This window comes from Molothrus aeneus, chromosome 13 (genome assembly GCF_037042795.1).
Source record: "Molothrus aeneus isolate 106 chromosome 13, BPBGC_Maene_1.0, whole genome shotgun sequence".
Taxonomy (NCBI): domain Eukaryota; kingdom Metazoa; phylum Chordata; class Aves; order Passeriformes; family Icteridae; genus Molothrus; species Molothrus aeneus.
The window spans coordinates 12,193,115-12,336,175 of record NC_089658.1 but is presented as its reverse complement, the minus strand read 5'-3'; the positions used below and the strand labels follow the sequence as shown (position 1 = coordinate 12,336,175).

The window sequence follows — 143,061 nt, the reverse complement described above, 5'->3', positions numbered from 1 at the left end:
TTCTCCAAATGCTGTGATTCCACAACTAAAATCGACCAGATTTTACCACATTCTCAGTAGCATAACTTGGCATTTTCTAGGGACTTTTGCTACATACCACTAGCAAAGGTTTGGCATTTGGCTTGCAAAATTCCAAGAATGGTGTGTGCTAGCAAAGGTTTGGCATTTGGCTTGAAAAAACATGCCCAGAAGTGCATGCTGCTGGAGATGCAGACACTCAGCACCCCCAGTCCAACCTCCTCCTTAACTGCCAGGGTTAAGGCTGCAATCTGTATTGCAGATTTATGGGTTCTTTCTGGTCACAATATTGTGAAGAAACTAGTAGGCATTCCCAACTGGATGGAAGAATGGATAAACTTTCTTCAGCACTCAGGGAGTTTTACAGAAGTGCAAAAAGTGGGAGCACAACAGTGGTACAATTATGGTGTGGTACAAGGGGAAAATGGTACAAGGGGAAAGTCAGCTTTATAACATTATCCCTGTTCTGGACTTTCCCACACTCTCTCTGAGTGCTCTTCAAGATCCTTCTTTGAAGATTTGAATGGGAAGCTTCAAAGATTTCTTTCCCCCATGGGGAGCTCTGCTGTATTAGATGTTATAAGTATGAGAGACAATGCTAATGCAGGCAGCATGTCAGAACATGGGATGGAGAATACGGGGCCAGTGATGTGTGACACCACCTGAATCTTTCAGGACAGGTAAAAAAGAAGTATCATGATACCTACAACTGCTCTTAGATTCAAATTTTCTGTCAAGCTGTTATTTTTGGGAGAAGAGGCAGGGGTATCTAGCCAGCTTTTTCCTTACAAACATCTTGTCCTGAGGTAATCTGATCTTGCTAAAGGGCCAGGATGTGTCCATGGGGAATTTCACCCCATTGCAAAGGCTTCAAAGAGCAGCAAGCAGTTTGATGTCTGGAGACCCCTCTCTTTCTCTATCTTTCTTTATCCCTCTACTTCTTACCCACCTTTCTTTCACTGCTCTTCTTCCTCTGAAAGCAAAAGGCACTGCCAGCACCCCACACCAACAGCTTTCCTTTGTCCCAGGCGTGGCTGTGAGTCTGTTTCCAGTCCTGGGCACTCCCTGATGCTCAGACTTATGGAAGAGGAGCAGAGCTGCAGTCTCAGATGTCAGGATAGCACTGGCACCTAACTGCACTGGGGAAAGCCTGTCTGGACTGTGAAACAATTCTGGTGTCACACACTGCTAGCCAGCCCCCCAAAATGCATGTGCTGCTGCTCTGACATCACACTTTTCGCAGAAACCCATTGACTAGACCAGGGTAGTTTCCACTTCCTGCTGAGGTTATTTCTGTATGTGGTGTGTCTGGCCAAGAGTGACACAGTCATCTTCCATCATAGCAGGGCTTGAAATTTTGAGCCAGCACAGCACAGCATCCAGCACTTCAGGATTATTTCCCTCACTTTCTCTTGGAAGCAAAGAGAGAGGGGGCTTGGTGTTATGTTCACTTTTGGGAGAGAATGTGTTTCAGAGGGCAGTGCAAGCTGGAAAACTCCAGTGTTAGATGTTACCCCCAGGGAAGGATGTGATGCCAGGACTGGGAATGAGCTGGGTGTGGGAAGCTGGATCTCCCCTCTTTCATACACTCATGTTCTTACCTAAGCTCATTTTGAAAGTTCAGAGGTGTTTCCTATCCAGTACCTGCAGCTGTTGCTTTGGCAGAGCTGTCAGGCTGACTTTGCCTTTGTTATGTTCAGTGATTTCAGCATAGTGCTATCATTTTATGAGGAATGCAAATGGGAAAAAAAAAAAAAAAGGATGTAACAGTCTCTAACTCTTTCCAACTGGACAGGAATTTCTGGTGCAGAGGGAAGTCATTGCTCACCCAGCCAGCTCCCCTCCTGTCAGATGCTTGCTGTAAACAGGGCTGAGAGAGGTGCTAGAGCAGACATCACAAGAATCCTCTGCCTATATGGCACAGTCTGTGAAATTATAGATCACTCCTGAATTTCTTAGTAATTGATTACTGAAAAGTTTTTGGTATTCTCTGAGAATATAATAGTTGAATATGAGGACAGTGAACAATACCTAAGGAGACCAGTTTTGTTTTCTTCGTCACTGACAGTGGCAGAGCACAAGCAGATGCAGCTGTTTCTTCATTAGTGGAGCATTTAGGATTCTGAGGAGGGTGATGAAATAAGACAATGAATGTCACCATTATTGAAAGAAATCAATGTAACACCTTGGCAATTTCAGTGCAAATGCTGCTACTTACAGTCTCTTGATTTCTTAAAGGGCTCTGAGGCAAAGCTCAGCTCCAAGAATAGGGTGGCAGCTCTGAGCAGAGATCTCTAACAGCCAGCTATGACACTGGTGACCAGAGCTCAGGATGGAGCTGTTGAAAATGCCCCAGGTCACCCTCCTTCAAAGTTTTCAATAGCGTGCAGTGCAGGGTGCAGTTCCAAGTGTTGGATGTTCAGTAGCAGTGACAGTTTGTGGATTTATACACACAAGTTGATAGTGGTCAACTCTGAACACTCTAAGAAATCAGCTTTGGGATCTCTTGCATCATGCCACTTTTATGCTTTCATTCTCATTTTCTACATCAGGCAATGTCTTGCTTGCTTCTAGCGGACTTTATTTTCATTTTGTAGCTGTAAGTGAATACCTGTGAATTAATGAAACTCTACTTTTCTACCTGCTCTGTCTCCCCAGTGCTGCATAGACTGCATTCTCATACACCACAGTGCTTTTTCCTTGTTTTCCTCTTTGCTGGATATACTTTAAGTGTTAATTGTCAATAAAAGGCTTGAAACATAAACCAGCTTGACAGGGAAGTTCAAATGCAAACCCTTCCCTCACTACTTGGCAGCTGGAAGGGGCTTCAGATACTTTGATTTAAATCTGTGCCCTGTGGATTTGAATCCACATCCTACTCTAACCTGAAAAGTCTTATTTTTCCAGAACAGATGGGGACTGAGCTGACAGATCCTCATAAAACTGACTTGTGAGAGATGATGTTATCTCATCACATTCGAGACAAAACCAAGCCAAATAACAAAAGCTTTGCTGAGCTATCCGTGCTGCATCTGCCTTGCCAGAGTTCCAGGTCATTGTGGGAACTGTGATTTTTTTTTTTTTTTTTGGCTGGAAGAACAGTCCAAAGCCTTAACAAAACAATTGAAGATTTTTTTTCCCCCCCTCCTTTTCGTCTCTTTTTGAGGTCCACACTGGGGTGGGGTTTTTTGGTTTTTTTTTTTGTTTGTTTGCTTTTTCTTGTTTGTTTGTTTGGTTGGTTGGTTGGTTTGGGTTTTTGTTTTGTTTTGGGGTTCTTTTAAGTTTTTTTGTTTCTTTTTTTTTTTGTTTGGTTTGGGTTGGGTTTTGGGTTTTTTGGGGGATTTTTTTGTTTTTTTTTTCTTGTTTTGGGGGTTTTTTGTTTGTTTTCTTGGGTTTTTTTTTGTTTTGTTTAGGTTTGGTTTGGGGTTTTTTTTGTTTATTTTGGAGGGGTTTTTTCGGTTTTTTTTGGTTTGGCTTGGGTTTTTTTGTTTGCTTATTTTGGGGGTTTTTTTGGGTTTTTTTGGTTTGGTTTGGTTGGGGTTTTGGTGGTTTTTTTGTTTTGGGGTTTTTTTTGTTTTGGTTTGGTTGTTTTTTTTTTTTTTTGTTGATTTTTTGGGGGATTTTGGTTTTTTGGGTTTTTTGTTTTTTTTTTTTTTGTTTTGGGTTTTTTTGGCGTGGTTTTTTTTGGGGGGGGTGGGGCTTTTTTTTGTTTTTTTTTTTGGTTTTTTTTTGGTTTTTTGGTTTGTTTTTTTTTTCTGGGCGTGGTATTGCATTTTATTGCGAAGGAACATCTCGGTTGCCTTGTATCTTTGCAGCTGTCCTGCAGGGGTAGAGCCCCGGGCAGGTTGGCTGCAGCTCGCCCAGTGCAGTGCTGCCATCTAGCCGCAGCCGGCCGCGCTGCAGCGCCGGGGGAGCGCTCCGCGCATCCCGGCTTTGGCTTCTCCCTGCAGCCAACACCCGAGCCCCGCGGGACTGGGATGCAGCCGGCTCGTGAGCCATGTTAATGAGTGATGTTGTGCTTCCCGAAGCCCTGGGCTGCAGCCAAAGAAGCAGTGATGGAAGGATTCTCCCTCTCGGGACCCCGCTGCAGTGCTGTGTCCATCTCTGGGGTCCCCAGCCCAGGGAGGACATGGACGTGTTGGATCAGGTCCAGAGTAGGCCACTAAGTTGATTAAATGGATGCATAGTTTTTCCTGTGGGGAAAGGCTGGGATAATCGGGATTGCTCAGCCTGGAAAAGGGAAGGTTTCAGGCTGACCTAATTCCAGCCTTGCAGAGCCTGAGGGGTGCCTGCAGGAAAAGTGGAGGGACACCATTTACAGGGCATGACAGGACAAGGGGAATGGCTTTGAATGGAAAGAGGGTAGGTGTAGATTAGATAGAAAAAATCTTAGGAAAAAATCTTTACTGTGAGGATGGTGAGGTGCTGGACTGAGTTGTCCAGGCTGCTCCATCTTTGGAAGTGTTCAAGGCCAGGTTGGATGGGGCTCTGAGCAGCCTGGTCTAGTAGAATGTGCTCTTGCCAACATCAGGGAGGTTGGGACTTAGTGATCTTTAAGGCTCTTTCCAACCCAGACCATTCAGATTCTCTGATTCCATGAATTATGCCAGCCAAGAAGCAACAAAGCCTCCTGTCCAAAGCATGGAAAGGTCATCTCCATTAATTTTGGGAGCAGTTAACTTTAAAACATTTAAGACCATCTCCTAACGTTTCTAGGATGAAGACAAAATATCAGGATCCTGGATCTCAAATTCTGTGGCAACTGAGAGACTTTGACCCAGCTTGCATTCTGTGTGTCAGACATGCTCTTGAAGGCAAGCTCCAGCAAGGATGGGAGGATGCAGCTGGTTTTGCATCCTCCAGGCCAACTGAGGCATTCTGGGCTAGTTGGAAAGCTAAAGTGGTCTCCAGTATAAACTTAAGCAAGTAAATTCTCTAGCTCACTGCTGAGCTGTGGTGCCATCTAGAATGACTGAGGGCTGCACAATTTGGCACAAGCTCTCTCCTGCTCCCAAAATACCACAAAGGAAAGGCTGAGGGGATGGGTAAAATGGAGGTGCACCATGGTTCTCCATTGCTCAAACATGAGAAGGTGGTCATTCTACTCCCCTTATGACTCCTCTGCAGCATTCCAGAAATCCAAGGGGCCTGTAGGAATGGCCAGTTTGCCTATGTTACTCAGGATTCAGCTGCTGCCTCGTCACTTCCCCTGGTAACTCATCCCAAGTCAGAGGCTGTTTTCTTCTGAATCCCTGGTTCTGTCATCACCATAAGTCAAGGAGCAGCCAAACATACTTCTTCACTGTGCATGTGTCATGTGTCATCATGTGCATGTGTGCAAACACATGCTCTACATTCTCCTAAGCCCTTCCAAATGTTTATCTCGGATTAGGAGAATTTGAACACATAGTCATCCTTGTCAGCAGTGAGCCACAGAAATGTAAAGGTCCCTAAGCTTCCCAGACAATGGAGCATGAACAAGTCTTGGTAGAAGCTTAGCAAGTTCCTGCAGATGCCAGCAGAAACACTGGAGTCAGCTTCATGGCTGAAAACACTTGCTCCCAGAGGGGAAAAAATTATAAATCTGCTTTTGAGTATTCATGAAATAAGAAGCCAAGAACTCATGCCTCAAAATGATAACAAAAACTTTGCATGTCCCTGGCACCACGAGTCAAGAGTGTCACAAGTCAAGGGTGGTCTTGAGTGTTGGTTCATTCTCCTGGGGCAGATGAACATGTGTGCAGTCATTTGTGATTGATCTGCAGCTTTAGTTCAGATCTGTGTTTTTCAGCAACATAATGCTGCCAGGAGAGACAGGCATTCAACACCCAAACCTATTATGGACACTGGTGATACTCAAAATGCGGTGAGACAGCATTTCAGTGACATACCTGAGCCTTGCTTAGCATCCAGAGAGTCCCACTTGATGACAACTCCAAAATATGAGCAAGATTTAGGTAAAGAGTTTCCATTGAGCATGGATAAGATATATGTGCCCAGTTTCTTCAGGTGTCTTTGGAAAAAAAAAAAGAAAAAGCAACTATTCATTAAAGCTGTTAATAGTTTAAAGATAGGCATGCTTTTAAATTCTTTGCTGTTTGATTTTCCAAGAGAAGCTTATGTATCTCGTGTTTTTAAAATAAATCACTTTAAAATTCAAGCTCACTTTACCAATTACAAGCTACCTGGGTGCCTTGGAGCTTTGCAGTCCTCTACATCAGCCCTCCCAGGAGCGTGCTTGCCTCTGTGCTTCTCCATCTTTTAAATCAGCCCTGCATCTGCTCCTGCACTTCCCCATTATTTAAATCAAGGCTGCATCTTCTTATGGTACTGCTGGTAACCTTTGCCCTGGGTCAAGTGTTTGTGATCCACAGATTAAATATCTTTCCTTTAGAAGAGAGTGTATTCTCTTACTAAATCATTTTACCCCCCCTTTTTCCATATCCCCTCTTTTGATGATCCTATAAAAGAAGGCTGCAGCAACACTGGTATTTCTACTATAAATTCCTCTTCATGGAGGTTCATAACTCATCTTTAGTTTGTTTTACATGCAGGGTTCTGGTCTGGGGGCACATTTGGTTTTATTCCCCTTTCAAATTGTTTTGAAATATTTAAAGTTATAAAATAGACAAAAATACAAATGTAGAGTGTATAGATATTTTCCTCATGTATAATCAATCCAGATCTTTGGATGGAAATTATGATTAGGAAATGAAAGTGTAATGGGATTTCAGTAATTTTCATGTGTTCACAATAAATATTGATATTAAAACACATTTCTGAACCCTAATTCAGTAATTTTACTACAGTTTTATTACCTTTTCAAATGTGTGTTTGCGTGAAAATGTTGTGGTGCTGGTGCCTACTGCTTGCAGCCTCCTTTTTTAATAAAAATTTAAAAAAACCCTTCATGTACAAGAAAAAGACACAGACTACATTGCTGTTTGGCAGGACGTTTCTGAAGTCTCAAATCCATTGTTATGAAGGTCATTCCATCCACCTACAGCCTAAGAACCTGGGCTCCATGTGGTAGAATAAAATCTCCTTCATTACTCAGCTGCAAGGAAGAGCTTGAGAACTGAATATCCCCAATGACCCTTCTGGAGGGTTCTTCAGCCCTAACTGCATTTCTCATTTTTCTGATTTGCACCATTGCAGCAGACACTTGGCTGCTGGCACTCTGCAGTATTTTCAAATGATTATGTGTAAATTGCTGCAAATTAGAGCAAGAAATTAGCTGTAACTCCCATGGCATATTTTTATCCTTGTGTTTATTACGTTTTCTAATCCTCCAAAAAGCATGCTGAGATGGCATTTCTGTGCTCCTAGGAGAAGGCTGTGAGCAGAAATAGCAAACTAATCTGTCTCCCCAGGTATTTATACCACATTCATCGCTGTGCTGTCTGAGCATGTAACACTGTCCCCTCGATCTAAGTGAAATGATGTCCTGTTAAGTGAGTGTGAAGGAAGCTGACACCGTGACTAGTTATCCAAACCTGCTGCCATTCTTTAACCAAAGCAGAATAAAAAGAGATTTGCTTTTGAGCTCATTTTTTATTTATTGATGGATCTTTACAGTGCTCTGTGCTTTGAATTACATTTGTCCATCTCCATTGCCATGGCTGTGTACAGAGCCTGGGGTCATCGAGGGAATTAAGCCTGTAGGCATCTGAGCAGTGATACTGATCCCAGGGCCTGCTCAGGCCCTAAAATGCTCTGTCTTTAGGAAAGCTGAAGTCTTTTAGACCCTTCCAAATAACTTTTTGCCAGCTGTTATGGGCAATAAAGCAACACCAAAACACCCCAGCTGGGAGTGGGGGTTGTTCTGTGGTGGGAATTCACCAGTCCAAGCCTGGAGGAGTGTCCTGCCCCAGCTCACTGAGCGTGGGGAGCAGCACTGAGCCAACACAAACCCCACTGGCCTCACATAACAGCAGGAGTGAGGCTGTGATAGTCTTTCATTAGGGAATGGTGAGGGTGATTGCATTTAATCTGCAAGGCATTTTAATGGCTATCGGTAGCAAGGGCAAGCAAACTCCATACCAGCAGTTCAGTGCATGTAACCCTGAGTTTTCACAATAAAACCCCAGAATACCCACTCATCCTCAGCAGACTTGTCTTTGTATCAATTTGGGACTAGATTCTTGGCATGCCAGGGAATTATGCATCATAATGGCATAATCAAGGGCTTTCACAGTGTATTCTGGAGCTGAGAAACCTTTTTAAACCCCAATGCAGATGGAAGCTTGGACCCAGCAGTGAGTGCTTTGCTCATGAAGTCAGAGGAGCTCTGCACAGACTGACCCCCTGTGCCCCTGCAAAGCTGTATTGATTTTGGTAACTTCATCTGTGCAGGGATGTGAATCTGTCCACAGGGAGCTAAATGAAACCTAAAGTTATCGATTTTCAAGAGCAAAGAACTTTAGTTAAAAATCTCTTATGTTTTCTTAATTATTCTTGATTTTGAAACATGGCATCACAGCAGAGTAATGATACTAAGAAGCAACAGTAAATAAATCAGCCAGTTGCACGTGATTTAATGCAGTAAGAGCAGAGAGAATGGGACCGAATTAGACGAGGTTTTTATTTGCTCTTTGTGCTGGATAACTGTTAATCACTCAATGAGAAACGCGTTTCCAATGGCCAGTGCTCAAGCAACGTAAATAACAGCAACATCCTTGTTTCTCCTTTGCCCTCAATCTCGTTTTGGAGGCTTGACAATAAACAGCCATTCCCAATCTATTTCGTAACTCAGAACCCAGATCCAAAAAGCCCCCATGAAACCTAATTAGTTTACTTTACTTGTCTCTCCTTTATATTCCTGAGCTAATAAATGGCCACTGCAGTTCCAGAGGGAGTTAATTTTTCTGGCTGCCTACAGGGGATTGAGAGCTGTTGTCTCACTTGAGCACAGCTCACTTGTTTGCTGGGTCTCTCAGCAGGGGCCTGTATTAGCTACAAAAGGTGGCAAGCCACAAAATCATTATATCCAGTGTAAAACTTGGTGTTCCTGTGGCGTGGCAGACCCCTTCAGACTGCTGAGTTTTGGTTTCCCTATCTATTGGATGGGCTTCTTCAAAAGATTTGCTGACTCTGCCAATAGGATGGAACTTTCTAGTTATGCCTACATGTCCTCGAGAAAACCATGGGTGTCTCTGTGAACCGGCTCCCTACTTCTAAAACAGAGGAAATTTGAGACTTGCATTCAGGTCTGTGCCTGTTGCCTGTATTTACAGCCTTCTCAGGGAGGTGTGTGGGGGCAAGGGGGTTCTGTATGTGGTGCCTCAGCTGGGCTGGACCATGCTCAGGCTATTGGTGATGATAATTCTGCAGCCACGAGCTCAGTGGAGCTGAAGCAGGTAAGAGCTGACTCAAACGTGCATCACTCCAGTCATTTGCCATCTGTGTGTGAGTCAGAGCCCTAATATTTGTTTTCCATCCTTTGTTGGAAGTCAGTGGAGCTGTTTATTTATGCAGCAGTTGACACACTGGGGCCTTAATCTCAGCCAGGCCTAGGTGCTGTTTTAGTTCCCAGCCTAATGTAGCATGTTATGAGTGAGAGGCTGGCTTTAGCTTTTATATGTATGTGTGTATATGTGTTGAGTTCCATTTTTCTCCCACATGACATTGTAGATAGCAGCTAGATCTGCCTTAGAGATGCCAAAGATGGAGAGCTTGTAATTCTTTGGACATGTGATTTGGTTCAGTCACCTAAGATTGAGTGCCAGTGAGGCAACCTGAAAGGCAGTTTTATCAAGTTCATCTTTTCAAATCACATTTCTTTCACAATATGGCTTGCTAGCTGTAAAATTATTCCATTAAACAATGTTACCACACTCTGAGGCAATTTGTTTTCTTGTGCATTGATCTTTGATCCAACGTACTTGCTCCTGAAAACATTCTTCCTTTTTAACCACTTAGATAGAAGTTAATTTCGCAGAAATTGGAAATTGTTATAGAACAGAATTTCTTTTGTATTCTGTCCTTTGTTGTTTGCTAATCACTTTTTCTGGATAGTCACTTTGTGAGTGGATTTCTATTCAGTCATGGTCAGATTCTTTAGTGTTTAGTGTACTAAATTAATTTGTTGTGTAGCTCTCCAAAATAGTTTAGAATTATAGATTTCATAAAAGGGTAAAAATCTCATTTTAAAATAAAGAAATGGTTTTGCTAGTATGTAATGTTTGGCAAATTGGAAACAACTGCAATAACAATAAACTACATTTATTGTTAATTAACTTGTAATCGAATGGAAACTAATCTCCCCTGGAAGGTAAAAACACAACACACTTGCATGATGTAGTCAGGTTTTCTGTTCATGATGTCCAGCTGGATACCAACAAAGAAAATATCTGGGGGTTTATTGCAGCAATTCCTTGCCAAACAATGCTGTCTCCATTAGCCATGGCCTCGTGTGAAACCAGGAGGGGTTTTAGGTTCATTGGGGATCTCCAGCTATTGTTTCTCTTTGAGACATTGTTTTCATCCTCAAACATCCACTCTATCCGGTCCCCTCTCTTCTTTTCTGTGGTTTTGCAGCCCTGTCCTGCAGCCTCCCATGCCCCTGTGCCAGGTGCTGATGGGGCATCCTCCTGCAGGGAGGGGGGCAGAATGCAGCTGCAGGATCCAGCCTGAACAGCTCCTGTCTCGGTTCTAAAGGGTTCTGAACACTTCTGAGCAGGGCTGGGAAACAAAGTCTGGCCTGAAAGCTCACGCTCCTGAACAGGGATCAGCTTTAGCAAACGTGCTGCCTAAGTCCTGGTGATATTAGCAAGATAAGAATGCTGAGATAAACATTTACAACCCAATAACACAATGAAAATTGTGTTCTGATGTGAAAAGTGACTCGGTAAAAATGTTACTTCCAAGCTGCTGGAAGCTGCAATCACTGAGTCCAGACCAAATGTAAGCAGTTTACAAGCAAATGTACAATATTTATTTCTTAGCTGCCAACCATATAGAGGGCCTAAGCTCTAGGTTGCCCCACAGCCCTCGTTGTTGTTTCCCCAGGTAGGTGTTGTAGTCATGAATCGGTGATGCTTTGCCTCTGTTTTCCATTTGCAACAGGGAGGTTGCAGCTGGATGTGAAAAAGGTCAGAATAGGTTCTTTCCTTCTGATAAATGTACACCTGCTGGAACTGGAGCATCCAGCCTGCCTCTTTGATAACACAAAACAGAGAATTTCAGTTATTCCTTTCTGTGTGTAGCTCATAAATGAGCTAAGGCAGACTCTGCTAGCTAGATGAACCCTCACAGTTTTATAATTTTATTCCTTTTAATGGTTTTGCAGAAATGTAACACTCCAGAATGCTCTGATTTGTGCATGCCTCACAACAACTGCTGTGGCTCTTCCCCCAGATCATTCCCCCTTGGCTCCTGCACTGGCTCTGGAGCTACCTGAGTGTTGGTGTTGTAAACCTTCTTTCTGCCCTCAGGTACCTGTTTGATATTCAGCCAAGGTTTGTTCTGTACCACTTATAAGTTTTACAAGGGGTTCAATGGTTAAACAACAAAAAATGATAGATAAGAATTTCACCATTAAAGCTGACTACCCTCACTGGTGGTGCCTTTATGACTGTGTTTCTATACATCCCTGTACTTATTTGAGTTAGGGTATGGTGACAAAACATTCTGTCATCATTAACACTAAAATGCTGAAGTCTCTAGTCTTCATCTCCCCCTTTATTAAAGTTTGGTATTTTGATACCTTCTGACATAACTAGATGAAGAAGAATACTGAGTCAGCACAGTCTTTTTACTATGAATAAGTGATTGCATCAGTGTTGACTCGTAAGGAATTTGTAGAAATTTATTTCTGGAGAGCAGTTGAGCTATCAGCCTCCAGACAACTAAATGATAGAAATTGATTTCAATAATTATAGTGCTTTTAATTTGACACATTGTCCTTTTGTCATCACAGGTTTTCTTCTTGCTTGAGGAGTCTGAAGAAAGAGAATATTGACATTTGAGTGATTAAAATCTGGGAAAGTTTACTTTCAGTTTGTCTGTAGCATCTCTGCATAGACCGAACAATCTGTTGAAATTAAAAAGATTATTAAGGCAATACGGTGCAGGGAAATTTTAGTGCCAAGAATTTAGCCATGTATGTCTGACCATATTCATGAGAATCCTACTGCTAAATCCCTGTGCACCCTGGTACATAATTTACCTAATGATTTCAGTTAAGCACAAAAAACAAGCACCATCTGAAACTGTTTGACTTACAGTGCTTGATGCTTGGGAGCCAGAGAGAAAACAGCACTGCAGGGTATCAGTTCCCAGTACCGGCAGTGAGGGGTGAAGATGGGCTTTAGGATAAACATATACAGTGCACACTGTAAGGGATTCATGGCATGGGCTGTGGATTCAGCTTTTATCCCACTGTGAGGGATGGGCCTTTCCTACCCTCAGTCTCAAGAGTCCTGTTGAGCAATACTTGTCTGATTTAGGCTCCTGGCTTCAAAAATGGCACTCAACTGTAAGCTCCAGGAAACCTTTAATTTGCAAAGAATTTGGCATTATATCCAGTTTGGATATAAACCACTACTTTTACAGTAAATTTTCCCTTTATCTTCCCTGTACCTAAGATTGCATCTTTGGTGTATGCTGGTTTGGTATTTCCCATCTGCCTTTGGCAATAATTTTTCAAGGGAAGGTCTGATCAGTTGTCTTCCCTTGTGGTACAGTTCCATTCATATCACAATAGGTTATACAGGCAGCCTGATATGGACAGTCTGTTAGGAACACTCTGCTATTTCAGGTAATAATTAAGTCCTCTCATAACTCCATATAGCAACACAGTGAATTTTTCAAAGTGACGTAATAGAAGAATTTCTCAGCTTCCCTACTTTCAGCTCTATTTTATCCTTCACGTATAGGTGGCAGAGCCAGCCCTGAAGCAGAAATTAGAGCAGACTGTGGGAGCACACTGAGGATGGCTCATCTCTCAAAGTCCAGTAGAATGCTACATATCCTCCTACTACACTTAGGAAAGATTTGCTGTCTGCTAAATAAAGTGCTATTATCTGCATTACAAGTCAGACATCAGCAAAGCACCTACACATCCCTGGCTGAAGGCTGCCTGTCATCCCCCTTCCCACACATATCACATGTTTGGGCTGGAGTGAGTAGAGCTCTGTGTGTCTAGGTCCTGAGCCAAAGAGAGCTGGGCTTCACAAGTCACTGGACTGCTTAGGAAATATTTTAGAGGAACTCATGCACTGCTAGAAATCAACCTTCCAAGTCCCAGCCTTGTCCCTGAGCTCAGTTGGAAATACTGTGCTGAGCATGGTCACAGGGAACCTAATGCTTGTGGAAATGCCATCATCACTCACAAGTGATGAAACGACCACAAAATACTTTGGAGCATATTTTTACAAGCAGCAGCATATCAGCTCTTATGTCCTCATCAAATTCCAAATCAAGCAATTACCTTGCAATTCCAAATAGCAATATTATTGTTTGCTTCATTACCTGCTGTGCTTGCTAATGCTGTTTGTGCAGGATGGTCACTATTTCTCTAGCTTAGCAGCAGTCACGTTCTAGCAATGAGCAAAAAGACCCATTATCAGCCTTCCACAGCACCTTGGATCTCTTCAGGATGAATAGTGCAATATAAACGTAGAGGATTATTTAAAAACCCATTGCAAACACTTCTAGTGTATTAGCCATAATAATAGTCTGGCTGTTTTATTTGGCAATAATCCAATTCCTTCATCAAGATACAGTACCTGGTGCATGTACTTGCAGACCAACTGACTGGCCCATAAAATAGCAGGGTGGCAAAATTATCAGGAAAAACAATGATGTGCTTTTATATTGCTGTAAGTTATGGGTGTGTAATAAAAGGGGAACATGAAGTTCTTGAGCCAGTAAGCATAAAGGTGAGGGGTTTACAGAGGCTGTAAGTCCTGAAGTGTGCATTTAATACTGCACAATTTTTAGCTGTTCAGTCTGACTTTTGTGTACCTGACTAATAACAATAAAGGTGAAGCAGATAATGTAAGAGTTGGGAACTGTAGCAAGACAATGTTTTCTATGAGAAAAGAGCAAAGGGAGATGTGAAACACTTCATATCAAAAGTAAAAATGTATAGGCCTCCATAAGAGCACAAATGAGGCATTGACCTAAATTCACAACACACATGGTTTATTTGAAATCTGAGGAGCAATCCACAGAAAACTTCACTTTGATATTTAAGCAACATAGCCATAATAATACAACTAAAACCAATGTAGTTTCTATGAGATCTAGTTTCTAATCTAGTGCTTATTAACAAATCTGCAGCCACTCTACCAAGGGGGAATGAGGCATGGCAGGGTGCCAGCACTGACAGAAGCAGATATATCATATTCATTGGCACCTCTGAATTATGTGTGTATATATAAATGTTGATAATACTCATCACTATTAACCAAATAATTCCTGAATAAATGATGCCTGGGGATCCATACAACTGGCTGCTTGTTAAAACTTTATTTTTCAACCAAGCATTTGTTTGACTTGAAGAAAACCTCCCTGGAAGGGTTTCCTGAGTTGTGCCCTTGTGCTGTCAGTGGTTGGCATCAAGTTTGGGTGTTGGTATGCTGTGTGCACTCAAGGCTGGCAGAAATTCTACAAAGGAGACTTGTACTGGGCTCCAAACTCAGCTCAGTCCTGCAGCAGAGCATCTTAGGCTTAAGTACCATGATCTTTAGAAGCATCTCCATGAATATATTGTGATCTTCAGCCTTTCTGTGGCTGATTCAGGTGAGGATGGAAGAGGGACAAGGTGATCCTTCACCACCTTGCCAGCTGCTTGGCTGAGTGGGTGGCCTTGCCAACTGAGCAAACCTCAGCTCGTAGATCTTCCTTAGCTCCTCGTTGTTCCTGAAGAAAAGCCTGGAGAGGAGCAGATCCTGGTATCTACATATGGCTCAACTAATTAAGAGATGCTTTAGGCATGGAGCTAATCAAGCCCTAGAGCCCTCTGTGCTGCAGATGCTTCTTTTCTGTAACTACAACGGGGCTCTGTCACTCACCTCCTGTGAACTGTGGAGTTCTCCCACCACAGCAATTGTCACCAGGGAAGAAAGTGTTACTCAACACAAGTAAATGAGACAGCAGCTGGGTCGATGGTTAAGTCTAATCTGCTCTGAAGTGAGAACTGACACAGGCCTAACCCTGCTGGATGAGTCAGTGGCAGAACCAGGGTGAGAAGAGGAATTCCTCATTACCAGCTCTGAGATATAAACACATGCCTTCCCTCTCTGCCTTCCCAACCCTTCATTAAAACAGCGGTAGCAGTTAGATTTAGTTTATTTATTTTTCCCAAGATGAACTTTCACCTATTTTTTGAGTTAGGCAGGAATCCTTCTTCTCCTTGCCTTGCTCTTCCTCAGCTTTCTCTCTTCCCGTAAAGCAACAGAGTGTCAGGCTCCTCCTGTCTGCCAACATGAAACAAAAATTGCTAAGAAATACAAATGTTACATGTTTGCTTGGTTGCCCCATACCTGTCACCTGGGTACAGCTCTTGGAGCTGCATTTCATTCTTTGTGGGGCACTGCAGCCCCACATGAACATTTAAAAGCTGTGAGTCAGGCCTCCAAGAAAAGCCATGCATGACTTAAAATCACAAGGTTGATCAAAAACAATAAAATGCATATATTCAATTTGCCTTTGGGTTTTCTAAGGTCATGAGGCACACCCATTTCAAGTCTTCAAGCCCTGATTTGCAACCATTAAGGCTAGAAATTCAGGGTATTCATTTATCATGAGCTACACATAATTCTTGTTTTCAGAAAACCAGGAAATATTATAAGACCTAATGGCCAGAATTGGCAGCACTGGTGCTGACACTGAATGTACTCACTGAAACTAAATGTGTGATTTTTTCCTTTCCATCTAGAATGAGGGTTTTGCTTTTCATTTCAGCACAATGTCTCAGTGTTCAGATATGTCAAACTACTTGAGAAAGTGTAGATTGCTTTTGCTGAGGCTTTTTAAAAACTGTATCAATGAGTTGGCCTTGGATGAAAGTCACAGTGAGGTGAACTGTCCTCACACTCTGCACTTTCAGCGTATGTGCCACTGACTTGGTTTGGGTCAGGCATATTCATTTCACCTCTTCACCTTCACACAGCTCCATTCACTTGGACTGAATGCCATTCTGAATTTACAACGAGAAAAATAAGATAAAGAAAAAAAAGGAGAGAAGACTAATTTTGTTTTTCTCATTGTAAATTTTGGACATTGCAGCAAGGTGGTCAAATGGCTGGACTTGGCACACCCCATCCTCCAGACCTTCAGACTAAACACCTCGCTGGCAGCTTCATCCCTCAGGTAAACAGGACTCTGCAAAATGACAATGCAGCTTGTCTGGGCAGGGGACAGGCCACATCCCAAGGTAAATAATGAGCTCCCTCAGGGGCTCATGGCCATCACAAACATCACCACCTTCTGCTTCCTGTGTGAGATGCAATTCCTAGAGCTCATGTTCTTGGATGCAAAGACAGCACTAATAGTACCTGCCAAAACATGTGGTCTTCCCTTGTAAAAAAAGGGTGAGAAAACAAAACACATATGATAGATGTTAGTCATGTTGCTTACTGCACTGTTGGCACACTCTCCACCTGGGGCTCCTATACTCACATCCAGGATCTGGGGATGAGTCACACGTACAGCATATGCATTTATGGGCCATCTGAGCATACACAGAACATAATGGGACTTTCATGATGTCCTAACTTGCTTTTGCTTCCCTTTGTGCAACAAGATGTCTGCAAATCCTAGACAGAGCTCTTTTTCTCTGAGATGAGGTTGCTGAATGGAAAAACATAGCATGCCCACAGGGAGCTGCATGTGTGGAACATGAGGTTTTTTGCTAAAAAAACAGACTAGAGTTGCACATTACTGCTGGCCATGTGTCCTTGGTGATGATTTTCTGAAATCTCTGGATTCTGAAGTCATGGTTGCACTCAAGAATCTTTATTAAGCAAAAAGTTTTAGTCTCCACATTTGTAAAGTAAAGCTGGTTCCTTGTGATTCCCTGGCATATCAAAAAGTGAAGACAAATACGAGCACACTGAACCTGTATTTTGAGGACTGAAATTATGCAAGCCAATCACATGGTTTTGGGGGACCTGAAATTATTTTTGAACAGCTTGTGTTGACAACTTTCTAATTTTCCTTTAATAGCTGTGTCTGTGCTTGTGTGGTTTGGCTTCCTACACCTTCTCTAATAAAGCTATCAATGTTATTTTGTATATGTTAAACTTTATCTTTTCTTCTAGTTCCTCAGTCACTAACAGGAGATAGTGTTATATGCAGGGCAATTATTCAGACATTACAGGATGAGAATGTGGACTATATTTCCCTGGGAAATAAAGTTTTCAGACAGTCTTTTCCACATATGGAAAAAGAATGAAAGCTTCAACACTACTTGTTCTGGTTCCCTGCTTGCAGCAATAGAGATGTTGGTTTGTTGGGTTATTTCCTTGCTTGAAAACAGAAAGATTGTTAAAAACAAGAATTGAAAATGGAAGGACAAAAAAGGCATGGTGCTAACATAAGATGTTGCAGGGAAACGTTTGTTAGCCTTGAGTGGTAATGTCTCACTTCCACGAGGTTGTTTTACTGCAGGCAAAACACAACAACACAGCAATTAAATATTAAAATATTAAACATTGTGGAGATTTTTAGAAGGACATTTTTATAGTTCTACCAGGTGCAGTGGCATTCTTTTAATTACCTGGGCATGACAAAGAATGCTTCAAAGCTGAAGTGTTAATTCTTTGCTATGCATAAGGCAATAAAGGTAAAATGGAACTGAGCTGCAAGTAGAAGATTCTGATCTGTGCACAGAAATGGTCAATGATGTTTGTTCTCATCTCCATTGTTATTACACTGATAACAGGTGGAAATCATTTTGAAGGGTATAAAACCCAGTCATAAAAAAATCACTTGATTTATCTGTCAGATAAATTCCAAGTACTGATGTCTTCCCAAATGCTGGCACTCTGCAGTGTTTCCTATTGTCTCTTACTCAATTTAATATATGCAACACTGTGAGGGGTAACATGCCCAGTCACCTGCTAACACCCACCATTGCCTTCCTCCAGACATTTACTCAGACATTTCTCAAGACTTTACCAAAAGCTCATTCTTCAGGGAAGAATCAGTCCTGGCTCCACTGAAATATTTTCTACAAGTGGTGCCAATGAGAAATCACACCACATTTTTTGGCAGTTAATCAAGTTGTCCCCTGGGTATTTTGAGTGTAAATATTTGCCCCTATGCTAGATTTGCTCCCTGGATGCTGGTTAGAGAAATGCTTCCTTAGCAAGAGACTGAGCCAGAGAACAGCTGAGCATCTGCCATGCCCTCAGCTCCTGATGACTTCAAGGACAACTAAACTCATCCCATCTTCATCTGCCTTCTGCAGGTCCTCTCCCTTCTTCAGGACCTGATATAATCCCACATTATGAGCACTCTTTGACACCCAGCAACTCACAACACGAGGGAGTATAAGGTAGGGAAGTATTACCTAATATCATGGCAGAGAGAAATTATGCATTTTGCCTGAGATCATACAGAGGATGTGTTGTAGCACTCAGAAAAACATCCCAGAGAAGCAACTTTTTGTTAGGTATGGACTAATACATACATCTTTAATGTTTATTATTTCCCCTGTTTAACTTATGGCTCTGCTTTCTCTGATTCACTCAAGACTTAATATTGATCTTGAACTGGGATGTTTTGTTAGTAGAAAGCTTTCTTGTTTACGGTTTGTGTTTCTCCCAGTTCCTCTCTTCTGGCAGTATGGGCTCTGGCAGCCCAGCTCCAGCACAGCCAGCAGTAGTTTTGTGTATGATCAGTGCTTCTCATGGTATTTTCTGCATACACTACTGTAGCATAAAATAGCACAAAAGGTTGTGTGTCTGTACCACAGTTCATAATCCAGTGTTTTAGCACCAATGCACCTCCATCACTGCTTTAAGCTGTGGGCTGTGCCAGCTGAACTATAAACTAGGTCAGCAGCCCCTTCTCCAGTTCCTACCAGACAGGTGGAAACATCTCAGGGAGAGGAAGATGCAGACAGAGGAGGGGGGGGATGAACCATATCCTTCAGTGGCCAGGCCCACCAGGGCTCATCTGAGAGTTGTGACAGGACTGTGATCACTGCTGTGTGGGTACACACTGCACAAGGTCTTCACAAGCTGCCTTGATTACCAATTACTCAAGTTGTTAAATCCTGAGTTTGGCACGGGCTAGTGACTCAATGCATATTATTCTGATTGGTTTTACAGCGCATGTGGCTCAGTGATGGCTGCTGGTAGCACATCCTGAGCTTCAGCTGAAGGAGGGTTGAGCACACCTGTGTTATATAACAGCCACATCAATGCAGACATAACTTAATGTTGACATTTTCAACTGTATAATTAGTTATGCCAGCAAATGAACAGCAGCAGTACTAAGCACTGTTCTTTGTGAGCTTGGTGTGGGGTGTGTAAATATTTTGCCTCAGTTAAGGATAAGAAATTAGGGAAAATAAATATTCCCAAGCACATTCTAGAGAATGCTAGATAAAAGAACAAAGCAGAGTATAAAGCAGATTTTATGAGGCAGTATTTACAAAGAGCTTACATTACTTACACACCCCAACATTTTAATGGCTGAACTCCATAGAAACCCACTCTATCTTCACATGCAATACACTATATTCTAGGAGGTGTAACTTTCAGAAATAGCAGAGTTTTTTTTTTAAGTAAAGAGGAAAAACCCAAAAAACTGCAGTGCTTTACTGTGGTATTCTCCACTGTTTCTGCAGAACTTTATTGTGGCAACTCTGATAATTACCAATTTCCCACAGGAGGGAAGATTTTGCAAGCCTGTAAGATGTCTGCTTTCATTTAGAAGAGAAGTAGAAAAGTAAGGAGGAAGCAGAGAGAAGCAAGCTGGGAGAGAGGTGTGATTTATTGCTCTTCAACTGTAGACCTGTCAGTGATCCAAATCCTTAATCTTGTTCTGTGTGTACTTTTTCTCAGGCAGTCCACTGGGCATTTCCCGTGTGTAACTCAGGTAAGCTGCTAGTATGGCTTTTTAATATCTCCTGGGCAGTGCACAAGACATGAAAAGACAGTACAGGGAATCAGGCATCAGAGTTTCTTCATATTAAATTAAATTAAATAGTATATCAGCTGGACCAGAACAGCTTTTATAAAATGCATCAGGGACAGGGTAGGAACGAGGATGGACAGGCCCCTGCTTTGATTCTGTCACTGTGGTCCTCACATAGGCTACAGCTGTGCAGGAGCTGCTCAAATGTGATACTACCCAAGGGATTTCCATCTGTTCCAGGAGAACAGGAACACGACACCTCTCCCTCTCTGCACCTTCCTTCTCCCTGTGTAGAGTGCAAGGAGCATGGTCTGTAATCTGTGCTCACCAGCAATTCCCTGGGAAACTGCCAGCTCGGAGTGAGATGGATAGACTCTGTCCCTCCTGATGTGATACAATGAGCAAAGTACTCTGCAGAAAAGCAGGAAGGCTGGGCCCAATTTCTGGCTAGGAAGACTTGGGAATTTCTGTGATTGTTTTAGAGCCCTTGAATGAAAGGTACTAGCCAAAGGCAGCCCCCACTATCAATCTTCCAAAAGGCTTCTTTTCTAAGGAAGAATACCAGGACAGCAGTAATCTCATCTCAGCTTGATGTCCTCTGCCAAAGTTAATGAGAGAGATCAAAGCTGATTATGACACAATACAAGGATATTGTGGAACAAAAATATGTGCTGTAGGTATATTAAAAGCCTCAGCTTCAAATTTCCTAAAGAAATCCTACAAAATCTCGTATGCATTTTGAGGATTTGAAGCTGTAGAAATGTCCTGCTTTATAACTTTGTCCAGTAGAACATTTTATTTTTAAATCTATCAAAATCTAATGACATTTTGATGGAGAAGAATACTTGTCTAATTTAAGGAAACACTGATCAGATCTGCTTTGCTGTAAAACTCTTTATTACCTGCAAATTTCCAGCCATTCAAGTATCCAAGACTGCCTTAGAAAAAGACTTCAGGCATTGTAATTTTACAAGAAGTGAGTAACTGCTTGGAGAGTTTTGGAGAACAAATGGTTTGCTTCTAAGCAATCAAAGTGATGTTTTAGCTTCCCTAATGAGGTAGTTCCCTCAAGGAGCTGGAGAATACTGACACCAGATACTCCCTCTGTTGTTGCAGCAGATTCCTCTGGCATTGACAAATAGCCTATCTGAGCTAGCAAGGTCAGATGGACAGGAACAGAACAAACAAGAGTGCCAAAGCCAGAGCAGTCTGGTGCTCTTGGCATTCCTAAGCAGGTGGGAAGACGGCTGAACAGACATTTTTGTTATTTGGGACATTTGTACCTAGATCCTTGACAGGTGCTTCAGGCGTACTGTTTACTTTCTAGACACCAGGATGTGTCCAGGCACTGAGTTTATTCATGCAGAACAACCCTCTAAATCCAAGAATCCAGTGACACAGTATGAGCTAAGAGCTCTCCTACGTGCAGTGGAGACAACAAAAAGTTGCAAAAGCAAAAATTGGCTCAGAGTACCTTCAGGGAAGCATTAAATTCTGCTGGATTTAAAGGTCTCTGAAAGAGTGCTGCTATTAAAGGATCACCAAGCAGTGCTGCCCTGACAATGGGATCTTTGCTCCCCTTAAATTTCAAAGGTTAGAGCAGAAACAGGTAGGGCCAGCTTTCCTGAGTACATGGAGAATTTTCAGTGGCCAAAGCCATCCTGTTGGAGCATCTCTGGTCCCTGTGTCCTCACAATTTATCAGCTGGTCACCAGAGCAGTTGAGAGACACCAGGCTTTCTGTGCAGTGACCCATTTGTGGAAGGGTTTATGAATATGGTAAATGGCTACTTTAATATTACATAATTTAGGAGTCCAGGTTTTAAATAGTAATTAATAGTAATTAATGCTCAAACCCTGTAGCATATACAAAGCACAGACAGACGTTCAGAGGGTTGTGTTATGGGCAGGACTGGGGAGCACAGAGAATTTCCCAGTGAGACTCGAGTTGCTGTGTTAATGACTAGACCTGCACAGTGTGAGCCACTCCTGCCCTGAAAGACTTTACTATCCACACAGACAAAGAAGATGCAGGAGAAGAAAAAGCACAGAGAACTTTGCCTAAAGTTACTCATCAGCCCACAATGGCATACTGTTCTCCTGAATGCTCAATGAACTATTTAACATGGATATTAAAAGCTTAAGTGGGGAGTCATGAGGGCTTTTAACAGGCCCCAGCCCAGATTTCTAAACAAGGCTATCTAGAAGGAAGCTCCCAGATCTGTAACCACGTGGCAACACAATCTGCCTCATTCTGAAAGATGCTGAGCTGGCCGGTGGCTCCAGAGCATCCTGCCCTGGGGAACCCCTCCTCCCTGCCCAGGAAAGTCACGGAGCAGCCGCTTTGCTCTCAGCTTCAGCGGCTCCAAGGGCACCCAGGAGCTGCTGGCCCTGCAGTGGTGCCAGCCCTGTGGGCAGGGCAGCACTGACCTGGCTCCACTGGCTGCGGTGGGCATCGTCTGATGCCTGGCATCTCATAGGTTTCATCCATTAATTCTCATTCAGCCTCTACCTGTGTTTTTACCTATAGTCCCTGATGATCACTCAGTTTTCACCAGATGATTTTTTTTTCTCCCATCCTCTGAGAGGCAGAAAAACGTTTCGTTATTTTTAGGGATGGGCTGATGTCTCTGATTGGGAAACCAGTATACAGAAAACAAAAGCAGAGTATTAAAGTTTTGAACAATATGAGGCTTTTTTATTCCAACCATTTTCACAACAGGCTTGATGAGTAAGGCTCCAGAATGCCATACTTAAATGCCAAGAAATTGGATTTTCATTTCTGCTCTTTTTTTTTTTTTTTGATGAGAAATAGTCCCTGGGTTGTTTTGGAAAATGAATGCTGAAAGCTGGAAATCCTGATGGTAATTGATGTTTTTTCATTTCCACATGTGCATCTTTCTTGCAAACTATGTAGCATCAGCACAGTAAATATCCTTTATGTAATTTAAAAGTAAAATGCATCATGGAGCATGCTAATAGAGCTTGATGGTAATATCATATAAACAGAAGCATGAGGGAGTCTGAAAAAATCCTGGGCCAATTTCTGCTCTTGGCTAAAATCCTACAACCCCCTTGAAGTCAGTGACATTCTGGGCTTGCAAAGCAAAATTTGGACTCTAATTCTGCAAATCTCTGAATGTGGGAATTGCAATGGAAAGCTGGCATTGCTGCTCATGAAAGCCACTGCCAAATAACTGCTGGGCCCAATTTCCAGTAGGCCTGGGTAGCTGAAACTCTAGTTCATCTTCTTAGGATAAGGCTTAGAACAGGGGTCAAAGTACCTGTGGATAAAAAAAAAATCCAATGAGACTCAGAATCAAATAAAATAAAATTTAAGATTCACTTGTTCAAGAGAACCATGTGCTTATTTCTTTCTTATTTTTATACTCTGTCTCTCAGGAAGCAGGAGCTGATTCTGCTCTCAATAAACCTATGGTGAAAATCTCAGCAGAGTCAGGAGCTGCACATTGGGCCCGAGAAAAGAAGATTAGAACTGAAATGATGTTAGCACTTAACACCAGATCCAAAGCCCACTGAGGTGAAGAAGAGACTTCCCATTTTCCAGCTCTGAAGATAAATCTACCTCAAAATGAATACATTACTAAGATTCCTCTAGTGATAGCTAAAGCTTTAGCAAAAGAAATAACAAACCTCCATAGCAGAAGCAAACATAAAAGGAGGCAAAGGAAAAGGTCCTCTGTGTTAGCAGATAGATTAAATGGATTTGGGAGAAGTGAGTAAAAATCAGAAGAAGCCTCTTTCAGAAAAATTGTGCCCATATTTTCTAAAGAGGTATATGAATAGATAGTCCTTAAAACCATGAAAATAAGTTGTGCTGGGGAATGAAGGTGATGGGAGCATTAATATATAAAAGCAGAGCTGAGTAATGTAGGTCAAGGAGAATAAACACCGTTCCAGTTGTGACGTTACAGAAGAGGAAGTAACGTTCGCCGGTTACCACTCACCATTTTGCCACACATCATCAAATCGCTGGCACAGCTGGGAAAAACCTTTCACCTGGCTGTTTCAGCTTGGACTAGGATCTCCTGCCTAATTGCCTGGAGTTCTTTTGGACTTCTCTGTCAAAGCAAAATCATGCCTGGTACAATGAAGTTGTTCCATGAGGAACATCCCACTGAATATCAGGCTACCCATGCTTCAGGCGGTCCTGCATCCTTCATTTTATAAAAATATTTTAATATATTTTTTAATATTCCTATATATTTAATATTTTTATATTCCTAATTTATATTATATTTTATATTTATATATTTGTATTCCTATGTTTTATTTAAAAATAAAAACTATTCTGATCAACTTAAGGTGGACCAATAGCCTCCAACTCCTTCTCTGCAGTGGTCCACAGAAAACAGGCTTCTGTTTTCAGCTGCTGGCTCAGAATCACTTTTGACTTCTTCAGCTGATTTCAAAGCCAAGGATGCCCTTCTCTGGGTGGTTAACACCTTAGCCATTCCTCTGATTATACACTTCCCTTTTAATCCTTATCCTACTTGACTTCAGCAAGGTTTTTTAGCCTATCAGTACCTGGATGCTCAAATCAGAAAACTGAACACTATTCAATATTATGCTTTTCATTCACAGTGGAACAACATGTACGTGTAATTTTTAAATGCATCCTTTATTCTACCCCAAGAATAAACCTGGCCATCTCGTTTGGGAATTTTCTTCCTCAGAGACAGCTTGACTACTAGCTTTTTTTAACGCAAATGGCATAAAACTTTGTGTTCCCTATTTTCCTAGAGTTTGTTTGCCTCTTCTGAGCTGTGGCAGCTTTTGACTGTACCAAACATAGTGATTCTGAATGCTCCAAAAGCCCCATTTACTCCAGCATTGTTGTTAATGAGTTTTCTCTTTTCAGCACATGAGAACTGACGAGTGTCACCCGCAACTTGAGTAAGATCACATTTGAACATTCTGCTGCTCCCCCTTGACATCTGATGCCACAATTTCACATTTGTTGCACCATGTGTTGCTGGTCAGTAACTGCTGGCAGGAGGTGTCTGTCTTGTTCACTGTTTGTATTTCCCTTGCACTGGCACTGCTGTTCTGCCAGCTGCTGTGCTGGTCACTCCCAGCTGCAGAACAATCGGCTGGCCTTTTCCTGAACACTGAGGATGTTGTGCCCTACTATTCTGCATTTATATTTCCAATGATGAGATGAAATTTGACACAAAGAAAGCAGTCCAAGAACAACCAGAGGGAATTAATTCAAGGTTTAAAAAAAAAAATCATATTAAAAAGAGATGATCATGGAGAGGCTGGGAGGAATGCAATCATCACTCCCTGCAGCTCCTTATGATTACTGCCAAGACCATGAAAGTGCTCCAAATAATGTTGTGGTGAATGCTGTGATACCCACATGCAATGCAGGTCATCTTCTGCTCATGCAACCTGGCATTTGGAAAACCTATTGCATCAGCAAAGACAGCCAAGACTGAATAATCTCGACCAAAATAGCTGTAAAGCTATGCTAGCACTTCCATGCTGGCTGCCCCAGCATTTTCTAGTGTTGATCCAAGCTCTGATATTCAAAACAAACAAACAAACAAACAAGGTGTTTTCTTCTCTTTTATTGCTTTTTCCAGGTTTATGGATCTACCTACTCAGCTCTCAACGTGGGTGATGGCAAGCTCCTAGCAATGAGAAGCCTCTGCTTGGATTTTATCTTTGCTGAAATCTTTATGTGTCCCCTTGAAATGCTTTCCTCTGCTCAAAAGAAGACCCCAAATTTTAACTCTCTTCAGAGTACCCCTAGGAAATCAATGATCCTGATGGGCCCATTCCAGCTCAGTATATTCTGTGATTTTGTGAAATGGAAGTGTGTTTTACCCAGCCTCAGCTTATCTGGCTGCATGACTGCACACTTGTCCTTCCCTCCTCCAAAACTCTCTGCAAGCTCCACTCACCTCCTGGCAGCTACTCCAGCCCTGGTCTGCTCCTCTCCCCTATCCACAGATAAAATTCTCCTTTTTTTTGGCTTGTTTCGTGTCCCTGGAATCCTGTACTCCCCATCTGCTCCCATCAAGTCATTCATCATCCTTACATCTCACCTTTAAAACCTCCCTGCATGGTATGGGCTGGGACAAGCAGGGAAAATGTATTAAAAAAAAAAAAAAAAAAAAGTAGCTATATCTATATATATCGGGTGTGAAGTGGAAATGGTGTCCATGTAAAGAAGCAGCAGCGGATTGTCTGAGAGCCCTACAACAACACAAGAAAACACAAACAACCAGGTGACATTATAGGTAAGAAGAGACTCCAAGGGCACCGCAGGGCACAGAAGGCGATCGGCCTGTGAGGGACTGTCCCCACACACCGCCCTGAGCGCCCCGCCAGGAGAGACCTTCCCCTTCACGACCTCGAAGGGCAGAGGGCGCATCCACGGATATTTTACAGAAAATGAATTTATTTGTAGGGCAGGAATGCGGCCGCCGCCACCTCAGCAGCCGCTGCCCGCTCGCCCTCCCGCCGCCGCGTTCGCCTCAGGTCACCCCTGCGGGCGGGGGAGCCGCGGGGCGGGCGCTGTCCCTTTAAATAGCATTCCGTGGTTCACGTCGCCGCCGTCGCCGTGTAATAATTACTCGCGGGCCGTGGCGCCGCCCCCCGCTCCCCGCGGCCTCCCTGCTTGGGCTCCGCCAATCAGCGCCCGCCCGCGTCACTCTGAGGGCAACGAAACACGGAGAAAGGGGAAAAAAAAGTTTGGTGAGGAGCGAGCGGGGCCGGCGGGCGCGGCGGGCCCGGCGCAGGTGAGGGAGCGTGGCGGGGCCGGGGCGGCCGGGCCGGGGCTGCGGTGGCGGCTCCGCACCGCGACGGGGCGGGGGGACTGCGGCCGCCCGCCCACCGGCCCCGGCGAGCGGCGGAGGGGCTGTGGGGAGGGTTCCATCTTCGTGCCCCCTACCCCCGCACGCAGCGGGCGAGGGGCTGCGGGGCGGCGGCGGGCGCGGGGCCCGCGGCTCTTTCTCTGCCTTTTTTGGTGGTTCCGTCCTGCTCTCCCCACCCCCGTTGGGCGGCTGCGTGCGCAGGAGCCATCCCGGGGCAGAGGTGTTTGTACTCGTGTCCTTGGGTGGAAGGGAGAGGCAGAGCCGGCCCTCCGCCAGCGCTGCGCCCGCCGGGCCCGGCCCCGCGCCCTCCGCACGGACCGCGGGGTTCCGGCTGCCCTGGCCGCCCCAGCGCTCCCCCGGCCCGGAGCGGGCCCCGCTGCCCCTCGGGTGAGCCCAGTGCGGCGGGTTTGGCTGCTGTGGGGACGGGGGTGCTTGGGAATCAACGTGCGCTTTGTGTTGTACCGCTCTTCTAGTTAAACTAAGGGTTAATTGTTAGCAAAGTCTGTCGTACTTTGGTGTTTTGCTTTATGAAAAGTTATTGTTGTTGTTTTGGTGTTCGCCCAGGGAGCCTGTGAGATTTAACCCAACTTGCCTCCTAGGCTTTGCCAAAAGCCTGGAGTGATAGATAAAGGGTGTGAACATCCACTCGTGTTTCCACAGGATGTTAGGATTGGGTAACCTTAGAAAAGAAAAAGGGCAGTCACCTTACTGCTAATAGCAGCAGCAACAGCGAAGTACACAAGCTTCCACCGTATGTGCTGGTGTAATGTGGAGGCATTCGGCAAAACCGTGGTGGTTACTTCACCCCCTGCATGGATTGACTTCCAGAGCACCGTTGTGTTCTGCAGTCCATTCCCGGGTGTTTGTCCAGGCTTGTCCTATAATAGGTGTCATTGCATAAGAGTTACAAAGAGCGTGCCGAGCTTCTTTCACTCTTCTAAGGTTCTGTGCTCACATCTTAACTGTGCCAAACTCTACACTGAAAAGAGAAGGGCACAGCTTGGTAAGCTGCCCTGTGAACTTCAGCGAAAGGAAAAAAAAAAAGAAATTATTCTCTTCTTCCTCCTACTTACAAGAAAATGGTTTTGTTTGTCTTATGTAGTCTTAAATAATTTTTTGCACAGAGTGCTAATCCTCTTCTGAGCTGTGGATGATGGTAGGTCAACAATTGAGGAAGTAAATATGTCAGTTCATTCCTTTCTCTCTTTCCGGTCTCTCCTGTAACTTTTGCAGCTTTACTCTTTGAATTTTATCTGATTTGTTTTTGTAGTGCTGAGGTACCTATTCTTTATATCAACAAACTTTTAGAACAAGGGAACTGGCTTTTTTTCTGATCTGTCTTGTATTTTTCAGGCCAAAATAAATGTATAATGGGAGGATTTTTGTTCCTTATGGTACTGAATGACAAAGTCTGACATGTTAGTGGCATAATTCCTTGAGTTTATTTGCAGATAGAGAAGCAGATATTCTTCACTAGTGAGAGAACTGTCTCCTGTATATATTCATAGAATACCTCTTAAAATGTTTGTCTTAAAAATCTGTGAATCATGTTAAATTTATTTTAATCTGTTACTATTTAACTTCTTGACTAATCATGAATTTATGGTAAAAATTAACAGAATTGTATATGACATAGCATACTTACAGGAGTGTGATTGAAGAATGTAAGTTTACATTTCAACTTCTTCTTACTTCGTGGTCTCAGATGGCACATTCAAAACCTTAGACAAATAGCTTGAAAGAGATAGTGGCAAGTTATCAGAGGGAGAGTAACATTAACACAAACTACTGAAAAGTTGCTATGGTTACAGATAAAGGTAATCCCTTCTTTCTGTGAAAGTGTGTCGTTTTGTAAGAGCTATATTAATCAGTCTGATTTCTGAGAAAATTGGAAGTATACAAACTTCTGGTTCCATTTTCTTGGCAGTTAATTGCTATGCAGCTTTTTTTTTTTTTTAATACTGAATGGGCTGTGACTAGTGCTCAAGGTACATCATTTGACCTACAAAGATTATTATAGATTACATATAAATGCATTTGGACCATGCTGAATTCAATGGAAACTGTAGTATGCTTATTTTTGCTCCACCCAAGAGATACCTGATATCAAGGAAGTATCTTCTAAAATGTCTAGATCCTTTTTCAAAGACTTTGGCTTGAGCAAGTGATGTGGCCCTCTGTCACCAGAGACCTTGGCTGTGCAGCTATACAAGGTACAATTCTGTGTTCTGATTTAAAAAAAAAGAAAGAAAAAGCATGCAACTAAATCACACACCCCCTCAAAAACCCCAACAACCACCCCAAAGCAAACCTGTATGGCAGCTGCTGAGAAATTGGGACCTGTTAGGGGTATCCAGCTTTGTAGGCCAGGAGGCCACAGGGCAGGGACAAATGTTTCTGGTGAGGGCTTTTTGCCTATAAAGAAAGAGCTGGGGTTTAACATGCTGAAACTTTAATAATATCTCAAGTCAGCTAAGCTTTGAGATAGCTGCTAAAACAATCCAGTGGGATGTGTCTGTCTGGTGTGTCTGTGCTGCTGTCCAGACAGCTCAGCAGAGCTCTCTGTATTTATCACATGCACCTCTTTGTTGTTTCCAGATCTGATTATTGCACTGCAGTAGTACGTCTGGGATTGAAAGCAGCAAGAGCAATCTCAGAAGTTCAAGATTACTGAAATCTCATCAGTCTGGTATGTTGTTCTCTTCAAACTCCTGGAATAGCAAGCAGAATTCTTTGTATGTGAGGGCCTCCTTAGTTACAGCTAAGGATAAGTTTCCTGCTAGGTTTCTAGGACCTTGGCTTTTCATCAGCAATTTCATTCTCGGGAAGTAATGTGCTACTAAGAACTATGAACTGTGTATTGTTGGGCTTCTGTAGAAGATTGTTTTTGGTAGTGGTGTTTGAAGCAGGACAATGAACCCAAGCTCTGGGGACCTTCAGTCAACATGCACTCTGAACTTGTTTTCATCTTGCTTATCCAGCTTGGAAATTCCAGGTACTTTTGCAAACTTTCAAAACTAAAACTAAAGTCAGGCTGGAAAGGAGTTACTGGTAGCAGACTTTGCAGAGACTGGTATACTGAAGAATACATAATATGAAAAGGAATGTTTGTCTCTTCACATAGGGATTTTTTTTCCCACTGCCTTTATGTAGACATGGCACTCATGAAATAATGGGGTTTTTAGGTTTGATAAAAAAATTTATAATATTGTCTCAGAGTCGCTTCTCAATTGCCAGAGTTCTGAAATTCCTATGCTAATGTACTTTTAAAATTGATATATTTTCAGAAATACACAGCAAGTTTGGGAACTATTGTTTATAAATAGGGTTACAGTATCTGAGGGTGTGAAAGGCATGGGAAGTTAAATATTACTTTGAAAGCTGTCTATAGTAATAAGAAAAGCTAAAAGTTTGAACTATAATAATAATAATAAATAAAAAATTCAGCACATGCTGTAGTGCAGACATCATTGACAACCACAGGGTAAAGTCCTTTTCTCCAGTGCCAGTTCAGTGTGTGTATGCAGCTGATCAGTTTCTTTGCTACTTATTAACATGTACAGAATCCAGGAGGTGTAATGGATTTGGGACTGAAAACCAGGTGCAAAATAGTGAAGAAAGCTCTTGTGGTTCACACTGATCTGCTGGGACCTGGATTGAGTAACCGTCTCTTCATCTAATCCCTGAACAGCCATCACATGTGGCTTTTGATCACTACTATTCTTGTCTCTGTTTGAACTGGTGACTTACAGATGGAGGGCTCTGTTCCTGATCTCTTGAGCTGTCAAGTCTCCCAAACTTGCTGTCTTCTGTGTGTGTAAGATTACAGAACAAATGGCCTTTTAGCTGTCAAATGCTTTAGCTTTTACCATAGTCAAATGAGAGTCAGGTGCTCTCTTACTGTCCAAGTGCAAAGTTGGGTGGCAGCAAACTTTTTTTTTTTTAACACTGCTGTGAAATCTTCCCTGCTTAGTGTTCTTGCAGCTGCTGTCTGTTGTTTTCCTTTTTTCTGCACTGCTACAGATATTTTAATAGTAGCGAAGGCTTAACTTGAGCCTGAACCTTAAAATATGCTTGTGCCGTTTTTCCAGAATGTATGTGTGTTTAGAGGGAAAATAGATGGCTTCTTGCAGAAACTGAGGCTGAAAATTAGGCTTTTTTATCCAGTTTTACTGTTTCCTTCAGCATGGGATAATGACTTGAATAGCAATTTTTTAATGTATGGTTTCCCAACATTTAGATACAAATATGTTTACCTATGAATTCTAGTCCAGTGACCTAAGGGTCAACCATGAATCGAGTTTGGAGACTCCACAGATGATGTGGGGATCCTCATTTTTATGAGGATAGCAAATTACTCTTGGGGCTTTCTTATTAGGACAGTTATGGTGTGGGTATTTTTTGGTTTTAAATGAGGTGGGGTAAGAAAATCTGGGAGGCCAGTGCTGAGTTTGCTTTGCCATCCCCTTCTGCTCTGGGTAAGCCATACTCTTGCTCATCAGAGGCTTCTGCCAGCTCAGAGACTCAAGGCAGGTGGAAGGGGCTGATTAGCACCAGAGCTGGTTTCAGGAGTTGGCCAGACTGCAGGGCTTGTGGGGGGAAGAGGTGGGGAGGAAAAGGGATGGAACATCTCCCCTGTAGTGATAAGAGCTGCTAGTTGCCTGTGTGACAGAAACATGAGCTGAAGTGTGGGATGTTTGATGATAAAAATTATTTTTCATTGCCATTACAAGGTGGTGAGACTGCTGTGGTAGCAAACAGAGCTGGAGACTTTTGGAGTAGTATATTTTATTTGGGTTTTTTTCTCCTCTTCTTTTAAAAGTATCCCAACAACAATGTTGACTATAGGGTTGTCATGTCTTCAAGCACTTGGCAGTTGGGTTGATATCATTTGTGACTTGTACTGCTGTTTCTATGGGCCTAAAGTTAATATGCTCTGAATTGAAGCTTTCCAAGGTTGGTTCCTGAGATACTTGAGGGACACTTCATTGGTCTGTTTTGTTTGTGTGAGCTGTGTTCTTGGTTTTGATTGCTTAGATAAGGGTTGATCAAAAAAAGTGTCCTGCAAGTATGACCCCAGATCAGCTTCCAGCAGTGCTGGCTCTCACAGGGCACTGAATTCAGGTGCAAGGATTAAGGTCTGGTTCTTTCAGTTTATGTTTTTAGTATTGTGTATAAGTTATGTGAATATTGTTAATTCTGTTCTTGTAGTGTTTCATACATACTGACTTATAACCAATTGCTGCTTTTCAGTTGTACTTGGATTTGTGGCATGATAGGTTGCTTTAAAATAGGTAACACAAAATGTGCAATTTCATTGTTTTAGCAGAAGTAAATGTCCTTCCTGAAGGTGGTTTTTTTGCTCTCTTTGGTGTATCACAGCTCAAGGGAGCACTTAGCTGTAAATATTTTCCTGATGCTGTGTAGTATTTGCAGTAAAGCAGTGTGCTGGACTGCCTTGGACTTCATTAATCTGTATTAGGGAAGTTAAAACTTCCCTGTTTTTTGGTAATGGTAGTGGGTGAAGTAGGGAAGGCAGGCAGTTCCAGCACTGGGAAAGGTGACAAGAGCCAGAAACAAGTTTTTCCTCTCTGCCTTCGCACAGGACAAAAACAACCCCAATGTGCTTGTGCTGACAAGTGCTTTATCTTCCTCTGGCTTAGTATTTTTAGATATTTTACACCAAACACGTGAGAATATTTTATGTAAGGCAGCCTTGCTACCCTGATAAGTCTTGTGTAACTATGATGATACTTGTGGGTGCAGGAGGGAACACTGACTGTGTTCTGGCTCTTCGCTGTGTTGCTTGTTAGGATGGGGCAAGGTTCGTCTCGAACCAGATGTCCTATCTGCACTTGTGAAATATTTGTTAAGCCTTGTTTTGATTTTACTCATCTTTCCACTGGATAGTTGTGTTTCCACAAAGGAGAAAGAACCACTTTTAATCAAAAAGTCAGGTTTCTGTGTAGTCCCGAGAGGAAACTGTGCCATGAGAAACGCTGCTGTCATAACGTGACCAGGATCTTGCAAATTTGTTCAGTCAAGTGAAGCCTGAATAAGCACAAAAAGTTTCTGGCAGAAGCCGTGGTACCTTGTGGGATGGAGACAGTCACTTCCTGCGGAGCTCCTGCTGACTCATGCTTTAAATGGGTGGAAGTCTTTGGAACGGGCGACCCGATGTATTTTTAGCCGAGGTTACTAATTTATATCGTGTGCTCGGCCTCCCGGGGTAACTCCAGTCACCCTTAAAGCGCGGATGGGCTCCAAACCCACAGCTAATTTTATCCCAGAAGTGGAGCAGGCGGCAGTTGTGTAATTGCCGCGGCAGAAGCGTTCCCAGCCCGCTCGGGTGTTATCCTCTCTTCCAGCCCCGAGCCCCCGTTCGGGAGCGAGGCGCCGGGAGGGGTGAGCGCCCCGCGGGCACCGGGGTCCGTCCCGGCCATCGTTCGCGGGGTGCGCCCGCCCGCGGCTCGGGTTTGTCACGGCGGCAGCGGGGCACGGTCCCTTTAAGAGCGCGCGCCCGGGGTGCCCGAGCCCGCCCAGCCTAACCTGCTAGCGAGGAAAAAGTTCTTTACCTGACGGGCAGGCCGCTCAGCCAATCAGCGAGTGCGGCCCGGCCGGCGGGGCGGGCCTCCGCCGCCTCGGCCAATAGGAGCGGGAAGGCGGGCCCCGTGCCCACGGTAGGTTGCGCCGAAGTGCAGCTCCAAGTGAAGTTAATCTGGGGTGAAGCGAACAGAAAATTGTGGAGATCGTGTTGGTAGGAATTTTGCCGTTCTAATCGCGTCGTGTGGCGTCGTTCCGCCCTCCGGGGCAGCGGAGTTCATGTGCGTGGGGCTTTCCTTCGTCGTTCCGCTCTCTAATGATGGCAGGATATTAACATTTATGCAGGGAAGCAGAACAAAAGGGCTCTTTAGACAGGAAATAAGGTGCTGAGAGACTCAAACTTGACCGAGTTTCTTTTGTCATCTCTCGGCTTGCACCGGGTGTTCTTGCGTGGAAGAATCGAGCGGTTCCACATTATCTTATGGAGAAATGTTAATTCTAAAATAGCGAGGATAATGCTGCTGTTTTGGAGTTACACAATGTTACAGGAAGAGAGCTCGATTTTAACTCTAACTTCCCTGATTCTGATGAGATTGGAGGTAACTAATTATGACAGCTGCTGTGGGATTATTCAGTGATAGCATTTGCTCCAAGTCATTTGTCTTAAATTGTCCTTTGTTGTATCACTGAAGGCTGCTGTGCTGTTATCTGTGTGTTTGTTCTTGATGAGAAGAATGTCTCGCAGGTCTTTAGCATTTAGAACAAAGATATGTAAAAACTATGTAAAACATGGCAATTTTTTCCTCATTTTTAATCAGTTTTGTAGGATGTCTGGGTCTGTAAGAGCTCTGATTACAAACACAGGCAGGAAAAATGAAGTGTTACTCCTCTGTGGTGCAGCTATTACCCTTCCAGCTAAGGGGAGGGGGGAAAAAGGGGGGGAGGATTTTCTTTTTCCTTTGGAATCGGTCTGAATCTCTTTGGAAACCTGTATTGCCTAATGGTAGCAGGTGTTTTATTTGAGGGAAGATTATTTTCAGTTTCTGCACCAGTTATATCATATATGGTATTTTTAGTGCCACTTTGTGGATCTGAAAGGGCTTCAGGAACAGGAAAAGTATGAATTAGCATGGGATAGGGTGAGAGGGAGGAGAGCAGGAAGTGGCGAGGCAGGAAACAGGGGGGTTCTAATGAGAATGAAGACTTTCTTTTAATTGTCACCCTTTCTGTATTAGATGAGGCCACATACAGAACAAAGCTTTCAGACTGGGAAATCTATTTTCTTACTTCCCTGAGTACTTCCTGTTTTTATCAAATCACTTGGGTTGATACACAGCTGCTCCTGGGAATTGGAAAAAAATACTCATGTCCCCAGTACTTGTTGAGTTTAAGAAGTTTGATGGGTTTTGTATGATTAGTCATGGTGATAGAAGAATGGATGTGAAAAATTGAGCAACAGTCTTTCAGATGACCGTGGAAAGCAATTGCTTAGACCTTTATTGAATGTAAACAAGTGTTGTTTTCAAAGTATTCCTCATTCTTTCAGTTTTACATTGAGCCATTCTGTTTTCTCCCAAAATACTGGGTATAGATTGCTTTTTTTGTGTATATGTATCAGTCTTCACACACTGGTGTCTTGCCATGGGCCAGTGGCTTATAGGTCTGAATTGTTAATTTGTTCCTGCTGTCTTTATCTGTTTATGCCATTTTTAAATGCCCTGCATTGTATTTAAACCCTGAAAATACTATTTTAGAATGGGCAATGACTATATATGGTCTTTTAGTAGAGAGCTGGGGTAGGTTTCTTGTACTGGGTTTAAGACCAGGATACATAAGTGTTTAATACCTGGATATTAATTTCTTAACTTCCATGTGATGCTAGGCCTAAGACTAAGTGGCTGGATCAGGTGTACGAGGTGCAAGAAGAATACTAGAGTTAGCTGGAATTTCTCTAAACTGATGAGTATGTGTATTAAAATTACTAAAACTAAAGCAAGCCAACTAAAGTATTTGTATTCTATTAAATATTACATTTAGCCAAAAACTGGTTTAATTTAGAACAAGATAAAAACTGAATACCTGAGCAACTTGGTTCCTGTTGCTTGATGAGTGAGCCATGTTTCTTGAGTCCCCTCTGGCCCCCAACTTAGGGAAGATGTATTATCTGGGACCACTTTGGCTGATTTATTCAACACAGGAGTGAAATGCTCAACTCTCTCGCCACATGTATACAGTTCTAATGCAGGCTGTTTGTAGAAAGCAAATCTGCCCTAAAGGATAAACATAGCACTTTGCTGGCACAGCTGCACAACTTCTGTATTCAGGCTACAGCAAATGTTTCTTGCCTGCATTCAAAGCCGTTGCTGGCAGGACCCGTGTTGTCCCCGCACGACGATTGGTTGTTCCAGCATTTCTTGTTCATAAAACCTTCTCCTGCACATGCTCCATCTGCACATCTTAAACACTGTGAATGTGTTGTGTGCTGTGGGATTTATGTGTCTGCTTCTGCTGCCAGGATGGAATATACATCTCTGATGTGAATAAGAGATTCTCAAAATCCACTGTAACCCTGTGTACAAAACACAGGATGAAATTTTATCTCCCCTCTTTGAGACAAAGGACATCTGTGCCTTACAGTCCCCCAGCTGCTGGTGACACTGCCCAGTGTGAGGTGGGTGGCCCAGCATGAGCTGGGATGGTGTCTCTGCTCTCTGGTTCTGTTCAGTGCTGCTTGTGCAGGCTGTGTACCTGCCATGGGCTGATCTCTGTAAAATATCCCCCAGCCTTATGGAGGGCTGCTGTCCACCCTGAAACCAGGAATGTGGGCTCTGGGTCCCCCTGCCTGTCTGGCCCTCTCTGCCACACGTGTGGCCTCTGCACGCTCCCAGCAGAGTGGCTTCTGTGAGCACTGCAGGCACAGGCAGCCAGGCTGGCTCAAATTGTTCTGAACTCGTGGCTGGAGCCAGCCCAACTGGCTCTTTTCCCCTTCTCTTCCTCCCCCTGTTTCCCAAGTGGTTTAGGGATCATTTCCGCTAATTGCCCTGTGCCCAAGGCAGAAGGGAGGGGGGAGAAGAATAATGTCATCCTGGAATGTCAGTGATGCCCAAACAGGGACACCTGCCCTTGCTTTTACTGGGAAGTTTGGCCTCTAACGGGTTTTCTTGCAGTTTCTAGGAAAGGGGTGAGCTGAGGAGGTGTGATCAGCACAGGGCTGCTGTTGCAGGGCAGATTGGTGCCCAGGACCAGCCCTCTCCTGCAGATACAAGGGCCCCTCAGGAGAGATTGTGTGTCCTCCTGTGGTGTGGAGCTCGCTCTGGGTGGGGCAGATCATCTGCCCAGTGATGTTTACACTGTAATAAGGTTTTGTGAAAATAAGCATTTAATTGCACATGACCTACAAAGGAATAAGAATAGTTGGGATCTGTTCTTGGTTTAAACTCCATTTAATAGAGGCATGAAACATGTTTGGGATTTTTAAACCTGCTTTGTTTTGGTTTTGGTTTTTTTTAACCTTTAGAAGTATCAGGAACATTAAGTTGTTCTTCCCTGTTCTTGTTGGATCTCTCAGATGTGTCATAAGCTTCTCAGCCCTTAATTGAAGGGGTGGGGTGATATATTTTTAACAGTTCCCTTCTTCAAAGTGTGTTTATTGGGCTTTTGAGCTAAACAGAGATTAGCTAAAACAAAGCTTTGACAGTGCAAAAACTGTTTCTCCTCAATCATGTTGGGGTTTTTTGCTCATTCTCCAATTGTTGAAAGAAACTGAGGGTTTTTTCAATTTGAGAAGTAACTTTTTTGGCTATTAAATGATGCATTAAGAGATAACTTGATCTAAATGGAGCAGAAGATGGATCAGGTTAGGATTTAACTCAATTTAAGACAGTATTTTGAGTATTACTTAGACAAATGAACACACTCATTTGAGTATTTCCTAAAAATAGCTCCTTTCTAAGCCACAGTTTTATTAAACCCACAGTTCTTCCTTTAACTTAATGCCTCAGCAGTCTTGCAGGAGCTCAAGCTGCCTCTTTGCTGAAGACCACCCCTGCTCAGCTGTTCTGCCCTGCCAGGATGTATTTGTGTCACAGGACTCTAACCTTCAGGATATGGTATTTGTCAGTCTGAAACGTAGTAATTCTGTATCTGGAGAACTAAACTATAAACAGGGTGGCTGGCTTGGCAGGCCTGGCAGCCACCCCAGCAGTTTAGCTAGCCCAGGGTTTAAGTCAGCACTGCACCAGTGTGTCCTGTAATTCATGATGCTAATGCATCTTTATCTATGTGAAGAATTAGGGAGACAAATATAAACTTAATAATCAAATTGGAATGGGAGCTTGAGAAGTATTTCTGAGATGGAAGTGAGGTGTTTTGGGCTTGTTGAAACATTTTGCATTGCATGGGTTTTTTAAGCAAGGCCTGAAGTTTTCACCATTGGTTTGAACAATGCAGGAGTCCAGATGATTTTCATGTGTGTGCTGTGGAATATAATTGTGCTGATGAAAGCAAAATATTGCATGAGAAAGGCAGGTATTTTCCACTTAAGGTTTAAAATATATTTGCAGCAAGAGAACCACTGATTCTTCAGGCAAATATGTAGCATTCTGTACCTAAATTGGACATATTAATGCATTTTATACAGAATGCTATCTCTAATTTAGATTGCCAGAAGAAAGCATTCAGGGAGTTGTTGATCATGCTGGTTTCAAGGATAGGGTGGGAGGGAAGATACAAGACTGCAAAGAAGGATAAAATTGTTTGTCTACTACCCCCTCTATGAATTTTGTATGAATTCAGCATGTTTTTCTAAAATCAGATACAATCAAGTCCTTAATGCAATGCAATGTTGTCATGTACCAGAATGTTTTCTGTGCAACAGGATGACCTTGCATTGGGATCTGCATCATTACCAAGGTAGGGGCAAAAGAAGTGGTTGTGAGTGTTAAACTGAAAGGTTTGGAGATTGGTCTCCTTGCCCAGCTCCTTCAGAATCAGGTAAGATGCTTGTCAGGTAGCTTTAGTTGCTGATACCAGGGAGTTTTCTAAGTGAATTTCACCAGACTTCTCATGTTGGGATTATGCCATCTGAATATCATGCTAGTATGACATGCTGTTGGATATTGGTGTCAAGTCCTTAAGTGATTTTTGTAGATATTAATTAGAATTAATATTAATTATCAAACACATAATAACTAATTGTCCTTCAGGTGAAAGGTGACAAGAAAAGTATTTATTGTTTTATGATACCAAAATATTTCATTACTAATGTGCAAAGAAAGAGAAGAAAATTGTGGCAACATGGAAGGACTTTGCTGAAATGCTATTTAGGGCAAAGACTTCAGAATGGCTCAGTGGAATTGTTTTGAGTACCAACATATTTTCATGGGGTTTGTTTAAAGTATCCTTGGAGAGGAGGAAGGCAGCATTAGTAACAATAGGTCAAGGTAAGTGTATTTCTATTAGTTACATAACAAACAAATTATCAGTTGTGTGTGGCAAACCATGCAGGGGCTAAGGCTAGTGCTGAGATAAAGGAGTGTTTGATTTGTAGAATGGTCTGGCAGCTGGGCATGTCTTTATTGCCTTCTTAATAAGTCCAGTCAAACTTGATGCTTTGAGTGCTTTTAAAAGTGATTTTGAATTTCTGTGCATAGCAGTGGAGTAATTGCTTTAATTTTTTTCTTCCAGTATAACAACAAAAAAAATCTCATTTCACACTCTGGTCACTTGGTTGATTTTGTTGCCTTTCTGCATTTGCTTTTCTCTTACTTGGTGTCTGTGAAACTTTTGGCTCTAGCCTCTGGTCTCTTTCTGCAGGAATTAGCTTGTTATTCTGCAAAGTCACAATGTGACTGTGACCCATGGTCTTAAGTTTATACCTAGTCATTCTGTATATAAATAAATCTCTGATTAGTTGCTATCTACTTATCCTTGTCTTCAACCTCAGATCCCACACTACACAATCAGAATGCTTAGAATATTAGTCTTCTCTGAGTAATACCTCTGTCCTTGCTGCAGCTCTGACACCTTAATTTCTCAGACTGTCAAGGCCTGAAATGAAGAGTTTTTTGAAACTTTTGTATGGCCTGAAAGCTCAGCCTGGTGAACTTAAACAGGGTGGCATATGCAGTGTACAATGTGCAGTGCAGTGTTGCTGGGTTTCCTTGAGCACCACCAAGTTTTACAAATTGGTTTTTGAAATGCAGGTTAATGGGTTAAAATTAATGTGGTTTTTTTTTTCATGTAAAGGATACAAATATTCTTCAACAATCGTGTGGGGATTTTTGTCCTCACAAAAGGGGTCTGAGATAGAGGGGATTTCTGGGAGGCAGTGTGAGGGCACTGGGCTTTTCTCCAAGCCGTAGTGAGGACACTGTTCTTGTGGAACTGGTGTAGCTGGAGCCACTGTGCCTGTGACTGCATCCTTAGGCCAAGCTAAAGGGCCTTGTTCTTGCTGATAACCCTCCTGTTTCTGACCCAGTACCATAATAAAAACGAAAATACTTTGTTCTTTTTTCCATTGTTTCCTGATAATAGCCCTGTTGCCCATAGTTTGTGAATGGGAGGGAATGAGCATCATGATAGAAAGCCACACGTTGTTGACACTTGAAGCTCAATATCCTGTGAGCAGATTTTTTTCTCTACCCATTTTTATCCATTCTGAAGTGTGACAGTGGCTTTAATATGCCAAGCAAAACACTTGGTGATCTGGCCTGTATTTTTCTATGTTTGTGTACTTCTTTATATTGTGAACTTTTCTTTCTCTAGATAGTGCTGTTACTTTGCCATGTGTCAATCTGTTCTCTGGCAGAATACAATCACTATGGCAAGAGGATAAAAAGAGAAATCAGATCTACTTAAGGAGTTATTGTTCAAAATGCTTCTAAAAATGTAAATTTCTGTTTATGTGGCTTGAGGAAAAAGGGGAAATCCCAGGGCACTACTTAACAGCTTGGCCTTTTTGATTACAAGTCCCTCCTGTACAGCCATTTATGGCTTTATTTTTCCATGTAGAATTGTAGAAAAAAACTCTGTACAAAGGTAGCACAGTAATAAGTGGGGAGACAGTGGCACCCAGCCATGCTATTTTTAGGTGATTATGTTCTTAACTTGCTGATCTAAGTGTTCTGGACAGTGAGTGGGGGAGACATTGCACTAGAAATGTGTGCTCACATAGCAGAATCTTGTCTGGAAACAGAATGTATAGCAGACTTGGTTATCAGGAGGGCAGTTCAGAGAGTTGTAACTGGAGTATTTTGTAGGTAAAAACGATGCCCTAGTGATTAAAGCACAGTGTTTGCAATGCAGACTCTTACTCGAGAGCTGTCAGCTCTGGCTTTCTCCTCAGTTGAGAAGCTGAAATATGTGCAGTCTGTTCTGTACGGGCTTAGGGAAGAAGTGTAAAAACCTATTTTCTGTTCCATGATGGCAGTGGGGGAAGAAATGCCAGTTGTCCTCAATCAAGTTGCTTCCAGTATTTTTTTAAGCTTCTCTTAAGCAGTGACCTCTCCTTCTTAGCAAGTGGTGTACTTCTGGAAACCTTCAGAAAGGAGAGTGTCTCATTGCAAATTTCTGATAATTCCCTAGTCCCTTATCTGTTAACTTGACACTTAGGTAGTTAAAGCTGACACAAGGCAACTCTCACTAATTCACGCTCTAACCTCCTGGTGTTGTGGGCCTTTTTCCTTGTCTTAAGCTGTAAATGAGGCTATGCCTTAAATTTTAGTTCTGCTACCGACTTGGTAGGTTCACCTTCCTCCTGCAGTGCACTGTTAACTTTGACTCCTCTGGCACAGACCTACAACCATAAACCAGATAGAAGAGCCAATCCAAGATTTTGAAGAATGAAGTCTTCAGGGACGATCAGTTCCTGTCCCAGCAATGCTGTGACAGAGGTATCTAAAGCCCCAAATTACCTGTTTCATGAAACCATGACATTAGTTGAATATGAATAGACACTGAATGCATGTTTATAGGTTGCAGTTGGGTGTTTACATGTTCCATTGTTTCAGGGAGTGTAAAGTGACAGCTGAGAGGAAACTAAGGAAAGATGCAAAACTTCAGAGACCAGTTGGTCTATTCCTATCTTCAGTGAAACTTGACAGTATATTCAAGTGATGGATAAATACCAGTTGTCCAACATGGCAGCTGCTGATCACCTGTGAAGTATTTTCCTATGCTTTGTGCAGGGTGATAAGTTTTAGTATGTAGACATCTACATAGTAGATGTAATTTGTTTGGGATCATGTAAGCTGGCTTCTCCAGTGATTGAAATAATAATTAAGGGATAAAAAAAGCAACAAACACCCCCCCCTTTCCAGAATAGCATTGAGGTTAAAACAAAGTAATACCTTTGAGTCCCTTGACTAAATGTAAGTGTATTGAAGGAGATGAGGAATGCAGCTCTGCCACAGGGAACACTGTACTTATACCTCTTCTGCTGAAAACTTGTCCTTACATACCCTCTTTCTTTGGTCAGGCTTTAGCTTTAGGTTGAGTTCCCCATCAAACCACAGTAGGGGTATTGTATAATTTTACACACTTAAATTAGATATAGTGCATAATTCTAAATAGAACTACACATCATGCATGATAATCACAGTGTTCTTGGAAGTTAAGCTGAATTCAAGATGCCCTAGCCAGAAATGATGACAGTTTTATTTATTAACACATAGGAACCCCGATATTAGAGCAGGAGCTCCCTTAGCATTAGATCCACGTAGAATTTGTGGCATTATAAGCTAATTAAAATTCTACATAGTGCTGTTTATGAAAACAAATTATAATGTGTTTTGTGCTTACTGTCAGTTCTCGGCAACAGGTGCTTTGTTAACAAGAAGCTGTCTATTTCGGGAACTCGTGTTAAAGCGGCTTTTATCTCTTCTGGGTTTGATATGCTTAAAATAAGTGAAACTTATGCTGTATTGAGAGAAGATTACTTATTCACTGAAGCTCAAAAGAAGCGATTACTGAATCTATTCTTTCAGTAATTATGAGGGTAATCTTGTAAGTGTTCGAATCCTTATTACAGATTATTTCTCATCAGTGCGTTAAGTCAAACCTGTTTTAAAATACAGCACCAGAGATAGTTTATGGAGTTGCTCTCCTGCATCCCTGTTGGCCTGGTATTCTAAAGGAATTTAGAGAATTCTAGAGTCTCCTGATTCTAATTCTATACAACCTCTGATTTCTGAAATGGCCAGCTTCAATATCTGATACCAGAGAAAGCAGAATCTCACCCTGTCTGGTCTGTTTCAGAATAGCTTTTTTACCTTTTGTAAGCATTTTAAAAGAAGGCATTTCTGTTACCTGACAGATTTTAAGTTAACCTTAAAGTTACGGGACTGTGAAGGGCAACTCAAGTATTCCTGCAGCACCTGAATGCCAGAATACAGGTATGAGATGGCACAAACTCCAGAGGAAAGAAAAGGGGCTCCTCAGGCAATGTCTGTGACTTGTACAGTTGGCACCAGTTCAGCCACACATGATGGAAACTCTGTGAGCTGACACAACCAACTGCTGATGAGCAATTACTGACATAGTTTGATTTTTCTAATGGGTGTAACTTCTGAATTTTTTTCCTCTTGGGCAGAGATGCCAGAGCAAGAACTCTAAAGGGTGCTCTTTTAAAAGAAGCTGCACGTTCTGTCACAAGTGTAACTTCATGTAAGGTTTCTGTGTCAGTCTTGTCTCAGGGACAGCCATGTTCCAGAAATGGGCCTGCTCAGCCTGTCTGCCTTAGATCTTGAGTGAGCTGGGGAGGCTAAACTGAGTAAGTACAACTTAATATCTGGGGGGCAAGCCACTCTTCTCTGGCTCGTGCATGGACACAGAGTGCTTTGGGTAGGACAGCATGACCAGATGGGTGGCTGGCCATTGTCTTCTCTGTGTTCCTCAGATATGCCTCTTGAACTTCTTTCACTGTGCCTCCCCCAAGGATGCCAGATCAAAACCAACTTCCTAAAACACACGTTATACTCTTTTCTCTTCACTTTTCTTTGTAATTCACTTAGAAATTGTCTTTACTATATACTGAACAACTACAGTTACTGTGTTGCTCTCAGTGCTTTCAATGTTTAACTAGTTATCTTTATTGAAGGTCCCTGTCATGACTTGCTGTAAACAAGCATGTCTAGCTCCAAGGGTTGTTTGCTGTTTTTTCTCTTGAATCCAAGAAGTGAGTTTTGTTGTGTGTGTAGGTTTTGTTTCGTTGTTTTCACTTGCATTCAGGTTAACCTCTCCAAAAAGGCAGCTTTGTCAGCTTAGATTTTCTGATAGTCATCACTGGAGAGACAAACTTAGAACATGCTGGTGGTGCCTCTTTCTGAAAGCATTTCTGTGTTGCTCTGGATTGGAGTTTGCTGGATGAACTGGGGCTGGCCTACAAACGTATCGTGCTACTGGGAAATAAGAGGCTTTTAAATTTTCTAAGTCAGAGGGAAAAATGATGTTTCTTTGAATCTCAGGAAGTATAAATTCTGTCATATGCACGTGTCTAATTCTAGTGGTGCTGCAGTGTTAGTCTAGAACAGCTAGGAAGTCCCAATGTACAGGCTTAAATGTACAGACAATGATAATCCTTGGCATCCTGACTTGTATTTTGCTGCTTTAGACTCAGTTTGAAATGCATGATAAATAGGAATTTTGAAGGCATTATGCAGAGTGCTGCCCTTAATTTTTTAGGTGTCTTAGCAGTTAGCAGATGCTCCATAAAGTAGTGGTCATTACTGCAAAAAACCCAGCATCACACCAGTAGCTCTGTGTGGCAGCTTTCTGTAATTTCAGTACAGATTCTTTTGTCTGTACTCTGCCTCTTTGAAATCCAAAATAGATAAAATATGATTCTTCTTACTAGGTAATTAAATGTACCTCTTACATTGCTTGTTAATTGTTGGGGTTTTTTTTAAGAATTAATCTTCAGTAAAGTAATGACATTCATGGAATTGGCCCTTTCTTCGGTTGACTATACTAAAAAGTTTGGAAATTAAGTATGAAAAGTTTGCTTATTTGTTTTTGTTTGTAGACTTTAAGTGGTTACTGCAAGCAATGGGATGCTTTTGCATGAGGTGAATGAGAGTCTGAGGTACCACTTTTACAGAAGTTAATCTTTGGGTCTGGTAATCCATGCTTTGCAAAGGTTAAGCGCGGTCACAAGTAGTAATTACAGTTTCAAAGTAACATCTATTAATAGTGTATGTAGACAAGCATGGAAAGCTGGGTCCTTATTATCAGTGATCTCCTTGATACCAGTATAGAATCTGTGCATCTTTGTTCTTGCTTAGCAAGAGTGGAGAGGTTGTAGTGAAATGTTCTCTTGTTCCTTGTCTAACCTTGTGTACAAGAGCAGTCAGCTGTACTTAGCAGCATCCATGCTTTAACACTGGAGGCTTTGTCTGTACCAGGTGTTCCTGGGTTTATGATATTCTGGCTCAGATTAGTTACGAAAGTTGCTAATGTTCTGTCCCTTCCTAAGACCTGAACTGTCTCTTTTCTGTCCATCTGCCACTTTCTCTCATGTGTGTGTCTTTTTTCCACTAGTGTGATTCTTTCACAGTCTTTCTGACATCTTAAATCTGAGATATTGCTTTCTTAAGAGTTCCAATTTTATTTATATTTTAGTTCTTGTATGGAAGGATTTAAGCTCACAAACTAACAAAAATTGGAAGTGGAGAAAAGACTTCTCTAACTCTTTACACCTTTTTGTAAAGTTTCTGCTAGGAGTGTCTAGTATAAGTACTTGATTGTAGCCTAAATTAATTCTATGCATGAAACAAAAATAAAAAGCTGTTCAACAGGAATAGACAGGAACATAGTAGATATTAAATTACTTGTTAAGTGAGTTAAAAGAACATCTCATATAAGAGTCTTTGGTCACTAGCGTGAGTATTTTGTTTTTGTTATGAAGTCATAGAAATTCTACTTCACATTGCAATTTAAAACTTTGAGCAGGAAGAAAACTGGAGGCTCAGTGGAATGAGTGGAAAACTTTAAAATGTATGGATTCTCTTGGTGCTGAGGAAGTTGGAACTCCTGTGTTTTGAAAAATGCAGCAGCTGTGTGTTCTGCTGCTACAGGAACAAAGAGGTCGCTGCCCTTACAGATCTGCTTGCATAGCTGGTCCTTAACCATATTCACTTTTTTTAACTCAAAGCATTCTGATGAAACTGGGTCAGAGTGTAGCTACACATGTATCTGTGCTGGCAAATGTGAACCAGCTGCAGTGCTTTAGCAAGGGTGAGCTGTAAGATGAAATGACATGTCTGACTGCAACCAGCAAGCTGGGCTGAGCTGTAATGACTGAGGCCCCTATTCAAATCTGCCAGTTCTTCTTGGCTCCATAGCAAGTTGCTGGGACATGATAATGCCTTAAAGCAGCTACAAATGACTGCTCAGTGAATGTAAATTGGATCCTTTTGGGAGACAGCAATGAAGTAAAAAAACCCAGGACTGTTCTGTAGCTTGCTTTTAATTTGTGATTCTAGTGCTTTATACCCTAAGTAGTGTCCTGCTGGAAGCAGGACACCTGAGCAGCAAATTCCAATATGAACTGGTATCCTCGATCACAGCCAGTGCTTTGGGAGCTTCTGCAGCAAGATTCAACAGAACTTTGTTCTTGGGCTTTTATTTGCCCTTTGTTTTGATAAGCCTGTAGAGAAATGCATTTCCTATTTATTGCCTTTTGTACCAGCCTGCCTTTTCATATGGTGGTGCAGGTGGTATTGGGTATCTGTGCCAGTACATGCTAAAAAGTGAAGTGTATTTTTGTGTACCCAACTTGATGTCTTATTTGTGCTTGGAATGAAGCTTTGTATGTCTAAGCAGCACACATTACCCCTTCTGCAGCTCCTTCTATGCTTCATTAGCACAAAGAGACAATGACCATTAGTGTTGATACTATTTCTGTCAGTGCTGAACTACTTCATTATAAAGGTGATTATGACAAAGGAGGGAATATTTTAATCACTTGTTAAAATTGGATTTATCATTTGAGGTGAGTGTCAGGTAAAACTGTCAGTGTGCTGATTTTGACAGTAAGAGTAGTTCACACTCTGTTCTGCTTTCTCTTTGAGCAGCAGTTTTGAAGCTGGCATCAGAATGGTTCAAACTGTGTCTGCTGTGCTGCTGAGGCACAATGCTGTTTGGGTGGTCTCAGCATTTGCTTTTGGGAGGGAACCTTCCCATACCAGTCACAGATTTGAGGAGTGTTTGCAGAACACAAGACTGTACTGCAGGATGTGAAGATCTGCTTGTTTTCCTTACCAGAACTTGAAGTATAAGGGTAACTGGTATTCAAGAGACCTTTTCCTTTGGGGAAGACAGATGAAGAGAAAGCTGGCTTCTGTGCCAGTTTTTTTTTTTTTTTTCTTGTCTAGAATTAGGGGGGGGGGGCAGTGAAAGAGATTATTCTTAAACCTTGTGTGTTTAATCCTGCTAAATGCTGCTCTCTCTGATCTTACTGATTAACATTTGAAGCCTATAAAGCTGGGGTATCAGTTATTTGAAACTAGTGGCATATAAACATTTTAATTAAAAGGAAAAGAAGAAAGGGGGCGGGGAGGAAGACCAGTATCACAGTGCCTGTTCTGTGGGGAAGAGATGTCCACAAGCATTTTTGTGGCTTGCTTTACAGAGTATTGGAAGATGTGTCTCTTTCTCCAGAGAACTTGATATCCAGAAGATTTGCTCTGCTTGGGTGTTTCTACAGCTTCAATTCTATACGTTTTATAGGCATGTACTTTGCATATTTTTTGCTTGGTACAGAGAGGAATTTACTCTGAGGATGTGATGGTGAGGGAGGAAAGACAGGACCTGTAGCAGCAGCAGTAAGAGGGCATTATTGAATGTATGAAGTTGTGTATTGCAGGAGTAACAGGAACAGGTAGACTGTAAGCACCTTATTTGTAGGAAAAGGAGGACTTAGCCTCCAGAGGTGTGTGCTGCCATGCTTCTAGTGACAATAAATATCTTTAAGAAGCAGAGGTAATTTCAGCTGAAGTTTTGCAAAATTTAGCTAATACAGAAAGAGGGTGTTTATTCCATAATCTTCAATGAAGTAGATGTTCTGGGGTTGCGCTGAGAGGAGTTGTTTAAAGTTCTTGCACTTCCCTCTAGTCTGTTCCTTCTCATTAGGGCTTGTACAACTGGTTATACAACTATATTGTAAAGCAAAGCAGGGAATGTGCTTAAAATATTGTGAAGAGCTCTTTAGTTTTGTTTTTTTTTTTTCTTTAAGATAAATCAATTCTGCATTCAGAATAACCTTCAGAATTCATAGGATTACTCTATGAATGCTATGCAGGCACAGCTCTGGGGGAACAGGCAGAGCCCAGAGGCATTTCCAGGAGCTTGACAGGCTCCACGTTTGTTTTGTGACACCTCAAACCGAGAGGGACGTACATGTTGATCCCAAGACCTTGTTGTCATTTCAGCTATGAAGCTGCTTCAAGTGTCATGCTGAAGCCAAGCTAGGGGAAGGCCATTTTTGAAATTATGGATCGTGTGTGCACTTGGGATTTATTTTACAGTAGGCTTGATGCTCAGCAAGGGCTTGCTGCCCCTAAAAAGGGTTGTCCTATTTTTAGCCATGTCACTTCCTGTGCAGTGTATGTCATTTCTCTGGAGTTGATCTTCTGTCAGATGAGCAAGCTCTCCAGTGCACCAGAACAAATATTTGTGTTGTTTGCATGAGATGGCTGAGCTGATGTGGCTGCAGGCAGGGACGGGGGGCAGCAGTGGCCAGAGCTGTGGGAGCGTGCCTGCCCCTCTGACAGTGGTTTCAGCAGTGACTGCCCACCTCCACTGCTCTGTGGGATGTTTGGGCTCAGTGACGCTGTGGATCTTCTGCATGAGCCATTACGGTTTTGAAACAAAACTCATCTGAAGCTGAGCCAAGAACTGGGCTGATGGGAGGTCCTTCCCTCCCCCAAACACATCTGCTCCGTGATCTCTCACCGCTGGGGCCAGAGTCCAGCTGCTCTGCTGGGGGCAGTTTGCCTGGGGCCCAGAGGCCCCACAGCAGCACTCTGTCATCCGTGTGTACAGGACAGGCATGGCTCGAGTGCAGGGGCACAAGCTGCCAGTTCTTGGGTCTCTTTCATTCTGTTTTCAATGCCTGGTCTTGGCTAGTGGCTCTCTTATCAGCTCTGCTGCTGAAACAGGCATTTCCACATGTGTCTGCAGCTAGACCCTCTCTCCTGCCCAAATAGCACACACGTGACAAATGAGCTCAGAAACCAATCTGTGTTGAAACTAATTGGCAGAAGGTGGAGTGGTTGATTTTTTTTTTTTTTTAAGTTTGATCATTTCCTTGTTTCATTTTGGTACATGTGAGCACTGAAAGGGAGGGCAAAGCATGAGAGAGCTCATTATACTGATTTGGCATTCTGTGGCTTTAGGGTTCAAGTAGATGAGTTCAACCATCCCAGAGCCTACAGGCTGCTAAAACATGTGTTGTCCCTCCTGGTCACATGTCCTTCCTCACATCAGTTCCAGAGGCTCTCCTGTGTTGGACTTTCTACTTGTTGTGTTTTTGAATGCGAACTGATTGAGCTCACTGAACTGTCAGAAAACTTTGTGTTGGTGATGGTCCTTTCTTTTCCTGGTGGGTTTTTTTGGTAGCTCACAGCAGTAATTTTGTGGGTGAGGTGGATTGTACCCAATTGTCCCCTTCATATCCAACAAGCTGTTGTCTTGGTGCAAGTTCTCCTTTGGCTTCATAACATTGCATCAGGTTGATCCTATCTCTTATTCATTGTATTTCTTAAATATTAGCAACCAATGAAAGATCTTCCGCTTCCTGTGGCCCTTATTAAAACTCTTCAGAAGAATCCCTGGCACTTCCCTTTGGAGATTGAAGTGTTCTGGAGCCTCATGCCAGTGGCTTGTGCTTTGACTGGTGACAGGATCCACTGGTTAATGAACTTGGGAACTGGCTTAGCTGGAACTCAGGCCAGCTTTTCTTGTTTTTCGTCTGGGCATCTTTGGGCACCTTTTACAGTTTGTTTATTGAATTGGAGCAGAACTTGTTTTTTTTTACATCCAAGTTAGAGATTGTTATTCCGTGTTTGTGTTAGCACCTGATCCCTTCAGCAATGTTGTGTTGGAGAATATTAGCAGTGGCTGGTGCAGTTACTGAGATCCTGTGTGCTGCTTGAAGCTAATATTGAACAGAAAGAAAATCATGGTACAATCTGGAAGTTAGTGTAGGGTTCTTTAATATGCTGCTGCCTAAAGTTAAAAGGATTAATACTGCATTGTGACATCGAATCTCTATTAGCTCTTGAAATATTCAGTCAAAAGTGTTTTTAATTAGTCTTTCAATCTTAAACATTCTATGTCAAAAGTGACTTGCGTAAGGTTTCAGCTTTAAATTGGTTCTGGTTACCAAAGCACAGCAAACTCATATTCATTTGCACTTCCCTGAAATGGCTTCTCTGAAATGTTGGGCCCAGCATAAGAATTAAATTCCACATGCACTACTTGCAGTTTCATTCTGAAAGACTGTCTGGAGAAAAGCAGGAATGAAAGTGCTCTTTCAGCTACAAGTGCAGTACTTCAGCAAAAATCAAATTTAGCTGTCGTGTGAGGTCAATGGGGGCTTTGTATGTTGAAAGCAAGTGATTCTCTGTTGGGGTGGGGGAGTGTAGTCAACAGCTGAAATAAGCTTAATTGCAGGTTGAAGCTGAAAAAGATAGTATCAGATTTTGGTTGTCTTCCTGCCTGTACCTCTTCCTTGTCTTCTATCTTGAATCCTTCCTCGTCCATAGAGTACCTTATTGCTGTGAGCAGAAGACTTGACTTGTTTTTGTGTTGCTGTTGGCTTTGCAACCCAGAGGTTTGGTCTTGGTATCCATTTCATATGTTTTGGGGAAATAAAAACAAAATGGAGTGGATGTGGGTGTGAGAGGAGATGAGGAGATTTCTCTGGAAACAAAATAATGGGAATGTTGTTTGTGTTTGGCTTTGAATACCTCTTATGTAAAAGGAAATCTTTTTTTACTGTGGCACTACTATGGTTTCATCAAGTTTTATAACGTGGCATTGTTGAAGTGTTCAAGTATCTTGAAACTCCTTTCCCTCTGGATTTTTTTTTGCTTATTTGAAATGTATACTGATGTTACTTGCAAGATTGATTTTATTTTTTCAGTAATATTGCTTATCTTTGGTTTGACTTGCAAGAATTAAAATTACCTATGCTTCAGCTTACTTTTTAATCAGAAAATGGTAGACCTAAGTTGATCTTGAATTAAGTATAAGTAATTTATACCTTGATATATCTAGTTTCTTAATGTGAAGCTGTTTTTCCTTTCAAAATTATTAAAAAAGAAGTGCAATTGAATATTTATGGAGGGGGAAAATGGAAAGTTAATTTTATCTCATGAAATGACATGTCAAAAATTATTTCCAAGTTAGACCACTTGATAATAGTTAGGAGTCTCCAGAACACTGATTGAAATTGTCATTGGTTGTAATTTTCTTGTAATGTCTTACAAATATCTATAAACTTGATTAATACAAGCCAGGGGGAAAAAAAATAGTCTTTATTTAACATCCTTAAATTTGGGTTATATAATGTGGCAACTCATGTATCATATATCTCTCAACTTACATATCTCTTACTTCTCATTTTTATTATATTTTGACAGTGAATTTTTAAATAGGAGGTTGTGTACATGGTCTAATACTTTTGCCTGTAAGGGTGATTTTCTTAGTGTGTGAAAAATCACAATCCAGGGTTTGTGGTAAGCAGTTGTGTCGTCTTTCACTAATGACACAGTGACTAAACAGTGACATGTGGATTCATGTGACTGTTGTTAATGATAATTATGCAGCAAGTAAGCCTGTGTTGCCATGCTTGTCTCTGTTTTACAGCTCTCATGCACAGTGTCAGGTGTTCAGGTTTCAGCATAAGCATCCCCCTCCCCTACTCCCCTCACCTGACTGCCAGAAGCAGAATACTTCCAATATTTGATAAAATTACTTTTCTTTATGGGGTATATATTGAAAATAAATTGGTGGGGCTGGGAGGGTGGGTCATGCAAAGCCTACATATGTGACTGTATTTGTATTATTGGGCTGGCTTTTTGGGAAAGGGCAACGAGTTAACCCACAAGGCATTTTTTCTGGATGGTCTTTTTGCTGAGCTATAGGAAATTCCAGATTTTCAAATGTCAGCTGTAAAAGAAGAGTTTTCTGAGGCCTCTAAATGCTGGGTTGTGTGTATCAATTTCAGGTTTATAGAAGAAGGGAGAATGGCTCAAGAAACTAACCGTAGCCAAGTGCCTATGCTCTGTTCCACTGGCTGCGGATTTTACGGGAATCCTCGCACAAATGGCATGTGCTCAGTGTGCTACAAAGAACACCTGCAAAGGCAGAACAGTAATGGTAGAATTAGCCCTCCTGGTAAGTAATCCCAGCACACAGTGTGTGTGTCAACAGCTCAACCTGACCCAGCAGGCAGCAGCTTCCTGGCCATGTCCAGATACTGATCGTTGGGGCATTAGTGCAAACTATTTCATTCCAGCATCTTACCTTATGGAATGAGCTTGGATGGAATGCCCATAATGTAATTGTGTTGCCACTAATCTGCTCAGAAGTAGGCTCTCACTAAAACCTTTTTTATTCATTTGAGTGTTTCTGATTTGAAATTATAAAAATGCAGAAAAAACACTACAACATATTTTTGCTGAAATTACTGACAGAGACAGGATTGAGTTTGGGAAATGTTTGTGAAAGGCCTTTAAGTACAGGTATTTCATCTCTGTGACCTCATTCTTAAAGATTAACCTGTAAACACTTGATAGTGATGCCTTTTCCTTTTGAAAGCCTTCAGGGCTTTTGTGGACATCTTTCCATAACTGCCCCTGAAGGCCTTCAAGAAAAGATCTGCTCTTATATTACCTCCTTACTATAATTATCTTGAGTTTCATTTCCAGGTTGGAAAAAGGAAACAATAGTTTCTCCTTAACTTCTCATACTTTCTGTTCTTTTTGGCCCAGTGTCCTGTGTACTGTTGCCTTTCCTTCAATCTGACCTTTTAAATCTGGGGATTTAAATATTGAAATCTGGGGATCTGGATTCTACATGTTCAAAATGCATCTGGAGTTGGCATTAGGATGTTATACTGATGTTCTCCCAGATCCATCTTGGTTTTTTAAACAAAACACCAGCTTCTTGTGTCAGAGTACAGCAGTTCATGCTGAGAAAGCTGCTCGTAGATGCTTTAATTAGTAAAAAATAGTAATTGCTTTAAAACTCCAGCTTCAAAATTTTTTGCCATGTAAGTTCTGGGGGGCTGGGGCTGGAATGAGATCAAAATATGGCCAAACATAATTACTTTTTGTAAAATTACGTTTCCTTACGGTGTAGGCAGAGATTCAGTTACTCTCCTGGCTGGTGTTGTAGGGGTCGAAGAGTAAATGCAGAGTGTAACTTTTGTAATCCAGGAAGCAGCATAACACCTTTTCCCTGGGTGTGTCTTGCAGCAGCCTCTGTCAGTAGTATCACCGAGTCCTTACCGGTCCAGTGCACAGAGGGCAGTGCCCAGGAAACTCAGTCCACTTTAGATTCTACATCGACTCCATCTATGCAGCCAAGGTAAGGTGCTTCAGTCTGCTCTGTGTCTTTACAGAAAAATCTCTGTCAGAATGATTAAATGAAGTGTGCTGATCCTGCATAATTAAATGCTGGAACCAGGATTAGGAAAAGGTGTAAGATTTCAGTGCTAACTTTTAAAGCATGGGATCTCAGGGTGAATGCTAGCAGATCTCTGTGCTTCATCTGGCATTCAAATGGAAATTTGTCTTTAGAATTTAGCTTCAAATAGAAGTTGTCAGTTTCTGTTCTACAGAGATTTGTCTGGCTGCTCTTCTGCTTCCTCAGCTTGTAGTTGTGCATTTACCAAAGGACAACTCTTCTCATCCTAGAAATTTGAGGATTTTGTAAAATGGCAGGGAGCTGTTTACGAGAGCTCTCATAAATAAATGTATGATAATGTGTTAACAAGCCAGTTGCTTTGCAAGAAGTGGAGAGTACTAGAACGGGGTAAAGACACAAGTCTTAGTACAAGTTGTGCTACTGAATTGATCTCTTATTAAACAAGTAATTTCCATCTGGGTTATTCAAGGGTACATAATATCCTCTTATAAATCACTCAGACTTACTAAGTGTACTCCATTTGTAAAAGCTAAATATTTGTTTATATTTAGTGGCTCCATTTCTGTTTAGAGTGACACAACCAGCAGCAACTTAAGCGCTTTGGAAATTTGAGTGAAAAGTGTTAGTGTGTTATATACTATGGAAGCTAAACTTGCAGTAATACTCATTTCAACTTTTCTTTAAAAAAATGAATGTAGTAGAACACAGGGCAAGGGAGATTTCATCAGTTCCTGCTGATTGATTCAGCTCAGACTTTTCTGCTCCCTAGCTTTTTATAGGAGGTGTTATCTCATGCTTGGATCCTGCATATGAACTGAGAGCTAGGTGCCATGCTTGATGCTATATTTAGTCTTTCCATTCTGAGGTTTATAGTTGGGGTAGAAAATACGTATCTTACCCTGAAACAGCTCTTCTGGTGTGTGTAAAAAAAAAAGTTCATCCAGGTCAATGCACAGATGTGAACCAATTACAGTGCCTTGCCTTTGTTCTGTCACAACTTCAATAAAACCGTGAAAGAATAGAAGTACCTCACTGATCACTGGCTTGATTACTGGCTGCAGAAGAAAGGAGTGGACTTGCACTTGAAAAAACTCAGTGTCGCTTGCTTGGGTTTTTGTTTTCAAAATAAAAAAAGCAGCAATTCAACTTCAGTCTCTGGAAATACCTCAGACTTAGGATACTCTAAGGACAGATAAAATTAATTGACAATCCCCTTCTGTAGGTGGCCAGACAGGCAGTTCAAGACCTATGTGTAGTTCTTGACAATTAAAATTGCAACTCCAGTGCTCCTGTTGTGCCATGGATTGCTGGTTCATGGGCTGCTGGATAATCTGTTTTTTGCCTTCAGAGTGAATCCCTCAGTGGAAAAGAAGAAAAAAAATGCAAATGAGATAGAGCTCAAAGTCCCAAGCAAGAGGTAGCACTGTCTTGTTCCATAGGAGAGCTGCTGGATGAGCAGCTTGGCTGGGAGTCATGGCCAGTGTTGAATTGCACTCTCTAAACTGCTAAGGGTGTTCATTGGTGAGTGTTCAGCCATGCTGTGATTTAGCAGTATGGCTGAAGGGTTGGGAAGTTTAGCCTGCACTACTTTACACTGTGAAAATCCAAGGGGTTCTGTGTGCAGCTGCTGCAGCTTTATTACTGGAAACATTGACATGCTGCAATTTTCTTGTTTGTATCACCAGAACCAGAATCCTGTACAATTATCTTGCTGACTTCTGTTATAAAGATCCTTGCATACTGAATGTTGCATTGTTGCTTCTGTGTGGAATGATGGTATGCCAAACCACCCAAAATATTTTTTCCTTTTTTACAGTGGAACTGTTTTGTTGCATTCAGTATGAGTTGAAAAAAAAAGTTTACCTTTTGTGTCAGTTCAGATTGTAGCAGTTTTAAGTGGTTACACAAACAACTTCAGAGGTTCTGGGATACCTTCTCATCAAGAGGTGCCCTAATGTATCTTATGGGAAAAGAATGGGAAAATGCATAATAAAAATCATAATTTTCTTCTTTTGCCCCTCAGCCCTGTGTCCAGTCAGTCACTTTTAACAGAATCTGTAGCATCATCCCAACCGGATAGTACGGCTGTGGACAAAACAGTACCTGAGACAGAAGAGTTGCAAGGTTGGTGCCTAGTTTTCAGTGACAGAACTTATGAATAATGCTTTTTAAACTTCACCTGTTCTTAATACACTCCTGTTCAAACATGTCTGATTCTCAAGCCCAAATATTCTGTGAAATCAGGAGGTAGAATAAAAATAAAGTTTCTTTTCTTAAATGGCAAATGAAATGGAAACCTTATGTTTAATTGGTGATGTCAGTGTCTGCCATGAACAAGTGTTTTAATTGGTGTTGGAAATGTACATCATAAATTAACATCCTGTTCTGTCTCAATGCCATGGCTGTTACATCTGAGTGGAGTTTTGAGTATCTTTTACTTCTCAGAGTAACCATTTACAGCACATATCAGAAGTTTATGAGCATATTTGTGGTAGAGGGTGTTTGACATAGCCATTGCAAGAACAGGGTCAGTATCTTTTGTAAATAGGAAACACCTATAAAAGAAGCTTTCACCTCTGAACTGTAGTGGTGTAAGATTTTGAACTACTGAAATTCACATTATCAAATGTAAAATTACCAAACCACAGGCTGTGTTTGCTTGAAGCACAGTGGCTAAGAGGGTTAATTATATTGGCCTGAAATCCTCCTTGCTGGTACAATGTAAAGTTTCTTTTCACTTTTTTCTTGTTTTCTATGTGAAGACTTTCAGAGCTTAAGGCTAAAAAATGTTTAATAGTATTTCTTAGGAAATGCAAAAATGACAGGTGGTATACAAAATGTGCTCAGACTCGTAACCTATAGGCATTATAAAAGGTATTTAAAGGTAAGTCAGTAAGTATTCTGCCTTCTGCTGAGACAGTTTAGGTTTTAGTGGGGAGGATTTATTTTTCTATGGACTAGTCTAAACATAGAAGTGTGGGTTTTTTACAGATACAACTTGTAATTTCACTTAAACATTCTAAATACTAGTTCTTTGACTGTATCTCTGGTATTTAAGCTTTGCTTCTCAGATACTTTTCTAAACCTGACCTGACATTTTCTGCAGGATGGAATATAAGAGTCATTAGTCAGGTACTATGCTGAGTAAAGCTGTCTCCTTGGTTAATAAACTTGAAAGAAAAGCTTTTAATTCCATTTTTTCACCACTTTTACTACTCTTTGAGGTGAGACACATGCTTACTCTTGAAAAGATACATTCTAGAGATACACTCCAGTACCTGTTAGGAAGTTTGTGTTCTGGAGCTGAGAGCTCTTGTCTCAGTTTTGACAATGCATCTACTGGCTTTTCACGGGGAGACAGAGGCAGAGCTTTGTTTACCCTGGCACTGAGGTGTCTTGGGCCTGTGAAAAGACTTTTCCCAGCAAGTTTCCAGAGGCATGTCTCTCTTCTTACACACTTGGATAAATTTGTGCTGTTTCTAATTCTCCACCTCTCAAACTTATTCTCCTATCTATAAGATAAAAGGTTTCTCAACCAGAAGCTTTGAATTTAGGGATATATCTGCAGGATCAACATATATCAGGTGTTTAGGTTACTCAGCTGAGTCCTCTGTCCTTTTCTTTGTACCCTCATTTCTAAACTAAGAACATCACCAGCATGTAGTTGCAGTTCTAAATTACCATCCCTATTTATAACTCTCTGGCAGGGTCAGCCTTACTTCCTTAAGAGTTCCTTCTGTGTTGTCCCTTGACTGAAAATCATAGGAAATGTAGTGTTTCCAGTTTTAAGCATTTTGATTTGAAAATGTAAGTTTGAAAGGAAAGCAGCTTAAAATGGATGCTGAGAGGGATTTCATTGAATTGCTGTCACAGTTGTGCATCCTGAAGTTTTCTTTTTTTTTGAAATTTGAATTTTAGGTTGGTGACAAGCATGTAATACAAACATGTGAATCCAAGGTTTTTTTTTTTTAGCATTGCCCAAGTTTCTAACATTTAGAAAAAAAATAATAAATTCACAGCAATGTGCTAGTTGGTCCCAAAGTGAAGAGTGTCTAATAGTACTTTTGTTGATGTAGGGGAACAGGAGAAATAATGCCAGTATTTATTTTGATAAAATCTTGCCTTGTGGGAATGTCTGTTCTGGGGAGAGTTGTTCTATGCTGCTGCTGTAAGTTAATGTATTGTGTTCAGCTGAGGTCCCCTTAACTTGCCATTTAACAAAAATTACCAGGCTACAACAACATTGAATGAAGGACTGGGTGAATAATTAAGCTTTCTTAGATTACTGTTATTACTTTTCTAAAGCAGACAGATAAATGAGACTTGAGCTGCGTGCAACACAGCCCTTGCTGTTTGCAGTCAAGCTAAAACTACAAAGGGATAAAATTCCCAAAGAGCATTTCAGATTTGTTTTTGTTGGATTTATGCATTGCAGAAGAAATGGAGGAAAACTCTAGAATGTTAAAAAATTTAGGCTTTAGAGCAAGTGTTTGTATATGATGCTTGTGGAGGAGTGCAAAAGGCCAGATGCTCTAAGATAGGGACTAATAAATTTTTTTTTAACTTCTAATGTTCTTAAATACCATGAAAATGAGTTTCATTTTAGGTAATCTTTAATGGCATGAAGTACAGGCCAGCTTTTCTAGCAACTTTCTTCTATTCCAAGTAATTTTAATTACCTCCTGGGCTATTGTGCCTTTTGCTCAACATGATGGTCCTGTTAGGATTAGCCAGTCAGGATTTCTGATTTGTTAGCCAGGGCTGCCTCCAGGCAAGCCTGCAAGCAGGTAAAGAGGTATTTCACTTCCCTGGGGTAAAGGAAGATGGTTGAAACCATCCAGGTTAGGCTTCATGCTTCTGGTTCAGGGAGGATTTTAAAGGTAAATGAAGCTTGTCAGGGAAGGCAGGAGGACTCCACCACAAACATTATGTAGCTCTTACAACTGAAGGACATGGGGGTAAAAGTAGAAATCCAGCTAATGGGTGGACTCAGCCCCTCTGAGGCTGACGACTTTTGAGAATGGAAACAGCCTCTGTGATTTTCAAACTTGTTGTGAATTGGAGAGGAGCATGTACTATTAGCATTGCAAAATGCCATCACTCACGTCATGTGGTGTGGTTGTTATTTGGAAAACCAAAGTACAAAGTTAGATTGGATTAACTGTCTAAAAGGTACATGGCTGTTCTGAATGGAGTCACCTGATTTTGTGCATATCTGGACTTTAGTGAAGTTAAATAGTGAAGTTCAAACTAAGTTTAAAAAACTTGAGATTAAAATAATTAGGTTGCTACAGAATTTTATATTGGGGTTACTTGGACCTAAGGTGAATGCAGTTGAGCTAATGGCTTCAGTGGGCCTTATCAGGGTGGGCTCAGTAGACAGTACTGGAAAGGAATTGATGGATGCTTCTCACTTCTGTGATAGTACCAGGGACTCAGAGGTAGAGTATGATTATGACACAAGTGTATCAAATAATACAGGATATCATGATATACTGGGTGAATGCTCCAGGGGGAGAGGAGACACTCAACAGAAAGATTTAAAACTAAATTCTGTGGGTGAGTGTGCTCCTACTTAATTTGCCACTTCCTAACATTTAAACAGTGTATTTTAGGCTGATTATGTCAGTTTAAAATGTTCACAAGCAGTGATGTTCTCCTTTGGATTAACTTCACGTTTCACTCCTCTGGAGATGTGGGGGTTGTTCTTACTAGCCCTAAGAAGTAAATGTAGCTGTTCATGCTCTTCTGTAGGAATGAGAAACCTTTTTCTTTTAAAATCTCTGCCCAGTAATGCAGAGGTGATGAATGTGAAACATCAAGAGAGAGAACAGGATGGGTGTCTTGATGCACACACAGAGCTGTGTTGTGCCTGCAGGGGTGCAGAGCTGGAGTGCATTTTGTCACGTGGCTGCTGGTTTTGTGCTCAGTCAGAGCACACTGAAGCTCAGGCAGGGGTTTGAACAAGCAAAGCAATAGGAAAAGCTTGTGCCTTTAGGAGGGAATCCAGGCTCTGCTTGTTTTGATCAGCTAGGAACATGTTCTGTAAATCAGGGAACTTCTAGTGACCAGCCCAACTTGTCAGCTCCAGACTGTGTTCATACCTTACTCCTTTTTGGTTAGTTGGCAACTTGTACTGCTGTTGCCAGGGCTTCTGTTCTTTGGCTGCAGGTGGGGCTGGGGAAAGGATGGTTCCTTGGTTCAAGGAAGGCAGGCAGAGCATCCTGGAATCCAGATGAAGTCCAGCAGCTGGGAGTGGCTCCAAGCTGGACAGTATTGCATCTTACCTGGCTTTGTTCTGCTGTGGTCATCACAGGGAGCTCATAGACTGAACAGTGGTACTTGGTCATCTAAAGTGGTTGGGATATTTGTGATTATCATAGAGGATTTTGGTTCAAATTTCTAGCTTCTATTCAAAAGCAAATTGAGACCTAAAATTTATGGTTACTACAGTAGATACAAAGTGACTTGTGCAGCAGAAGAATCTTCCTACTCGGTTCTACACTGAGCAGCAGCTCTTAAATATTTTTAAACCTTTTTAATGTGAGAGCCATACGCACAAAGAAAATGTAAGTAAGGGTGTATGAGAGCCTTGTTATGCAGGGAAGAGTGCCAATTTTTCCTAAATTTAGCTAATAGTTACAGAGGCTCTTAGTGAAACTTAGATTGAGGTAACTGATTTTGCTATAACAGGAAATGCAAGCTGGAGAATGTTAGCTCGTGGTATGAGTATGTCTTAATGAATTAATAAAGACTGCAATATCTGTTTTGTGTAAAACTACAAAAGTTCATTTGAGTAAGTCTTACCCCTTCTTACCTCACTTCTTTTAGTTCTTGCTGATTTCGGTTCTTATCTTGCAATCCTTTTGATATTATGCCCACTCAGAAATGTGCCCTTTAACAGCCATTTAAAGGCATTGAACTTTTTTTTCTTTGTGAACTATGAATTGTTATAAATTTCAGGACAAAGAGAAGCTCTGCTTGTAACATAGATGGTGTCTGAGAAGGAATTAATAGACCATGTATAATAGTATCTTTGCTAGATTAATCTGTGGAATATACTGTCCCCTCAGGCAAAGTCTTTGCTGGTGATCAGGTATCTTGCTATCCATTGATGTTGCTTAGTACAATGTTTTGATACATAGCAAAAGTGATGAGTGCCCTTTCCTTTCAAAAAAAAAAAAAAGATCAGAATAGCAGCACATGAAAAACCCCACTGGATTTGTCATGCAGAAGAGCTGTCAGCTGGTGAAGAGCTAGCACAGAACTGCATCTGACAGTCTCTGACAAACAAAAGTCCAGCTGCACAGAGCTGCCTGCAGCTTTTTCCCTGACAAATGTCTGAGCTTGCTGTTGCATTCCCTTCCTTACAACACTGGTTCTAGCTCTGCTTCCATCCACACTCCTCCAAGCTGGAGCTTGCTTTTGTTCTTTGCTGCAAATATTCCCAACTTCTGTGTGTCTTACTCACTGGAGACTTGTCCTGCTGTGGTCCAGCTATGTCTGGTAGGCAGAGGTTGGCTCTTAGCCCTTCTTGAAATGAAGTTGGGTTTTTTTTGTTTCTATTTCTGCTTTGTAATGTAAGAAATGTGCAAATACTTGAGGAAAACCAGCCAACTTCTATTTTTACCTGACTCAGGCAAATACTACTATTACTTGTTCATACTCTCCCACACAACCTCTAGCCTGTTTCTTTTAGATGTGAGAGAACACTAAAGTAGGTTGAAAGATGCCTTAGGAAAAATATCTTTAAAATTAAGTTTTTACCTGCTCCCTTCTGGGCTCCAGTGCAGTGTAGTTCCACCCTGTAAGTCTGGGTCTCTTGAGCTGGTGTTTCTCACCCCAGGCAGTGACTTATGTCCTGTGTAGGCTTTTTCCAGGTGTGCAAGAGCAGCAGCATTACAGTGGTAGAGATTGTTCTGAGACACTGTGTTTTGTGTGGCCTCCATGTTGCAGTCTTCAGCAAAAATAATGTTGATTCAGGATTGGAAAGAGGGTGTTTGGCTCAACTGATCCTGTTACATAGACTACTTCTTGCAAGCAGATTTTGGGAGCTGGGCAAGTAGCACTGTGAGGAAACACTTGGCTGTTGAATTTTTTCCTGGATCTGACAGTGCTGAACCTTGCTGTTAAACCTATGTTTGTTGTTTTGGTTGTTTTTTGTGGTATTTTCAAGCATTTGGTGAATTCTTTTCTTAAATTATATCGAAGGTCTAGAAGGGGGGAGTTCCAGTTGCTGTGGAGACACCAGTGCACGTCAGACATGGAAACAGCAGCAAAATGGCCAAATGTACAGCATGGGCTTTAGATTATTGTAGGACTTAAAAGGGGAGAGATAGACTCTTTTCTCCACTGTTCTTACTAACTTTTTTTTTATGTCAGCTTCAGTGTCAGAGAATGCAGAGCCTACACCTGAAGAACAGGACAAGTCGCTTGACAAACCAAAACAGAAAAAGAATCGTTGTTTCATGTGCAGGAAGAAGGTTGGACTGACTGGTAAGAAATACTGATTTCACTTTCCTTAGGCTTGTTTAGGCTTTGGCCTTTTGAAATGTTATCTTAAAGGGAAAATGGGGCATGGTCATTTGATACTGATTTGAAATAAGAGTCAAAGGTGCTTTCAGATGACTCTCACTAGATTAGACATTCATGTAGCATTTTGTTTTTCAGCTTCCTGTCTTAAAGTGAAGTTCATAATTCCAAATACTTCCTTTTGGAAGTCTGCTTAGCTAAGGAATTGGATAATAGTCTGCTGCCATTCGCTAGCCAGCTTTGCAGTGATCCAGTGAAAGGGCCTGAGTTCTGGAGGGTGAAGATTCATAAACATGGCAAAAGAGCAGGAGTTCTGTAGGAATGTTCTGTGCTAGTCATGCAAAAAGAAGGGATGGTCAAGACAAATCTTGCTGTAATCACTTAAAAATGTATTACTTGTGATTCTTATGCTTTCTGCAGCAGAGGCTCTTTGGCTGATTGATTGACACTGGTGACTGAGATTTACTGCTAGTGAGTGAACACATTCAGGATTTAAAGCAAACTAGTGTCATTAGGAATGTTGAAATGTCTAAGCTGCTGTTTCTGTCCACAGGGTTCGAATGCCGGTGTGGGAACGTTTACTGTGGAATGCACCGTTACTCAGATGTACACAGTTGCTCTTACAATTACAAAGCTGATGCTGCTGAGAAAATCAGAAAAGAGAATCCTGTAGTTGTTGGGGAAAAGATCCAGAAGATCTGAACTGCTGCTTCTGCTGGAATACAGAAATCTTCTGACCATCTGCAGATTAAATTGACTTGAGCTTTTTTCCTTAGTCATCAGGAACGTAGAGCAGTATATCTTGCCTAGACCTTTTAATCATGCATGTCATCAGATGAATAGATTTTTTTGTTTTTGTTTTTTTTTTTGTTTTGAAAATGACTCTGAACATTATTTTCATTGCAGTTTTCTGTGGCTGAAGACTTAAGTAAACTTTACAAGTATTATCCTTTAAGATCATTTTAATTTTAGTTGAGTGCAGAGGGCTTTTATAACAAACATGGAGAAAATATTGGAGGGCTGTGCTTTTCCAGGATAAAACATGCATGCGTTAACTTTGCAGTTTATTTTCTTGTTGTATATAGCTTTTCTCTGCAGCACAATTTCTTTTTTTTTTTTTTTATTGATAATGCCTTGTATGGCACAACTAGTTATCAGTAACTGAATGTATTTTAATCATTATGGCTGCTTCTGGTTTTTTTTTCCCATTAACGAGAGGTTATACATGTTCGCATATTAGCTTGTTTGCACCCTCTACCTATTTATGTATGAATCATTTGTAATGAGAGTGTGTGCTGAGATTGTGTGGGGTTTTTTGTTGTTTTCTTTTTTTTTTTTTAAATTGGGGTTTGTTTTTGTGTGTGTGGGGGGAAGGCTGTATGCACTTCATTGACTGCAGTTTTCATTGGGATTACATCCATCAGTTTGTCTGTACACAAATATGAAGAATGATCTGAAGTACCTGTGCTGTATTTATGTTTATCCACGTCTTAACTTTGATTAAATAAAATTTAAAAAAATCTGAGCCCCTGTGGCTGTCACTGGCATATGTAAGTTGGATTTCTCTTGCTTTATTTTAATGGGGACCTTCCATTGATGGTTCCTTTACTTAAAGTGTATTTATTCACAGCTACCACGTGTATCCCAATGCCAGCTAAATTCTGATGTGTTTTTTTATCTCTTCACCTGTAACTACCAGGGAGACACTGCAGATTCCAGACCTTGTCTGTTGATTTTAAAATTCAGCATGCTCTTAAAAAGGCTATGGCGGGCAATTAGTAGATAAAACACTACATTTAGGATATAAACTGTGCAGCAGAAGAAGCTTTCTCTAATGGTAACAGAAAGTAATCTGCAAGACTGAATAATAAATGAAGTAGCTTGTGCTTGCACAAATGGCCTAACCACAATCTATGAAGCACATGGAGTTTATAGTAAAGGAAGGAAGGAATAAATAACTTACTGGCAAATTTCAGTAATGGTCTGCCTTATCATGGGTCAGAGAGCCTGTATTTCCTCAAAGCATTTGCTAAACTTCCTCTTACACAGCACAGGGCATGGAAGAGCAGGAGTGTCATCTTTGGTGGGTGTTTCTGTTTGCTTTCCTCTCTGCTGCTACTTCCCTGTTCTCTAATCCTCACTGTGAGTCCTCCCTCTCCCCTCTTTCTGGTCTCTTTTCCTTTTCTCTCTCCTTATGTGCCCTCCTGACCAATCTTCCTTTCACATGACAGTGATGCTTCTGGGCCAAGCAGAGAGAACATGCCATAGATTTCACAAGGTGGGGGAAAACCTGGTATGTTTGTGTGCTCTGGTGCCTGAAAGAAGGAAAGGTACAAGAAGAGTATTCACATACTTCCTGTCTGTCGATAAGCTTACATTTAGACTGGTTGTCCACCTTTCTGTGACGCCTGAGAATTGTGTCATGTTTGTTTGCTTTGGCAATGGCCCTGTATTACCCTGGTGGTTGATCTGCACTTCAGTCTGTATTTTGTGTCATCAGCTTGAGGTTAGCAGATTAACATTTTAATTAACACCAGCACATTCACAGCACTACAAAATGCTTGGGCTGTCTCCTCACATTGATCTCTGTATTGGAAAGGGTTTTCAACATGGTTTTGTTTGAGTTTTGGAATAAGCAGGTTCTATAGCCCAGATCCTATAATCTGTCCACAAAACCTCTTCACTGTGTTTAAAACATTTCCAACAGTCAGGGGAAATTTTACAGGAAATCTTCCACAAGCCTAGGCATTGTGATGTTTAAATAAGACCCCTTTTGAAACAGCACCTTGTGAGCTTGTGTCTCAGTGAGTGAGCAGCTGTCACAGATGATGCTGTTATATCATCTTGCACTGAATCTCTGGCTGTACTATTTGCTGCATTTCTTCTAAAGACTCTGCCAAAAAAGGTTGAGCAGCAAACCAATTCTTTGGCTTGGCTATGACAAGTGTCTTCCTGTTTTTATTGGGAAGATGTGGCCTTTACTATTTAGTTCTAATTTCAAGGATGTTTCCTCATTGGCTTCTACTGACAATGAGTGAATTTTCTGCTGCAGGTGGGAGAATGCTGGGACTGGGAGCAGAAGCACCAAGCTTCCCTGTTCTTTTTGGTTGGCTGCACATGTGTCTCTGGTTTTAAGGTGGTGGAACGATCTGGAGAAAATGGAAGAACTTGACAAGGTGCAGCAGCTTTGCAAAACTGAAAACCACAAAAGGTGCAGTTTCAGGTGTGAATTGTGCAACTTCCCAAGGGCTGCTGAGCTTGTGGTGGGAGAGTCAGTATGGACATAATCATTCCACCAGGGCCCTGGCACATAAGTGACCCCTCTAAAGTGAAGCCAGGGCAGTTACCTCTGCTCTTAGAGCTGCTGGATCCTTCACCCCTGTTACAGGAAGGCCTCAGTTTCATGTGAGAGTTTGTAAAATCATGGAAGTGTTAAGGTTGGAAGAGACCTCCAAGGACATCAAGTCCACCCCTAAATTCAGTGCCACACATGTAAATACCTCCAGGAGAGGTACCTGTGAGGAGAGGACCCCCTTTCACCAGGGTCAGTGCCTGGCTGGGAGCAGCTCCCAGCTGCTGACTCAGGCCAAGCCCTGGCACTGATTAACCACTGCCAGGGCCCGGGCAGGGGGTGGGATGGCCACGGGGCAGGGATTGGTGTGTGCCTGAGGACAGAGGGTGGGATTTGATGCTCCTCTGCTCTGGGCTGCAGCACCTGGAGAGGATCTTCCTCCGAGGAAGGTGTGAAGCACCTGGGAGGTGGGAGCTGTGTGTAAGCAGGGGCTGCTTTTGGGTCAGCATGTCTTTCATCCAGGTAGACAAGGACTCTGATTTTCCTCTCCAAAACCTCCCCTATGGGGTTTTCTCCACAAAGGAGGAGGTGAGTAACAGCAAACTTTGTTCTTGGGATGTTGTAATTGTGCCAGGGCTATGAGAGAGCAGAATTTCCCAGTAATGTGGGATAAAGGAGACTTCCCAGCCTGAGACACTCAGGGCTTCCTGACCTGATGGCAAAGCTGTAGCTGACACATTGTCTGTTTCCTTAGTGTGGTTATTTTGATTACAGCTTCTTTGAAACTGCACAAAAGAAATCAGAAGTGTTAATACTGATGAGAAATACTTTGGCTAATATGTACAGTAGTTCTTGTGTGGTTTTGATCATTTCTGTGACATCATTTAATCTGTATTTGACCCTTCCACTCCCTATGTAGAGGCACAGTACGTTTCACACTCAATTTTTTAATTTTTAACTTGATCTTTCATTTTCTTTGTGACTGTAATCACACCATGACCCTTAAGAAACCCCATTAACTACTGCTCTTGAGGAGTTTTGTTGGTGACTGCCAAAGCATTAAACCAGGGCACCAAATGTGTTTTGCCTGTTTTTGCAGCTGACCCATTGTGTTCTATTGGGTGTATGTTTATGCAATGCTGCATTAAGTGTGTGCAAATGTGTCATGTTTAAAGCTGAGCCCAAAGCCTGCCAGCTGAGCCAGCTCCAGGCCTTCTATTTTATGATGATCACATAAGAAAATGTGGTTCAACCTTTCTACCGAAGAGGTAGCTCTCAATTCCCAATTTTCATCAGAACTGAGCCCAGCTAGGCTGGACCTCACACCTCTGAGGGCCTGACAGGATGGAGCTCCTGTAGAAAGGGAAACAAGCCAAGAGCTGCTTCTCAGAAGGAAAAAGTGGAGAATTTATTTGTCATTGCTTATGGAAACTTCATCATTATCTTCTGCTTTCTGCTAGTTATCCACGTAGGTTAAAAAAACCCCAAAACAACCTGAAGATTGTGTTTTCTGATGTATTTTCTGAAGATAAAATGAGATGGTGTGTTTAATCTATTCCAAGATGTGCATGCTGTTATCTAGCAAGTTTGGATTATTTTTCTGCCTTCCTCAGTAACTGTTCTCTGAAAAAGACATCTTCACTCAAACCCTGTGAAATGACAGGCAAGACTTACAGAAGTTATTTAGGAGAACAATGTTCTGAAGGTAGCTGAATGTTTTAATGATTTCAGGCTAAAACAATTGGTGTCATTCCTGACTATCCCAGTTACAAATTAACCTGACATGACCTTTAGTTTTTTTCCTGCAGGAATGTTTGCTGAATAAACGCCTACTACCACATTTGGAATCTTGTTTGGAAATGAAAGGTTGAAAAATATGTTTAATAGCATGCATCTTTGAAGATGGTTATTTTGGTGAGCTGCTTTTCAGAGTGGCTGTAATAGTTTGTCTCTCTTTGCCCAGAGACACAATAATGGAGGCTGTGGTGTGTTTTTGCCCCGTGCAGCTGCCCTGGGTCTGTCGCCGCTGGCTGCGCGTGGCCCGGGGCATGAACAGGAGCTTTGTCTCCTGGGCTGCATCTGTGCCATTTCCCCATGTGTGGGATGCTGTTCCTGCAGTGAGGATCCAGCAGGGATCCAGCCTGGGCTCGGGGTGGGGGTTCTGAGCTCCTGGTGTGCTCTGAGGATGGGTGGTGCAGGGAAGCCTCGTCCAGCGAGGCACAGAAACCATGTGCCTGGGCATGGTGTGCCTGCTGGCATCACCAGAGCACCCTCAGTCCTCTGGGGAGGAGCTGGGCTGCAGAAATGGCTGTTTCTCCAATGGCATGTCCACAGGGATGGAATTCACCCTGCCCATGGCCCCCCTCTGCTTCTATTCCCCACTGGCAGGAGGAGCAGTAGTGTTTTCCTTCTTCACAGCACATTGCAGATGTATGGGCTTAATCTGCAATGCATGTCGTTAATGAGGGGTGTTAATGAGCAAGTCAGCCTCCTTCTGGGGGAAAGAGGGCAGGGAGATAAACCTCTGCTTGTTGTACTATCCTTTCCCCAAAAGATGGGGATGGGGCTCTTTTCCACCCCTCAAGGTCTGCAGGGAGTCTGCAGTGATGCTCTGCCCATAGGGCTTAACCTTTTTCAGCAGCCAGACTCAGAGGGCTCTTGATGGTCCATTGCTGTGGTACCAGACCTTTGTCCTGGATGGCTTTAACTCTCTGTGGTCACTGTCTTCCCCTGTGCCCTCTTTGGGGCATTTTTGGCTACAAGCATCAATTTTTTTCTCTTCCCCCCCCCCCCTTCTCTTGCTGCTTTGCAGCCTCGGCACAGGCTTGGGGTAGCCATTGGTGACCAGATTTTGGATCTCAGCGTCATCAAACATCTTTTCAATGGACCAGCTCTTGCCAAACACCAGCACGTCTTTGACCAGGTATTTATCAGTGTCTGGTATAATTTCCACAAGCATTTAGCAAATATTCCATAAGGCACTTTAGCAACTGGTGGTGAGATAAAGAACATGAACTGGAAATATGTTGTCAGGTGGGTTCTGGTAGAGCAAAAACCATCACAGGTGTGACTGCAAGAACAGCAGGGGCATTGGGGAGGTCCAAAGGTCATTTTCCAGGAAAGAGTCATCATCCTTTGGCAATGCAGGTGTCTGACACAAAGCCTAAATGCAAATTCACTTGTGCTTGTGCCCTCAACACTCCGTGGATGGGATATTAATGACAGGGAGGTCGTGTGTTAAGGATAAAGTGAAATATGAACAACCTCTGTCCAGAGCTGGCTGAGATACCAAAGCCAGCAGGGGCTGCAGGGGTGAAGCATGGGGTGATGCCAGCATGCAGCAGGTCCTGCTGCAGAGGGCTGTGATGGGGGTGTGGGCAGCCATGGGCAGGGCATGGCTGCTCTGGGCAGCCACAGCCACATAACCCCGGGCACGGGCATCCAACACCAGGATGGGAGTGTGGGTCATCTTCCTGCAGTGAAGGATAAGTAAAAATGTGATTTTTTTTTTCTTTGTCCCTGTGTGTCACTGTCAGCCCACCCTGAATGCCTTCATGGGGCTGGGCCGGCCGGCGTGGAGCGAGGCCAGGGCTCTCCTGCAGAAGCTGCTGTCAGCTGCAGAGCCCACCCTGAGGGACAACACGGAGCTGAGGAGGAGGTGAGCGAGCAGAGAGTGGCACAGGGAGGTGTCAGCTGTGCCTGTGTCACCTGAGTGACAGCACACCACAACCAGCAGTCTGACGTGGCCACCTGCCTCCTACGTGGGAATTAACTGGGGTTCGTGCACGTCCAGTGCTTCCGTCTCTTAATTACCTAAAGATTAATCTCTGATTAGTCCCGTGACTGCCCGCAGATCCAGGGTGTCACTCTCCACCTGGGAACAGCCAGCTCTGCCCTGGGTGTGTCCAGAGCTGCTGCTCTCTGCGGGGCTGGGCTGGTGCTCTGGCCCCCCTCCTCCCCCATGGCCTTCCATGCAGACACGGTTCAAGGGTCTCCACCCCTCCCACCTGCCTGTCACACCTGGAGCAGGAAGGGGACACTCCCCAGTTTGTTCTCAGTAACCGACTGACTTTGCTAAAACTGAGCATGTGGTCACAAATTGGCTTCAGCTTTGGGGCTGTGCAGTGGTGTAGGGACAGGAGAGGAGGACTCTGCTCTGCTCTGCTCTGTGCTGATGGAAAACGTGGGTGTCCATCAACCCCACATCTCTCCTTTGTCTGGAGTGATGCTTTAGGCACCACAATGCCTGCCCTGGCACTGAGCAGGAGTTGCTCCTCCCAGTCCTGCCAGGGGAACTGGGAGGATTTAGGCTCTCATGAGCAGGACAGGGGTTGAGCTGCTGCTTGCCCCATGAGCAGGGCCAGCAGCTGGAATCAGAGTCCCCAGGAGCCACGAGCCATGAACTGATCCTTCCCACCCAGCACAGGCAGTGCTGTCCTGGGCAGGGGCTCTGGGATTTCTCTGTGCCCCTCGGGAATCCAGCCAGCCCCAGGGCTGCCCCCTCCCCACTCAGCCTCTGGCAGCTGCTCCTTTTGCTGCAGCCATCCCAGGAACAGCAGCCTGTGCAGTCACCAGCTTTTCTGCCAGGTTTATTGTTTTTTTAGTTTTTTTTGCAAACTAAATTAAGGAAGGAGCTGGGGGAGCAAGTCAGCCTCTTCCATGCTTCGTAGGGGTGGGAGCTGCAAGTTTGCTGAGATCTGAAGGCATCATTTTTCATTTCAGGGCATTTGTACCTCAAGCTGCTGCGACGATGCACCTGCCTGCCCACATTGGTGAGTGTGGGGGCAGCCAGGGGCTCCTGGCACTGCCCTGTGCTCCCACAGGAGCAGCTGCTTCATTTCCAGCTGCCCCAGACAGACACATCATAGCTGTGACAGGGAATGGCCTTTGCAGCAGCCACAAGTAGATTATTGCACATAATGAAAGCTAGGTGCTGTCTGTGGCACAAGAATAAAAGCCTGGGGAAGCTCAATAGCAGCCAGAGCACTCCTGGATGCAATTTCCACTGAATCAGGGGTGTCTGGTGGTACATAACTCCTGTCATCAGCTTGGCATCACCACAGGCCTTTGTGACTAGAGCCAGGAAAGAAACACTTGTTCAGTTTCCAACAATTTCCCCTTTTGCCATCAGAAAATATTTCAGATGTTGCAAAGTTTCCAAGGCAGATATTCCAGCACAGCCTTGTGAACAAGTATGAGTTTGCACTCTGCATCCCAGATCTTGCCTCCACTCCCATGAGGACTGCTTTGGGATTCCTACATTCATATAGATACATAAGCATTTCCTGCTTTTAGCAGAAATTTGTGTTTGGACCCAAACCAACCTGATCAAAGTCACTTGAGGGCATGACCTGCACAGGAACAGGGATGTGAACTTGCCCATTTTCTATCTAAGCTCTGTTCTGAGCTGGCTTTTGCCTTCCTGGGGGCACAGCCCTGGTTTGGGACAAAGTCTAGCCTGTCCCAGAGGAACCATGAGGAGTTCCTGAAAACAGTTTCATGTTGAACATGTCCTGTCAGACAATTGCTGGCTCCTGGCTCCCATGGCTGCTGGGAATGGGTTGCCCTGGTGTAACCAAGCAGGATCACACAGATGGGAGGTATATTTAGGATTCCACAGCCCTTAGGTGCAGCTCTGTCCCGTGTGTGGTTCCTGCTTCTCCTGGCTGGCTGGGTCCTGCTCCGGGAGGCTGGAACTGCAGGGGATAACTTACTGCTGGATGCTCCTGGAGCTGCTGGATAATTATTACTGAGCTCCCTGAGCAACATCATGCAAATACACCCTCCCATTGGGTGTTTTCCCCTCATTGCCTGTGTTTTCCCGTGGCTCAGGAGTGGGAGTTGTTTGCAGGGATGGCAGCAGAGGGCAGCAGATGTCCTGAGTATCGCCCGGGTCCCTGCGCCGCTGCCGCCGGCTGCAGCGAAAGCAGCGGGAATTGCTTGACTATGGAAAGGGGGCTGCTGCTTTATGTCCTGCCTTTTGCCTTCTCTTCTCTACTGGAGACTTTAAAAAAAAACCAAAAAACGTCATTTTTGTCTGCGTAATGTATAGGTGAACTGTTAAGCACCCCTTTGTGCTATCTCTGACATCCCCGAGTGTGACCGTGTTCACAGGGGTCTGAGGATGAGGGAAGAGATGAGGATCTGACTCCATGTTGCAGAAGGCTTGATTTATTATTTTATGATATCTATTATATTAAAACTCTACTAAAAGAATAGAAGAAAGGATTTCATCAGAATGCTGGCTAAGAATAGAAAAAGAAGGAATGAATAACAAAGGCTTGTGGCTCAGACTCTCTGTCTGAGCCAGCTCACTGTGATTGGCCATTAATTAGAAACAACCAACATGAGTTAATCAAAGATTTACCTGTTGCATTCCACAGCAGCAGATAACCATTGGTTACATTTTTTTCCTGAGGCCTATCAGCTTCTCAGGAGGAAAAATCTTAAAAAAAAGATTTTTCATAAAAGATGTCTGTGACACCTGAGCTGTCTCCTTCTCTGTTCCTTCCCTTCCCAGCAGTGGGTGAGGTGCTTCAGCCCCACAGATGAGGTCCTTGCCTGCCACTGATCCCTGTTTTGTGGCTTCTTTCCCCGTGCAGGAGATTACACTGACTTCTATTCCTCACGCCAGCATGCCACAAACGTTGGGATCATGTTCAGGGGGAAGGAGAACGCTCTGATGCCGAACTGGTGGGTGCCTTGGATTGCTCTCTAGTGCAGCATTGTTTTGCAGACTTATCCTTACACATACATGATGTTTCAAAGGTATGAGTAGTTTTTCAGGGTCACACTGGTTTCAGTTCATAGCAGATGAGAATCAGTGCTGTCCAGAGTTCAATACCAGAACCAAATTCCACACGTCCCCAGCCTCAGCTGAACCTGCACTGCCCTTCGTTGCAGTGGCCACACCAGTGACTGTGCAGCCCCCAGTTCAAAGACAAATATACCTAAAAAGTTAGGTTTTGCTGAGTGAAAAGAAAGCAGATTTTAAGATCCAAGGAATTAATTGGAGCAGTGGCACAGCAGGGCATTAAGACTGCAACACGGCTTTGTTATTATATTTTGCTCCCTTCCTTATATCAGAGTAAGGTACTGAGGTCTGTGCCCATGCATACAGAGCTCCTTCTCCTCGCACCCCACCCTCCCGTGGTGCTTGCACCCCCAAAGCTGCTCTGGCACCCAGCTAACCCAGGCCCTGTGCTCTTTCCCAAGGCTGCACTTACCCGTGGGTTACCACGGCCGGGCATCGTCTGTTGTGGTGTCTGGGACGCCCATCAGGAGACCCGTGGGACAAACAAAACCTGACAATGGTGAGTTCTGGGGGATTTTAATCTGGATTCTTATTTCTTTTATTCTGTAATTTAGCTCCACATCACAGAGTAGTGGGGTGGAAGGGTCTGGGATGCCTTGCCTAAAGCCCAGCCTGGGGTCAGGGCAAGAGAAAGGCCTGGTTTAAGTCAATTTTCTGTTCCATGCCAAGCAGCACCAGCTGCTGTTTCTTTTGGCCATTACTTCTATTTCCCTAGCTGCCTCCCTGTTGTAATATATTCTTGCTTCTACCCACAGATAAACCTCCAGTGTTTGGTGCTTGTAAACGCCTGGATATCGAGTTAGAAATGGTGAGAGGCTTTTTTCTCCTTATGACTTCAAATATATTAAAATAGAAACAGGGAAGAAAGGGTGGGTTTAGCTTCTTCTAAACTGAATGTCCCATAAGGCCCACTCCTGTGCTCCTCTCTGAGCTGTGCTGCAGGCAGTAAGGATTTCTGTGGAGCAAACCTTTGCTCTGGGTGAGGAGCAGGGTGCCTTAGCTCATTGGGAGGTTTGCTCATACAGCTCTCAGGCTGGAAAAAGCTCACCTGGCCAAAGCTGAGCACCAGTGGTGCAGTCAGGCAGCAGAATTCTTTTTCACAGCCACCACAGCCCATTTCCTGGTCAGCAGTGCAGCCAGGATCCATCAGTGGACACTGGGGATTGGGAAGTCCAGGCTGTCTGCACCTTGTGCTAGAGCAGACTTCTTGGCAGTGGGATTCTGACTCCTGATTCTCCTGCCTGGAAAGTTAAAACCTGTGCTGTGGGTGTTGTAAAAAAACATGGTGGGAAGGCACATCATGCTGTGGCTTAGTGTGGTCCAGAAGGGAGGGTTTAATGGGATTCTATTAAGATTTATATCATTTTAATAGCTTATATAATTTTTGTATGTTTTATTCCTAATCTTTTCCCTTTAAAATAAAAAGTAGTGGAAGAAGTGTAATATTGATGGAAATGGTTATAAAAATGTGGTGAAAGTCTTTAATGCTGTAAGGGGAGATGCAGTCCCAAAAAGTGGGGTTCCCATGGGGCTGCCATGGCTCTGCTTTCCAGCCTGAGCTCTACTGCTGGCTGCTGGAAGAACAGAAGGAAAAACTTCCATATTGCAGACAGAAAGAGACAGCTGAGATTTCCCATAAAATCCTCTGCATGTGCAGGCTGTGGATTCCTAAGGGAACGAGTGCAGGCACCCAGTTCATGGCCTGCTTTACAAAGGGGGCACATTTCTCCACCTGCCTGTCCTTGCCCACTGTCTCATCAGGCTCCAGCCACATTCAGTGTCCCCTTGGATGACTTTAAACTCCTTCCTGTTCCCTGTCTGCAGCAATCAGTCCCTTCAGTGGGCAAACCTGTTCTGCACCCCGACTCCAATTAGGAGGGACCATTTTTCCCTCCTGCATTTTGACAACATCGTGCCCTTGTTTAATGCCTGTCTCTTAGCAACACAGAGCTCTTAAGTAATTCAAGCCTGCCAGCTTCATGGAGGGGAAGAAAAGGGGAGCAGGCCATGGGTTTTGTCCAAATGTGTGTGGGAAATGGTGCAAAACTCATCCTGTCTTGCCTCTGTTGCTGCTGTCCTCGACTCTCTGCACAGCAAAGATTTTCAGCTCCAAAACCATAATCAACATGCTGCTTTTTGATTCCAGGCGTTCTTTGTAGGTCCTGGAAACAAGTTTGGGGAGCCCATTCCCATCAGCAGGGCCCAGGAGCACATCTTTGGGATGGTGCTGATGAACGACTGGAGCGGTGAGCGCTGCTGTGGGAGCCTGCCTGGAGAGGGGGGTGCAGCACCACGGAAACCCCGGAGAGGCACAAATTCCATATTCTAACGGCACAACTGATCACTGAAACCACTGGTGCCACTGAAAGGGATGGAAATGAAATGTTGCCTGCACCAATCCATCTTTGATCAATTAGTAGAACCAGAAATCGCTGCCTAATGAAGATTTATTTACTTATGGAAGAGCTGATATCAGTCTAGTTTCTTCTGGGCAGGGATGGAGGAGTCATAAGGATGGTGATACCAAGGATGATGATTGATTTCAGTGTCAGGAAAAGGACTTGGCAATCACAAATCCCTCAGTCTCTGCAAAGATTTAACTTGTTGAAATTCTCTCTGTGGCTGGCAAAGACCATTAGCTGGGTATAAAAAGATAATTATAAATTTATTTTTATAATTTATATATTATAACTCATATATAATAAATTATAACTATTACACATTATAAAAATTTAAGTGGGGGTAAAAATACTGGTTATATGGGGATGATCTGGTTTCTTTTACTTATTGCTGATTTATCATCCTAATCTAGCTGATCTAAGGAAACTGGGTTGAGAATGGATGGATTTAAATTAGGATTTGGGCACAACAGCTAGAAAAGGCTGGGGATGGCAATTTCAATGCATGTTACTCTTTCATGGGTCTGAGGGATGTGCAATTGCTAGGATATATTTACCTACATTGCTTTGAATGTTCTCTTCCCAGCCCGTGACATCCAGAAGTGGGAATATGTTCCTCTGGGTCCTTTCCTGAGCAAAAGCCTTGGCACAACCATCTCTCCGTGGGTTGTCACCATGGAAGCTCTCATGCCATTTGTGCTGCCAAACCCTGTGCAGGTCAGCAAGAGAAAAGGTTGAAATAAAGGAAAAGCAGTGCTGGAAAAATGTCAGCAGAGCTGGAAGGTGACATCAGCAGAAATCACTGAGCTTCCTCATGCCAAGGATTGTCTCCATGGTATTCACAGTTCTGCTTCTGAGCAGATGAAGGCAACCAGGGCCCTCTGAGTCCAAGTGCTCATTGATGTCACTGGCCCTGGCACATGTTGTGCTGTCATCTTGCTTGAGGGGGGCAGAAAAATCATCTTTAAAACACCTGGAAAATAAACTAATCAGAGGTTCTTCTGGGTCTTTGGTAGCAGTAAGTGGTGGAGAGAGGCTGGAGTCAAGCCAGAGCACTTTGTTCAAACATTTCCAGTTGTCTGCATTGTGCAGGTGGTTAAAACTGGGAAAGATAAGAGAGTCTTGCAGAGACCTCACCATCTTTGTGCAGGCACAGAGCAAAGGTGTGCTGGCACTCTGTGCTGGATTAACATCTATGCTGAAATGATGGGCAAGGCTTTTGCAAGCCTCGTGCAGAAAAAGGAATTGGATTACATGGATATCATGTCTGTTCAGAAAGATCTTTAAAAGTGTGTGCATGAGACCAAGAAAAGTGATAATCTGAGCAGTAAGAATGGTGAAATGAATGGGTTGTGCAGCACGGGCTGGGTACACAGTACTCACTGGAATGTCTTGTAGATTGTTAAATTCCTTTTGGTTTATGATGTGTTTTATGTTCTTTTAGGATCCCAAGCCACTGCCCTACCTTCAGGATAAAGAGCCCTACACTTTTGACATCAAGCTCTTTGTTGCCATTAAAGGTATGGCAAAGCTGAGTGGGTTACAAAGCTGCAATTGCCAATTAAATTTTGTGGCACCCCAACAACCTTCAGGCACTTTGCTCTGGGCTCTGTGCTCCTTCTTTTCCTGCTTTGCCCAGAGACAGGGGCAGAACTGCTCTGCTCCCTGCTGGCTGTGCAGCAATGTGCCAAGCAGGGAGTGCTCCCCTTGAGGAGGGTCCCCGAGGGGTCTCCCTGCACAGGCAGGGGTCAGCAGGGCATGGAATGAGGTTTGTGTGGGATTCAGATGTTAACCCAGCTCAGCCCCCACCTTAGGGCCCTGCTGACCTCTAGGTCCAGGTGTTTCTCCCACAGGAGAGCAGAGAGTGGGAAATGGGCAGCTTGATACTGCTCCAATGCAATCCACACACTTGTTTTCTATGAAATCCCGGTCTTCATAGCAATAGAAAATGTTATTACTGCTTTCTCACTAGGGATTACAGTGATAAAAGAAGTCTCCATCCATCTGTAAAATAAAAAGACTCCGACATCATTCATCCAACACAAACAAATTGCTTCTCTCTTTTTTATCCTTTATTTTCTGCAGGAGAAGGAATGAACACACCAGCTACTATATGCAGATCCAATTTCAAGGTAAAGCTCCAGTATCTTTTGTTTATTTGCAATCTTGCTGATGCCATCAGCTCCAGCCCAGGCAATTTCAAACCCTGCTTTTTGCATTAGACTCATAGAACAGGATCATAGAACCACTAAGGTTGGAAAAGATCTCCAAGATCATTGAGTCCAAATATTAACCCAGGACTGCCAAGCCCACGACTAAACCACGTCCCTCACACCCACACACCTTTTGAACACTTCCAGGGATGGTGAATCCACCACTTCCTTGAGCAGTCAAAAGTTTTCCAAAAAACGAAAAACACTTCATTTTTGAAAGATGAAATGAAGGTGGTGGTGATTCCCCCCTGTGAGGTGGGAACACCTGAATGTTTGGTGAAGGGGACAGCTCTCCCTGCTGCTCACTTTGGGGTGCTCAGAGCATCCTTAGCTCTGTGCATTTGGCAGGGAATTGTCTCTTGCAATACAGCTCTGCAGCCACAGCTCTGATTTGGATGCCACTCACTGCTGCCAACCTGGGTCTGCCCCATCCCCTCTGTGGCTCTGCCTCCACCCCCTGATTGAAACCAGGAGATTTATGTGCCAGCTGCAGCAGTTCTCAATCCATTTCATATTCACATTTGGCTCTTTGCATAGTAATTACCTTAATCAGTAAATCAGTAGTCAGCAAATCAGTAATAAGCAGATTTTTCTACAAGGCTGTTAAAATACTGGGTGTAATCATGGAGCTTGGGTCAGCAGCACTGGTCTTAGAGAGGAAGAAGAGGAAAAATGAAATCCAGCTGAAATAAGAAAAATCTTAAGGGACTAAATTGCATGTTAAAGTGTGGGTTTTATGAATGCCATAGGCCAGGCTACATGACTCCACTCTGCACAGTCTAATGGCCACCAGAGAAGTTTTTGCTGCCTCCTTGCTTTAGCCCCTGTTCCTCCTTCCTCCAGCACATGTACTGGACCATGAAGCAGCAGCTGGCTCATCATTCCATCAATGGCTGCAACCTCAGGCCTGGGGACCTCCTGGCCTCTGGCACCATCAGTGGACCTGTAAGTGTTGAAACCATGACAGTCACTGGTCAGCAACCCAGAACCAACAGAGCAGGGCGTGGGGCTGAGCCCTTCCTGATCTGAGCACCACAAAACCATCTGCAGCTCTCTCCCAGGCACTCTGGGGTGCTGCTTTGGTAGCCCCAAATTCACACTGAGAAGTGGTTTGGTTTGGGTAGGGCTTTTGCTTGGCTGGGTTTTTTTATGTTGTTGAGTTTTGGGGTTTTGATATCTCCTGTACTTCTTTCCCAAAGAATTATTTTACGACAGATTCAAATTAACTTCTATGTGGAAGCATCCTCACAATGCATTTACCCTCCATGAAATGCAGCTTTTAATTTCTGAAAAGAATGTGAAAGGTGCCTGGTATAACTTTTAGTTTCTCCAATGAAGCTGGAGCCAGCTTCACAAGCTTTTACTCCCCCTGAGCTGCCATTTGGACAGTGGCTGCAATATCTGGGCAGCCCTCACTTTCTGAACCACCAAACACAAATCCTGTACATGCTGTCTCAAACACAGCCTCAGGTAAGTTGTTTGCAAGCTGGGATGCCTGTACTTCACTTTTGAGCATTTCTGAGGTGCTTTTTGAATCTTCAGATCATTGTACTGCAGAAGACATTAAAGACTCACAAACACCAGCTTTGCTCTTCTGAAGAACAAAATGCAATTAAAAATCTGAAACATGATCACATAAAAGCACTGGATTTGTAGAAGTCTCCTCCACTTGTTTCCATTCTTGCTGTGGCAGACCCAAACTGCTTTAACAGGTTGAACACTATGTTAAATACTCCAGATAACAGCTGTAAGCATCACTAATAATTCTTGCTAATAGCCAGCAAGAAATTAAAATGCAAAGTCAGGAAAAGGATCCAATGTATCAATTAATTAAGTCAACAGCAAAAACTCTGTTCTGTAGAGGTAGCATACTTGTGTGTCTGCTCCCAGCAGCAAGAAGCTGAACAGCAGGAAAGACACTAAAAAATTGTTTATTTGTTTATGAACTCTTGCTGCAGGAGCCAGAGAGCTTTGGCTCCATGCTGGAGCTGTCCTGGAATGGAACAAAAGAAATCCCTCTTGGCAGTGGGCAGTCTCGGAAGTTCCTGCAGGATGGAGATGAAGTAATTCTGACAGGTAATGGCTGGAGAGCTGCTCTGACCTGCAGCAAGGACACATTTCCATAGGACAGCCCCTGGTGTGGAGCTGGGCTGTTCTGTGCATACCTGCCATGCAAGCACAGCTCTTTCCATCCTACCTGTGAGGAGGCTCAAGCAATGGATGGATATTTCCCTGCTATAAATGCTTTCTAGAATGGATTATTTGCTTTGCTAAGTCCTTGATGCTGTTGTTATGCCAGTGTGTAAGCACCAAGGAGATGATGGAGGTAGGTTTGCCTTTATGGGTAAAAATACCCAAGGACTAGGAGCAGTTGATGAATTGTTTCCACCACAGTACAAGTTTGCATGTGGAGCAGAGCTTGGAAAATGTTAAAAAAGTCATTTTTCAAATAATATTTCATTTGTAACCTAGGCCTGCTCAGTGAAGTGTGTTGCAAATCAAGTATGAGGGAAACAGCATGGAGCCCTCTAGAGCAGCTGGCCAGCTCCCCTCTGGAAAGGGCTCTGCTTCAGGCCTGTGTCATGCTGAGACATGGTTTTACTTTTCATCTTGATAATCAAGGATTTTATGAATTTAATTTTACCACAGGGTTTCGTGATCTAAATCCCACTCCTACTTCTTTTTAACACAAATCCTAGTGCAAAACAAATCTATTTTTTCCTTTCCTCTCATCTTTGGGGGTCCAAATATTTGGCAAGGGCAGCCATGAGAAACTTTTGTTTCAAGCCTCCAGTATCTTTGCTGTGTGACCTGCTGGGATTTTGGGGAATGTCCTGTGGGATGTTGTGTGTCACCAGCTGAGACCCAGGCAGTGCCACCCCTGGCTCTGAGCAGCTCCATCCTGCTGATGTGATCAGAGATGCCTGCACGTGGCTCAGGCAGTGGGGAAAGGCTTCACAGGTGTGACTGAGGGCAGAGAAAATGTGAGTGACAAACTCCTGGGCAGCTGCCTCATGGTGTGGTGTTAATGTGTGCCTGGGTTTGCTCAACCCAACCTGGACTCCTAGGATTTTTGACAAAACAGTTTAAAATTATAAACTGGTTTTCTCTGGAAAAAAAAAAACCAAAAAACAAAAAAAACAACAAACCAACAACCAAAACTAGGAACAGTGAAGAATTTTCTGTGATTAAAAAAAAAAATGGAATGCATGAATTCCAGTCCCCTGGCAATTCCAGTGCCTCCTGCCTGGCAGCCCATCCAATAGCCCTGAAAATCCTGTTTCTGTGAGCTGCTGCCAGTTTGACAGAGGAAGATGCTGAGAGAACTGGAGGTTGAGATGTACTAGAGAGAGCCATGGGAGATGAACCTGAGGAGTTCCCAGTGCCTCTGACATCCTCCAGCCTCCCACCAGCCCAGTGAGTGTCCATGCTGAAACCTGCAGCCGTCTGAGGCCGCTCTCTACAGGCTCCCCATAGATGCAGGGACACTCCTGCAGCAATCCCAAGTGCCACACTGCCCTCCAGGCCTCAGTCTCCCTCCAGCAGCTGTGCCAGGAGCCCTAAATTAGGGCACAGTGAGGGCTGATGAACATCCCTGTGCAGTTGCACACTCCTGTCCCTTTTGGCAAGGAGCCCCTCTCAGTTTAGAGCTGCTGGCATGGGGACCCAGCCTGGGGACAAATGTGACCAGCCCAGGAGCCATGCTCTGCCTGCCCAATTAACAAACTATGTTAATTCATTAAGTGCTTTGAATCCTGAATGCCTTTGACCTTCAAAGGTGGCATGATGGCATTGCTGTGAGCTGGGGAAGGCAGGGGGGCAGTGCCAGGTCAATTGTTCTGCTGGGCTGTTCCACCCTGGCACAGTTTGTGGCTGTGGCACCAGGGCATTGCCAGGAGCAGGGGCTGCTGGGGCTGTGTGGCAGCTGCTCCTGTTTATTTCTTTATTTCTTTATTTGGTGATGTATGGCAGGTCCAGGGCCTTAAGGCCCCCCTGGGGCAGGGCTGGTGCTATTCCATCCTCTCCCAAGGCACTGCCATTAGCTCTTGCCAAGTGCTCTACACATCATTTCTGGTTTCCTGTTTCAACTCTGTATCCTTACTCCCCACCTGGGACCTATTTCAGAGACTTAACACATAAAATGAGAGAAATGTATTTCTCCCAAGAAGTGTCTCAGGGAGGGAGTGTGGCAGGGGAAGGGCTCCTGGTGGTGCTGGCAGCTGCCTGCCAAAACCCCTCAGTAGCTCCTTGGCACTCACAGAGCTCAGGCCAGGGCTGCTGGCAGCACAGGGCTGGCTTTGTTCAGTGTGCTGCTCCTTGGTGCTGCTCTAAATTGAGCCTGACAGCAGGGATAACCAAACTGGACTGAAATAATCAGCTGCTGCTCAGAGGAAAGCTGGCAATGAAGCCTAATGAGGCAAATGGAAGCTGAGCTGAGCCTTACAGTGCCTTTTTCCACCACTGCTTAAGGATGAGGATTACCTGGCAGGTACCAGGATGCTGTCTGTGGCTTTACACAAGCACTTAGAGACACCACTGTCCTTGGAAAACTTCATTTCAGTCTGGCTGTGAGAGCTGCAGGGTGGGCTAGGGCTGGCAGGGTCTCTCTTTGTGCTGCAGTCACTTTGGCTGCCCTGCAGCCTGAGCCCACCCTTTCTCTTCCTCAGGGGAGTTTTCCACTGATCTGTGCTAAGAGTGGGAATTAGGGGCTGTTCTGTTGAGCTCCTTCTTGGCTTCTTGAGGGCAGCTGCTTTTTATCACATGCAGGTGATATATTCCACCAGGAAAATCCATCTCTGGCTATGAAATCAGTCCTTAAAATGCAGCATATGCCACTTGTCCTTCCTTTGATCAGCTGCTGTTAGCAGAAGGCTACAGAATAGACTTCTCAGAGGGGCCAGGCTGTGTCCCCTGCCCTGCTCTGCCTGCAGCTTTGCTGGTGGCTGCTCTTTGTGGAGCAGCTTGGAGGAGCTGCAGCATCCCTGTCCCAGTGTCACCCCCTCCGTCTCACAGGAGCAGGGAGGCTCAGAGCTGTCCCGTGGTCAGAGAGGCTGTCACAGCCCCCGAGCTCTGCAGCAGCCAGCAGAGCTCCCACCCCTCTTATGTAACACAGGATTAATGAGAACTTGGAGTCAGAGGCTGGATTTCTCAGGGAACTAAACCACTTGACTTTAGCCAGTGAAACAGCTTCTGCAAGGGTAGGTGCTGCTGTTTGAGGGGGTTTAATGACTGCCTTTCTGGCTGCCAGCATCCCAACATCCCAAGAGCAGTCCTGATGCTGCAGAGAGAGAATCCAGATTTATTTGATTAATTGCAGGGCTGGGCCAGGCAGTGAATCAGTTTGCCAGGTAGATTGATGGTGCTGCAGGTTAGGTTTGAAAACAGAAATATTGCTGGCACATCTTGTTTGTTCTCTGATCAATTCACTGAACTTGCATATTGCTGTGTTTAACAATTTGTGCTTCTTTTCTTCTCATATTCCTGGGCTACTTGAACTCTTCCAGGTGCTCTTTTTTCTTACCCCTCATCGCATATCTGAGATATTTTCACTTGGTTTTAGTCCCTTTATTCCTTTATTCACTTTTATTCCTGGCTAAATCCTGCTGTCCTCACAGAACAAGCTGTGTGTTGTTTTCTGTCCCTAGGGCACTGCCAGGGCGATGGCTTCCGTGTGGGATTTGGCCAGTGCTCAGGAAAAATCCTTCCAGCCCTGTGCAATCCATGAGGCCTGGAGAGATGTGACAGCCAAGGAGGAAGCCTCCTCCCACCTCCACCAGTCATCCTGCTTTATTCAGATTTATTGTTTTTATAAGAGTGATTGTCATCTTACTATTTTTAATTATCAATAAATATCTTAAAGGTGAATGTGGCTCTCTGGTGTGATAAGAAAAGGATTTCAATGCTGGCTTAAAATTCTTAGAATATGAATAAGATGATTGAAATGGAAAATGAGATTCTTAACTCTTCTACCCATATTAATGTTTTTTTCATAATTATAAAAAGAGGCTTTCAAGTAAGCTTAAATATTCCGAGTACTAGACTGATGATAAGAGCTGAGATTCCATGCTGGCTTCCTTTTCCAGAGTGTTAATATGCAGGAGGTGCAATCCTGGAGGCAAGCTGCATATGGTTGTTAAAACTTGTAGACCTTCCTGAGCAAGAGTTACATGACAGTGCCCTAAAATAATTGGCAACAAAGCAGTTTGGAAATGTGATTATCAACTCTACTGAAGGCAACAGGGAGGATATCCCTGCTCCTCCTGCCCTTACACAACCAGAGCCAACTCTCCTGCCCCAGATTGGTTCCAGCCCAGAGATGGGACACTGTGTTGGAGCACCCTTCAATTGGTCGTGGTCATGGTCAAAAGATCACCCTTGTTCCTCCTGCCCTGTGTAGAGAAGGGAATTCCCTGTTTCCCTCTCACCCTGTGCACCAGCATCCCTGGGGTCGAGGAGGGAGGGGGAATTTCATCACTGGGGTGATCCCCCGGCACTCCCTGGTGGCAGTCACACCCTGCCACTCCATGGGGCTGTGACAAGGACACCAAGCAGGCCAAGCCCCTTCCTGCACCCTGAAAGCATCTGGTGCCACAGCATTCCCTTGCAGCAGCCAGTAAACACAGCACATGCCACTTTCCTCAAGTGTAAAGGGCATCTGCTGTCTCCTGCTGGTCTACAAATCAATTTAACTCCATGGCCCAGTGCCAAATCACATCAATTAGAGGATATTACTGACTGGAGGAGCTCGGGAGACTGGATAATGAACTGTGGTGTAGTGCAAGGGGAACTTGTTAAATATTTGCTTGGTCCTCAAAGTGAAGAACCTGATGAGGCTGCTGGCTCCATGTGGTGACAGCAGGATGAGCCCATGCTGCTGCTTTTCCAGGCTGTCCCATTGCTGCTGGAAAGCTCTGCCAGGTAGTTTTTCTGATGTGGACTGTGAGGACATTTGATGTCATCCTGGGGAGCACCTGGGGCTGACAAGGAATGTGAACCTGATGGCCATGCAGAAGAGGAAGATGAATTTGAAATGAAAATTAAAGAAAAAAAAATGTGTCAGTGCATATAAATCATTGCTAATGGGGCATGTGCACTGTAATGGGCTCTCTCTCAGTGTGCAACAGTAATATTTTTTTAAAGAGTGATACTTGGAGGCTCATCCCCAAGTCAAGGATGACCTGGCCAGGAAAACATTGGCTCTTTGTTGTTTATCAAGGAAAAGCTATTTTACCTTCAGGCTCTTGGAGCTGAACTAATAGGCAGATATTTATTTAATGTACTCTGACTGCATCATCAATTTATAGATGCTTTGTGCTATCTTTTGACCTCAAAGGACAATTGTGAGTTGACACCTTCCCTCTTGGATTTAGAAATAACCCATCCTGTTCCTCTGGCTTTTCTCCTGGCAGCAGCAGGAGGACACAAAAGGCATTCATCCAGGAGAGAAATTTCTTTGCAGAAGCATTATCCATGGTGCACCCTGGTATATCTGATGTCCTGGAAGGGAAATGCCTGACAGAGAGCTGATGTTGGGGCAATGTCATTGGCGAGCAGCTGTGACCTTGATGCAAGACACTGCACAGCCAAGAAGGACCGTGGTGTCAAGGCTTTCTGGGTGCAGGAATGCTTAGGGAACTGTAAATCCATAGGGCTCTTCCTGACCTTTGAGCAAAGTAAAGGTGAGTCCTGCACACACCCAGGGAATTCCTCTTCCAAAGAGCCGGCTGGATGCTGCGATTCCTGCCAGCCAGTGGGACTTGGGCTTGTTGTCTGCTCAGGCAGAAGGTCAGTGGTGCTGAGACCCCAAACCCAGCCACAGATCCTTCCTGGCTCGTGCCCCAGAGCCAACCAGCCCCGAGGGAGGAGGTGGCTTTGCAGTGGCCACCCTGTGCCTCTCTGGGCCAAGCACCGCGCTGGGGACGGGTGGGAGGAGGGAAGGGCCCCTGTGGCCCCAAGGTGACTGAGCTGAGCTCCTCTAGCCTGGGGACACCTGGAGAAGTTCCAGATTCCCAGAAGGTGGAGAATTTCTGGAAAGGACCTCAGACATAGCAGGTTTCAGAGGTGAGCTGGACAAAGTCCAAAATCCCAGGACGGAGCTCAGAGTCATCTGCTGCCTGCTACATGGATGGGGGCCAAAATGCCAGGAGATGATAGAAAAGGAGACAAACTTTTCTGTGTGCCCAAGACCACTTTCTTCCCCCCAGAAGAAGGCAGTGGGCTCTTTTTGGGTGGCACTGTGGAGAAGGGAGGTCCATGGCCACGCTGCCCTCAGCCAACACAGCGAGCCTGGAGCCACAGCACTGCTGGTTCTCACCCCTGCCAGGGTGCCCTGTGTCAGGGACAGTGAAGGGCACACCTGTGCTGCAATCTGCAGGGCTGCCCACAAAATAGCTTTGGCCTGGGACCAGCAGCACCCACTGCCTGCGGGGAAAGCAGCCTCTGACCCAAATTTTGGGAAACACACAGGTGATATGGGCACCTCCTGCTTGCTCCACCTCCTCTGGGGCAGCTGGGGCCAGTTTGCACCCTGGTCCTTTAAAACGGAGGTCGTGGAGCTTTCTTCTGGTTTTGGGGGAAGCTGAGCGCTGGTGAAAGGATCACCTTAGAACAAGAAGGTGCTTCAGCCTAGGAGCTCTCAGTCCAACAGGCTGACTGGATGCTTGGAAAAAGCTTATTTTTGAAGTGCCAGTTTCAGTTGGCACAAAGAGCTTCCCAGGCACTTCTGGAAGATTCTGTTTCAGTTAGGGTTGAGCATGGCTGTCTCTGCTTCTAGAGATAACTAAATGCTCTTTGATTTAGATGTGTTTTTCTTAGTTTGCTTATAATCTGGCTTCAAACAAAAGTGGAAAAACCCCACAAACAGACTCAGAGCTCCTTTTTCACTGCCCTGTCGCAGCACCAGGTTTGTGGGTTTGTAACCTGTGTGTAGAACAAGAAAATCCTCCTTGGATCTTCAGAAGCCTGGAGGAAAAAAATAAAACCTTTCTGCTGTGTCAGCCACCTGAGAGGCCTCATTCAGGGTCATCCAGCGTTGTGTGGAGAGACAGAGCCTCGCTCATGACCAGAGGAAAAGGAAATGTGTGTCTAAATGGAAGCCACAGCTCTTGAGCTAGCCTGAGGCATCCTTCTCCTGCCTGGTGTTTCCCACTCAGCAGAGGTCAGCAGTTCCCAGGAGCAATCCATGCTGGAGCAGTGACCCAGGGGTGAGTAGTGCTGGGCTCTTGGATGGGAACTCTTGGAGGGGTGCAGGAGCTGCTGCTGGGCTGTGCTGGTTTATCACAGGGTGGGCATAGAGGCAATAAATCATGCTGCCTGAGACTATTCCACCTGCTTTTGTTATTGTGCTGGTAGCAGAACTAAAGGCAGCCACTGTTTAGTACTTTGAGATGCATTTTTTTACAGATCAAAGCGTCGTCTGGTTGGTGTATAATGAAAAAGCTGGGTGTAATTTATAACAGTGCTGTTAGTATAATTAAGTGTCCAAAAAAAAAAAAGCATGGAATAAACCCTTAAAATGTATTTCAGAATTTAAAGGAACCAATGAGTTTTTGCTGTGAAATGCAGGCACTCTTCACCTGAAGTAGTTTTCTGCAGAGATTCTAATTAGAAACGGATGCGATATCTTGGGAAAAAAAATAGTTTTGATGTAAGCCTTTGGGTCAGCAATATTCATAATTCTTTCATTACCCAGGCAGTAATAACTCAAAGTAAAACACTCTCTCAGTAGCTGTTCAGGGTCAAGGTAGTGACTTTGTGAAGAGGAACAGGGCTGGTAGGTGATGCTCACGTAGCTTTTGGTGTAAAGCAGTGAGGCAGGAGACCATTTCTCAGGTTTGATTGCTGCTTCTGTTCAGAATGCCCACACAGTTGCTGCTTAGTGAGAAAGAAGGAGATCATTTCTGGGATTTTAAAATTGATTGAAGGCTTTGGAAGTACGTGAGGGACATGCTGAGGTGCTGGCACCATGCTGCTCCATACAAATCTGCTGTGAGCTGCTCCTCCTTCTCAGCTTCTCTCATTCCCAAGAACTTCTTCACCTCAACTCTGTCTGTGTTGCACAAGTGCTTGGTTTTCCATGAAGTTTCAACCACAGACCTGTGCTTTCTGGTTTTACAATACTGTTTGCTCTATAAGCAGCTGAGGCAGGGCTGGTGTTAGCACAGTTAGTGAACATCCAAGGGAAAAGGGAAATGCTGCAGGAGCAGAAGTCCCTGATGGCAGCTGGGCATCCCTTGGCTAGCCTGGGGATCAACACCTTGGTTTTGAGCATGGAGGGGCTGCCTGGGAGGGTTTCTTGTCCCACTCTCACTGTGCAGGATCCAGGGCAGGGGGGCTCAGGGCTCAGCACCTGCAGCATCTCCAGTGCCCTGCAGAGCACAGGGTGCCCTGGAGCTGGGGTGTCCTGGGACCCCATTCTGGGGGGCTCTGGGATGTGCCCAGCTCTGCTGCCTGCTCACCCCTACCAGGTCCTTCCTTTGATCTGCAGAGGCAAGACAACAGCTGCTGGAGAAATCCCATCAATCTTAAATGTAAAATAAGTTTTGAAAAATTTCACACTCCTTGTGGCTTCGGCACACCTAATGCAATTTTAATACATTTTTGATTTCCAATTTCCCTGTGTGGGCTGCCTGGCTAGGTTCCAGTACAAAACATGCAGCTTTGTAACTAAGAATTTTGTCATTCAGTGTTTCTTAACACTGTTGTGAATTTAATTATATATGATAACCTGAGAATAAATGCAACCAGCATTTTCAAATTGTTTATTGCTTTAAATATGTGTGTGTGTGAGCAGAGTTTTCCTCCAGGCTAGCAAGGTATTGACCATTTTTAATGAAAATAGTTTTTAAAACAAATTTAAAAATGTGAAGGAGATGGCTGGAATCTGAGCCCAGCATTTCCTATCTGAGCCCTGTGTTGCTTCTGAGCTGAGGCAGTCTGGGCTGAAGCTGCCTGCTGAGACTGTAATGGCCCAGCAGGCTGGGGACACCAGGCTGCAGCAGCATCATCTGGGTCTCTGGCTTGCCATCAGTCCCTGCTCCTTCCAGAAAAACATTTCCAGGGTGTCTGCTCAAATTCAGCTGCTGCTGGCCTCAGTTCAGGTCTGCTCTTACCTTGGCCAGAGTAGCTGTACAGAAAACAGAGTAAAGACTCCAGTCCCTGCTTCTGACTAGGAGAGCAGTAATGGTTTATCAGTGGGGCTCAGTCTTTGTGGCAAACTGGGTCCCAGGCACAAAGATCCTGCTGCCAGAGGACTTGCTGCAGGGACAAGCAGATCTATAAAGCACCCAGCTTTCAGGCAACAGAGCTCTTTTTTTCAAGATGAAAGAATTAGCAATTCATTTCTTCATCTTTTTCAAGAGGAGGAGTTCCCTAGGTGATTTTTACCCTGCATATCCCATACTCTGGAGCTTCTTCAAAGAGACCCCCACAGATGATCCATGCTCCTCATTTTCAGTCACTAGCAGGAGGGATTCCAGTCTCAGTGGCCCTGTTTCTTTTGGTATGCAATTTGTTACTGAAAATGAATTGCTGAAGTGCAGATGCTGCAGTCCCCCACTGAGCTGAAGCTCAGCTGAGTGCTCTTCCTGGCCAAGGGAGTAACCTGAAATAGCCCCTCTGGAAAGGCTGGAATAGCTGGGAAGGCTGACCTTCTGCAGAGCCACAGGAACACCTGGGGCTCTGTCAGCTCTGCCCTGAGCTCCAAAATCCATAGTGGTGCAGGGAGTTGTTCTCTGCTCTCACCCTCCAAGGAGGGCTGTCAGGAATGTATGCCCTTCTTGTACATCATGTTGTGTTGAGAGTATTTTTAAAAGGCGTCCTGGCAACAGTGAGAAAACCACAACAGAGACAGCAAGGAGGTTTTCCATGTTGAAGCTGTTTATTATATTAGATAAATACACTTGCAACAAGTTTGACTTGCATCCTCTGAGTGCAGTGGCTGGTAGTATGGCACAATGATTATAAAAGAACCAAAACTAGCAGAGGCACTTGTTGCATGCAGCTGGAATTACTACCAAGCCCAGTGGTGCAGCTCCTGCTGGCAGAGACCCTCCCTGGCCGTGAGCTTTGCCAGTGGGGCTGGCTCCAGCCAGAGCTGCAGGGACACAGCTGGGGTGGGAGAGCCCTGGCTCCAGGGGAAGGAGCTGAAAATGTCTGGCTTAGGCGGGATGTTCAGTATTGCTTTTGGTTAAGGAGGAGTGAGGTTGTGTGATTGTAACCAGTGGGGAAAGGCAGAAATTAGAATGAATCTTAGAATCTGCTGGGTTGGGAGGGACCCAGCAGGATCGTGGAGTCCAACTCCTGGCCTGGCACAGGACATCCCAGGAGTGTCACCATGTGCCTCAGAGGGGTGTCCAAAGGCTCCTTGAACTCAGACAGGCTCAAGGCCTGTCACTGGTCACAAGAGTGAAGAGATCAATAGATTTACATTTTCTCTATAAAAACAATCTCGTTGACTTTTATGCGGTCATGTATGTGAATATCCAGATTTTTATGAAGACATTTTTTGTCAACGGAAGGATGGACTTGACAGGCTATGCCAGGAGAACAAGTGCCTTTTTATTAGAAAACAAAGCTACCCAGAGGGGTCTTTTCATGAGGTTTTTCAGGAAAATCCATAAAATGGTTTGTTCAGCTGGACAAAGAGAAAAAAGTGGCAACCATCCTTGCAAAGCAAATTTGTCAATTTGCTTCCTCAGCATTTGTAACCCTTTGTTCTCAGACAGGCATTGCTCCTGAAAGGACTGAGTGCTGCTCTCCCTGGCCAGGAACACAACACAGGACTGACCCTGGGCTCTGTAGCTGGGCAGCCTGCTCAGAGGCTTGGACTGAAGCACCTGAATAAGTCCTTAGCTGAACTGGGGCTTGTCAGTGACATGTGACAGTGCCAAAGAGCCCTGCATGCAGACCAACACCAAGTGGAGTACTGGCACTGAGAGGGGTGAGGACAAGCTCTGTCCTGGCTCTGCACCAGCTGTGAGCTCAGCCAGGTGACCTGCACACTTTCAGTGCCCCTAGCCTGGACGTAATTTTGTTATTTTGCTTATTTTGTAAATAGCCCCACTAGAGGGATACAAGATTTAATGACAAAAAACAGGTTCCAAACTTTAGCCCAGGGAACAGAAGTGTTGTTCTCTGAGCTGGGACATCCATTCCTATGGTGCAGATGGACTTGCCCACCAGTAAGAGAGAACTGTGGGTTTACTCCAAGTATGATGAACATTAAACATTCAAGCCTGAAAAAGTGCTCAGTTACTGGTGATTACCTGGCTAGCAGAAGCTGAGGCTAAATAGCAGCCTGAGGAGCAATCTGCAGTGGGTGATGGAAGCAGTGGAGGCATCTTGTAGAGGACATCAGGAGGAAAGCTAATCTTTGAATTTCCTGCCTCAGGAATGAGATCTCCTACAACAGAGATCAGCAGAAATTGTGTGATTCAAAAGATCCATGCAGAAGTCTCCATGTGCCTCATAGCCTGCTGTTTTGGGATCTCTGTATTTGCAGTGTTGAGCACCTTACACCCTCAGAAATCAGTGGGCTATGTAAAAAGCCAGGTGCCATTTGGCTTGGCCCAAAATACTGCAATGAGAGAGCAAATGGGGGTCTGGACAAGTCCTCTGCCTGTGTAACAAGACCCAGACCTTCCCTGTTGGTTTTAGCAGGAAGAGCTGTGAGTAAGAACCTCATTTCTGTGTCTCTATCTAAGGCTCTCCATGTGCTTTCTGGCATTGTTAGGTAGACAAAATGAGGTGTGACAAGATGAAATTGTTACACCCATTTCACTGATGTGTAGACTGAGGCACATAAAAATCGACTTGTGTGATTATCAAACAAACCTGTCAGAGCTAGAACAGTGCCTGACAAAGGCTGTGTCTCAATTTTCTTGTCACAGCCTTTGCTTCTCCCTTTCCCATCCACTGTGTGTGGTCTCATGGCAAGAACCTGGGGGTCAGGTCGGATGGTGAGGAGAGGAAATGGAGAAATGCCTTTCTTGAAGTTTTGTGCTTTCAAGCCTTGTCAGTTCATGGTGCTTGCAGCACCTGCTCTGAATTGCTTCCTTTCAATCCCTTAAGTTGAACATTTAGTCATGAATGAAAAGGCAGGCATGGGCAAACCTTAGAATTTGAGGAATAGAGAACTTTGGAATGCTGCAGTCCCCACTCTGCAAAGGGAAATAATAAATTTCCAGAGCTCCCATGTTCTGCCTTCTTGCATAATGGCTGTCTTAATTAATTGAGAGAAAGAAATGTGCCTTACAAATTTGTGGGAAAAATCTTCCTTTGAAGGGGCTGAATTTCTCCGAGGTAGAATGCTTATTATTGTGTGTGACTGTAAATGTTATGCTGAGGAGTCTGAATGACAAAGCTGGGAGAAGTGTCTCTCTGCTTATTGTCCTTGTCATTCTAGTCCTGTCTCATCCCACTGAAGTACACCTGGAGCAAAAGAAGGGTGAAGTTGCATGTGGAATCACTCTTTGAAAATCACAGCAAGTGCTATGTAGTTGACACCAGCAGTGTCCAGGCTCTGTCACAGGGATTTTTGGTGCCTACCAAGCTCAAAATCAGTGGTCTGACTAATCCAAGGGCCCATGACAGAGGAAATGGCTGTTTTTTGCATGACTAGGACAGAGCAAGGTGGTGCTGTGGGGTCTACAGCAGTCCAGGACCCCCTAAATCTGAGTGCCTCAGTATCCTGGTCACTGGAATTATAGCTGCAGTGGGGTGGGGAGTGCAAGTGCAGAACCAAGTGAGGCAAGAATAAACCTGCTTGTATAATTCTACTTAGCCAGAGGTAGTCCAGCACTTCTACTTAGTGATGCTCTGGTGTATGAAACCTGGGCCTTTCCTAAAATGCACCCATAGTGACTGAGGAAGCAATCAATATTTGGAGTAATCAGTTTCCAGGAAAGACAGAGTACCCTTGTTGCTTTTTCATGGTATTGATGAGTGGCTTTTTCATGGCATTACCCTGGGTTTGTGGGTGATATGTGAGAGTGGGACAAACTGTGCTAGACCAAGAGTTACATTAGGAAAATCTGGAGAATCTTGTGCTACTTGAGTTAAAATGACAACTGTAAAATAAGAATTGCTGCATAGTAGTAAACTCTGCTGCCAGAATGGCTTGCCGATGCCTTGACCTGCTGAGCAGAAACAATTTACACGATGTGCTCTTGGAGATATTGCCTTTGCCCTGCATATCTGGAAATGGCTGTTGGTGGGACAAGGAGCACAGCCTCCCATGGCTCTGCCTGGGAGCCCCATCAGTCATCGAGGTGCTGCTCCTCCCACGTGGACGTGGGGATGGCGCTGTAGGGGTCCATGATGACTTTGGCACAGCGGATGATCATGACAATCAGGAAGAGGCAGAGGAACACGAAGCAGGCCAGCGTCAGCCCCTTGTCCACGTCGACGTACACGGGCTCTGGGGTGGGCACCTCCATGGCTTGGGCCGCTCTTCATCCCAGTTGGAGTTTGCTCCTAACATCATCAAGCTCCTGCAAAACAAACAGCGTGTCAGGCCTGAGGGATTGCTGCTGGACATGGGCAGAATCTGGGGTTGTGCCATGATGGGGTCTCTGGTGTCAAGATGACCCTGAGGTGTTGGAAAGTCTCTTTTTTCCCAGCCCTGAGACTGAAGAAGAAGAAGACAGAATTCCTTGGCTGTGGTTCTCAAGGTTGTTTATTATTTTTTATCTAGAACATTCTTTCTCTGAGCTGCTGAGATCTGTCCAGCACGTCACTTCATGGCACACTGACCGCCCTTAGGGTGGTGTTATCTTTTCATACTAAAAACTATGTGTGCATTATTTACAATCATTTTCCAATACCTATCACCTGTGTTAGACAGTCTGTCTCTACTCTAAACCAATCCAAAAGTGCCACCAACACAGCAGAAGATGGAGGCTGAGAAGAAGAAGAAGGACAGGACATGCCCAGATTCCTCCATCTTGCCTCTTGAACCCCCATTCTGAAAACCCCAAATTCTACTTTTCCACCCTGTGATAAACTCACTATCATTCTATTCAAACTCTTGTGGCTTGTAAATCCTCACACAAAGTTGGTAATTGTTTCCATGGGCTAAAATCGTGGGCACAGGTGTTTTTGTCTCCGTGCCAAGGTCTCTGAGCCCCCTGCCAGGGTCTGGAGTCCTCCAGGGCAGTCAGAGGAATGTCCTGGGTTCCAACAGTACACAGGTACTTGTTACAGGTCTACTGAGTTCTTGCAGGGAATTAAACCCAGTGGAAATATAGCTCAGGTGAATGAGATCTGTGAGAAGAAGAAACCCCATCTCCACCTTAATTTAGCCCACAAATGCTTCTTGCTAATATATTAGACACTAAAAAGAGATGTTAACAAAGAAAAGAGAGGCAATAGTGAATGAGCACTATTTGCTTGAAATATCATCTCCTAAAAGAGGCACAGACACTGTTCTTGTCTCAGCATTTCCTAATCATAAAAATATTTCCATTCCTCTGCTAGTGTGAAAGATCAGACAAATGGCAGAGCAGACTGTTTCTATTCCAATTTTCCTCTCTGTCCAAACATTCTCTGTCTCTCACTGGCACAAAGCAAAGTGAAAATTATGCATACTTATTTTCCATAATCTTTTAATCTTTGCTACTCAAGGTTCTCCAGGCAGTAGAAGATTTTTTTTTTAGGAGCAATATAATTTTTAAGTGGATGTTTTATCAACCAGAGAGGTACAGGTGATTGTGATTAGAACAAGTATTATCTTATTCACTGCAGATGTCTGCATAGCTGAAGGTCTCTCAGGCCTCCTCACCTGAATCCAAAACCAAAATGAGTTCAGCAGTGATGGAATCCCTCTGAAAGTTTGATTCTGGACAGCTCATCAGCTGATAACACAAACTGCTTTGCACAATTGTGCTGAAGGAGAGGAGCTGACCTTACACAGAATTGAGTCACTGCCCAGGGATGAGGAAACTTCTGACATCCATGTTTGGCCAAGGTGGGAGGGAGAAGTGCTGGGGATTACAGTGTAGAGGATCAGGAATATGGAATGCCTCTTACAGCAAACAAAACAACAAAGTCATTCACATCAAAAGCAATCACCAACCTGAGAGCAGCCCCTGCTTTAACTGGAGAGGAGAGATGGGAACAAGAAGATATTGAGAGGATTTGGCGAAGCTGGGGTTTCAAACAGCCCAGCTGCTCTCTGTTACTGCACTAACACAGTGAGGAAATCCCAGCTTTTATTCCACAGACAGGCTAGCCTGGTTGTGTTTGCAGTGAGCTGCTGCTGCTGGCAGGGCTGTTGCAGCGGTGCCTCACATCTGGCTGCAGCTCTGCTCCTGCAGCATCGCGCTGTGCCAGCTGCCCTGGCTGTCCCAGGCACTCCTGAGCTCCTGTGCCCTGCCCATCTTCCTCGGGGTCAATGAAGACCTTTCATTTTACAAGCTCACAGTTTCTTCCCTGTCTCGTGATTTACTCCTTTTCAGGTGGTTTTCCAGCCTCACAACCTCCTAGATCCCACAAGGCAAGCACAAATCAGCTGGGCTCTTGAGTCTATTTTAAGCACGAGGATGTCAGTTTTTTTTTTAGTTTCCTGAAAGCATAGAAATTACTGTGACAGCCAGGGAAATGAAAGAAGCTGATGACACAAAGTGAATGAAACCAAGCAGGCATCTCATGATCTCATGTATTTATCAGTCACATCCTTAGGAGCTCATGAAGAAGTCTCTGAGGAGTGAGGTCAGGCTTGTAATTCTCACTTTGCCTGGTCAGAGGTCTAATACTCCCCAGAGACTCTGCTACCACTCTATTTCACCAGCCAAGAGATCTTACATTGCAGTTTATAACTTCATTTGATGAGAAAAAGGTTTGTCAGCAAAGCTGAGTATTAAGTATGAATACTTTATGAATACAAAAGAAAAAAAATGTTATCAAAACTGCTAATGTATCCCAGTCTTTTCCTGCAGTGCTCTTGTAAAGGTCCTACAAGGATGGGTGTGATTTTTAATTTTTTTTTTTCCCCTCCTGACATTCTGGCTGTTGTACCATGTGGGATTATTTTACCCTAAGTTACCTCCTGCAGAATAGCAGAACTACCTGGTAAATTCCATCAGTACTGATCTTGGAGGGAAAACTGCATTTTCCCTCAACTGTACTTTCTTTGGGAAGATGAATAATTTACTCAGAAAATGATCAGAGGTTTCAAATAGAAATCTATTCCCTTGGAGATTTTTCTCTTCAAAATGGCATCACTCAATCTCATAGAAGTCTGGTTTAAGTGCTGCTTCAGGACAGTGCCTGGGGGATGTTTCTCTTCTGCTGGAAGGGAAAAGCACATTTTGGAAGGGATAGCCAGGCTTTAGCAGGCTTTACCCAGAGAGCAGAGTGAAAGGCTGTGGCACCTGAGCTGTGGTTTGCACAGTAAATTACAGTGACAGCTTGAACCTTATGATTTCAGGTTTATATTGATCTGTTTTGACAAAAGTAGACATTTTCGGTGGAATTAGAAATATTTTTTCCAAAAAGCCGTAATCTTGAGACTGTATAAATCACATATTCTCTTCTTCTGGTCCCCCCACAAACTCAGTAATGTTTTGATGCTGAGCAGTGCTCTGCATGCAGTCACTACTGATGGCCAGTGTGTTTCTTGGGTCTGGCTTTGGCTGTCCTCACTCTCAGCTTGGCTGCTCACCTGCCTCTGTCAGAGTGGAGCCTCCTCTGCAGCTCTGGCCTGTCAAAGGGTTCATGTGAGCCGTGGGAGGTTGGTGCCAGCAGCCCCTGGTGCTGTTCCATGCTGTTACTGCACTCCAGGAGTCCTTGGTGCTGGAATGGGGCTGTGCCTGGGGCAGCTGGCTCCAGGTTAATTTATTGTGGCTGGAGCTCGCTGCTGTACTAGATCAGGCAAGAGACAGTCCCCAAATGCAAAAGTAGATGTGTTCACAAATGCAAAAATGCAAAATAATCCCCAAATTAAAAAAAAATAGTGTTCACCAGGACTGTTTCCTCTTGGGAAAGCCCAGCTCCCACATGTCCCATGGACATGCTGTGTCCTGCCATCTGCCAGCTCCTTGTGCTTCTCCACCTCTGTCACAGCTGCACAACTTGTCCTGTTTAATTCCCATTTCCTTGGCCAGGGCCTCCTCTGCCCTTCCTCACTCCCCTGGTGCCCAGCAGTGCATCCAGCTCTGGAGTGGGCTGTGGAAGTGAATCCCAGGATGGAGCAGGTTAATTCCATGCTGGATGCTCTGCCTGCACCCCCTGCCCTCCATCCCAGCCCTGGGATGTGCTGTGCAGGTGAGCAGAGGGGTTTTGCAGTCGGTTTTTCTTGGTCTGGTGTGTGAAGTCCATCAGTGCTGTTGAAATTAGCTCTCTCTCCAGCTACAGACTGCTTGGCTGCATGTTTTGCTCTTGTTTGCTAGCAGGGTTGATATTCACAGCATTGTGTGTATGTGGGGGGAAAAATCAGCAGAAACAATTATAAAGTTTCATACTTGAATGATCAAATTTTCTCTGAATAGTTGAATTGTAGAAAATTACATTTTTTTCCTCAGCTTGACAGCAATAAGCTCTAGAATTGTGGTTTTTAATATTCTTCAGATCTGTTGAAAATGTGATTAGGTCTAAACAAAGAAACAATCCCTGGTTCCAACTTGGCAAGTTAGCCATGCTGCATCCATGTCTTCCTGTACATCCCTGGATGTTTCAGTGCAGTCTCTCCCCCTGTGACCCCTCTGGGAGTAGCTGTGTGCCCCAGGCAGGCTCACCCAGGGATGGAGCTGTGCTGGGTGAGGAATTCAGCACCGAGAGTGACTCTGTGCCCTTGGCTCCTTGAGGGTTGCAGGGGGCCAGCCCCAGGCAGCAGCTGTGTCTCTTCAGAGGGGTTGGCATCTCAAGGTTTGGTGCCCTGCTCCCCTGGATTTTTCTGTGTCTGTTCTGACAGTCCCTGGAGCTGGGTCGGGGTCAGGAACCCTTTACCTCACTGAAGGCTCCATCCTGAGCATTTGGTCTTTGCTGGTTGTTTTGTTTCCCAGGGCCTTTTTCATGAGGGATTGCCACAGAAGAGAGATTATATTCAATTTTTATGACCTTTTGCAGGATGTTGGCACCCTGCTTAGTGTTACAGGCTCTTTGTAACATTTGTGCTCATCAGTGTGCCTGAATTTTGCTATCAGCCCTACCTATGAAAGATACTTTAAAATCCATGTTTTGGTTTTCTTTTATCCTGAGCTGATAATCTTGGCACTGTCACTTTAAATATAAACTAATAATGAACCACATACATTGTAGAGAGCTGATTCCTATGCTGGTTAATCATGTTTCAACTCATCTCAACCCTTAGGATTTATTTCAAAACAGTGTCTGGTTCTGGTTTGTTGTTTTTTTGGAGGGTTTTTGTTTTTTTTTCTTCCATACTCCTTTCACAAAAGCACAGATGTACAGGGAGGGAAGGGAAGGGAAATGATAAGATTTCATGTAGGAAGCAAATCCATACCTTCCAGACCTGGGTAGGAAGCCTGTCACATCCCAGCATAGCAGCATTGTGGAGATGAAATCCTCCCTGCAGTCATATTTCAAAAGTTTGCTCGGTCAGTGGCGCTTGAGCGGCGTCCGGGCTCTGCTCAGCTTCACCTCCAGCCAGACCTGGAAGCAGAAGCAGCTCTCACCGGGGAGCTCTGGAAAAAAAGAATAATTGACAATTGCTCCTCACGGGATGGGGCGGGACAGACGCGTTCAGAGCTTGGGAACCGCTCCAGAGGCAGCCCCAGCCACTCGTGCCCAGCATGGATTCACTGTCACACGTTCCCTGGAAGAGCGTTTGTGAGAGGAAAAGCAATGCTCAAGCCCGAGGTCATATCAATATTTCTTCTTAAACAAGCAGAAATTCTTGTTTTTAAATCACAGTGAAAGATCAGCCAGGTTTGAATTGATCCTGCTCAGGAGTCTGAATATTTATTTAGGGCTTGTATGGTTTGTTTAAAGAAAACTGCTTGATTTATCTGAACTGATACACCAGGACTTAAAAGCTGTTAATTATTTGCCTTCTTTTTTTTTTTTTAGTCTGTCTGATTTGGGACAATATTCTTTTTTACATGCACACGAAATAGCTTCAGGCAGCAATGCTTGCTGGTGACAAATCTGGCTTTTTTGCACATTGTTGTGGACAGGAGTTCCAAGGTGTAGGATGGGAAGGCTGAGGAGAACAAGCCAAAAGATGAGCCCCAAACCCTTGTGAGGGGACTCAGCAGGACAAGGTGTGCTCAGGCAGGGGACTAGAGGTGAGTGGCCAGGAAGGAAGGTGAGATGCTGCTCCAGAGGGCTACTGTGTGTGTTTGTCAAACAAAGTCACCTTCAATTTGAAGCTCAAACCTCTACAGGAACGGCCTGGACACTTGATCATACTCTAATATTCTTAACAATCTAGTTTGGATTAAAAACTCACTGCCTCTGAGCACAGGAGTCAAATGCTGTAGATAGATACAGACAGAAGAGCTTACTACACCCAGAGAGCAATAATGTGACCGTTAGCTTAGTCTAAAAATTAATTGTCCTTTTATACTTACAATTCTTTCAGCAGAAAATCAATACTTCATTTCAGGAACTCTGCCTTCCTATAAGCATGATTTTTCCTGTGTAGCTGAAGGCAGGTTTAATCTTTGTTTTTAACTCATTGTTTGGCATTTTGTTTTGGTTGTTGGACTATTTTATTTCTTGCTTTACATAAAGACTTTAAATCTTTATGCTTAGCTTAGTTTACACAAACTCCTTTATTCAATCTAGCCCTCAGTTAGGGTAAAGAGACAAATAATCTTCCCTCCACACACTTGCTTTTAGCCAGTTGTAAATCACTGGATGCCAGTATTCCATCAGAAGACTAAAGACATCATTTGCAAGAGCCCAAAAGCTTAAAACAAATAAACACACAAATCAATCTGGGGAAAGTTTTAAAAGTTGCTGCTGCACAAATGTTTCCTTCCTACATAGCCCCATGGCAAGAATAACATTAATCTTCATTGAGAAAAAGATGCAGCATACACTTAAAATAACTGCTCATAATTTGAGGATGTCCTAAATCAAATAATCATTTCAAGGAGCATGTGGAATCGCTCATTAACAAAAGATTAAAAAATAGAGGGCTGTGCTTGGGAACAAGTTGCTGTTCAGAACTGTTGAGTGAACTGATGGACAGCTGGGATCTGGAGTAAAAAGTGTTTCCAGCCTCCCAAAGCTCAACTATTGTGAGAAATCCTTGATTAAACTTTGCTGAGGTGAGAACATCTGGGAATCTTTCTCAGAGGCTGGAAGTGGTCATTCAGAGGTGAAAAAGAGGGACAGGATCAGTGATGCTCTCTATGGGTGGCTGGCTGGACACAAGAGTGGGAGGTGATGGGAGCACCATGAACAAGGGCAGGCAAGGCAGGATGATGTTGTGATGTTGTCTCTGTGTCTGTTGCTTTTCAATCCACAGGGGAGCAGGAGGAGCAAGAAAATCCAGTGCTCCCTCAGACCCCAGCCCAGGGATTGTGCCTCCCCTCCCTGGCACTGTCCTGGGCTCATCCCTGGGGAAGGGAGCTCTGGGACTGCTGGGAGAGCTGCAGGGACATTGCTTTGTGTAGGAGTGATGGGGGGAGGATGGTGGGGATGGGCAGAGACCAGAGATCTCTGCAGCCAGGTCGTGGAATTTGGGGTTCATTGCAAAGGGCCTGGGTGCAGGGCCCTGCTGGGAGCTGCCAGCCACAGCTCAGAGCAGGCCCCAGAGAAGAGAGGGGGAGAGAGGATGAGAGGGTAAGAGAGTAAAAGGGTAAGAGAGCGAGGTTCCCATTACAATACAATAAATCTCCTTCTGTGTTGAATATTCTGATTCTCACTAACCAATCTAGTACAAGATACAAATCCTATAGCATTTCCATACAGCCTATAAGAATCGTTACATTACCATACTGTGTTGCATTTTAAACCCTAAAAACTCCTCTTTGGACCCCTTCTGCCAAGCTAGTAGGGTCTGCTCTGACCCTTGGAGCTGCCTGCAAGCAGAGGGAATTGTTTAATGAAAAGGGGATCACCTTCAGTCAGCCACACCATTGTTTTCCTGTTGTTCAGTAACTAAGGGATCTCAAAGCTTGCTTTCATTTCAGTCTCACTTATAGTTTCTATATTCTCACAATCTTTTGCCCGACATTCATATTTATAAGGCTTTCCTGTTTCATCTTCCCCAACACCTTTGGTCCCCAGTTTGTGTTTCTGCTGTGGTGGGAGAGCTGCAGGGACTGCACAGCGTGGTCCAGCCCATCCTTGCAGTGCTGGCTCCCACCCTGGGGCTGTTGGGATCATTGATTCATCCTTTAGGAGATAATGCTCAGCAAATGCAAAGCAATACCTGGGATGTGAAAAGTTTAGATGAGCTTGAGAAGGAACATCTGTCTGAGCAGGACCATCCTTCATTCCCTGTGTATTTTGATAAGGGGGCTGAAGCTGCTTTCCTTATCACTGCAGGGATGCACTCAGTGCATCCCCTTTCATCAAGGCAAGAGGCAAATGTAAAGGAGTCTGAGAGAAACAAATGGATGAGGCTTTAAAGCCAAGGCTTGTAAGATCTGAATAGATATGGTATAAACTCATTTTAATGGAGTATCTGCTTTTTAAACTCTCTGCTGTTTAAATCCTCTGAAAGGAGACAAACATGCCTGTTGGTCCTGGCAGCTATTTTATAAATTAAACAATGACTGTTAGCCAAGAGAATTATAAGCAAAACTATGGAGAAATTTTTCACTGCAGTAAAGCTGACAAGAAGGAAAAATGACCCATATTTTTCTGTAGTACTCTGAATTTTTTTTTTTTAAATTTTTATTTTACAAAAACAAAAGGCTCACTTCAAGGTAGAACAGCAACTCCTTTTTACATAAATATTACCCTGTGGTGGTGATGTCCAGTATTCTCTAACTTGCAGGATACATCTCAGAAACACATCTTTTGCCCTTTCATCTTGAAAAGCTACATACAGATCAGATTGAGGCTGTATCAATATTTTTCCAGTTGAGGAAAAGTACTGTGGATGAATTCTCAGAAAAATAGCTGGGTTAGAACAGCCACAAATATAGGCAGAAGGGAATCATATAGCCCTGCTTCATCTCTGAATCACTTATTTCAAGTCAAAACTTAAATTCTTGCTAATGAAGTAACTCCTAGTCAAGAAAGTTTTAACAAATGAGCAGCAAAACATCCAAAATAGTTGGATTTGCCATTGCAATAGCTGCAGGTACTCTTTAATCCATACTGATAACTGATTCATACACTTTTTTTAATGCAGACCTTTCTCAGATACCTCAGAAATTTGTGGGGAGATGGATTTGATCAATTAAACATAAGCAAAAATAAAGCTCAAAGTCCAGAGTGTGTTTTGGCTCAAAACAAGACAAACTGACACAGGTTCTACACAGGGCTTCCATCAGAGGCACTGCTCCTGTCTGTTCCTTTTCTGAACCAGTTTAGTCTGCAGGGGATGGTGAGGATGGATGTTTGCAGCTTGTGCTCATGCACAAGACCTCCTGCTCTGGCTTTTTGTGGTGACCAACCATGGCTGGGGTGCCAGCTGAACCACATCCTATCTTAAACTGGAAAAAAAAATATCTTGCTGTGGTGGTGTTTGCAGGATGAAAGAAGAGAGAAGAATCTTGACTCCATGTTTTAGAAGGCTGATTTATTATTTTATGGTATATATACTATATTAAAAGAAAATGATATATTAAAACTATACTAAAAAGAATAGAAGAAAGGATTTCATCAGAGGGCTAGCAAAGAATAGAAAGGAATGGAATGAAAATAAAATCTTGTGATTGACCAGAGAGTCTGAGCCAGCTGGACTGTGATTGGCCATTAATTAAAAACAACCACATGAGGCCAATCAAAGATGCACCTGTTGCATTCCACACCAGCAGATAATCATTGTTTACATTTCATTTCTGAGGCCTCTTGGCTTCTCAGGAGAAAAAATCCTAAGGAAAGGATTTTTTGTAAAATATGTCTGTGACATCTTGCAAAGGCTGATTCATCCAGTCTTTAAGACTCCTAAGCTGTAGTAGAAATATGGACCTGACTGCAAAGAGGACACAAGGTTTAACACTGCCAGCCTCGCTTGCCAGGGCCCTGGGCAGAAATGGACCCCCAGGAGCAGCCCCAGAGCCCAGAAATGGCGTTGGGTAAGGGTGAGAAACCCTCAGGAAACAATGGCAAAACCAGCCCTACTTACACAGATTTACCTCTCCTTGCTGGTGTGAGGAATAGGAGGAAAAAATAATGGAAGATCTGAAATTAAAATCTGGGGGCCCCAGGTGATCCAAATGAGTTTGGGTTCCAGGGAGCAGAGCTTTGTGCTACGTGGGACACCCACAGCAGCTTCTCTCCCTCTCCAGCTGGAAAACCAGAATTGTTGCAGCATGTTATCTAATTCCAGCTCTAATTTGCCAACAGGAGAAGCAGAAGTATCGTTACTAGTTTTTCCCTGTTTTCTTTTCTCAAGAGGACAGTTTTTCTCCTGCTACTATAAGAACAGGGAGAGTGAAAGTTGGCCTGTGTTCAGAGGCACTGAGTGCCTCCAGCACCATCTGGAACCAGTGTGAGCAGCCAAACAGCTCAACAGCACAGAAAATCTTCCTGTTCTCAGAGCCCCCTCCCTTTCTGCACAGCTCTGCACATGAACGCTGCACAAAAGATTCTTTCTGAGGAGGATCCAGTTGGCACCCACATAAACTGTGTTTTCCACTGTCTCCCAGCAGGGATGGATTGCATCTTCCTTCAGAGAGAGGCCAGATGATTTTTATTACAAATGAACCAAAACCTTGAGTCAGGACATGCATTACATTTTCCATGACAGCCCTGGCTGGAGTGAAGGATCCTGATAAGAATTTAAGGATAATTGAGCTCTGGTCTATAGCTCTGTAGGTAGGTAAGCAATATAGCAGCCTCCAAATTTGGCATGTCACCAAGGGAGGCTGGGTGAAAGGATGAATGGCCCATTGCTGAGATGAGTGAGGATCAGGCAGGATCCTGAGCCCAGCTGTTCATGGTCTCTGTCTCTTGCCCTTCCCAGGACATGTGGGCAACTTCTACTGCAGTAAATCAGATCTGTCCAAGGCTGGGTTTTGGCATCAAGGCTGGCTGTGCAAATGGGGGACAAACTTTTTTAGCAGGGGCTGTTGTGTTAGGGTAAGGGGCAATGGTTTTAAACTAAACCAGGATCTATTCAGATTTGATGTATTTACCACAAGGAGGGTGGTAAAACACTGCAGGGTAGTGGATGCCCCATCTCTGGAAATATTCAAGGTAAGGTTGAACAGGGCTCTGAGTAACTTGATCTCATTACAGATCTCCCAACTCATTGCAGGGGGCTTGGAGCTTGATGACCTTTTAAGGTCCCTTCCAACCCCAACCATTCTGTGATTCTATGAAATCCTGCTAAACTTGGCCTCTGTGACAGATTATGTTACAATGTGGTTTTAGAGGGATGACAACTTAAACTTGTAAACTTTGAGTATCTCTTGGTTGTGGAATGTATTTATTAGGAGTGCCAGATGGATGGGTATAAAATTTGTGTTTAATCAAAGACAGGGAACAGTCAAAAATGATCTCTCAGCATGGTGAAACCATGGGCCTGTTTCTGACTGGGCTTTGGTGGCAGGAGGTGGGCAGAACACCAATGTAGTGATCACCAGCACAGCCTGGCATGGAGGCTGTCCAAGCAGTGAAAAGCCACCCCATGATTATCACCCTGGTTGTCATTCTCCTTTCTGGGTCATGTTCCCTGGACCACCTTTAGGTGAATGCTCAGGTACCCCTGCCCTGGGGGGCTGCTCCAGGCCAGGCTCTAATTCACCTTCCCTGCAGCAGTTCTGATCCATGCTAGTGATGGCTTTGGCCATAGCTTTGTTTGTTTTAGGGGTGACTGATGCTTTTTCATTCCCTTCTTCCCTCTCATCCCAATCTGTTTTGAAGACATTCCCCAGTATAACCCATGGTCTGAGTGCTACCTGTGTTTCTCCATGGGGTTTTTTCCTGATCATGTACTCATGTACACTCTGTAAGTATTTGTGCAGCCTTTTCATCACATCAAGAAAGGTCCTTTCCTCAGCTGGAAGCTCGTTGACTTTTCTATAAAACTTGTAGTGAGAAACACTCTTTAATTAAGACTGTACAGAAAAGAGCTTTGATTCCAGACATGTGTTACAGCCTGATGTTGTTTCCTCTGTCACTGCAGCAGATTACTGGAAGTGTAGTCCTTGATTAAAAAGATTGTGGGCAATTACATTCCATCTCCACATCTTCAGCTAGACCAGTAGCTTGTCAGTGGGTCACTGGGAATCAGGCTGCCAGAACCTTTGCACGTGTTCAATTTATAAAGGACTGGTTTTGGCACAGCCCCCAGCAGTCCCAGACAGCCAACACCTTATTAATGCACCATTAGCCACAAGGAACATTTTTAAGTGAACTTAATGTACAGGGAGCCAGGAGGGCTTGCCTGAACTGACTCAGCAGTTTGGAAGGTCTTTTCTCCCTTGCAGGGATCACACTGACTTCTGAATGTGCCCAGATGTCCCAAACTCAAGTGCTCCTTTACCCCCTGTTGTCATTTTTTATTTTGGGTTTTATGGACTGGGATCAAGGTGGTTTGAAAGGAGAGAAGTGGGCTGAGGAATAGATTCCTGCCCCAAGGGAGTTCTCTTTAGGATAACTAAAATGATCAAAGGGATGATCAGCTCCTTTATAAGTGTCTGAAGAAGATGGGGAAAAGGTGGCTGAGGAATAATGTTTGAACTATACAAAAATCACAAATCAGGCGAGTGGGAAAATTCTTTCCTCCCATTAAAAAAAAAAAAAACCTCCACTTTTCAAAACAGGTAATTGGGGGCATTCAATGAACTGGTAGACAACCAGCTTGTTATAGAAAAAAGGGCTGCTTTATTCAGCAGGTAGTGACTTCCCAAAACTTGCTACCACAGAGGGCTGCAGACAGCACCAGCAGCTTTTTGTACTGGATGAATTACAGACAACAGGTCCAGAAACAAACCTTAAAACCACTAATCAGGGGTCTTCCCTGTGGCTTCCTAAAGGAGCAGTTGTGGGGGTTGGAGGATGGGCTGCCAAATGTGACACAGGGTCCCCAAAGAGCACCTCCCCTCAGACCTCTGGGCTGCCCCATAACAGGGTTCTTATGTTCTTATTTCTTGGATTGCCAATGCTTTTGGGCTGCCTCTGGAAAGTCCCTTTAAGAGAAGAGAAGATATTTAAGATCTGATCCAATTTCATCTTCAATCTCTATTTGTATCTGTAAGTAATATAGCTCTAATACTTTTAAAACCAGGCGCTGATCTTTGCTTCTAGTTTAACTCTGTCTCTTCATATTTACTGAATATATTTATATTCAGTGCAATAATGAGATTCCTCAAAAGCTCTTCATGCATGAAAAGAAACTAAACTCAAACAGCTCAGTCCTATGAATAATAAGGTGAGATGTGTCCCAGTGGGTCTCTGCCTGTCCATGGCTGCTATTTCTTTATTGTCACAGGCTCGTTTCATGTCCACGCTCTTGGAAGTTTAATTAATTGCAAATGCAGGCAATGCAGAGTTGCTTTGCAGTGCAGGTGACTTTGGGCCAGAAGCAAGAACACATCTAACACACAGGAATTCCATCCCATGTCTGTGAGTGCTGAGGAAGAGACAGTTACCCCTGGGCACCATCTCACCAGACACACACAGAGCATCCAGCCCATGGTGTCTAAACCTGTGCAGGGAGCACGACACGATGACACCAGTAGGGTTAACTGCATTTCCCTACCTCATCTGGTGTACTTCTGTGTGAAGATTTATCTTAGGACAGGAGCTAACAGGACTGCACTCATGACTCAATACAGAACTAGATTTTTCTAAGGCAAAATTTTATATATGTGCAAATGCAGATCTGAAACTGTTTGGTTTTGGTTTTGTTTTTTTTTTTAATAAGTATTTTTCGTTTCTCCTTGGACTGTTTTCTCTGCAAGGTCTTCTAGATGATTCTAGTGCTGAGCCTCATGGCAGGGAATGGCTCCAGATCTCCCACAGGTTCAATGTGCTGCAGCTGAGCCTGGAGCATCTGGAAGGGCAGGACACTGAGCTCAAAAGCAGCCCTTGCTTTTCAGCTGCTCAGCTGCACTTCTGCTGGTGCTGTTCCATCAGTGCTGTGCTCAGAAGCTGCTCCTGCTCATGTGCCAGCAACAGTCAGACTTCTCAAGGCAGGGGTTTGATTGAGAAGGGGGGGAGTGAAGTGGTGGAAGGAGATTTAGAGCTCCATCATGGTTCAGCATAGGTCTCCTCTTAGAAGGCAAACAAGGACAACCAGTTTTGCCCAGTTCTGCAGTGTTTCTGATTCACAGAAAAAAAGCCTCAGATCTTGTCCCACATCACTGCAGATTAACACAAAGAATTATCTGGATGCTGTGGCTGGGGGAAATGGTTCCCTCTGTACTCAAATGCACATCCTCTTTTGGGTGAAGCCTCTGTGTAGGTACAGCCTGAGGTGTGTGAGATGCTCAGGGTTTGTGCAGGGGCAGCTAACACACTCACTGGGATTATCTGTGGCAGGACAAGGCAAGGGACCATGTTTTGCTCCAAATTGTCTGTTTAGGGCAGGATTGTTCAAGCCACCTGTAACAGCAAAGCACAGACCTCAGTTCTAGCTGAGTTTAGGAGTCAACCCTTACAAAGGAAGGCAAATAACATCTTATTACTTCTATTTTTCTGAATTAACTGAAACTTATTATTAGCTGAGGAGATGTTAAGCAAAGATACAAGGGAGCTCTTTTACCAGCAGAAACCTCCAACACTGCCCCCAGTCTGTAAATCTGGGCTCTGCCTTCTCTGTCTGCTCTGCAAAGTGAACTTTGCAAATGGAGATGATGAAATAGAGATTTCCTCCAGCATCTCTGTCCACGTACTGACTGCCCCAGCTGCACCCTCAGCTCTGAGGGGGCAGCAATGGAAAGTAGCTGTGAGTGCTGTAAAATTCAGTTTCTGTGAAAATGCCAAGCCTCAAGGAGGGAAGTCATGCACAGGCTGGTGGCTGAAGTGTTTGGGGCTGGGCAGGAGGCTGGAGATCCTGCTGACACACAGCCTGGTGCATGTCCTGCTACCAGGGTCAGCAGCCCTGGGGTGACACAGGGTAAATAATGGGGCTGCCTCAGGCACCCTCCCTGGGCTGAGGGAACACTGCAAACCCTTCAAAAGCACTGAGATATACAGCACTCAGATAGAAAATAGCTCTTTGTGGGCATGCTAAAATATGGCCTGCACATGGCTGGGTACCTCTCTTTGAATGACTTTCCCCCGGCAGAGAAAAATGTCTGGCTTCTATTTACATGACTGCAAGCACCCTTGAACTAAATTAGTTTTGTAAATGTTGGACAGGCAGTGGGAGAGTTGATTTCTTGAGAAATTCTTTTACTAATAAAACGCCTCATAAAAACTGCATTGACTTCAACCAGGCAGACCGTGGGCAGCTGGAAACTTCTGACAGCTCCACTTTAACCCAGTGCTTTGGGGCTAAGCAACACACAAAGGCCATCATGGTGGTGGTAAATGTCCCTCACGAGCAGCAAAATCAAGGGCAGCAGACCTGGGGGGTTCAGGGCTGAGGATAGTGAGCAAACTTGGTGCTGCCAAGACACCTCCATGCAATCAGTGGGAGGTATAGGCTGGCAGCCTACACTTGGCATGGGTGACAAACACAAACTTTAGACTTCCTCCTCCTCCTCAGCCTTTTTTATTCCGTGCACTGACTCACTACTGACTTTGCAGTGAGAAAGATGGGGGGTTTGTGCATTGCTGGGTTCATATGGCTGAAGGGACCATCTCAGCATCTTCCAAGGCCTCCAGAGAATCAGGAATGAGAGCTAAACAGGCTCAGGAAACCCTGCTGAACTTTCTCTCTCAGGAAAGCCTCACTGCCAGAAAGGATGCTCTGATGGGAACACTGCATTCCCAAGCCAAATTGCCCTTGGAATCACTTCCCCCTCTCTGCCAGCTAATAAAACCCTAATTTTCTCAAAGGGAAGTTCAAGCAGAGTTTTGACTTTGAAAAATAAGTGCCAGCAATTATCTGCTCTTTGATATAGCCAGTTCTATTGATATGCAATATTTAATAGGAAGTGTTTAAATATTATAGTAGCAGCATAAAAAACCTGCACTTGACCACAAAGAACAGTGTCCAAATTATTCCTTTGGCATCTACTGAAGGTATAGGTTAAAGTAAGTCTTCCAGAAGTCTGACAGGCTGTCTTGTCACAACTTAAAACTTCTCCTATGAAGTAGTTTCCTGAATGCTGCCCTGGGGTGGGTTTGTTTGATTATTTTTTTTTTCCTCTTGGTGACCTACTGCAGTGGACACCAATTAGAGCATTTGGCAGGTTTCTCATAAATATAACCTTGAAACTGTGGAGCAATCTCCTGGTGAAATGTGGCCAGCCTATGCATATCTGTCCAGCAAATGACCCTGTAGATGCCATGGTCAGGAAGGAAAGCAGATTTAAGAAACTGGGGGTATCCTCTCCACACCCCACCCTGGTACAGGGCCCCATCAGTTTATACTGCAGGGACTCCTCTCCTCCCCCTTCTATTTCAGGTCTTCTGACAAAGCTAATTATGGCAGCAAGTGACTTGCATCAATGACATTCAGGGAACACAAGCATTTGTGGGCTTGGGAGCTCTTGAGCTTTGCCCTGTCTGCAAATTTTTCTTCTTCCAGTGAAAGTGTAATGGTTTTCTATTTATATATGTTTAGGAAAACTCCTTTGCTATACATTCACCTTTTCTACTTTACCACCAGTCTTGGGTAATTAATAGCCTCAGAGACCTGCTCTGTCACAGGCAGGCACTCCAAAAACTATCTTCCCTTCTGTTATGGTTTTTTTTTTTTTGAGCTTGAGAAGCACCATTGCTTTTCTAACCCTAAACACACAGCCTGGTAACTGGATCTGGGCTCTTTGCTACCTCATGAATCACCACACAGGGAATGATTCCTCACTGGAACTTGGAGCAGCCTAATAAATCAGGAGCCAGGAGCCATCCCAGCTCCCACACACACCCTGGCCTTACATATGGCCTTGCTGCATTGCTACTGGATATAAAAAGCCTCCAGGATCTGTCTCAGTCAGGAAGCAGCTGGGACTGGGAATGCAGATGAGAAGCAGACTTAATTCACTCAAGGAAAACGAGGCCAATAGAAAAGGAACATTATTTTCCTGTCTATAATTGCATTTTAAGTGCATACTAAGTAGATGATGGTAACTATGTGCTAAAGGGTCCAACTGTTCTTAATTTATTAAAATAGCTTCTGAAGGCTGTTCTGTTGTGGATTTAACTCAATACCATTGCACCAGGAGGAGTTTGTGGTTAGCTTTGTGTCTCTTCTCTGGGTCAGAGGGTTCCCAGAGTTCAGAGAGCATCCCTGGGCACTGAGTCACCTGCATCTCTCCCACTGACCTCAACAGAGGGGCAGCTGCCCTGTAGCAGCACCAAAACCCTGCTGTCTCCCATGCAAGCTGGAAGAGTCTTTCCCAGGGGTTAATATAGTGTTCAGCTTCTAGAAATAAGCAGAGATTGGTGGTCAGACATGCTGAGCTGGGGGCATTGTGCCCACTGTTCTTCTTTTTATTTCTTTCCCTCTGCCCCAATGGCAAATCTCTGATATCAAACTCTGTGGTGTTTCAGTTTGGATGTGTTAAAAAAATTCCCCCTCAATAACCCAGAGCAGGCCTGGGAGCAAGCACAGGAAACTGCAGGGAGGGGAGGGGACAGAGGGTTTGGGATGGGCAGGTGCAAAAATTCATTTATCCCACGTCAGCAGGGTGAGGGGACCATGCCTGGCTCTATCCTGGTGAATATTGCATTGAGTTAAAGAAGCATGGTGAGACAAGAACTGGTTTTCTCCTCTATGGAACTTCAGACATGGGACTGCATCTGTTTCTGAGTTTTATATTTCATGTCTCAGAACGATGGGGGGGAAAAGAGGAGTATTTTCCCTGTAAGATGAGGTAGTAAAACCAAGAGTCTTCTTTCTTTGTGCAAGGAAGATACTAGGAAAGGTATTTTTCTGTAGGATCCTAGAATGAAAACATGATTTATTCTACCAAGGTTTTTGTTCTCCAGCCAGACAGGGAGGAGTGCAAGTGTGAAGTGTCTTGAAGTTGGCTGCAGTACAGGTTGCTCAATATTAATTAAAAAAGAAATAACAACAGCACAATCATTATGGCCAGCCCAGTGTTTTATTCCACCTTCTTTAAATAGACTAAATAAATCACTGGCTTAATAAATGTTTTCCATGCAGTAGCATGGCAACTGCTCCAGTTCACTGGCAGGTGTGCAGACAGCAGAGTCCTGGCAGAACCTGAACACTCACATTTGAGAGCAGCATCCCTGGGCCTTGTCTTTAATTGCAGAGCCTTAAATCACACAGCCCAATCAGTCTTGCTCTAGGCTCTGTGTCTCATCTGTGTCTTATGTTAACCTGTTGTCAAAACAAATTTGATTTGCAAATATACAAGAGCTGGGTGATGTTTTAATTTTAGATCACTTATCTGAATGCAGTTTTCATGCAAGGATTTAAGCACATGCCTGGCTTTAAATAGGTACTAAGGGCAGATTGAGAATAAAGCAGTGAGGACAGCACATATAACTGCATTTAGGTTCCTAATTTCTTGTAGGCTTGTTTAATACTTCACAGATTCACAGAATGTTCTGAGCTGGAGGGGACCCATGAGGGTTACTGAGTCCAACTCTTGAGTGAAGGGTCCACAACAGCCCTGGTGTTATCAGCACCCTGCTCAAACCAGCTGAGCTAAGATTTGAATGAGAACAGGGGTTTCTAGGAAGGATTCAAGAACCAATTTATTTCTCTGCCTTTGACTTTTAACCTAAGTCCAGCCAACACTGTCAGATTTAAGGCATGTGCTTGGTTTGCTGGATGGCACCTGGAATTGCCTCTACATTGCAGTCTCTGTACTGGACATGGCATTTCTCCCAGTCTCCACCTTTGTTATTGAATGTCGAGGCAGAAAATTGAAGCGTTGCTAATTAAAGTAGGAAGGAACTTTTCAACTTTAAAAATTAATGCATTTATCTGGAATCCTCGCTGGAATTCAGATGTTTTCCTCATATCTCAAGAAACAGTAACCATCTCTTTCCTGTAGGTTAATGTGTATGAATTAATTGTAATCCATCTGATAAGTGATATGAGATTGAGCTGAAAAAAAAAAAACCAAATCATAAATCTGTGCTGACCATGTATATTATTTTTTAAAAGGCCCAAAATAACTTGGTTAGTAAATGAATACAAAGCCTTTGACATCATTGGTGTTTCAGACTAACATCCACACAGCTGCTAAAATGGAAGTTTGTCATCCCAAGTATTAAATGGAAGGAAGGTCAGAAAAATTAATTAAACAAATATATAGGAAGTCTGACCCAGCAGTCATTAGAAACTGAAATCAATGGGTATTTGTCTTGCAGGACAAAACCATTACTGCTTACAGAAACATTAAAGAACCATGGACTAGGACCAAGTAGATAGAAATCTATTTTGGAAGCCTTTTCTTCCCAGCACAGGACATTTTCAAGAGCATTTAATTGCACTTTTTCATTTTGGAACTGAATGGTAAATCCTATACCACATTGACTGAGACCACAGCCTCATATAACCCCTGCAGCAGCATTTGCCCTAAACAACAGCAAATTTGTCAGTGTCTGGCTTTATTAATGTGAAAGCAAGAGTAGCAAAAGGAGAACTCCCTGTGCCAAGTCTTTGTAACAAGCTTCATTTTAAGTTTCAAAGTGCAGTGATGTTAGCAAATGACAAAGCAGCCTTGGCTCCTGGCAAGTGCTGAAGTTCATGAGGGGCAGCTCTGTCACTGCCAGAACTCCGAAGCCACAGGCCAGACCTCTGGGAAACAGCCCCTGCACACCTGGAGTTCCACATTCTTACTTGGGAGACATGCAGGAAATAACACATCTTCATTTTTAGCCTTATTTTGCATGTTTCTGCCAGTTCCAATCATGTCAGGATCGTGTCAGGATCGTGTCTGCAGTCTCTGAACCCTTTGCAAGCATCTCCAGGCTGCTGGAAGGGCTGAGCGTCTCATGGCATTGGACCACAGGCTGCTCTTAGGTCTCTGGAGGATTTCTCTCTTTGCATCTCACAGGACACAACACTGGTAACTGCAGTTAGATGTCTCAAGTGCTCATCTTTTAAGAAGGAAAACTTTATTTAGCTTTCAGATTTATTTGCTTATGGCCTCCGTGTTGCCAGACTCTTAACTGTAGATAAAGTTCACCAAATGCTGGACTTGGTGACAATAAAATAATCTGGGAGGGTTTCACTGGAAGCTCTGAGCAGTGACTGGGAATAAAACTTCCCCTTGGTTGATGTGGTTCAGCTGTAGATAAATAAGCACTGTGTGCTTTGGTACATTCCCTGCTTCAGTGGTTCACTTCCTCTTATTTTGATTTATTTTTCTTTTTCTGGCATAAACTTAACATAAGACAGAGCTGTGCAAACCTTAAGGAATTATTTGGGACACAGTGATCTAGGCATAATTCTCTCTTCCTTTATCCCCATAAACAATGAAGGCCATAAATCACCTTCCATCTGCTTTGGCACTCGGGAAATGCTATGCAGAGCTCTCCATCATGCAAATCTAGGCTGGGACCCTGTGGCCAGTGAAGTCTTACTTCCAAACAGCAAGTAAAGAAAACCATAAGACTAAATCTTGATTCCTCATTCCTTTCCTGGTTTTTTGGTTGTGGGGTTTTTGTTTTTGGTTTTTTTTTTTTTTTTTTATTTTTTTATTTATTTTTATTTGTTTGGTTGGTTTGTGTTTGTTTGTTTCAGAGGGGGCAGGGCTTGGGGATTTTTTGGTGTTTTTTTTTTTAATTGTTTGGTTTGGTTTTTTGGGGTGGTTTTTTTTGTTTTTTTGGTTTGTTGGGGTGTTTTTGTGTATAGAAAAGAAACAATCAAACCAAATCACACAAATTACACATGCACATACTACAGCACCTACCTATTGGTCTGCCTTTACCTTAGAAACATCCTTTTCCTGATTTTACAGCCTCTGAACTTGGTGAATTTTATGAAATCTTATTTTATGAAATCTTATTTTATAAAATATAGGAGAATCAAACCATGTATAATGCCAGCTTTCTTTTGACAGGGGGTGGCTTTTAAGAGGAAAGCTTCTTTGTAAGGATTTGACTCCAGATACCTCAAGTGATTCTCCCCTCTGTCTGAAAACATGCACTCAGAAACTTTAAACTACAAACTCTAATATTCTGTTGTTGAGGCAGCAAATTATGTGAGCGGGGTGTTTTACTGTTGTGATTTGAACACCTTGGAAACACTGAGGCATATTAAAATATTTCGAAGGCATTTAATGAATAATAAATGTATTTATTATTGCTATGCCACTCAAGCAGGGAAAACAACATCAGCTTGCATGAAAATCCGTCGGCAACTGCTCTGCAGTACACAGAAGTTGATTATACACAAATCTTTCCTGTGGCTGGGGTAGGAGCATTTTCTTGAATGCCTTTTACACATCATTCCTTCCTTTTTGCAAAGCAGAATTGTGGTTTTTCCCTCTTTGCATGCACTTGCACTTCCTCGCCTTTTTTAGTTCCAGCAACTGGAAACTATTTCTTCCTTCTCCTTTTTTGTAACCTGGTGAAAAAGTGCCTTTATTCCTTCACAAATTCCTTTTCCAAACAGCAGCCAGCAAGGGCTTTACGGGGCAGTGGTTTTCACAGCACCCTTTCAGTGTCCCCAGAGCTGTTCTGCTGCACAAGCAGATGCAGAGGATTTTTGAGAAGGATTGAAAGCAAATGACTTCAGATTTCCTGCTCTGTATTCACACCAGTGTTTTAAGCACAGCTTCTCAGAAAGTTATGGAGATCTAAGAAATATCTAAAAGAAAGATGTGTATAGAATCATCTTTGCTCTTTTGATGTGATTATTATTCATTCAAACACATTCTAAATGTATTTTTACAAGAGCTTTAGTAGTTATTTAACACCTTGCATGTTAATTTGTTTATGGACCCAATAAGCAACATGCTAATGCAAGTTTATATTAGCAAGAGCTGTGTGTGGGAAAAAAAAGTGCTAATACAATGAGAAGAAACTGTAAGAACAGAAATCTGATAATTTTGCTGAGCAAATCTGTTTAGAAATAAAATTCATCCTTTCAAATAAAGAGGGAGGAAACTCTTTAAGATAACCTTACAAAGATATCAAATGAGGAAAAAATGCTGTAGTTAGCCCATGCTGATAAAAGTAAAATAGTGTAGAAACTTGATTGTTCTTCTCCTTTTTACTCTGACTTAAATTGCAGTTAGAGCATTTACTGATTTTTATTCATGATAACACAAATATGGAAAAGAATATAGTAAGTACTGGACCAGATCCCACTTTCCTCACCTCACGTGTTTGATCTTCTAATTTTATTGCTTATTTTAAAATTCTCTTTGATTTGGCTTTCAAGGTGAGGAATATTCTTGACAGAAGCAGTGACATGGCACAGCAGCAGGACTGGCAGAGCCACTGAACCTTTTTTGGAGCTGCTCCTGCTTTCTCCTCCCTCTTAGCATCTTGCAAAAATCCATTCTTTTAGAAAGTAATGCTTTCAAAATGGAGGAAAAACAGGTTTAAAATAGACTGTTGTTTGCTGCTATGAAGTAAGGTGGGAGATTAAATAATAGATCATGTACAAGAAAGGTTGAAAATTAGTCTAATCATTCAAAAATTCTGAAGGAACAGCTATTCTTATTTTCCCCTGCTGGTTACTACTCTGTTTTATGGTTTAAACTGCTTTAAGAAATGCTGACTTTCTCTATGCCATAGAACTTCAAAATACTTCAGAGAAGTGTCATTGGACAGTTGTGTAATAAAATTACTGTCTGCTTGCAATCATACATTCTGCTGCTGTCCAGAGATCATCTTCTCTCAGGACACCCACAGAATTTAATAGAGCTGGGGGAGAAATTTTTCCTTTCCTGATCAAACTTCTCACATTTCCAGACAGTCAAGGGCTGAGACACTTTGTTGGATCATGTGGTGAAGAGGGGGAAAAGCAAGGAAAACGTCCTAGCCAGAGGTTTGTTTGAAACTTTGATGCTGGCTTGGTGCGTTAGAATTATTCCTTCCACAAGCCCCTTGCTCCCTGAAGCACTGAGCACCTTGGTGGTGCTGCTCTGGCTCTGGGTGAGGCAGTCCTGGTTTTCTTGCAGAAAACAGGTTTGCAGCACTGCATCTGCTGTGCTGGTTATGGGGCATGATCCTCTCTCAGAGAAACAGCGATGGCAACGCTCCTTGAGAGGTTCCCAGAGCTCCTCTGCCTCCTCTCCCCCATCCCTGAGCACGGGGACCTGGAATCCCCTCCTGGGTGGTTTTTGGGGAGGGGTTTTGTACCACCACGCACCTGGCACTTGGAGAAGATGCTTTCAGCTGCTACTGAGCCATTTTGAGGAGCTCTGTGTGCCCCCAGACAAGGGCACTGGAGCCATCTCTTGCCCCTTGGCTTCCCTGGATGTGCTCAGACTCTCAGTGTCCTCCAGACACTCAGTTCCTGTGCTTGCTGATTAAAATCCTTTATTATCTCCTTAGAACAGACCTAACCATGGTGCAAACCATTCTGCATATCATGAGCTTTGATGTAACTTGAAAATTTAGGAAGAAAGATGCTGTTGCAGGAAACATTTTATTTTTTTTAAAGAGTGAATAAAAAGTAGGTGAGGCAGCACAGATTCCTGTTGTTCACTGTTTTTCTCTCTTTGTGGGGTGACTTGTTCCATTGCCTCCTGTTATGTTTACTACTGTGTAGCCTAAATTGTCAGTTAAGCTACCTCTCAATTTAGCCAAAGGTTTTAATGTAGGAACATAAGGAGATTACAGGAACAAATTGTCAGGAGAAAAGAAAGCTAAAGACAACGGTTCTGATCCCTAAGCAAATAAGGAAACAAGACTTTCTTTACACAGAATATCCCATTCTTACCAAATCCAACAGAAAAAATTCTGCTAGACTGCCAGTGTTATTTCCTTCTGTGCTATTAATTTTAAAAATGCTGCAAGGCATGAATGTTTTGCAGATAGTTGCTTTAAGATACAAATAGTTGTCCAAATGCAAATAGGAAAACACAATATTTATTTTTTTCCTGGGAGATGGAAAATCACTTGAAAAATTCTTCTGCACTGTGTCCAAAATATCAGCAAAGCATTTGTGCACTTCAGTGTCCCAAGGCAATGTTCTGAGAATGATGCCAACCATCATTGATTTCCATTTCGGAAAGATTCCTTTAAAAAAAGTGTTTTGGTTTGAACAACCAAAAACAGGCGTAAATTATTTCTTTTCTCAACATTCTCATGCTCATTCTCTGATAACTATCAACATAAGAAGCTTTATCTTTGGTGGGTGGGTAGTAGGGAATGCAGAAAATCACAGGTTAGTACAAAAAGGGTGGTGTGTTTATTCTGCATGTTGTGTTTTCTGACAGTGTCTAGCACTCCCCTGCCCACCCAGGCTGTCACTTCAGCATCCCTTCAGCCCTACACCTGAGGAGGGTGGGCTTCAAGACCATGACAAGTTCAGCTGGCTCAGAGTTAGACCTGGGATTACCCCTTTGTGACATTAAAGTGTCAATAATGTATGCACCAACCTTGCCAAATCTCTCTCTGTCCTCTGCTTAGAAAGCATTGACTCCACAAAACCTCCTTTTAGGTGCCAAATTCATTTATTTCAATTCCTGTGCTGAAGTCAGCTTCCAAACAGCCTCCAGAGCACTTTGCTACAGCCTCTGCTTCCAGCTGGCCAAGCTTCGAACTGCACTGGAAAGGCTCATCTGTTCCTGGAGATGAAAAGTTTCTCTTTACTCCATTCACCTGAAAAAATGGCTTTCAAAGCTGTGCTAGAGCTATTTCCAGCAAGGTTCATGTTGATGTGTTTCTGTTATTACTGTGGCAGAGCACATAACATGGCCATAACTGCAGATGGGGTAGGGAACTTTTTATTAAAAGTATTGCTTCCAATGTGGTAGAGATTTTATTATGTTTCCAAGACAGCAAGAAACTAAGGTCATGCATCTTTAGAAGTTACCTCTTGTCAGCCAAGACAGAGTAATACACTGCCTATGAGCTCTAGACTAACTCAGAAAACCAAATAAATTTATATCACTAAATCAGAGTTCATAAAAAACCTCAGCCTAGGTTGGTCGCTCCTGTGGTTCCCTTACACAGCCCCTCTCAGTGTTAAACTATAACTCCTGTGAATTTTAACTGAGAAGAATTCAATGTGGCCCTCTGCTGCCAAACTGCCCAGTGAAGTCACTGGAGCACATAGAATTGGTTTGGAGGGCAGCAGGTTTACAAACACATTTAAACTTCGAATAGATGGGGCCAAGTTGCTATGACAGCAATGGTAACTGCAGGGTAAAGGGTGAGACTGATCCCTTGTGTTTGCAATGAGTAGGCTGAGAAGTTTCACCCACCACACATGCAGCATGTCCAGACATTTGAAACCCAGGCAAGCATCACAGAAGAATTTGTTCCACAATCAGTAGAAGGACACTTAAATGCTAAACACAAGGGGAAAAAATGCCTCGCAGTCAGCTGAGGTGTTTTCTTATGGATGGTGAGTGATTAAATATCACCTGAAAGCATAACATGACTTTTATGACATGACCCCAGGTGCAGGGGAACCAGAAATCTGTTCTGTAGAGTCAGGCAGCACATTCAGCTCCATCTCTGCTGTGTTTAATCTGTGCCCAGGGGCAGGGCTAGGGAGCAGGGCTTGTAAGGTGCTATTCCTTCAGCTCCACAGGTTCAGGGAAGGAAACTCACAGTGTTAAAAACAAAATAGAGGCATAGAAAAGCTCTGAGCTTCTTTTGTTTCATGAATAACTTAATATGTTGTCTTCATAATGTAGAAAAATGCTACAAAAACCTTGTGTTGTTTGTGGGCTCCAGTGGCTCCCAAGTCTTTCTTTTTAGTGAGCAGCTGGTGGAAACCCCAAAATGAGCCCTCAGGTCTGCATCTATGTGTGTGTACTTGTACACAATTATAAATTAAATGCCCCCTTTGTATTTTCCCCCTACTCAACCTCTTCCTCTTTCAGACTGTGATGGTTTCTGTGCAGACTGTGCTTCCTAACAGCCCAATAGTGTCCTTTCAAGTCAATTCCAGTGTCACAGGGTAGTTTTGGAGACAAATACTGATGTCAGCAACCCTGACAGGTTGCTGTACAAGTCTGTCCAGCGAGCTTGAAATGAAGCAGCACATGAACATAGCCCTTCCTTGGCTGCTTGCTGAAACATTCAGCTGCTTCGTCAAGAGAGACAGGTGTATCCAGCTGGGACCTGCTGCTTTTGCTCTTACATTAAACAGAAAATGCCTTAGCACTAAACATTGCTTAAGGAAACTTACTGCGGAATATATGCTGCCTGCATTTTCTTTCCAGATCTTGATTTACTTAGGCTTTTTTGGGTTTTGCTTCTTTCAGAGAATCTGCTTCATTTGTATGCACTTATTATTTCTCACCAAAATCTTGGTTTTACAAGGATTATGTGAAGGAAATGCTTTAAATATATAAAAAAAAAAGAGACACATTCCCTTGCTGGTTTTCTCTACTTTTTGAGATCTAAGTGTGTCCAAAAGGCTTTTTAAATCAAATCCCAAGCTACGGAGTATAATACATAACACCCTCCCTGGGTGCAGTATTTCTTCATAAGAGAAGTTACTCCATCTACCTTAATTCTCTCTGTAACCAAATTTTATTTGTTCCTGTATTATCCTTTCATTCCTCTTCTAAAATATTATTTCCTTTGTTTTGCACATAATTTAAATCAAGACAATATTAGAAAAGAAGAGGAAGGAACAAAACTTCATTGTCTAACAAAACTTATAACAGCCCAGCTATGAATGTTTAATGTGTGTGGGACTTAGGCAAATAAAGCCCCTGAGGGGAGCTGGGTGTTTGCCCAGGAGGGGCTGCTCACCATGGCCAGGGTTTGCAAGGTCATGAGATCCTGCACCTCTTTTTTTCTGCATCATAAACATCACCAAAAATACTCCCAATGTACCTCCCATAGAATTCTTCAGGGTTCTGCTGCAGAGTCAGCCTCCTCACTGCCTTCCATGGATATGGGATCGACACCCAGAGCAGAAGGCAGCTGGGGAAAACCTCCCTCACAGATGCAATTCTGGGTTTGTTTTGTTTTTTTTTTTCCTTGCTATTACCAACCTGTTCCCATTCTCCAGGCAATTCTTAAAAGAGCTCATTACTGAGATGTGGCAGAAGGAAAATGATATGAAGGGACAGCAGGTGTTTCCAAACAGGAGAATCTGCTTCTTCCCAGAAAATACCCATAGTGAGCATGGAGATGAGAACTGTCAGTGCTGTAATGGTGTGACAGGGTCTGAATGGGAGAGAATACAATGCAAGTCAACTTCAATGTGCTGAGCAAATATAGCACATGAAAAGAGTAAGGAGAGATATTTCTGAATACTTTTGCAGCTGAACAAGAATTGGATCAGCTTTACTTGGGTATTTCCTTTCTGGCTGCCTTTTGCTTGCAACTTGCAAAACTGCAGTGATGATACAGTGAACACAGAGGCAGAATATAATCCAGAAAACATCATTTTCTGGTGCTTTGCTGATGCAGATGGTAGAAAATCTCTCAATTTCTTTTCTTGAGAAACATTTCTGCTGGCTGTAAGACACAAAGATGATAATGTAATGTTTTAAAAAATAAAAACAAACCAGAAGCAAGTAATGTTTTGTAAAGTTGTGATTCTCAATATAGGGATTACCTAAATTTTATCCTTGTGTGATTTTCATATGTGGCGATGCTTTTGAAGCTCTGCTGAGGTTACTGTGCAAGGATGTAAAAGTCTTTATTCTAAAATGCTCTCATATGCTTGAAGATGAAAGCTTTGAAGCATAAATCCTTAAGAATACCCCAAAATGAAAGACAAGATGAATGCAATGTTTATTTTTTCAGAGTTCAGTCTTTTTTGGTTTGGTTACTTTGAGTTTCTTGACCTTGAGCAATTATGACTTACCATTATTTGGACTTCTAACAATGGGAGACACTTTTCTGACAAGATTTTACTGACAAAAATTGGCTCCCTCTGTGTTGGTAGCTGAGGTTTCCTCTTCTTCTTATTCTCACTATTTTTTGTAGTATCTGATGTGGCTTTTGGCTCATGGCTCTCACCAGGCTTTTTAAAAATCACTTCCCTGGAAGTGTTCTAGAAGAGGCTGGATGGAGCTCTGAGCATCCTGGTCTGGTGAAGATTCCTTGCCCATGGCAGGGAGTTGGAATGGGATGAGCTTTAAGGGCCCTTCCAACCCAAACCCTTCTGTGATTCTAGAACTGATCTCCTCCCAGCTGAATTATGCTGGGACTGAGGGCTGAATTCTAAACTTGTGAAAACCCAAAACAATTCTGCAGCATATGGTGTGAGATGGTTATTTGGTAAGAATTCATAGATATATTGGTGGTGCTGACAGAGAGAATGGGAGCTTGAATGTGAATATGGAAACAAAATTGGATGGGTGACATCAGCTGCCTTGGACGGGTTTATAAGACAAACCAAATGTGTGAAGCAGCAAATTCTGCAGTAATCAGGAAATCAATCAGATGGGGCAGGGAGAGAAATGGAAGGCTTTTCCACCAGGTAGTTTAGATTTGCTTGGGCATGTGATTCTTTACAGCCATCAGCACTGATTGAAAGTCTAAAGCAAAGCCTTGAAGGAAAACCTCTGATTTATGATAAAAAGAAATAAATCATTCCCTGTTTCTAGCAGAAGAAATGTGAGCATCTGTGTTTTCAACAACCTTCTGTCTCATTTCCTCATCTTTCCCTCTGAACAAAGTCCTGACTGACACTGGGGGATACAATGCTCTTCCTGTCTAGGAATCTCTCTGGCTGACTACTATGAATTCTGAGTATCATGAATAGCATCCCCAGAGGCTTAGTCTCCCCAGGGCTGGATGAAATAGATTTGAAACTCAAATGCTAAAATAATGCTGAGAAGAGGTGTCTGTCTCTGCAGCCATCATTCAAGCAAACCCTTGTTTAGCTCACACCCTGTTTCCTTTGCATTTCTGTCCAAGAGGAAAGAAAAGATCATTAAAGTTTCCATGAACTCATGAAGGTTCAGAGCTGAGCATGTGGCATTTGGAGTTTGTTCCAGATGTTTCAGTGAAAATCAGATGCTGATTTTCAGTTTGTTGCTCATGGCTAAGTTTGTTAGAATACAGACTTCCACAGCCTCTTTTTAAAGTTCAATGTCCTGAATTATCCTCCAAAAAGCCAGATGCCAGAATTCTTGCCTAAAGCTTTAAGGAATAGATGCAGAAGGTGACAGAATTGTGGGCCAGCTCTTCTGCACATTCTGAAGGTCACCCTGCCTTGCCAGGTGCACTTTGAAGATACTTTGCCAAACATAGCGTGTGATCTTTCTAATTCTGCATGGGTTTTGTGTGCATATCTACACCTTTTGGATAGCACTTGGGAAAGGAAGGAACATCACTTTTGCTCCTGTTCTAAATGACAGCTCAGGCTGCAGGCTTTAGGAAGTACTCAATCTTAGTCCTTTAATCCTCCTTGAATGCTTCTGCACTGCTGCTTTACTCACAGTAGGTTCTGGGGTTTGTGTGGGTGTGGAAAGTGAGGAGAGTCACTGTGGCAAATGAAGTATCCTAAATTGTAGCTATTACAGAGTATTAAGTAATTGCCCTTGGAAAGAAGTGATAGTAGAAAATAATAGCATATTCATTTTGTTGTTGAAAATGGACTGCCTAAGCATATATCTGAAAATCCCAGTTAAATTCAATCTTGATCTTGATGCTCACGGCAAATAAGTATAATGAAGATTCTCAGAGATTTTCTTTCATACATATGAATAAAATAATTACTATGCAGCATATCTAAGTAGTTGATGCCATCAGAAAGTCTACCCTTGAAAAACAAGAAAGGAAGAAAATGTCCTTTCTTTTGTAATCACAAAGAAAGTATTGACTATGCATGTGGCACATTTTGGATGTCACTAGCTGTAAGATGTATTTCTTTACAAACATGACAGTTCTACTAAGCATGGTACAAAAACTCCCCACTTTTGGACAAACAGAGCTAACTTATCTCTTTGAGAACGTGCTGAATGTCGTGTCTTTTAACGCGACACCGTCTGCTCCATTGCTTCCTGGTGCAACAATGACACACACTTCCACTGGGCTTTGGAATTATGCAGCATGTTTATCCACCCACTGTGTATTCTTTTATCCAGTTTTGTACTGGAAGTTCTGCCTCTGGTACTTAAATGACAGTGGTATTTCTCACTGTCAGGGAAATCTGTCCGTGCCTCTACACGTCAAAAGCTGGTAGAGATACAGGGATGCAAATTAAAGAGGTTCAGGTGACTACAAATGTTGAGCAGCTACTCTTCATTAATTAAATTGACTTGCAGCTCATTACTGGCAGTGTAGGACAAAATTAGTAAACTTCCCTTTGCGTGTTTGTGTCTCAGGTTGCAATGCAATAAAGTGAACTTGACTTCTGAGGCAAGGCTCCTGCCAGGGTTACTTACAGACAAGATGAGGTGAAAACATAATGTTTACTAATAAGCGTATTCTAGGCTGAGAAATTAGATTTTATACCTAATGTTCTCCATTTTACATTTGACATGAACAATAATATTTGGCAAATAATTCTGAGGTTCCAGTTCAGGAAACACATTTTGATTAAAGACTCAGAATTGCATGAAAGCATAACACCAGACATAATCTTCCTTTTTGTCTTGTGATTCTCATTATGAATCCAGTGACTTTCCAACATCCAACTCTTTCTTTGCATTTCTTTCCCTCCCCTGTTTTGTACCTCAGAGGAAATAATTTGAAAACAATAGCTTGTTAAATTACTAGAGTTAGTTTACCTGAAAATATCTGGTGTGTGTTCTGAGCATGCTTTAGTTACAGGCAAAATCCCTGCTCTTTCCTCATGACAGATATACCAACACCAGTTTTGTCACGCTCAGTCAGAGATATCTTATAATAAGTTCTCATACCTTCCAAGTTTGCTACTGGCTTTGCTGGAAATCTAGATGGAGAAAACAGGGGCAGATGAGGCACACACGGATTGTGAACCTCTGACTGGAAAAAAATTGCACTGATCTTAGGTTCAGGTCCTTAAATGTGAGTGACTGTAGCACCTATCAAAGGCTCATAAACAGAAGGGAAGAACTAGGGGTTGGAGAGAAAGAGAGGAGGGGAGCAGATCAGATTCAGATGTGATCCACCCTCTTTGAAGATTGGTCCATCTTCAAAGTTGTACAGCTAATGAAGAATAACTATCACTTATTAATTTTGCATTATCTTAGCAATTGCAACTCAATAACAGCATATGTCACAAGGCTTCTCTGAGATGAAAGGAGAAAATTCTCTTGACTGCAGTGCCAGAGGAAATATCTCTTTTCATCACCTGAGCATTAATCTCAAGGGAAGAACTCCAAGACACGCATGTTGCATGGGAGTGAAAAGGTGCCAGAACTTCCAGGGTATTTTTTGGTCTCATCAGCTGTGCCTGGGACTAAACATTACACACATCTTCAGCAGCATCTTTGCAAGCACTCTTTCAGAAGAAGCTGAACTTTATTTGCCTAATATTTGAGAATTATCCCTTCAAATTAGTGATGCTACAAATTTTGCTCAAAACTAAAGTGACATATATCAGAGGAAAATTTCTTTCTTCATGATTTTACAAGAACTAAATAAACCCCAACTTACAAAGAAATATTGAGTGTGAAAACCAAGGAATGGTTTCATTAGTGCTCCTTTACAGGAGACCAATGGCTATTTATTATTGACATTTGACTGAGCAGCAAAAAGAGAATCCCTAACTTTTGGCAGTTGCTCTCTTAAAAAAATCTCACAAACATTGCCATAAAGAGTTAAACATGCATGAAGTCCAAAATGGCAGAGAGGCTGAAGGCAGGCAGTTATCCTAAAGCCAGAGCTCATAAGTCACTGAGGAAGCTGTACCAAGAAACCAGAGGAATGAAGCTTGGTATTAGTTTCTAAGTAACAGAACAAAAACTATATGGTTAAATTTGCTTTAAATGCTGAACAGATCTTTCCAAAGGCCTGCAATTAATGCCCAAATGCTGAATTTTGGAAACACTTTCAAACTATGTAAAAATCCTTCATCATATAAAGCAAACTTTAACTCATGCTTTCCCTCTCCTACTCAGTACAAACAGAAAGCTGCTACTGCAGAGTACAGTAACAGAACATCAGAATCTGAAGAAAGCCACAGCTCTGCTATGATAAAGTACTGCTTACAAACATTTATCTACCAAAAAAGCATCTGCAATTCCAGACCACAGTGCAGAATTTACCACAAACTAGGAATTAGCCATATCTGCTGAAGTGAAATAAAAGTATTACCCACCATCAGGGCACTCACTCACTCACATAGTTTCAATCTACAATTCATCATTACCCAAAGGCACAGCCCCTGTAAATCCAGCACCAGACTACCTGGTACTAGTACAGAAAATAGTTTGCACCCATGCTGCAGGATGAAGGAGAGCACAAATGCCTGCTGACATGAAGTTATTAAGCACATCTCTGTCCAACACGAGCACAGAAATCCCCCCCAAAGCCACCAGCCCCAGTTCAGCACAGGACACAGAGCAAGCACTGCCCTGCAACACCCACACAAAGCAAAATCAAACCCCACAGCCCCCGGCACTGCAAACCCACTCCATCCCTCCACTTCGCCTAGAAACAGCCACAAAAATCACTCAGCCCTGCCCCTGCTCCGGGCTGGAGGTTGTGTCTCTCTGTCTCTCGCAGCAGAAGCTGCAAAGCCCCGGCGAGCCCGGGCAGCGCTGCCTGCTGCAATATCCCAGCACTTACTGCATTGCTTTTCAGCGGAGCTGCTCCTCCCGGGCACACATGGCTCGCTCAGCCCCAGCCCAGGGCTCTCTGCTCAGCACAATTCAGCTCCAAAGTCTCTGCATGTGCAGGGAATTGCCCGCGCTCGGCGCTGGGGGTTTCTGGCTGCAGTGCCTGCTCACCCTATCCATTGCCTCTGGTGGATGCTAAGTAAGCAATCCCCTGGGTCTTCATGAGGGAAGGATGAAGAGTCACAGCTTTGGAGAGCAGATAAGGTGTTCTGCCGAGAGCCTCTGTGCTTCCATGGCATTTTAAAGGCAAAGGGGCTGGGGATGCTTCATCTTGCTTTACAGTTCTGGATCGTGCAAGTTGTCGTATTCTGCAACTTACAGTGGAATTCTCAGCCAAACACTAATTTATGTGTTTCAGAGAGAGCTCAAGTTAACAAAAGAAATTCAAACCAATGAATTTTTAAATGTTGAGGAATGCACTGTGTCAATTGAACTAAATCTTCTGCTTTTCAGAAGTACAAGTGGAGGGGAGGGGTTTCCCAGCTCTGAAATGCACTGTACAGCCCTGCTGGATACAGTCAAAAAGTAGAAGCCTAAAACTTCATGGATTAACATCTCAGATTTAACAGGCTCCAAGCATTGCTCTAGTCTTGAAGGAGGGATTGTCACCCTTGTCCTTTGTCTGCAGAGTGTCTGTCACTTTGGGGGCTCCTGCATGCAGATGGGGCAGAATCAATGAGCAGTAATAATAAAAAGGCAGAATGATCAAGAGCCACAGTGCCACTGATTTCTCATTAGGGACCCTAATTTTTTCTGTGCTGTACTGAGATGTTTGACTCAGTGCCTTTGGGAAGCCGTGGGGGAATTGCTCTTGCTCTCCCCATAACCAGCTGGAGTGAGCGGATTTGTGAAGCTGAACCCCTGCCTGCTCCAACCCTGACCTTCAAAGGGGCTCTCAGGAGAAAAGCCCCATTTTGGGGCCGTGCTTACCTGTTACCCAGGCCTCCTGCAAATGCTAATTGTGCCTAACCATGTGTGGCAAATCCGGGAAAACAAATACAGTGCAGTCCTGCGGGCACAAATGGGGATGGTTTTTCCACACAGTCACCCCCAACAGAAAACACAGCAATCATTTATAAACATTTCCCAAGACCAGGTGCTCTGTAAGGTGTTGATTCACAGATTTTCTCTGCCACTGATGGGTAAGATATCAGGAGAAGAGCAGCAGCTTTTTGTTGGTGAGGGAAGGTTTTGACCCCCTTAGCAAAGGCTTGGAGCATCCCCAGGGGCTGATTATCCTTTCAGATAGCACAGGGAAATCCCAGCAACCAAAACAGTGTGGCTAATAAATTTTTCAGGATTATTAATTGGATTCTTTAGAAAAAGGGCAGTCAAGGACATGCATCTAGAAAGAGCCCATTTCCCCTTTGAAAAGTGTTTTATTAGCAGGACTTCAGTTTCTTCTGGAATTCCTACATAAATGCAGCTTTCTATGATACCTGTCAGCATCATTGGTCCTGTACCTATTGTTTTGTGTGCTATAATTTCTGCCTGTGAAAATGCCAAAAATACTCAGTCTTCCTGGCTGACAGATGTTGCTGGGAAGGTGCTGCTTTGCACTTTCACAAAAATAACACCTAGGAGGAGAGGGGAAACCAGCACATAACAGTGTCAGCACCAGTGGATTCCCATGAAATGAGAAGATAATTCTATAGTAGCAAAACTGACTTTTTTTTTTCTCACTCTTGTTCTCACAACTCTGTTTAGCACCTCAAGGTAACAAATTTGTTGAGTCATAGAAAGGAAAACTCAACAAAGCTGCCTTGAATGTTAAGTTTGTTTTGTATAGTAATTATGCATTATGTGAGCATCTTTACTTTTAAAATGCAGACAAGGCACAGTCCCTGGGAATATCCAGTCAAGTCAGACAAAATGATGCAGATGTAACAGTCAGGATTGCCAGGTGACAGCCTTGTTGTAAGCAAAGCAGGAAAACCTGGATGGATCTGGGAGCTGCAGTATTGGTAGCAGAAACAATTAACTCACACTGAAGGTTCTCAGCCTTTATAAGACCCTGTAGAAAGGTGCTCCAATTTCCCTCTTTATTCCTGCCTCACCCTTTTGGAGTATATTGATCCTTCCAGTAAGTTCATTTACTTTCCTTGGTTGGGGATAAGCTATGATGGATTTCTTTAAAGTATGAGTTGGACAAAAATAATCAAGTCAGCCTTGTAATTAGGTGTGGACCTTCTCAACATTCCAGGAAACACCAGCCCTGGCCATGGGCAGATAAGTAGCTATTCTAACAAGCATAATAATCTCATGTTCTGGAGCTGTGGTGAGGGAAGGAATAGAGATTCCAGTGGATCATTTTCCTTTGGTTTCCTGCCTCAGTTCAGTAATGCAGGAACTCTGCTATGCTAACACATCACTTCACTTTCTGTTGGTAACAGTATTTTAAACCCTGAAAACAAAGAACCAGGCACCTGATTTACTGGGGAGAGGCACAAAGCATGACAGCATAGACTCAAAGCCTCCAGGAGATATTGAAAACCTAAAAACACCTTTGTGCCCTTGCCCAGAAACCCCTCTAAACAAAAAAAAAAAACCCACAAAACTGTCTTTGCAGTCCACATAGGCACTTTTTTCAGTAAAAAGCAAATATGGTGTAAAATAACTCTCCCATTTAAGGACAGACCAATAAATAGCCTGGAAGTGTGGGGCTGTCAGGTTGTTGTTGTGTAGGGAGGTACCAGTGACTAAGAAGCAGTGTTGCACAAGATGATTTAACTGAGGAGCTTCTGCAAGCCAGCTGGAGAGTATATTGTATTAGCAAACTGCAATAAAGGAGAATTGAATTTTAACCTTGCCGCTAGAGAAATATAAAGGTTTATAATTGACTCTGGACGTGTAATATTGAAGAGAGCCATATAGTGCAGAGTGTTTGTCCCTGAAAAAATCAACCAGTTCAGGTACAAATTTATGTTTGTTGTAAATTTACTTATTTATTTATTTGTCATAAACATAGAAATATTTGTATAGTAACAGTATAGCAGTGTCAAGAACAGGCTCTGTACACTTAAAAAATTTGGGAGCAGTCTGAATTAGTGTTACAGGATAATTGTGGCTGCATGGAATAGCCCAAGGAATATCCTGGGATAACTTGTGGTGGTTCCTGTACAGCAGGGTGAAGAGCATGGCCTGCAGACAGGGAAGCTGAGCAATGTCTGCGGGAAGATCACCTTGCCACTTCTTTCTGCTGGGCAAGAGAAAAATGGGGGGAAAGACACTGAGCAAAGGCTGCTCAAGTCACTTGAGCCTTCAGAGGACTCAGAGAACAAAACTTCAGGTTACAAAAAGCTAAGGGTGTTCTGTGCCTCCTTGCAAAGTTAGGCAAAAGATCATCCTTTTTCCTCAGATATTTAAATGAACTGTAATTCAAATTTGAGTTATTCTCTTGCTTCATCATCTTTCAGCTGGCTCCATGGTCAGCTGCTCACTGCAACCTATAGAAATCAAGGACTAGAATAAGGACTCCTTGCTACTCATCTCATGACAGTAATTAGAGGGAAATCTGCCTGATATTGTGTCCTAGAAGAAAAATAGTTACAAAAAATAGACATTTGCACATTAAGGGTTAGGAAAATATTAATTTTTTTTTATGTGTGAAGCCAGATTTGCATCCACACTGAATCAACTTGTCACAGTTAAATTGTGTTTAATATGTGAGAGGGACACCATTTTCTACCTTTAGTGCTGATGATCTGTATTTTATTACTCCAGAATAATTTAACCTAAGATGAATTAGAAACATCTTAATTTTCAACATAAGCATATAGCTACAAATGAATAATTCAGGAATCTACTTATTTCAGATGAATTGTCCTGAATATGTCTACATAGCCAGACCCTGTAAAAGTGAATGCATGAGAATTATGCTTGCCTCCTCTAGCAGGACATTCCCAAATCTTTCTAAAAAAGATTTCATTATATTCAAGTTGAGATATTACAGTTCTTGAAGATGAGAAGAAAAAGGAACTTAGCCAGCAAAGCATCTCATTTGAATTAGAGGCATGCTTTCTAATTTAATGGGACACTTAACTGTGGGCATCAATATCCTAATTAGCTTATATTTTTCTCTTAAATTAGCAGATTCCATACTCTTCTATAATCGGTTTCAGCTTTTCTTCTTTAGTTTCTCTGGGTACTCGCACTCCTACTGTACAAATAAAATGCATTGTTTAATTCACAGCTTTCCATCCCTAATGTTTTTCAGTTAAACCCATGAATTCAACTTTACTCTCCTTACTCTTTCTATACAATTGCTCTCTCTGAGGTCAAGAATTAGGAGAAATCCTCCTGGCACACAAATTCAGGTACGTCCCCAGTAAAACTAAAAGTGGGATCATGGAGTCTGAACCTGATCTAATGGAATATTTAAGCTCTATTTACATAAATTGTAGTCTCTGTGCCCAATATTGTATTAGATCCTTCACAGTTGATGAGAGGGCAGGCCCAGCCCTAAAAATCCTTCAGTTTGGTGAAGATATGTGCTCTGAGAGGATGTGCTCTGGAGGCATGGGAAGCTGTGGTTTTGTATTTCAGGATGAGAGGGAAAAGAGCAGAATGTTACTGAGCACAGCAGATGATGTGAACAGAGAGGTATGCAGACAGCCCTGCCTGGCCATGAGCTCAGAGAATGTCTTTTCTCCAAACACATTCTGCATTTGCCACTGGAATTCTTGAGGAGCTGCCTCTGAAGGCTCATGTGCTCATTCTGGAGGTGGTTTTGACTTGAAGAGAGACAGTGACAGTCTGAAGGGGGGGCCCTGTGGTGCAGGTTGGATTTTGCCAACATGGGGAGGAGAACTTGAGGCACTTGAGGCAAGAGGCTGGAGCTACTGAGAGCCTTGAACAGCAGCTGAGGAGAGGGCTGGGGGTGTGGAAGAGGGTGGTTTGGCCCTTGGATATGCTGAAATAAAAAGGAAAGTCAGACCTGGAGTGTGTGAACAAACCCCAGCTATCCCAGACTATGGCAGGACAGAGGCTGGAAATTCACAACTCTGATTAAGGTCATGGGATGAAGCCAGAACAGACCACTGGCCTCTTCCTGCTCTTCTGTGATGGTTATTCACTGCACAGCAGGGAGAGAAAATGAAGATTCTTTCCCATTTGAACAGTATTAATTCTACCTATCAAGCTTCCTTTGGTATTGAATATTCTGAGGAATAAAATTATTTTATGTAGCCAGTTCCCAAGAGCCTCCAAGAGAATAAAAATTGAATGGGATCATGGGGAAAATATTTTTTTTTCTCTTTCTCCTGTGTCTTTAGGGAAATGTATGATCTGATGAGCTCCTTATCTGTGCATCTTTATTCTTATTCTCCTCAGAGCTGAAGTCAAACATTCAAAAGCCTGGGTCAAAAGAATTGCAATATCAGAGAAAGCAATCTGGCTGAAAATAAAGGACTTAACAAAATGGGGGTTTTATGCAGCCAGCCTCTACAAAGAGAAAGGTGAGTGCAGTGCCTGTGCTGTCCCATTAATGTTCTCCTGACTTCATTTAGCCAGGAGCTGGGATGAGAGAGGAGTTCAGGTCTGAGGGTCCATAATGCTCTCTGAAGCTGTCTGGCATGGCTGATGGCTGTCTTGTGCCAGTGATGCTTTGGAAAATCTACTAAGAAATATTTCTATATGTGTATATTATATATACACACCTATAATTACAATATTATATAATTATAATATTATAATTTTTATATATATGATGTGTGAGTTACATAAATGGCCAATGTTGATCCAGGGCAGAACTGGACTGCTCCTGTTTTTACAGTCTGTGTAGTGGGGCTGGGAGCTCTGAGCAGAGAGTTAATGAGCCCTCCTGAAAGCAGAGAGAGCTCCTGCTGCTTTGCAAAAAATGTGCTCAGTCTCTCAGTGGAACAGTCCAAATGAGTGTGGTTCCTGCTCTGGGAGGTTGGTGACCTGGACTTGATGTTACAGTGATGGGAAGGACTCATCTGTCATCTCTGATGGTGTCTGTGGACAGACACTGACTATTAGAGTTTGTTTCAACATGAGAATTTTAGCTTATTAGCTAATGTCTGAATGCATAAAGTAGTTAATAGTTGGGTGTGAATCTGTTTTTAATGCTTTGTATTAAGCAACAACTTAAAACTTGTGAATTAAGATGTCTAGGGAGCAAAACTAAATCAAAAAATAATTACAGCAAGTAGACCTTCTTAGGAGATGGGAAGAATTTCAAACCCAAACTAGGTTATTAAAGGATGGATCATAGGACTGGGGGTAATGGGCTCATACATTATGTGAGGCTCTCTTCAAGTGTTTGCCATTGTCCATGGCACATATCCCTTGGAACAGCATGCAGGTTAAAAATGCATCATATCTGGAATGTGTAAGTCAAAGATGAGGAATAACAGCTATGAACAATCTCATTCAGCTGGGCATAATTTTCAGATTGTGTTGTTGTTACTCAGCATCACAAGACATTTATGACCAGGAGAATCAAAATGAAAATATGGACTTGGAACACAAAATGGTTCATCATGCCAAATGCAAGCTGTTTGTTTTTTGGATTTTTTTCTAGAGAGCAAATTCCTGCCATGGATGCTTTGGGGTTTCTGTGCAGAGAGCAGGCATCTCAATGCAGTTCAGAGAACTGCAGGGAAAATATCTTCAAACAGAAACCTTCCAGTATGTCCTTTGTCAAAGGGAATATCTAAAAACCTAGGATCCAAATGGAGAAACCATAAAACTGAGTGGTTGTTCTGGAATGCCCTTCAGTGGATGGGATGCTCCTCTGGAAGTGGAATGAAGCCAGGAACTGGCCTCGAGTAAGTGAGCTGAGAGGTGATGGACTTTGGGTGGGATATGTCTCTGCTTTGCTGTCATAGTCCTGTTTCTTCTGCAGAGCATTTTTTTTTGTCCTCTAAAAGGCTGCCCTTAATGCTCCCAGCTTTTTTTCATTAGACAAAATAATTTTCCAGGCTCATCCTCTGTGATTTCCAAGGGGTGCAGTAAAACAGAATGCCAAGCCCAATTTAGATAAGAACTATTATCTCTGAGGTTTTCTAGCTGATGTGCTTGGTAAGATACTTAAATTGCACCTGTGGGCTTATTATCCAGCCACACCACAAACCCCACTGTGGGCCTGAGATGAAGCTGCATGAATAGGATTTATATTTCACTCTTGTACCCATTATGTGTTAGTCTGTTCTATAAATCAGTGCTTGATTTGGCACAAGTGATCAGCTCTGATTAGAGCTGCAGAAGGAAGATCAAAGTTACCTCTGTATCTTGATTTACCTACTACCTGTATCTCCTTATAAAACATCACAGCCTTAAAAATTACCAGGCAGTGCAGGGGAAAGCTGCATGAAGGTAATGAGGAGTTTTCTGAGAAATGCAGCTCATTCATTAGGACTTCATTCATTGCACTGTCATAGCAAAAGATGCAAGAAAACTTTCAGTTATTAGTTCAAATAAACTCAGCTCAACTTGGGAACAAAATAAATCAACCTCAGGCCTCAGGCATATGACAAACAACAATTCCAGTTGAGGCCTCCATTTCTTTCTGACGAGACTGTCAAACATTATTAAAAAATCATGAACACAATTTTTTTCTGTAAACAAAGAACACTTCATTATAATATCTGCCAGCTGAGCTTCTATGCCAGCATATATCAGCAATGAAAATTAAATGCCTTCCCTTGAAAAATGAAACAGAAAATAAAATTACTGAATGTAGGGGTTTTTTACATACTTAGAAAGTCCTGGTTATATTACCTGTATATTTATTCTGTTGCAACCATCTTTTTTAATCAAAATAAATCTCCATCTCTCTTTTTTGCTTTAACAAAAAGCTCTACTCCAGTAAAACTGAGCCAAGTTATAACAGTTCATTACAGCAAACAAAAAACTCAGTTCCCCAGAGAAAAATAACATTAAGAATGAAGAGTTGTTTGCTGTTTTATGACCAAGTGTCTGTGAATGGCTCAATACTGAACAAATTTCTTTTAATTTTTGCTTACATTGGAATTATCTGTCCTTTACTAAAATAGCTTTTAGATCTCTGCCACAAGTTGAAAGACCAGAAAACAAACCTAGATCTCAGCCTTGTTATTGTAGCACAATTCTTTAGGCTTTTGAACTTCTAGTTTTTTAGTGACCTGCAACTTTTTTCCACATTTGAAAATATAAGTGATGCTTGTTACCTATTTAGTGTTGCTAAATATATCAGTATAATGAAAAGACAGAGTCCAGAAAATCTGGGTCCTATCTCAGTAAGTGTGAACCTGTCTGCACCACAGTAGCCATCCCAATGTGACTGATGGAAATCTTCATGGGAATCCCTTCATGGACTTTCCCATTCACCATTCAGCTAAAAAGGGAATCAGAGCTTGTTCTGACCTTTCTGCAGGAGCCATTCCTATTGATAAGAACAACTTTTCTTTCTGCTACAATGAGTAGCATCCACACTGATGGATTTCTTTTCATCTTCTGCCGGGGAAAAGAGAATTAATTTCTGTCAATGAATCCCATTGTCTAGGATAATCTGAAGACATAGGACTGACTTAAAGGCATCCCAAAATCTGTTTCCACATCCTATCCCAAATGTTTTTCAAGAGAAAGCCTTCAAAGGCTGGAAGAGGACTTTCCCCTGCCATAGCATCCATGCACAGAAATGGTCCTGAAGCTCTGTAAGCACTGCAGTTCTCATCCATCTCTTTTGCACCAAGACAGCCCAGTTCATCAAACACCTGAGGCTTCCAGCTGTACCAGAGCCAGGGGTCACTGCTGGACCTCCTGGGGATGAGCAAGCCCTGGCAGCTGTGTGAGCCAAACTTCATCCCTTCTCCTACAGGAGAGTCAGGCTCCATCCCTCCAAAGGCTGCTGTGCTCACACATCCACACCTCACACTCACCCACTCGCTCCCCAGTGGATTAGCACTGACATTCCTCTTGGAAACAACGTGTTCTCCAGAAGTCCATGACTGGGATGTGTGGCTGGTGACAAATACCAGCACGCTGAGTGCTTTTCCTGCACTGCAAAGGAACATTTCCTAGCCCTGCAATGGGATACTGCATTTTATCTAGCAGTTGGATGCTTTGTCTGGGTGGATTTTGTAGTGGCTCCAAAAGTTTCTTACAAACTGCCAAAAATCCCTGCTGTTGCAATTCCACCTCAGTGCTAAATTTGGAGAAAAGTGTTACCCTTGCACCAAGAATGAAGAGAGCCCCAGGCATTAGTGGAAGCTGACTCCAGATGGATCCAGGCTGCTTAAGGAAGGTTTTCTCCCAGTGTCACCCTGTTAGCAGTGGCTGGGGAGAGTCAGACACAAAAGACTTGAATTCAGTGTTGTGTGGACCTGGACAGGGTGGAATCAAAGAGAGCTGGTGCAGCCTTATCTCCTCTTTCATTCACACTGCAGCTTTCTGTAGCATCATATCAGAGGTGTTCACCATACAAGCTGGCTGATAAATGAAAGCTGATAAATATGGCATACACACTGATTGAAGCTAAACTTTTTCCAGAAAAATGGAAGTAGATTTGTAAGTTATTTTTCTTCTTCCAGGAATTTATGCTCATTTCCTTAGGTTTTAGGTCTTAATTGTAACTAGCAGAAATGAGGAATTAGGCAAACAAATAAGATGCAGTGTTTTCTGTTTTCAGTGCATTGCTCTACCCACAAACAGTTATTTTAGGAAATCTTGAAAAATATTTTCCATTTTCTCTCAGGAGTTCCCACCAGTTTTTAAAAGGAATACAAACATTAAGAAACCTCAGGCTATATTGCAAAAAACATTCTTTGTATAAAATGGTTTATAAAAAGAAGTGGTATGAAAATATGAGTTAGAGGGGAGCAGAAAAGAAAGATAAGGAAACAGATGTGTTGGAAAACTAGAAAATATTAAACAAAGGGACAATTTTAGCAAGTGAATGTACAAAGCATGAAAGATGTGGTTGCTAGGAATTTTTGGAAGGGAGATACTTGTTCATACAATACCTCAGGTGGCAACTCACCTACTCCCTCACCTCCCTATTCATGTGAATAGCTGAGAAAACCTACAAAGGAGAGGAAATTCAGCAGTCAGAGACTGCAGCACAGAAACCTTGTCCACTGCTGACCTAACCTACAAATCTGGGAATTGTTAGTATAACGTTCTAGATAGCTAATCCTAACTCCTGTGGTTTGGGGAACCAGGGGAATTAAGTGTACTGCTTTCATGAGGAGTTTATGTGCTTCAGCCTGTGCATGTGAAGATTATTTATAGAGTTAAGGCCAAGAAAGCTGTTTAGTCTGGGAGAAGATGGAAACCAATGGGCGACAAAACAGCGATCGAGACATGATACCTGGGGTAAACAACTTCAAGGGAGTTAAAATAACAATAATCCAGCAATCAGTTGGGAAAATGCTGTTTTCCAGGCCCCAGGCAGTTACACAGCTAGCTTGCCAAGTCTGAGAGCCTGGAGATCAAAAAGAATATGAATCTTAAAAGGATTGTGTTGGAACAAGAAAGGGAGGAGTGAGCAGCTGCCTGGGGATGAGAGGAAGAGTCTGAAAAAGGAAGGGAATGCAGCTGAACCCAAAGATGCAGGTAACAACAGGCAGGGAAAATGTGGGCTGAAACCTCACTCCTGCAGAGAACTTATCTCAGAAGCAGGTGGAAGTAAGTCCTAGCACACCTGGGCACACAGTAACCAGAAATATCTGATTACCACAGGGATTTGCACTGATAACCTGGGGTTTGATGAAGCTTGGTTTTCGGTGGAAGAGAGCAAACTAAAACTGGAGTTGAAATTCACCTTTTTGTGCTAATATTTCACTGAGCAAGCAAGACTGTTCTTTCCACATGGTGGAGAAATTTCTTGTCTACTGAAAAGGATCTGTAGAGTGCTCATATCATTGTTCATCAAGGAATGTTCATCAACCACCATGTGTTGGCTGAGATGCAGTAATAACTGGTGTTTCTATCCATTACTGGAAAAACAAAAGTCTTCAAGATATGCTTAAATTAAGTAAGTAAAATAATATATTTCATTGAAACTGTCTAGGAAGTGAATGCCTTTAAGCTGAACTTCTCTGGATAACACATTTTGTTTGAACATGATTGTGACACAATGTTTTCTCCTCCCTTTTCCTATTTTTCCTTCTTTCCTTCCTCTAACGCTGCTCCTATGCCATACAGGGCAAGACAGGGCACACTCAGCCCTTTGGTAAATTTTGATCATCCACATGCTGCACTTCCCTGAAGTCAGTGTCACGTCTCCAAATTCATCTCTTGGCAATTATATTTAGAAACAATAAGGTTTTCTACTGGGAACAAAAGCTTGTTGAGACAACAGCATGTAAGTACAAGCACTGTCTGTGTGGGATGAGAGTTTATGTTTGGAATGACTCTTTTATCTTTGAAGCCTTGAAAACTTTAATAAATATTTTGGAAGCTGTTTCCCTGACTGGGGCTTGTTTGGGATTTTTTTGAAATCCCATCATGCCTGCCTCCCACCCCATCCCACAGATTTGTGTTGTTTGTCTGCTCTGGCTTGTCAGCCAAGCTTCAGGCTCCATGGATTGTCATTATCTTCATGTTTCAATGAGCTGCCCACCACATGCTACAAAAATACTTGCTATAAAACAATAATAACAGTTCATCCAAGTGGCATTCACTTAAGTATTGAGTTATTGCTTTTGAATTTGGAATTTCTCATTCAGATTTTCAGGAAAATATTACATTTTCTGAGAGGAAATTCCTCTGCAGTAAACAGCCACAGCCCACAGCAGAATGGGAGCTACCAGATAGTGACTTCCATGTTATGCTGCTAAACTGTGTCAAATGATCAGCATTTTCTATTGAATATTTGATGAATATTGGAATAAAATTTGTATCTTTATGGGTGCTTCAAATTCTGCCGGTGGATTCAAATTCTTCACTGTGCCAGTGGCTATTCTTGCCAACAGCCCAGTTTGCTGTGCAGCTGCCCACAGGCCCTTAGCTGAGTCCATTGCCCCTCTGCTCCATGGACTGCACGCTGTGTTAGAGCCAAACACCTGCCCCAGCTTGTGCCAGTGTGGGCTCCATGTCCATGGATTCATGTCAGCATGGAATATTGAGCAGGGCAGGAGCTTGGGTTTTCCCATCTCTGTAGAGAGCTAGCTTGATGCTTCCACTGGAGGTAAAACCATGCAGCTGGTGCAGCAGGGGATTAGGAAGTCTATCAGAAATCCTGTGCCACTGAGTTTTCAGAGCAATCCATTATCCTTGTTCATCTGCCTCCTCAGAATTAACATCCACCTGAGCAAGTCTCTGCACCTTGGCTAAGGGCCAAGCTTGTTCTCAGCCCAAGGCAGGGAAAAGGAAGGCTCAAAGGCTGCTCCCAAGAAACTGCCATCACAGTGGAGGCACTGACAGCCTCCTGAAACCCACGGGAAGGCTAGGCCTTAAATCCTCACAGATTTACTGCTTTGACTCCTTACTCAACAGGGTCCTGGCTGGAAGAAACGTGGGCTTGGAGAAAGGGAGCCTTGAAGTGTGACTGAAAAAAGGAGATGGTATTAATGGTTGTGGCTCTGCACAGTGCCCAGAGAGAGCCTTCTCTGACAGCTGCCCAGTGTGTGCAGGGAGTGGGTAGGGCTCTGGAGTCACCTGTGGCTTTGGTACCTTAATTCTCAAATGCCCTGAAGCAGCCTTGAGGCTCAGGGACCTTTTCCCACGAGGACAGACATTTGTGCAGGGAATGCAACAGGGGAGCGTCCTCTGCAGCACCTCTGGGTGCCAGCCCAAGGCTGTGGGAGCTGGGAGTAGCACATCTGGTTTCAGGGCAGCTCATTGTGTTCTATCCATAGTGATTTTCAGGATTTCTGCTGCAATTTTGCCTTGGCTCCAGCTCTTGACCCTTTCCCATGAATTCTCTTGCTTTTTTCCTACTCTGATTCTGCATAACAGGACCAAGCATTGTGTTTCATTTTCAAATGCAATGAATTGCTCAAACTCACCACCTCCTTCCTTTGAAAAAAAGGAATTACAAATAAATAATGAAATGTTCTTAATCATCAAAAAATGCTCAGCATCTCTGACTGATGTCATTAGGAATCTTCCCATTGACACTGGTATCATTTATAGCTGGATAAAGGACAGGAATTATGCATTATGGTTAAATATGTATTTTTTTTAATCTGTGCTTTGTTGAAAAATGACATAGAATATGGGAGATAGAAATAAAGGTTAAATAATTATCTGAATACATAAAATAATGGTAATTTGCTTAAATGGTAGGATGAGTTATCAGGAACTTCAAAACAGCTTGCTGAAGATATTTAAGATTCTCAATCCACTCAAAAAATCAATTTTAGATTTTGGCAAAAGGAATCATATTTTGTCCAGGAGACAGCCAGGACAGTCTACTTTTATGTTTTTTTTCCCTCACTAAACATAGCACCTTGATATGTATGAAACAAAAATTTCATTTTGATCTCTAATTTTACTGCAGGACAGAGGGAAGGCTGTCCTATGGAAGGATCTCCCATGAAATTCTGAAATATCTTTTCACACAGTTATCTAATAATACAGTCACTGAATATCAAGGTAAAACTCTATTTGCTCTGTCTCCTGACAGTCATTCTCAAAGAAGGTACTCACAGAAAGCAATTGCTTTCATCCACTTAGAGTATTTTGACAATCTGGCTCCTTGTTTTATCCCCAAATTGTTCTAACAGGATCCACAGGATAGAAACACAGTGTCTCTGTATCTGTCCCTGCCTTTTCCTCTCCCAGCACATATTTCAGTAATCTTGTGTGATAAGTAAATAAATCCAACAATGTATATTATTGCTTCTTGCTGTTCTGTGTCCACTAGCCAACATTACTTCATAACCCACTGAGTTTATTAGGGGATTTTTAGAAGGCATTTCTGGAAATGCTGGTCAGATGTAATTCCACTGGACTGAAAAAAATATTTTTTGTCTTTGTGCAGTTGTGTGTCAAAGCCAAATTCACATCTGGGTAGACGTTATTTCTTTCTTCTTCCAGATAAGACAGTGATAAAACAATACCACTGTCTGTGCCTTCCTCGTATTTAGGGATCACTGGTTCAGCAAGCTCTTACTACCAGGCTGATATTTGTCTCCAAGAAGCATATGAGAGGTGACATAACCAATGCCAGAATTTACTTTTGTGGATCCAAAACTCTTTCACTGCAAATATGAATTAGTGATCAGTGACAAATCTTGGCACTGGGACTGTATTTACCTTTGCATCTTAGTTCTCTTATTTGCCTTGTATCCATCCTTTGTACCAAGGGTACAAAAGTTGATGTAATGTTATCTTTGCATAATTTGGTTTTCTCAGAACTACTGGAGGTCCAAAGGAACTGATCCTGCCTCCTTGTTCACACCAGTGAGGGGCCTGGAGTCTGTCCAGTGCTCCATGAACTCCAGTTCCATCCTGCTGCTGCCCACAGGTGAGTGTGAACTTTGGGAGAGCCCCACCCCAGCCTATCATGGTCCAGTTTGGCATTTCATCCTTACATTTTATTTTTAATGAAAGCATTTCATGGCATGGGATCCTGCAGGCACTTGTGCTAACCTGCTCTAAAACTGGTCTATGAAGTCTTTTTAGTTAGCCCTTTAAAATGACCAATCTATGCAATTTTCTGGGACCTGATTGTTTACTTAAGCATTTACACCTTGTGTTCAGAGTAACCCCCATCCCAGTGCTCATGGACTCACAGTCTAGCCTGCACAATGAAAGCAGTATCCGGCCATTCATTTACATCTGTATGGTAAATAACCTCCCATGACCCTTGTGTGAATGCTAGAGTTTATGTAATTACCAACAAAAATTATCTTGCCCATAAAGCGAGTGAACTGTGTATAAATCCTTGATGTCAGGGATAGCATTCTGAAATGTAAGTTATATATAGAAGGAATATAACATGCAGAAGAAATTACTCTTGCCAGAAAAAAGATTGATTCACTGAGTTCTATTTAGCTTTTAATTTATAACAAACTAGCCCAATCTCAGTTTCTTTAGCTTCTGTTAAAATATTAAATAACATTATTATATCAAATACATCCCCTGTGACATTAAAGGAAATGGAAAGCTTAGGCACACATTAATTGCATTCCAAAATGTGGCATAAACCTTAATAAACCTAATTTAAAGAACCTGAGAACAATGACATTTATGCTTTAATTAGAGCAAAGGAAAGCTGTGCTGCACACTTTTACATAAACAATTTTTCTTGTGGGACTCGACCTTCCTGGCAAGGTGCACATTTCCCTGCAGTGTGCCACGTGTCAGACTTCTTCCAGAGGCAAACCTTGCTTCCCAGAGATGGACACTGCCACGCCAAACACAGCAGGAACACGCACTAGGAGAGCCAAGCAGGCAGTATGGGCAACCTTGAAGCAAGGGTTTTTCAAACCAGACTGGACTATCTCAGGAAAATGAAGTTATTTCTCTTTAAGGAGAACATATTGAAATGGCCAGATAAGCACCAAACCCGATAATAACAGTTTAAGATGATAAATGTTTTTTTAATGATCCCTATCACTCTGGTATTCTAATCACAGCACATACGTTTAAAATGGAAAACATCCAAATCTGCAAAAAAAAACCATTTGACATGAGATAAAAAAATAGATTAAAAAAATATCCAAAATCAGATAGATTAATAGATCCAATTTACTTTAGAGGTATTCAGAAACAGTTACAAACCCAGATTGGTCATAAGACTCTAAGTTGTTACCATATGCATCTCACAGGCTCTGTGTTATGTTCCTTATGCTGGCAAGCTGAGTAATGAGTTCAAGGCTGTTCCCCAGACAAGAACATGACAATTTGTGCGCTGTGCATTACAGCACTTTGTGCTCTGCAGCAGAATGAAACATAAATTTTGTGGAAGAATTTAGATGTTCTTCCACAATCTGCTCTGGTAAAAAGGAAATTGTGCAGTAGCTTATTATATATTTAAAACTGAGAATCTCACTGAATGCAGATGAATGATGTAATACATATACTGCACTTGTATTTACTTTCATTTTACTTTTTTAATCTTTTACAGCCATTGCCACAATCTGAGCATCTCATTATTGTTCAGGTCTTCATATTGTTAATTTCTGTAGACCCTTTGTCTGTTGTCTCAGGAATGTCTGCTGTTTCTCTGCAACTAGACTGAGTTTGGAGGCACTTGGGACCATTGGACAAACAGAGCAGCCAGGTAAACCTGTTGAAAAGAAAGCAATTTAATTGTTTACTCTGAAACCTAATGGCACTAATTAAAAATGTCAATACTGTCAACAATTCAATAATGCTATCAATTCCAAATACAGGCATTTGGAAAGATAGCCAAAGTATTACTTTAAAAAAGCTGATCATAAAATAAAATTGCAGTTCCTTAGGGCATTGTAGCACCTCCAGGACTTTCCTTGGTATCAGTTTAAAACCCCTAACTTTTAGATGAGGGGCTGGTGTGGCAACAATGCATTCAAGTCCAGAAAGCTGTCATGACTTGCTTCCTCTAACAGGACAGAAGTATTTGTTGCTGACTTTTGAAATTAATGATTTTGATAGGACTGAAGTAAAATTTGTGAGTCAAAAATGCTTCCTCCTTTTTTCAAAAACCTTTTTTTTGGGAGGAATAGAGAAAAAAAAAAAAAAGGCAGCATGTTCCAAAGGAATACTTTGATGAAACTGCAGATTCTGGAGAAAGCTGCTGCATTGAAGGAATGTCATCAGCCTCTATCTTGGGGCTCATTCAGGTAATTTAATGAATACAAAAGCTAACACTTGTAATCAAGAAGGATTAGTGATACATTTTTTTAAAGGGAAATTAATTTTGGAAAACACTAGAACTCCAACACTGTGGGATGCTTGTGGCATCACGCCAAGTACTTGATATTAGCTGTTAATTGGCACTCAAATTCTCATTCTTTATGTGGGCATGTAAGCCTGAAAAGTGATGAGCCCAGGGCAACTCTTTGCAGGACTGGATGCTAAAGGAGTCTCTTAAATCCATTCCTATAAATGGTCACACCTGGCTAGCAAGAGGCACATGTCTAACATCCAAATCCTGGTAGAACAGAAGCTCAGAGTTCATTAATCTTAGACTGTACCAGCCCCAAGCATTAGCAGAAAGCCCAGGTGGGTAGGGAACATGTTCCTGTGCTCCTTGGGATGAAAATGATGATGCTGATGAGCTTGGCAATGGATGTCAGGTGATCTGGGAGGAAAGCTCCAGCCCCATGTGATCCCGTGGTGAGGGGAAGACAGGAATTTTCTGAGTATTATTGCTGCTGCCTGGCAGTGAAGACAGGAATAAATGAGCAGTTACTAATGAGTTCTCCTCTATTTAAATCCAGTGACATGACCCACAGCATCACACTTAAGAATTTAAAAACACTGAATCATGCCTTCAAATTGTGGATACCTAAAATTTCATTTGACTGTGGCAGAGTTTTGTTTCTGAAGATACAGTACAGAAAACCAGAAAATTTAAAGTTAATCTGTAGATAAAAATACAGATAGTGTGAGTGCCAGAAAAATCATTGGTATTTAAAGAAATTCTTTTTTTTCAGTGTTACCTCTGCGGTGTTGTAGCACAATTCAGCAGAGTTGGCTTTGCATGTGCAACAAGTGATGCTTACAGGATGAGTAACACAACTTGATCTTGAATTCCATCACCCACAGACTGGTAATCACACAGCTTATTTCTATTTTGCTTATTTCTATTTTGCTTATTTCTATTTCTATTTTGCTATTGCTTTGGGCAGGAGAAAATAGAAGGATTTGCCTTCTTTGTGAATACCTTAACAGCAGGGCTAATCTGATTCCATATGGTAGTAATAGAAGTTCATTTCCTTTTTTTAAAATATTTGAAAATTGTCTGAGAACAGCACTTGATATTAGTCATGGTAGTATGAAAACATTGTGTCAATATTTTTTTTCCATGGGAAATACTGCAAGAAAAGATGCATTTTGCAGATTCTGGTCTTCAGGACACATTCCTGCTATTCAGTCACTTGTGCTCAGGGGTAAGGCAGTGAGAGGTACAACAAATACCTCAAACACATACTGAAGAATGTGTTCATTGGGAATGAGACACAGAGTATTCAGTCCTATTTTTAATGGCTATCTTTCATCTCAGGAGGAGATTCTCAAAGACCTGATTTGCTCAGGCCTTTTGAAGATCATAAATTCAGTAAGGTGTCTGAGGATCAATAGCGGGGGGCAGAATTTACCCAATCCACATTTTGGCCTTGGAAAATGTCTAAACCAATTTTCTCATTCCCAGACCTTGACCATTCCAGAGGTGACTCTAGCCATGTGCCTCTGTACATTCAGCAGCTTTCAGGCAGTCAGATAATGAGTGGGAAGTCTCACTGTTCTCTGTGGAAATATTCTGTTCCAGGCAACAGGAGCAACAGAGGGAAATATTCTCAGACTGATGCTGAGCATGATTAAAGGTGATTTTAGACCAGGACCAGCACCATTCCAGCTGGAAGCATTGGGGAATTATGTTCCTGTGATCTCATGTTATTGCTTATGCCCTGACTAACCACATTTCACAGCTTCCCCTGCACCTGCTCAGTGCTCTGCTCTGTCTCCATCGTGCACAGTCACTGCCATGGACTCTGCCCATGTAATTGGAACAACGGGGGAAACCTGTGGCAGACAGAGCTGCAGAGCTTCAACATTCTC

At 43.1% G+C, this 143,061-nt stretch overlaps 3 protein-coding genes across 9 annotated transcripts; 2 read left to right on the top strand and 1 right to left on the bottom strand.

The window, feature by feature from the left end:
- Nucleotides 1-26,753: 26,753 nt before the first annotated feature.
- On the top strand, nt 26,754-63,212 carry ZFAND6 (zinc finger AN1-type containing 6). 7 transcript variants are annotated; one of them, XM_066559028.1, is made up of 7 exons: nt 26,754-26,884; nt 29,558-29,648; nt 51,732-51,901; nt 52,984-53,095; nt 55,179-55,279; nt 61,538-61,651; nt 62,241-63,212. In XM_066559028.1, exons 3-7 carry the CDS (start codon nt 51,751-51,753, stop codon nt 62,387-62,389), a joined length of 627 nt encoding a protein of 208 aa, XP_066415125.1. In that variant the 5' UTR covers nt 26,754-26,884; nt 29,558-29,648; nt 51,732-51,750; the 3' UTR covers nt 62,390-63,212. The 7 variants fall into 7 exon arrangements, with proteins under 7 accessions (XP_066415125.1, XP_066415126.1, XP_066415131.1 ...); XM_066559029.1 differs by lacking the exon at nt 26,754-26,884 and adding an exon at nt 27,273-27,346; XM_066559034.1 differs by lacking the exons at nt 26,754-26,884; nt 29,558-29,648 and adding an exon at nt 33,621-33,639.
- A 2,274-nt stretch (nt 63,213-65,486) lies between these two features.
- On the top strand, nt 65,487-82,270 carry FAH (fumarylacetoacetate hydrolase). The gene is made up of 14 exons (XM_066558958.1): nt 65,487-65,567; nt 67,792-67,902; nt 68,516-68,637; nt 69,702-69,751; nt 71,582-71,672; nt 72,195-72,292; nt 72,549-72,601; nt 73,940-74,039; nt 74,779-74,909; nt 75,637-75,712; nt 76,278-76,324; nt 77,249-77,350; nt 78,364-78,481; nt 82,051-82,270. Exons 1-14 carry the CDS (start codon nt 65,487-65,489, stop codon nt 82,128-82,130), a joined length of 1,260 nt encoding a protein of 419 aa, XP_066415055.1. The 3' UTR covers nt 82,131-82,270.
- A 5,990-nt stretch (nt 82,271-88,260) lies between these two features.
- Nucleotides 88,261-124,630, bottom strand: CTXND1 (cortexin domain containing 1). Its single transcript, XM_066558721.1, has 3 exons — nt 124,355-124,630; nt 96,867-97,047; nt 88,261-91,896 (listed from the first exon to the last, which is right to left on the bottom strand). The coding sequence occupies exon 3, from the start codon at nt 91,840-91,842 to the stop codon at nt 91,663-91,665; it is 180 nt and encodes a 59-aa protein (XP_066414818.1). The 5' UTR covers nt 91,843-91,896; nt 96,867-97,047; nt 124,355-124,630; the 3' UTR covers nt 88,261-91,662.
- Nucleotides 124,631-143,061: the final 18,431 nt, after the last annotated feature.

Bases quoted from the DNA above. Each gene is read 5' to 3' on its own strand.
- ZFAND6 (XM_066559027.1), top strand. The intron at 55,280-61,537 runs GTTGGTGCCTAG...TTTTTATGTCAG, and splicing joins TGAGACAGAAGAGTTGCAAG to CTTCAGTGTCAGAGAATGCA. The intron at 61,652-62,240 runs GTAAGAAATACT...TTCTGTCCACAG, and splicing joins GAAGAAGGTTGGACTGACTG to GGTTCGAATGCCGGTGTGGG.
- FAH (XM_066558958.1), top strand. From the start codon at position 65,487: ATGTCTTTCATCCAGGTAGACAAGGACTCTGATTTTCCTCTCCAAAAC. The intron at 65,568-67,791 runs GTGAGTAACAGC...GCTGCTTTGCAG, and splicing joins TTTTCTCCACAAAGGAGGAG to CCTCGGCACAGGCTTGGGGT. The intron at 75,713-76,277 runs GTATGGCAAAGC...TATTTTCTGCAG, and splicing joins GCTCTTTGTTGCCATTAAAG to GAGAAGGAATGAACACACCA.
- CTXND1 (XM_066558721.1), bottom strand. From the start codon at position 91,842: ATGGAGGTGCCCACCCCAGAGCCCGTGTACGTCGACGTGGACAAGGGG.